This window comes from Pseudochaenichthys georgianus, unplaced genomic scaffold, assembly GCF_902827115.2.
Source record: "Pseudochaenichthys georgianus unplaced genomic scaffold, fPseGeo1.2 scaffold_433_arrow_ctg1, whole genome shotgun sequence".
Taxonomy (NCBI): domain Eukaryota; kingdom Metazoa; phylum Chordata; class Actinopteri; order Perciformes; family Channichthyidae; genus Pseudochaenichthys; species Pseudochaenichthys georgianus.
The window spans coordinates 63,917-189,899 of NW_027262998.1; the positions used below are offsets into that span (position 1 = coordinate 63,917).

At 44.0% G+C, this 125,983-nt stretch overlaps 6 protein-coding genes across 7 annotated transcripts; 4 read left to right on the top strand and 2 right to left on the bottom strand.

Annotated features, from left to right (window-relative positions):
- Positions 1-35,405: 35,405 nt before the first annotated feature.
- wbp11 (WW domain binding protein 11) lies at positions 35,406-48,589 on the top strand. The gene is made up of 12 exons (XM_034078465.1): positions 35,406-35,566; positions 36,338-36,423; positions 36,561-36,592; positions 37,691-37,784; positions 38,605-38,801; positions 39,202-39,335; positions 41,560-41,720; positions 42,787-43,023; positions 44,121-44,249; positions 44,882-45,157; positions 47,094-47,279; positions 47,363-48,589. The coding sequence occupies exons 2-12, from the start codon at positions 36,360-36,362 to the stop codon at positions 48,019-48,021; spliced, it is 2,169 nt and encodes a 722-aa protein (XP_033934356.1). The 5' UTR covers positions 35,406-35,566; positions 36,338-36,359; the 3' UTR covers positions 48,022-48,589.
- Positions 48,590-51,987: 3,398 nt separating this feature from the next.
- Positions 51,988-67,886, bottom strand: LOC117442459 (protein NLRC3-like). Its single transcript, XM_034078463.2, has 5 exons — positions 66,055-67,886; positions 65,462-65,635; positions 55,040-55,213; positions 54,193-54,366; positions 51,988-53,683 (listed from the first exon to the last, which is right to left on the bottom strand). The coding sequence occupies exons 1-5, from the start codon at positions 67,884-67,886 to the stop codon at positions 53,638-53,640; spliced, it is 2,400 nt and encodes a 799-aa protein (XP_033934354.1). The 3' UTR covers positions 51,988-53,637.
- A 3,343-nt stretch (positions 67,887-71,229) lies between these two features.
- LOC117442457 (ferritin, middle subunit-like) lies at positions 71,230-72,812 on the bottom strand. Of its 2 annotated transcripts, none has more exons than XM_034078461.2 (4): positions 72,589-72,812; positions 71,895-72,041; positions 71,609-71,737; positions 71,230-71,509 (listed from the first exon to the last, which is right to left on the bottom strand). In XM_034078461.2, exons 1-4 carry the CDS (start codon positions 72,598-72,600, stop codon positions 71,354-71,356), a joined length of 444 nt encoding a protein of 147 aa, XP_033934352.1. In that variant the 5' UTR covers positions 72,601-72,812; the 3' UTR covers positions 71,230-71,353. The 2 variants fall into 2 exon arrangements, with proteins under 2 accessions (XP_033934352.1, XP_033934351.1); XM_034078460.2 differs by having other exon boundaries at positions 72,499-72,811.
- A 2,796-nt stretch (positions 72,813-75,608) lies between these two features.
- Positions 75,609-77,196, top strand: LOC117442458 (ferritin, middle subunit-like). The gene is made up of 4 exons (XM_034078462.2): positions 75,609-75,922; positions 76,381-76,527; positions 76,689-76,817; positions 76,917-77,196. Exons 1-4 carry the CDS (start codon positions 75,821-75,823, stop codon positions 77,070-77,072), a joined length of 534 nt encoding a protein of 177 aa, XP_033934353.1. The 5' UTR covers positions 75,609-75,820; the 3' UTR covers positions 77,073-77,196.
- A 2,024-nt stretch (positions 77,197-79,220) lies between these two features.
- Positions 79,221-105,614, top strand: ddx47 (DEAD (Asp-Glu-Ala-Asp) box polypeptide 47). The gene is made up of 12 exons (XM_034078466.1): positions 79,221-79,399; positions 81,734-81,827; positions 84,492-84,680; positions 87,342-87,413; positions 89,303-89,421; positions 90,451-90,522; positions 90,946-91,062; positions 91,167-91,313; positions 93,388-93,525; positions 94,878-94,948; positions 95,287-95,416; positions 105,233-105,614. Exons 1-12 carry the CDS (start codon positions 79,268-79,270, stop codon positions 105,485-105,487), a joined length of 1,536 nt encoding a protein of 511 aa, XP_033934357.1. The 5' UTR covers positions 79,221-79,267; the 3' UTR covers positions 105,488-105,614.
- A 1,996-nt stretch (positions 105,615-107,610) lies between these two features.
- Positions 107,611-121,556, top strand: LOC117442460 (myosin-10). The gene is made up of 4 exons (XM_034078464.2): positions 107,611-107,714; positions 109,415-109,786; positions 121,136-121,292; positions 121,444-121,556. The coding sequence occupies exons 2-4, from the start codon at positions 109,442-109,444 to the stop codon at positions 121,554-121,556; spliced, it is 615 nt and encodes a 204-aa protein (XP_033934355.1). The 5' UTR covers positions 107,611-107,714; positions 109,415-109,441.
- The last annotated feature ends 4,427 nt before the right edge of the window (positions 121,557-125,983 follow it).

The window sequence follows — 125,983 nt, forward strand, 5'->3', positions numbered from 1 at the left end:
GTCTTTGAGGTATGAGGTGAGGAGGGAAAGTGCAGAGCCTGAAACTCCAAGTTCTTAGAGAGTGAAGAGGATCTGATGATTCACCGTGTCGAATGCAGCAGACAGGTCCAACAGGATGATGCCAGAGGAGAGGGGAGGCTGCTTTAGCCGTGTGCAGTTCCTCAGTGACAGCAAGGAGGGCAGTTTGTGGAGTGACCTGCCTTGAAACCAGACTGGTGCGGATCCAGAAGGTTGTTCTGATGGAGAGAGCAGGAGAGTGTTTTGACAGGAACGGGAGAGAGAGCAGGCCTGTAGTTTATAACATCAGACGGGTTGAGAGTGGGTTTCTTCAGGAGAGGGTTTACTCTCGCCTCCTTGAGAGAGTGTGGAAAGTGACCAGAAGTTAGAGAAGTGTTGATGAAGTGGGTGAGAAACGGTAGATATATCAGGAGCGATAGTCTGAAGGAGGTTTGAAGGGATAGGGTCCAGAGGACAGGTGGTGGGGCGGGCAGAGGTAATGAGGGTAGGAACCTCACCTGGAGAGAGAGGGGAGAAGGAGGTCAGTGTGCCGGTGGAAGGTGGCTCAGGTGATCCGGCGGTGAGTGAGAGGTGAGTCAGAAAAAGAAGAGCGAATGTCGTAAACCTTTTTTTCAAAGTGGTTAACAAAGTCGCTTGACAGAAGGGAGGAGGGGAAGGGGCTTTGGGGGGTCCAGGAGGGAGGAGGGGGGAGGGGCTTTGGGGGGGTCCAAGAGGGGGGGGGGGGGGGCTTTTGGGGGGTCCAAGAGGGTGGAAGATGGAAAATAGTTTTTTGGGATTGGAATAGGAAGATTGGATCTTATCTTGAAAGAAAGTGCTTTTTGCCTGAGAGATGGAAGCAGAGAAAGAGGAGAGGAGAGCCTGATAGGTTAGGAGGTCGTCACGGTGTTTGGATTTCCACCGTGTCCGCTCTGCTGCCCGAAGGACGGTTCTATTAGCACGCAGTGCGCCATTTAGCCAGGAAGCAGGAGGGGACTGAGGAGCCTGCCGAGATGTGAGAGGACAGAGAGAGTCCAGAGAGGAGGAGAGAGGAGAGAGGATGAGAGAGGACAGAGAGAGTCCAGAGAGGATGAGAGAGTCCAGAGAGATGAGAGAGGACAGAGAGAGTCCAGAGAGGATGTGAGAGGACAGAGAGGATGAGAGAGGACAGAGAGGATGTGAGAGGACAGAGAGAGTCCAGAGAGGATGAGAGAGTCCAGAGAGGAGAGAGAGGACAGAGAGAGTCCAGAGAGGATGTGAGAGGACAGAGAGGATGAGAGAGGACAGAGAGATGAGAGAGGACAGAGAGAGTCCAGAGAGATGTGAGAGTCCAGAGAGGATGTGAGAGTCCAGAGAGGATGTGAGAGGACAGAGAGAGTCCAGAGAGGATGAGAGAGTCCAGAGAGGAGGAGAGAGTAGAGAGAGAGTTTCTGCAGCAGAGTTTGGAGGCAGGAGTTGGAAGGAGTCAGGGAAGGGAGGGCTGAGAGCACCGAGGAGGCAAAGGTAGAGGGGGAGAGGGAACGGAGGTTACGGCGGACAAGTGCAGGATGAGAAGAGATTAGTTTTTTTATGTTTGGAGAGGGTAGAGAGAATGAAATGAAGTGATCGGAGGTGTGGAGCGGGTTTACAGAGAGGTTAGAAGGACATTGCCAGCTTTATGAGTTGGTGGGGACGGAGACAGTGAGAAAGCAAAGGCGGTTAACAGAGATGTTAGTTCATCTATCTTCCCCATCTGGAGGTTGAAGTCTCCGAGAAGTACAGCGGGAGGGCCAGATTCAGGGATGTGTGAGAGGAGATGATCTAACTCCTCCAAGAAGTCCCCAAGCGCCTGGTGGACGGTAAGAGAACAACAATGGTTCATTGTATAGGATGGGTCACAGTGACGGCATGGAATTCAAAGGTGGAAGGAGTGAAGTTAGGAAGCTTGAAGAGGGAAAGCTCCATTTGGGAGAGAGCAGGAGACCAGTGCCCCTCCTCTGCCAGTGGGTCTGGTGTATGGGAGAAGGAGCATGCTGTGGAGAGAGCAGGAGACCAGTGCCCCCTCCTCTGCCAGTGGGTCTGGGTGTATGGGAGAAGGAGCTGTGGAGAGAGCAGGAGACCAGTGCCCCCTCTGCCAGTGGGTCTGGGTGTATGGGAGAAGGAGCATGCTGTGGAGAGAGCAGGAGCCAGTGCCCTCCTCTGCCAGTGGGTCTGGGTGTATGGGAGAAGGAGCATGCTGTGGAGAGAGCAGGAGACCAGTGCCCCTCCTCTGCCAGTGGGTCTGGGTGTATGGGAGAAGGAGCATGCTGTGGAGAGGCTGCTGGGTGGATGTGTTGGATGGAGTAATCCAGGTCTCAGTGAGAGCAAGGACATCCAGAGACAGAGTACAGTATACAGAGTAGAATAACTGAAACAGAGAAGTCTAATTAAACAAGATTATTACTTACAGCGGTTTCTGCGTCCAAGGAGGTGTAGCCGCCAGGTCAAGGAGTACACTGAATTAACCAGTTTTTGAGACCGCTATTTAAATGCTTTGTCAGCTGAGAACTGGTTTCTCCCACTGTTTCTACACGTCACGCACAATCAACGCAGAGGGGTGCGGATTTAAATGCAGCCCAGGCACAAAGTGGAGGCAGTGACAGTTTCACGTGGTCAGATCTGAGATTTAAATTCTCTCAAAAGTGCCCTTTTAGCTACAACAACTACAGAACAATTATACAGAGTAGAATAACTGAAATAGAGAAGTCTAATTAAACAAGATTATTACGTACAGCGGTTTCTGCGTATAGTGGCGTAGAACACGTGTTGGTAATATGTTGCTTTGTTACATTTGTTTTCACCAGAAATGTGTTCCTGAAAGTAAAGCAAGTTCATAACTAGATAGACATCGTGAGGTATTTATTTTCGGTACAGTTTATGTTGAACCCGTTAGAGAGAGTGGCACACTTGTTAGCCTGTTCCATTCTTCTTCGTTTCCGAAGCCGTGGCTTTGAAGTATACTTGCTTCGTTTCTGAAGGAAGTCACTTGGAAGTACGCGACTACCAAGCCAGCATCCTTGAGATTGAGAAACGGACAGTCTCCTTCTTCTCCTTCTGGTCCTGGACGTCCTGCTGGGACGCCCTCAATCCGCTATCAGTGTTTGTGACGAAGGAAACTTGGTCTCTGAGGACTGACGGCTTCGGGCCTTGTAATATTGCACATGGTTTAGTTTGAACTAGGGTTGCCAGAAACTGACCATGATCAAAATCGATTTTCGGCAGCCCTGGCGAATAATAATCGATTATTCGACCGAATTATTCGAAAAAAAATAAAATCGATTTTAAAAAATAATCGATTATGGAGACTGTAGCGAATGATCGAATAATCGAATAATCGCTGGCATCCCTAGTTTGAACGTGTTCCCCCTCCCGTTGTGTCTGTGGCTGGTGGTTGTGTTCACCTGGTGCCCTGTGTTGTCTCCCCCCTCACCTGTGTCTTGTTGATTGATCAGTGTGTGTGTGGTGTGTGTGTGTGTGTGTGTGTGTGGTGTGTGTGTGTGTGTGTGTGCATGTGTGTGTGGTGTGTATGTAGGCTCTGTCAGTGGAGAGGGCGTGTGTGTGAGATCCGTGTGGCTGCTGACAGTGTTCAGGTGCCACGATGAACAAGTGCCCACGCCGGGTTGTACTTGGACGTTCCTCCTCCTTGCTCGGTCGGCCGCTCAACGGTCAGCTTCTCAGTCGGCTGCAGATTCAGAGACGCTGTGTGCGCGTGAGAAAAGGAAAACGTATAGGAGAGACATGGACTGGATGAAATACAGTGTGTGCATCTTTAGGAGACTGTTTGCTAGACGTGTCCTTTTGGAAATGTGTGTGTGTAGTGGAGAGAGTTCTTCCTATGTTCCCCAAAGAGATTACTCAGCCTTCCAGTGTGCTAGAAAGCAGCTACGTGTGGTCCATTCAGTACGTGTGCGTATTGAATATGTATTAAACCCGGTCTCTGTGGTACACACGGGCGTGCAGAGATAATGTCTGTACCCTATCAGGATCGTCTGATGTCCATCCATGCATGACAAGTGGATTGTGCACACCGCACTGCACGACGGTTAAGACACGCTCAGTCCATGCTTTCAGAGTCTTTGAGGTGGTGGTCTTAAAGAGGTGCAGCGTGACTTCGTATCTCCAGCCCTTCATCGTGGAATAGGAACGATAGCTCCAGCTTTACCAAAGGGTTCTTTAAGAAGTCCCTCAGAGCTCCGTGAAACACGTTTATTATGCAAAACACCAGAACCTCCAGAAGCTTCGTTCCATCCGTCTGAGTGTCTTTCTACGAACTGTCCTGAAGCGCTGCTTTACATAATCCTTCATGCAGGGGGCGGCGTGTCGCCGATCATCCTCTCTGCACGAGACGCTGCCTGGCCAGGGTGAGCAGTACGGTGGCCGACAGCTGTGTGCGTCTCTCTTTAGTGTCCCCTGGTCTCCAGCTGTGTGCGTCACTCTTTAGTGTCCCCTGGTCTCCAGCTGTGTGCGTCTCTCTTTAGTGTCCCCTGGTCTCCAGCTGTGTGCGTCTCTCTTTAGTGTCCCCTGGTCTCCAGCTGTGTGCGTCACTCTTTAGTGTCCCCTGGTCTCCAGCTGTGTGCGTCACTCTTTACTGTCCCCTGGTCTCACAGCTGTGTGCGTCACTCTTTAGTGTCCCCTGGTCTCCCAGCTGTATGCGTCACTCTTTAGTGTCCCCTGGTCTCCCACTGTATGCGTCACTCTTTAGTGTCCTCTGGTTCTCCCAGCTGTGTGCGTCACTCTTTAGCGTCCCCTGGCCTCCTAGCTGTGTGCGTCACTCTTTAGTGTCCCCTGGTCTCCTAGCTGTGTGCGTCACTCTTTAGTGTCCCCTGGTCTCCTAGCTGTGTGCGTCACTCTTTAGTGTCCCCTGGTCCTCCCAGCTGTGTGTGTCACTCTTTAGTGTCCCCTGGTCTTCTAGCTGTGTGCATCACTCTTTAGTGTCCCCTGGTCTCCCAGCTGTGTGCGTCACTCTTTAGTGTCCCCTGGTCTCCCAGCTGTATGCGTCACTCTTTAGTGTCCTCTGGTCTCCCAGCTGTGTGCGTCACTCTTTAGCGTCCCCTGGCCTCCTAGCTGTGTGCGTCACTCTTTAGTGTCCCCTGGTCTCCCAGCTGTATGCGTCACTCTTTAGTGTCCCCTGGTCTCCCAGCTTTGTGCGTCACTCATTAGTGTCCCCTGGTCTCCCAGCTGTATGTGTCACTCTTTAGTGTCCCCTGGTCTCCCAGCTGTATGCGTCACTCTTTAGTGTCCTCCTGGTCTCCCAGCTGTGTGCGTCACTCTTTAGCATCCCCTGGCCTCCTAGCTGTGTGCGTCACTCTTTAGTGTCCCCTGGTCTCCTAGCTGTGTGCGTCACTCTTTAGTGTCCCCTGGTCTCCAGCTGTGTGTGTCACTCTTTAGTGTCCCCTGGTCTCCTAGCTGTGTGCGTCACTCTTTAGTGTCCCCTGGTCTCCCAGCTGTGTGTGTCACTCTTTAGTGTCCCCTGGTCTTCCAGCTGTGTGCGTCACTCTTTAGTGTCCCCTGGTCTCCAGCTGTGTGCGTCACTCTTTAGTGTCCCCTGGTCTCCCAGCTTTGTGCATCACTCTTTAGTGTCCCCTGGTCTCCCAGCTGTGTGCGTCACTCGTTAGTGTCCCCTGGTCTCCCAGCTGTGTGCGTCACTCTTTAGTGTCCCCTGGTCTCCCAGCTGTATGCGTCACTCTTTAGTGTCCCCTGGTCTCCCAGCTGTATGCGTCACTCTTTAGTGTCCTCTGGTCTCCAGCTGTGTGCGTCACTCTTTAGTGTCCCCTGGTCTCCCAGCTGTGTGCGTCACTCTTTAGTGTCCCCTGGTCTCCTAGCTGTGTGCGTCACTCTTTAGTGTCCCCTGGTCTCCCGCTGTGTGTGTCACTCTTTAGTGTCCCCTGGTCTCCTAGCTGTGTGCGTCACTCTTTAGTGTCCCCTGGTCTCCCAGCTGTGTGCGTCACTCTTTAGTGTCCCCTGGTCTCCCAGCTGTGTGTGTCACTCTTTAGTGTCCCCTGGTCTTCCAGCTGTGTGCGTCACTCTTTAGTGTCCCCTGGTCTCCAGCTGTGTGGCGTCACTCTTTAGTGTCCCCTGGTCTTCCAGCTGTGTGCGTCACTCTTTAGTGTCCCCTGGTCTCCAGCTGTGTGCGTCACTCTTTAGTGTCCCCTGGTCTTCCAGCTGTTGCGTCACTCTTTAGTGTCTCTCCAGCCCTCAGGTCTTCTGCTACTTTCAATGATAATGAGATGTTGGTTGAAAGAGGCCTTAGTGACCCTCTCTGAAGCATCCTTATAATAACAGCCCATGCATGTGGAGACAGCCTCCCACAAGACATGAGAGTGGGACAATTCGAGACACACCATTTTATGTTTGGCTTTTATTTAAATTGTATTTAATATAATTGTATACATTTGTGTAATTATTTATTTATTATTATAGTTTTACTCACTTTTATTTAATGTAATGTGTCACCTTTTTGTTGCCTTTTGTATTTATTCAAACTCCTATATAAACGAAGTCTGATTAGATCTCGACCCTCCTGATTAAATAAGGATAAATAGGAACCCTAATTGGTCGGGTGGGTTCCCCTGACTCTCTTGAAGCAGGTGCATTGTGGGAAATATCCCACAGAGAGCAGATACAAGGAGAAGCAGCGGGGCAGAGAAGCCGTCAAACTGAAGCTGTCAAACTCCCGGCAGGTGGCCAAATGTCTCTGCTGGCCGAGGGGGACAGGTCTGTACATGTCTCTGTTGGCCGAGGGGGACAGGTGGAGATAAGGAAAGCTGCACTGCCATGTTTCTCATTTCCAGCCACACACGCAGCCTCTGCTGGATCCATGTCTGCCCTCTGAGCGGCAGGAGGCTTATTCAGAATCGTCTCTGCAGTCAAAAGGCAGAGCTGGAGGCGGGACGCGCATCACACAACGACAACAAGCACTTCCTGTCAGCTGCAGGCAGGTCTGCTGCGAGCCGCCACACAGACAACCTCCACAGGTTTAAAAGGATGCTTGTGGTCTGCAGGGCCAATATGCCTGAGTTATGAACGCAGACATAAATCAACTCCTGACTCTCCAATGATAGCAATACTTATGATGCTCGTAACCTTTCAAGCTGCCAGAACGAAGGCTTTCCATGAGTGAACAAGAGAAAGATCAATCTGAGACATGGAAGAAAGACAACAAAACACAGGATTGAAAGATTGTGAAAAATAAATGAACTAATACATCATTCAAAAGGTACTTTAAAGAGTCCTCTCCCGCTGATGTTCAGGTGTATATCAGTATGTAGTGTCTCTACTTTAAAGAGTCCTCTCCTGCTGATGTCCAGGTGTATATCAGTATGTAGTGTCTCTACTTTAAAGAGTCCTCTCCTGCTGATGTTCAGGTGTATATCAGTATGTAGTGTCTCTACTTTAAAGAGTCCTCTCCTGCTGATGTTCAGGTGTATATCAGTATGTAGTGTCTCTACTTTAAAGAGTCCTCTCCTGCTGATGTTCAGGTGTTTATCAGTATATAGTGTCTCTACTTTAAAGAGTCCTCTCCCGCTGATGTTCAGGTGTATATCAGTATGTAGTGTCTCTACTTTAAAGAGTCCTCTCCTGCTGATGTTCAGGTGTTTATCAGTATGTAGTGTCTCTACTTTAAAGAGTCCTCTCCTGCTGATGTTCAGGTGTATATTAGTATGTAGTGTCTCTACTTTAAAGAGTCCTCTCCTGCTGATGTTCAGGTGTATGTCAGTATGTAGTGTCTCTACTTTAAAGAGTCCTCTCCTGCTGATGTTCAGGTGTATATCAGTATGTAGTGTCTCTACTTTAAAGAGTCCTCTCCTGCTGATGCTCAGGTGTATATCAGTATGTAGTGTCTCTACTTTAAAGAGTGCTCTCCTGCTGATGTTCAGGTGTATATCAGTATGTAGTGTCTCTACTTTAAAGAGTCCTCTCCTGCTGATGTTCAGGTGTATATCAGTATGTAGTGTCTCTACTTTAAAGAGTCCTCCCTGCTGATGTTCAGGTGTATATCAGTATGTAGTGTCTCTACTTTAAAGAGTCCTCTCTTGCTGATGTTCAGGTGTATATCAGTATGTAGTGTCTCTACTTTAAAGAGTCCTCCCTGCTGATGTTCAGGTGTATATCAGTAGTGTCTCTACTTTAAAGAGTCCTCTCCTGCTGATGTTCAGGTGTATATCAGTATGTAGTGTCTCTACTTTAAAGAGTCCTCTCCTGCGGATGCTCAGGTGTATATCAGTATGTAGTGTCTCTACTTTAAAGAGTCCTCTCCTGCTGATGTCCAGGTGTATATCAGTATGTAGTGTCTCTACTTTAAAGAGTCCTCTCCTGCTGATGTTCAGGTGTATATCAGTATGTAGTGTCTCTACTTTAAAGAGTCCTCTCCTGCTGATGTTCAGGTGTATATCAGTATGTAGTGTCTCTACTTTAAAGAGTCCTCCCTGCTGATGTTCAGGTGTATATCAGTATGTAGTGTCTCTACTTTAAAGAGTCCTCTCTTGCTGATGTTCAGGTGTATATCAGTATGTAGTGTCTCTACTTTAAAGAGTCCTCCCTGCTGATGTTCAGGTGTATATCAGTAGTGTCTCTACTTTAAAGAGTCCTCTCCTGCTGATGTTCAGGTGTATATCAGTATGTAGTGTCTCTACTTTAAAGAGTCCTCTCCTGCGGATGCTCAGGTGTATATCAGTATGTAGTGTCTCTACTTTAAAGAGTCCTCTCCTGCTGATGTTCAGGTTTATATCAGTATGTAGTGTCTCTACTTTAAAGAGTCCTCTCCTGCTGATGTTCAGGTGTATATCAGTATGTAGTGTCTCTACTTTAAAGAGTCCTCCCTGCTGATGTTCAGGTGTATATCAGTATGTAGTGTCTCTACTTTAAAGAGTCCCTCTCCTGCTGATGTTCAGGTGTATATCAGTAGTGTCTCTACTTTAAAGAGTCCTCTCCTGCTGATGTTCAGGTGTATATCAGTATGTAGTGTCTCTACTTTAAAGAGTCCTCTCCTGCTGATGTTCAGGTTTATATCAGTATGTAGTGTCTCTACTTTAAAGAGTCCTCTCCTGCTGATGTTCAGGTTTATATCAGTATGTAGTGTCTCTACTTTAAAGAGTCCTCTCCTGCGGATGCTCAGGTGTATATCAGTATGTAGTGTCTCTACTTTAAAGAGTCCTCTCCTGCGGATGCTCAGGTGTATATCAGTATGTAGTGTCTCTACTTTAAAGAGTCCTGCAGGTTAAGTCCAAACCGTGCAGGTGTGATGTTTGGGACGGTTACTACAGGGTTTGTTAAGGGACATGTTAGTTTAGCTTTTGATGTTCTTTCACTTCCTGTTTTACTTTGTCCTCACCTTGTCTCATTCCAGGTCCATGTACTTCCTGCCTTTGTTTGTTTTCCCGCCATCGTATTGGCCCACAGTTTCCGAGTCTCATTTTAGGCATTCTGATATTTCACGTTTCTGCCGGAGAGAGGGAGTTCGTTCCAAAGCTGGCCGCTGTATTTACCTCGTCGAGCTGCGAGCGTCACTCCGACACCGAGTGGGAGTGGCTGGGGGGTGATTCGGAGTTGGGCCATTGTTTCCACCTGTGCCCACTTCCCTCCTGTAGAAATAGTCCGGTGCCAGTTCGTCTCGTCCGTCGTTCCATAACGCCTTCCAAGCCATTGTCACCCATGTCTCAAAACCATGGGTGCTCGAGCTTTCAGCTGCTCGGCTCCCAGACTCTGGAACTTCCCTGCCACGACGCATCCGACAGTCTGATTCCATAACGACATTCAAAACCCACCTGTTCAAACTGGCATTTTCCCTATAATCTGTACCCTGTGTCCTTTTGTGTCCTTTTGTGTCCTTTTGTGTCCTTTTGTAGTCCATTTCCTTTGTTTGTCTTGTCTTACCCCGGCTGATACTTCACTAAATCCACTATTTTAATTGTAAGGTATAATTGTAAATGTAAATTGTAAATCTGTAACCCTGTAAGGTGTCCTTGGGTGCTTTGAAAGGCGCCCCCCAAAATAAATGTATTATTATTATTATTATTATTGTGATGGAAATGAGTTTGTTCCTGTAGACTCAGTGTTTTAGTTTTGTCATCCTCCATGCGAGTGCTTTACTTTCTGACGTCTCGTTGCACCCTCCGTCAGAGGGCTTCACTTTCCGACGTCTCGTTGCACCCTCCGTCAGAGGGCTTTACTTTCCGACGTCTCGTTGCACCCTCCGTCAGAGGGCTTCACTTTCCGACGTCTCGTTGCACCCTCCGTCCGAGTGCTTTACTTTCTCACGTCTCGTTGCACCCTCCGTCAGAGGGCTTTACTTTCCGACGTCTCGTTGCACCCTCCGTCAGAGGGCTTCACTTTCCGACGTCTCGTTGCACCCTCCGTCCGAGTGCTTTACTTTCCGACGTCTCGTTGCACCCTCCGTCCGAGTGCTTTACTTTCTCACGTCTCGTTGCACCCTCCGTCAGAGGGCTTTCCTTTCTGACGTCTCGTTGCACCCTCCGTCAGAGGGCTTTCCTTTCTGACGTCTCGTTGCACCCTCCGTCAGATGGGCTTTACTTTCTTGACGTCTCGTTGCACCTCCGTCAGAGGGCTTTCCTTTCTGACGTCTCGTTGCACCCTCCGTCAGAGTGCTTTTTTGTTTCAGGTAAAGATTATTTCTTCTTCGCACCGTTTATGCCTCTGGGAGATGCATGTGAGTCTTCATCCTCTGTGTCAAGGTTCATAACAGGAGAGTTGCATCAGATGGATGTTAATGGCCCTGGCCGATCTATCCCCCCCCCCCCCAGGGTGCCATCACAGGGAGCAGCAGGTGGTCTCGGAGCCTCACAGCCACTTCAAAGTCTCCCTAACAACCCGTTGTTATGGATGAACCTCCGTCAGCGGCGGCTCAAATCCTGGCTGTGACTCGGTGACTCAGACCAGACGAGGTGACGACTTTTCGGAGAAAGGCGCTTAAAACCCTTAACTGAACGCACACCCACCTTCCTCTTCTTTACTAACGGTCCCCAGAGCTTCTTAAAATCTCCGTAGTTTTCCTGACGATGTAACTTGCACAAGATGCTTTATCCAAAACAGCTCGTGCATATTTCAGTATTGTAGTGTGTGTACGTCGCTTAGATATAAGCTTCACAAAATGATGCATACAACATTTAAACAGATTTGATTCTTAGGGATAGAGATGACGGAGCTTATGTAAATTCTACGATACTAAATTAACGCTTTTCAAATTAAAATTGTCTGGTTTTAATGTTCAGCTCCATGAATATGGGTTTCACAATTCGATATTGGGCTTTATAAAGAAACTCTGATGGATTGATGAACCCCTGGAATCTCTGGCTGTCAAATCCCGTCTGCAGTTATTTGAATGATGTGTGTCTATGGAAAAATGCTGGACTTGAACTACTCAGATTACAATTGAGTTCCAGTTAATATAATCTGTCATGTTTTGTGATTTGATCTGTGTGTGCTGCCCTTTAATTCCTCATTGTTCATTAGTCTTGGATCAGAAACCTCCTGAGCAAAACCAATCAAATAAAATATTGGAAATGCTTTTAATTTTCTTGTTGGACATTCGTCTGTTCAGCATTTGGGGTCGACCCTCTCAACCCTGACACTTTCAGATTGAAACCGACTCCTCAAAAATATATTTATTATGCGAGCCAACCTTTGGTGTATCGGCCAATGAGACGACGGCTCGAAGGTTGTCCGAGCTGTCAGAAGACATCAAGCCTGAGCTGAAGCATTTCATATCTCCCCCGGTCGACCTTATTACAGAATACTGAATGCACCTTCCTCCAGCAGCACAATTGACAGGTGCATTTCAGGCGGCTGCAGGGTCGGCGTCATGGGGGGGTCATTCGCGGGCCATGCCCCCCCCAAATGAGTCACTGTGCACCCCCAACGCAGCGTGGGCAAGCCTTGCCACTTTGCCGTTTTTTTTTTTTTTTAATCATATAAGTGAAAACGTTTCCACTAAAGGTTTTTGTGTGAAATACGTCAGAAATAAAGAATACAAATATAAAACACAGCCTGGGTGTGCTCACTGCTGCTCTCTGATTGGTGTGTTGCTTGACCAATGACCCCCGACCTTTGTTTTGTTATCATTACCCTGGCTGTGTGTTTAGATGAAAGCCCGGTGGCGATCTGTTCATCTGTTACACTGATTATACAGTAAAGCCATCGAACATAAAATGATATACAGTACAAGTAGCCTACTTCTGGGGCTCTGTGTTTAATTCAAGGACGGCTCTGTGTGTGTGTGTGTGTGTGTGTGTGTGTGTGTGTGTGTGTGTGTGTGTGTGTGTGTGTGTGTGTGTGTGTGTGTGTGTGCGTGCGTGCGTGTGTGTGTGTGTGTGTGTGTGTGTGTGTGTGAGTGCGCGAGCTGTAACGTGGAATGTTGTTGTTAGCATCTGGTTAGCTAGCTATGCTAACGGATATAAGAGCTGTTTCTACACCCAGGTGGAGGAGAGTCCTCTCCTGTCAGACTGAGAGGATCGTATAACCTCAGCTCAGTGAGGGGAGGACTCTCTCAGTGTTTAGATAGTTCACTTTATTGTAAGTTATCTCTCTGGGTCTCAAACGGTTTGGTCACCATTTATGTAAACCAGTATTTGCGAGGAACACCTTTATATGATCATTATAGTTATTAAAGAATAAGAGAATACATGAAAAACGGGTATGAAATACTATAGGACAGTAACACAAGAATACAGTTTAAAAGGGGAGTGATTAGTAAAATAACCATAAAGAAAAAGTAAATCTGTTTACAGTTCTGTTTCATATGGATGCTGAGAGATGTATCCATAGATCTCTTCATGTTGCTCTCAAAGTGCACCAGATTGATGCTTTTAACTTCAATATTTAAAAAATAATCTTCCCGGGGGAGCATGCCCCCAGACCCCCCGAGAGGAGGTTAGGTCCCCCCCCACCTAAAACATGTTCACATGGATAGGATACTAAATACATTTGCACACTTTTTGTATGGTGGCCTATGTCCATATGTTTCTGTTTTGGTGGTCGTGCCTCAACCGTGCACAAGTCATGGTGCGCTATACAATAGCGCTACACCCTGCAGTGTGTGTGAAAGACAACAGACTTTACAGCATGTTTTTTTAAATTGAAGTTGCGTTGGTGTTTGTGTGTTGGTTGTTGACGGCAGTGTGTGCCCCCCCCCCCCCCCCCCCCCCCGTGGTAAATGATTGACCCTGGGCGGCAGGCTCCTGCAGACCAGGAGGAACATTATAATTGGTTAGTCGTCCAGATTCATGGTGACTCAACAGGCTGTGGCTTCAGTCTGTCAGAACCGATAACAAACACCTGTGAGTAAATGAGAATAACAGTGTGACATGTGCTCGGCAGGCTGCGAGGGGCTGTCATTAGAGATGGGTATTGCCGACAGCACTACATTAGCCCTGTGTGACGGACACTTAAACAGGATTAGTATTCTGTATCTACAAGTCTGCACTGAATCATCACACATGGAAACAGAACATCTCGAAAAAAGTACGACTTAATATGCTCCTCAATGCGCTTTCTTCCACCTCGAAGAAGAAAGTGTATTAATCAGCAATTGTAACGATATCAATATATAAAATGTGTATATCAGTATGTAGCAGTGACGTGCGGTGAGGTTCATGGCTGGTGAGGAAAAACGCATCATCTGCAGGAAACTGCTTCTTAATATTTAATAAACTATGAATGTTTTATATCCATGTAACGGGAAGAGACTCAGCTAACTGATCATTATTTAATTTTTTTGCACAAAAAAAAAAACACAAAGCTAACGCTCAGCCTCTGAATTAGCCACGAGCGAAATAATGCTAACGGCGGTTGCACATAAAACACGGTATAACACCCTTATTACTTATCTTAACTGCAAATCCAACCCATCGATTAGCATCGTGAGAGTACACAGAATCGATGGGTATCTATATCATCACTCCATGATAAGAACTCGCGACATAATAAAGAAAAACGGACATCAAAACACGTGGCGCTAGGTAGCCAAAACGGCATTATGTTGTACCTTAGTTGTAGTCTGGTCAAAAGTGGTCTTCAATGGCATTAAAACGATAAAAACGCTGCTGAAGTTAATCCATAGGTTAATCCAATGTGTCTGTGTCCCTTTGAATGATTTCTGATCATCCATAAGCAATAAACCTGCTTTTCCGTTTCAGATTTCAGAGCGAGAGATAGGTTTCAATTTACGGAAAACTGCATGTGCGAAGCCCCCACTTTGTTTAGGTAACGTTGGTGTGTATGTGGAAATTCCCCTTCGATTCCATTGGCTCTAACGGTTAGAAAGAGATCACCTAAATCGACCAATGGGTTCCAGAGAAACGGTAAAACCCCCATTTCCACCCAAATCACCTCAGAGGTGGAGTTCTTTTTGCTAAATGTGTCTAAAAAGGTCAAATATCACTTGTTTTGCATCAATCTTGAAACAGGGTACTTCTTATATGTTGTACTTTGGATTCCTAAAGATTTTAGTCTACTAACCCATCATCCAAGGGTGGCTTTCACTATAAGTAAGAAATCATTTTTGGACGGACACTATAATTACAGTTTTTTTTAAATGTTCAATCTGAATTTTCTTTAAAATAAAAAACATCTATATTGATTCTGACTTTTCTACATCCAACTCACAGGTTCATCATCACTTTGAGAACAAAGATTATTAATGTAACCCTTTAGAACAGGGGTGTCAAACAAAATGTCATCGCGGGCCACATCAGCATTATGGTTGCACTCAAAGGGCCGGTTGTAACTTTAAGACTATATAAAAATACATATATATAATATAAAATAACTATTATATATAATTGTAACTCCATAATTAACTATACGTCTGAAAGCAGAAGTCTAGGGCAAGTCTCTTCAGTGCACATGTCACATAACGAGGTGCATTGTGGGACATGTAGTTTATGGGCGACCTGCTTCTGTAAAGTGGCATGTAACTGTATAATAAACGTATGATATTCTTTGCAAGCTCTTGTGGGCCACATAAAATGGAGTCGGGGGCCGGATTTGGCCCATGGGCCTTGAGTTTGACACCCCTGCTTTAGAAGATATGGTAATTTGTTGTGGGAATGTCATCATCGAGCCTGAGGCCTGAAAAACAGGCTCTGGGTTTAGTAGGTTAATAAATCTGAATTCAACGATCTGGGGGAAAAAAGCAAACATTTCTGAATAGTTTAAACTGGACAGAACTGTATTCTGAATATAAAACTCTTATATTTGTATTCACATATCTCTGTGAATAATAAATATCACCCCACAGACCGCCAGTGTTCTGCTCCTTCTGACAGAACACTATAATGTTAATTACATATAAATATTAATAATGTGTACACACAACTTTCCGGCCTTGGCTCTCGCTGGATGTTTTGGGGGTCGGAGTCGAGTTGAGCATAAAGTCACGATAATTTCATTTGATGCATGTTGTTTTTATGTAAATCAGGTTAACCGGTAATTCTCTGCAGAGGCTGGCGAGCAAAGGCCTTGAGGAGGAGGAGGAGGAGGAGGAGGAGGATATTTATATTGACCGCCAGTCAAGTCGAAACCACACTGAAAAAAGCTGCTAAGTCAAACTAACAGCTATAGAACAAGTGAACATTAGGTAAGACTTCCTGAAATAGGACATTTATTTAAATCAGATCTTGTAATTAGTAATCTTGAACTATATGTGACCAGAATCAGGAAATGTTGTGTTACACAGTTAGCCACAAATGCTCAAAAGTGTTCTGTTTTGTGATAGGTGAATTTAGAATAAAAATGTAAAATAAAACGTTTTATTTGAGATACAACTGAAAGTAAGGTCTTTGTCTAAAAAACAAGTCCCTGTATCTCCCCGCCTCGTTCCTTCTTAAGTGATCAGGTCTTATATCAAGTGTAAAGACAAGCTTTGACGAGAAATTAGACGAATATACTTGGCAAGATTTCAAGTTGTTGTAGTGCAAAAAAGGGGCGGGGCCATGACACAGGGAAAGTGGGTTTCTCTCAAACCTCACTTGATCTGGGAACAACAGAATCATAGATCTGAAAATGTGGTATTAAATGTTAATTGTCCATTTATAGCTATATTTACATTACATTGTAAACACTGTTATATTTTACGATATCTTTTTAATAGAGCCGGGACTCGATTAAAAAAAGTAATCTAATTAATTAGAGGCTTTGTAATTAATGAATCGAAATTAATGGCATTTTTAATCAAAGATACATATCTGACCTGAGAACAGTGAGAAGCAGTTTCCACATGGATGTTACTCCACGTGGTCGACAGTCGAGTGCAGTCAGTGAGCCAGGGAGCTGGATATCCTCTCAGACGTGGACTGACTTATCCTGGCCCTGAAACCAGTCCTCTGGTTGAGTGTGGGTTGGGTCAGGGTGTGGTTCCTTGCACTCGGAGTCGGGCTAACGTCCACGCTAGCTGCTACATGCTAGCTGCTACATGCTAGCTGCTACATGCTTTGCATTTAGGTGATACTTTAGGTTCGATGTGCTGCGGTGATATGCAAATTCTTTTTTGCATAATTTGCACACCACCGTGCTCTTGTCGACGCTTCCATCCGTCCGTTTGTTAAAACAAAATGTCCCATCCACGGGGCCGACCAAAGCGGTCTCATCAGCTTGTTCGTTCATGTTTGACTATTGTTCACCGTGGTTTGTTGTTGTTTGAAGTCCCATGCTGAAGTCATGAACGTTAGTTGGTGCTCCAGTATAATCGGTACGCCTGAAACTCATCCAGAGAGAAACGTTCCGCTGTGCAAAAATAAGTGCGATTAAAGTGCGATTAAAATGCGTTAATTTTTTTAACGCGTTAAATGTTATGTAATTAATTAATCTTAATTAACGCGTTAAAGTCCCGGCCCTACTTTTTAAAGATCTTTAATATTTTTCGAGTTCTCTTCCTGTATTTTTAATTCTTGTTTTTAAGCACCATGACATCAAGTCAAATTCCTCGTACGTGTAATCGTTCTGATCCTGATTCTGAGAAGAAACTCTTTTTCTAAGCGTCTCACATTAGTGTGTTCCGGCCTCTCCACCATGTTCCTCAGCGTGAGTCCTGCTGCTTGTGTGTGTGTGTGTGTGTGTGTGTGTGTGTGTGTGTGTGTGTGTGTGTGTGTGAGATGGCGGGAGCAGGATCCAGATGGTGCGTTAATAAATGTTTACATCGCATCTACACAGCTGCAGCACATTTCCTGCCAGCTGCTATCGACCGCGTGGCTGCGTTCGGCTCGCCTTCATTTCCTGCAGCCTGTCATACCTGCGAGATGTGATTTCACTCACTGAGCTGGTTGTTCTGTATGCAGGACGATGGTATATTTATCTCAGGAGGTTTCTGCAGGCGGTCGACGAGCCAGAAACATGTGAGATTATCTGTGATTGTTCTCCAGAGGAAACACGGTAATTATTCAGGGAGCGTTCTTCCAGCCTTTCTCATTGAACAGGAAACATTAAAGGTCTCCTATCGTGCAAAATGCACTGGTTGATGTCTTCTCCACATCACCGTGTGTCCCCGGTGTCCCCGGTGTGTCAGGAGACTCACTAAGTGATGTCTTCTCTACATCACGGTGTGTCCCCGGTGTGTCCCCGGTGTGTCAGGAGACTCTCAAAGTGTCAGAAATAGTAATAGTAATAATAATTCCTTACATTTATTATAGCGCTTTTTCAATGACTCAAAGCGCTTTACATATACACACATTACACATACATCATACATGCAATGGTCAGAAACTGTGGACAATACCCACAGGAGCAAGTTCAGGTGAAGTGTCTTGCCCAAGGACACACCGGCTTTACAGACGCAGCGGGTTTCACCCCTTGATCTGATGATCATTGCACAGCACACTGCGCCACACCGTCCATCTTCACGCCTCGAGGTCATCGAGGCGCTTTTACAAGTACACATTGGTATTATACATGTACTGTGGACAATACCCACAGGAGCAAATCCGGGTGAAGTGTCTTGCCCAAGGACACAACGGCCTGACGCAGTGGCGGCAGGAGCGGGTTTCGAACTGCAGTTCCCCAGCACCCCCCCTTGATCTGATGCGCAGACCACTGCGCCACCCGTCCCTATAATAATAATAAACCCCTCTCTCTTCTCCTCCGTACCCTCATCTCTAAAAACGGGGAACAACGGAGCTGATCCAGATTTGCTGCGTCATGACCACATTACTCAAATGTGGGCGGGCTTTACCCCCACGGGCCAATCAGAAACGTTGCTGTCAGAAACAATGAGACGTGTTCTGGAAGTGATATGGTCTGTGTTTCTATTAGCATGCTAGCACTCAGAGCTAACCTGTGCTGGAGAGAGTGTGTGAGGAAGCAGGAAGTCAACAGGAAGTCACCTGGTGTGTTTCTCTTCCCTCCCCACCTGGGTCGTGTCCTTGTGATTCGTCTCGAGTGTATTCAAGTTCTGGTTTTCTTTCAGTTGCTGTCAGAGTCTTGGGAGACGCAGCCTTTTGCTGTTTTCGTATAAATGAGTTTTTTTACCATAGAAATGCATAGAAGATAAGTTACGAGCTGGCTCAAAAGGTGTTTGGGTTAGATTTGGGTTAGACTAGATGTTTAATAAAAAGTCAAACCGGGACAGAGGTTGACGGGAAGACCACCTGGACCCAAAAGCCGGGATTACTACGGTAGATGACGCTCTCCACGTCCACCTGTCCACGAGGGTCGCCTTGGATCATCGGCCATTGTGTCCGTAAAAGACGGAGCATGCTCCGGTTTGGTTCCATCGTCCAATGTTAAAGTGTAGAACACGCTGAATGATAGTTTGGAAGAGATTCTCTGGTTCCACGGGAATATCAACTTTCTTTTAAGGAATTCAAAGACAGTCGAGAGGCGTTGAACCTTTGGCAAACAACGCTGCAAAAACCAAACTCTGCAAGAAACTCAAAACACCAAAAATGTACCTAATATATTTTCAAAGTAGAAAACCCTGGACCAGACATTTGACATGGAAAATAAAACCTCCAGATCTCTTCACACAGAAAACCAGTGCGTCCATCCCATCATCAATATGTCGTCATACGGACTGGTATTCATTTCACAGGTGGACGACACTTCTCTAGATAATAAATATAATACATATTCATGCCTGCAGGGCGAGTATTCATGAAGCCACGGCTCTGACGAGGCTCTCCTGATTGATCGGCGCCAACCTGTGCATCATTAAAACGAGAGACGACGGATATCTAAAAGATATCTTTAAATCAATAAAGATAAGATTGGTTTCCAGTTTGATTAAGTTCCAGTTCTGTCCCTCAAGTTTTAAAAGACCTCAACATTCCCCATTTTTGAAAACTTTATATTTTTGGAAATCCCTCATGTGCCCGTGTCCGGCTGTCCGTTGCATCAAAGCTTCCCCCCCGCTTTGATGTCTTCAGACTCATGTTTGTTTGATCTTTGGTTCAATCGTGTTTTCATCCAAACCTGCTTGTTTTCACATCTCTCTCTGAACCGCTGTCCATGTCTCAAATGATGTCAGTTATATTAATAAACTTTAACTTTGTTATTATGTACACTTATTTGTGTTTACTTTTGTTTGGCCTTATGATGGCGAAAATGCATTCATTTCATGCAGCACTGTAAATTGCATGAAATGATGAGCTGTTTTGTTTTAATTGTGTTGTATGTGTTGTGTGTGTGAGGACCTGCGAGAAATTAAAATCAATGTTTAAATGACGTAATTTAGATTAAACATACTGTAAGCTTAAAACTGTTTTATTCTGAAAATACTTCATTTCCGGTTAGCATTAGCTTGTGGCTAACGTTATTGCTGGATGTTAAAGGGGACCTATGATGCAAAATGCACCTTTGTATGTCTTTTGTGTCCCCGGTGTTCCAGGGAACTCACCAAGTGTCCGAAAACACAACCCTCTCTTGGCTTGGAAGTACGCGACTACCAAGCCAGCATCCTCGCGATTGAGAAACGGCTTAGGTCGCTGCACGTAGAATCGGTGGCCGTTTCTCAATCGTGAGGATGCTGGCTCAGTATTCGCGTACTTCCAAGTCACTTCCTTCAGAAACGAAGCAAGTATGCTTCCAAGCCACGGCTACGGAAAACGAAGAAGAATGGAACAGGCTAACAAGTGTGCCACTCTCTCTAACGGTTTCAACATAAACTGTACCGAAAATAAATCCCTCACGATGTCTATCTAGTTATGAACGTGCTTTACTTTCAGGAACACATTTTTGGTGATAACAAATGTAACAAAGTCACATATTTACCAACACGTGTTCTACGCCACTACACACTGACATTTCAATGTGTGCTGCGTCGGTTCAGCCATTCTCCGCAAGGGTTTTTTAAATTGGTCCGTGTGCAAAGCATTGTGGGGATTTTAAGGACACGAAGTCTACCCATGTGCAGCCTCGAAACTTCCCCCAAACCAAGGACGCGGCCTCTGTGGAATTCCAAGTATGCTGGAGATTGGAACAGTCCTTCGGCGGCACTCGATGACGTAGCATCCTTGAAATATTGGCTTGGAAGCCAGAATCCTCGCGATTGAGAAACGGCCGGTCTCTCTTCTTCCTCCTTGCGAACATGGCGCCGTGTTCCTGATTTGCTCTGTCTGTTTCAAAACCACGTTACTTTCATTACATTACCCATGTGAACCTTTTGGAGACTACATTGTCTCTTTTTAACTTCCTCCTGGACTCGAGAACAACGAACACATCTGCAGACCCCAGGAAGAACATCCAATGCTCATGGGGACCTCATAAAGACAACAAAGACAGAGATCCAGAATGCTGCTCCAAAATAAATAAATAATAAAAACAAGGTGTTTTCGCTTTAACACATCTGCCAATAGAACTAGTACACGATGGCTTGATCAGATGTCTTGAAGTAAAGATGGGATAATTAGAGAAATGAGATCTTGTATTTAGCTAATTTGACCAGAATCAGTGCTCAGACATGTTCTAATAATAATAATTCCTTACATTTATTATAGCGCTTTTTCAATGACTCAAAGCGCTTTACATATACACACATTACATATATCATGGTCAGAAACTGTGGACAATACCCACAGGAGCAAGTTCAGGTGAAGTGTCTTGCCCAAGGACACACCGGCTTCACAGACGCAGCAGCGGCGGCGGGTTTCACCCCTTGATCTGATGATCATTGCACAGCGCACTGCGCCACACCGTCCATCTTCACGCCTCGAGGTCATCGAGGCGCTTTTACAAGTATACATTAGTATTATACATGTACTGTGGACAATACCCACAGGAGCAAGTTCAGGTGAAGTGTCTTGCCCAAGGACACAACGGCCTGACGCAGTGGCGGCAGGAGCGGGTTTCGAACTGGAGTTCCCCAGCACCCCCCTTGATCTGATGATCAGATGCACAGACCACTGCGCCACCCGTCTCTAGGACGGCTGGCGCAGTGGTCTGCGGATTCTGTTTTCTGGTGTTAGTGGAGATGTTCCTCTAAAATAAGAGACTTTGACTTAAAAAGATGCCTTGTCTAAAAACAAGACTTCAGTCATTAAGTCTCATATCAAGTGTAACGACATCTTCAAACATACTGGGCAAGATTTTACATGTTTGCAGTGTAACACTTTTTTATTGAATATAAATCATTGTTAAAATCAACTAACCAGCATTTCTCAAAGAGATATCTTTAAAGTGCACGATGAGGATATTAAAGAGGACCGTGGCTTCGTTCTGTGTGTCCCCTCTCCTCTGTTCGACAGCTGACCTTAAAATGAAGTTATTGCTACCAAAGAAAGATAAATAAAAAAACGAAGCACTTTGATTTCCTTTCAACCTGTGTCTGATCCACCAGCACTGACTCTGGGACGAGGATGCTTCAAGTGGAGATATCTGCACTTTGCTTGTTGTTCGGGGTTTGATTCTCCATGGTCTTTGCACTGATTGTAAGTCTCTTTGGAAACGAGACTTACAATCATTTTCTAAAAGTGAACTGTGACAAATCGCAACTTATAATCATTGGTCCGAACTCACGTACCCGCTCAACCCAAGATGTTTCTCTGACCATCGACGGCTCCACCGTCAACCCCTCCACTCACACCCGTAACCTTGGCATCTTCCTCATCCTCACTTTCCTCCCTCTCATCAGACCCTCCCTCCCACCAGACCCTCCCTCCCACCAGACCCTCCCTCTCATCAGACCCTCCCTCTACCCTCCCTCTCATCAGACCCTCCCTCTACCCTCCCTCTCATCAGACCCTCCCTCCCACCAGACCCTCCCTCTCATCAGACCCTCCCTCTACCCTCCCTCTCATCAGACCCTCCCTCCCACCAGACCCTCCCTCTCATCAGACCCTCCCTCTCATCAGACCCTCCCTCTACCCTCCCTCTCATCAGACCCTCCCTCTCATCAGACCCTCCCTCATCAGACCCTCCCTCTCATCAGACCCTCCCTCTACCCTCCCTCTCATCAGACCCTCCCTCTCATCAGACCCTCCCTCTCATCAGACCCTCCCTCATCAGACCCTCCCTCTCATCAGACCCTCCCTCTACCCTCCCTCTCATCAGACCCTCCCTCTCATCAGACCCTCCCTCTCATCAGACCCTCCCTCTCATCAGACCCTCCCTCATCAGACCCTCCCTCATCAGACCCTCCCTCTCATCAGACCCTCCCTCTCATCAGACCCTCCCTCATCAGACCCTCCCTCTCATCAGACCCTCCCTCTCATCAGACCCTCCCTCTCATCGACCGCTGCTGAAACTCTGATCCATGCCTTCATAACATCCCGACTGGATTACTGCAACAGCATACTTTCTGGATCACCAGCTTTCACACTAAAACAACTACTTCAATATGTCCACAACTCAGCTTGCTCACCTCCACCCGACCACATCACCCCCCATCCTCCACGACCTCCACCCGACCACATCACCCCCATCCTCCACGACCTCCACCCGACCACATCACCCCCATCCTCCACGACCTCCACCCGACCACATCCCCCCATCCTCCACGACCTCCACCCGACCACATCACCCCCATCCTCCACGACCTCCACCCGACCACATCCCCCCATCCTCCACGACCTCCACCCGACCACATCACCCCCATCCTCCACGACCTCCACCCGACCACATCACCCCCATCCTCCATGACCTCCACCCGACCACATCCCCCCATCCTCCATGACCTCCACCCGACCACATCACCCCCATCCTCCATGACCTCCACCCGACCACATCACCCCATCCTCCACGACCTCCACCCGACCTCATCCCCCCATCCTCCACGACCTCCACCCGACCACATCACCCCCATCCTCCACGACCTCCACCCGACCACATCCCCCCCATCCTCCACGACCTCCACCCGACCACATCACCCCCATCCTCCACGACCTCCACCCGACCACATCACCCCCATCCTCCACGACCTCCACCCGACCACATCACCCCCATCCTCCACGACCTCCACCCGACCACATCACCCCCATCCTCCACGACCTCCACCCGACCACATCACCCCCATCCTCCACGACCTCCACCCGACCACATCCCCCCATCCTCCACGACCTCCACCCGACCACATCACCCCCATCCTCCACGACCTCCACCCGACCACATCCCCCCATCCTCCACGACCTCCACCCGACCACATCCCCCCATCCTCCACGACCTCCACCCGACCACATCACCCCCATCCTCCACGACCCTCCACCCGACCACATCCCCCCATCCTCCACGACCTCCACCCGACCTCATCCCCCCATCCTCCATGACCTCCACTGGCTCCCCTCACCCCTATCCTCCATGGCCTCCACTGGCTCCCCTCACCCCCATCCTCCATGACCTCCACTGGCTCCCCTCACCCCCCATCCTCCATGACCTCCACCCGACCACATCACCCCCATCCTCCACGACCTCCACCCGACCTCATCCCCCCCATCCTCCACGACCTCCACTGGCTCCCCTCACCCCCATCCTCCATGACCTCCACTGGCTCCCCTCACCCCTATCCTCCATGACATCCACTGGCTCCCCTCACCCCCATCCTCCATGACCTCCACTGGCTCCCCTCACCCCCATGCTCCATGACCTCCACTGGCTCCCCTCACCCCCATCCTCCATGACCTCCACCCGACCACATCACCCCCATCCTCCACGACCTCCACCCGACCTCATCCCCCCCATCCTCCACGACCTCCACTGGCTCCCCTCACCCCCATCCTCCATGACCTCCACTGGCTCCCCTCACCCCTATCCTCCATGACATCCACTGGCTCCCCTCACCCCCATCCTCCATGACCTCCACTGGCTCCCCTCACCCCTATCCTCCATGACATCCACTGGCTCCCCTCACCCCCATCCTCCATGACCTCCACTGGCTCCCCTCACCCCCATCCTCCATGACCTCCACTGGCTCCCCTCACCCCTATCCTCCATGACATCCACTGGCTCCCCTCACCCCCATCCTCCATGACCTCCACCCGACCTCATCCCCCCCATCCTCCACGACCTCCACTGGCTCCCCTCACCCCCATCCTCCATGACCTCCACTGGCTCCCCTCACCCCTATGCTCCATGACCTCCACTGGCTCCCCTCACCCCTATCCTCCATGGCCTCCACTGGCTCCCCTCACCCCTATCCTCCATGACCTCCACTGGCTCCCCTCACCCCCATCCTCCACGACCTCCACTGGCTCCCCTCACCCCTATCCTCCATGACCTCCACTGGCTCCCCTCACCCCTATGCTCCATGGCCTCCACTGGCTCCCCTCACCCCTATGCTCCATGACCTCCACTGGCTCCCCTCACCCCCATCCTCCATGACCTCCACTGACTCCCCTCACCCCCATCCTCCATGACCTCCACTGGCTCCCCTCACCCCTATCCTCCATGGCCTCCACTGGCTCCCCTCACCCCTATCCTCCACGACCTCCACTGGCTCCCCTCACCCCTATCCTCCATGACCTCCACTGGCTCCCCTCACCCCTATCCTCCATGACCTCCACTGGCTCCCCTCACCCCTATCCTCCATGACCTCCACTGGCTCCCCATCAAACACCGCATTGACTTTAAAATATTACTTTTCACTTTCAAAGCCCTCAACAACCTTGCCCCCCCCCTACCTCTGTGACCTCATCCAACAACACGCCCCCACCCGTCGCCTCTGGTCTGCTGAAGCTAACCTACTGCACCCCTGGGGGGACAGGGCCTTCGCTGCAGCCCCCCCCCTCACTCTGGAACCCCCTCCCCAGCCACGTCAGATCCGCCAACACTCTTAAAACCATCCCTCAAAACTCACCTTTTCACTCTTGCCTTCAACTCCTAATCCACGAACCCCTCGCCCTCATTCCTCCTAGCTTAGCACTTTCTACCTGTGTTGTTATTTTGTTTTACTTGCTTGTAAGCGCTTTGAGCACCAGGTAAAAGCGCTTTATAAATGTAATGTATTATTATTATAGGAGGACAAACCTATCAGTGTAGTAAAAACCACAATGTGTAACACAGGAACAAGTCACCCAAACTCAAGTCGAGCTTTACTGATTTCCCGTCGCTTTGTCGTTGTTCATATCTCTTTGGGTAATTCTGCGTCGCTATGCGGTCCGTCTGAAGTCATTTGCATATCTGTCACATATTTGTTTAGTTGTTCTGCTTCTATTTGTAGCAGCTTAGCATCTCTCTTGTCATTTTGCATCCCTTTCTAGTAGTTTAGCATGTTGTATTGTAGTCGTCTTGCATCTATTTCCAGCTTTCTGAGGTATTCCGCTCCTCCTTGTGGGAGTGGCTTTTAATCATTACATTCATGGGTCATCAAACCGGTGTGAAATACTGGGTTTTCCTCCCAGCTGCCAATGATTTATACAAATGTTACCTTCACAGCTGATATCAATGCAGCCCACTACAGAAACTCTAAATCCTGCCCAGTGTGTGTCTAATATCTAGTCAGAACATGTCTCTGCGACTGATATAAGACACAATAACTTCAGCAGTACCAATACAGTGAGATATCATCATCTAGTTAAGTAAAAACATCTCAGATGAAACACTTATTCTTCACATATTTATTAGAAAATCACAGAAAACAGGAACATTTTGAGCATTTGCAGCTTATATTGTAACATTTCCTGATTCTGGTCGAATATAGTTCAAAATGATTTCTGCTGATTACAAGATGTGATTTATCTAAATATCCCTTCTTACCAAGTTCACTTGTTCTATTGTAGATGTTTGTACTTAAGTGAAAACAGCTTGTTTGCATGATTGATTAACTTGTTTTTGGAGCAGCATTTTTTCCAGCGGGAAGATGTAAGAACCCTAACCCTAACACTGAAAACATTTAAACGTTTGGTTTTAGCTTAGTTGAAAGCAATAATATTAAATACAAATATAGTAGGTTCAACTTAATATTATTGCTTTCAACTAACCTAATACGTTTATGTGTAATCTGTTGACATGATACATGTAATTAAAGTCCACGGTTCATTTCCTTGTCAGTGTTCTAAACATGTCTATCAGAACACGTTGGGGTCCTCAACATGTCGGTTCACAGAGCTGGCAACCCGGCGACTTCACCTCCATGCTGTAACCCTAGACAACAACCAATACACAGAGGTTGGAGAGAAAGATGTATTTCCAACTGTGACGGCGCCCAGCAGAGCATCGGGGCTTTCACATGCTCAGTAATGGAAGTCGTAATGTGGAAATGCGAATGCTGGAAAGATGCGTTGCTTTCCGAGTCCTGGATCTAATTCATCCAATTATTCCGACACCACGTGGATGCACCCGAAGACCTTGCACCGCTCGATGAACTGAAACATAAGTGGATCCGCTCCAACGTTAAAGGAGTTCTTCTTTCTCCCCAAGCTGCTTGAAAATCAGACCTGTGGTGTTTCAGAGTCCCTGCTGACAAACAGACATCACACATAATCATGAAGACACCTCGGAGTGAAGGGTGTGATAATAACTCACCGGGAAACATCAGATGTTCGGGTGTTTACGTTCCACAGTTCCTCTTCCACAGCGGCCTCTTTCCAACGTTATAATGGATATCTTCGAGCCACTATTACTATTGGTAATACTGAGTGTTCACCGTCTACCCACGGGTAATTACGCCTCATTCAGAAAGTAGTCCCTCTGTGTGACCACTCAGAAGCGCTGAGGTGGAAGAGGACGAGGCGTCCAACAAGAAAGTAAATTACCGATGTCATGGAAACATCAAAGAGATCGAAGGAGCGAAGATCAGAGGGTTTCCGTCTAATGCACCGTGCACTTTGTTCTCATGGCAGCCGTCACCTTCAAGGATGGATCTTACAGCTATTATCTCTAAAGGTCTTTAAAGAGTCCTCTCCTGCTGGTGTTCAGGTGTATATCAGTATGTAGTGTCTCTACTTTAAAGAGTCCTCTCCTGCTGATGTTCAGGTGTATATCAGTATGTAGTGTCTCTACTTTAAAGAGTCCTCTCCTGCTGATGTTCAGGTGTATATCAGTATGTAGTGTCTCTACTTTAAAGAGTCCTCTCCTGCTGATGTTCAGGTGTATATCAGTATGTAGTGTCTCTACTTTAAAGAGTCCTCTCCTGCTGATGTTCAGGTGTATATCAGTATGTAGTGTCTCTACTTTAAAGAGTCCTCTCCTGCTGATGTTCAGGTGTATATCAGTATGTAGTGTCTCTACTTTAAAGAGTCCTCTCCTGCTGATGTTCAGGTGTATATCAGTATGTAGTGTCTCTACTTTAAAGAGTCCTCTCCTGCTGATGTTCAGGTGTATATCAGTATGTAGTGTCTCTACTTTAAAGAGTCCTCTCCTGCTGATTTTCAGGTGTATATCAGTATGTAGTGTCTCTACTTTAAAGAGTCCTCTCCTGCTGATGTTCAGGTGTATATCAGTACGTAGTGTCTCTACTTTAAAGAGTCCTCTCCTGCTGATGTTCAGGTGTATATCAGTACGTAGTGTCTCTACTTTAAAGAGTCCTCTCCTGCTGAACAGTCTGAAATAACTCCAGGACGCTGATTACTGGAGCCAAAGACCACACTGCAAATATAATTACTTGTTCCACCAAGTTGCACAGAAGATGTGTGGACAGTCAGACAGGTGGAGATAACGAGCAGTGACACTATATGACAATGATCCTGAGAGAAGAGGAGAGAGGACATGAAACAAGACATCCATCAACTGTGTTTATGCTTTGTCCTGATTTAGGGCACTAACTTTGAGTTCATCACTAAAACCTTGATGCAGCTCTATTTCCCCCAACGTCCGTCATGATCTGCACCCTCATTAAAGTCCCTTCCCCCTGTTGTCTTCTCTACTGTTGTTGTTGTTGTTGTTGTCTTGTTTTTCCAGCCCACTCTCACAGTCTGCGTACAAATGACATGACTTTGCAAAGGCGTGCAATAGATACGCAGAAGTACGATTTTGCGTGCATATGATACTCCCACGTTACGTTGGTTATGAACGTATCTTAAACGCGTTTATTTTCTACATATCGTTGCCATTTATTGAACCCGATAAGCTGCTGTGTCGGTTATTGCACCGCAAACATTTAAACTGTCATTGGAACGGAGATCAAGCCTGAAGCCACAGAGCTCTCTGTTTTAATGTGTGAGGTGCGATATCAGCGCATCGGACTTCTGCGTATCTATTGCACGCCTTTGCAAAGTCGTGTCATTTGTACGCAGACTGTGAGAGTGTGTTGGTTGGTCACTGTTTTACATTCAGTGCTGCTTTCACGATTCTCATGTTATGTCACGTTTGTAGTTTTGTATGTTTGGGTTTATTTTGCTGTTCGGTTCTCCCTGTCTCCCTTGTGTTGTCTGGTCCCTCTCTCTGTGTCCTCCCCCCGTCGTTAGCTTCCCTGGTGTGTCTAGTTGTCTGATTGTGTTCACCTGTCTCCCTTGTGTTGTCTGGTCCCTCTCTCTGTGTCCTCCCCCCTGGCGTTAGCTTCCCTGGTGTGTCTGTGTCTGATTGTGTCCACCTGTCTCCCTTGTGTTGTCTGGTCCCTCTCTCTGTGTCCTCCCCCCTGTCGTTAGCTTCCCTGGTGTGTCTAGTTGTCTGATTGTGTTCACCTGTGGCCCTTGTGTTGTCTGGTCCCTCTCTCTGTATCCTCCCCCCTGGCGTTAGTTTCCCTGGTGTGTCTGTGTCTGATTGTGTCCACCTGTCTCCCTTGTGTTGTCTGGTCCCTCTCTCTGTGTCCTCCCCCCTGGCGTTAGTTTCCCTGGTGTGTCTAGTTGTCTGATTGTGTCCACCTGTCTCCCTTGTGTTGTCTGGTCCCTCTCTCTGTGTCCTCCCCCCTGTCGTTAGCTTCCCTGGTGTGTCTGATTGTCTGATTGTGTTCACCTGTCTCCCTTGTGTTGTCTGGTCCCTCTCTCTGTGTCCTCCCCCCTGTCGTTAGCTTCCCTAGTGTGTCTAGTTGTCTGACTGTGTTCACCTGTGGCCCTTGTGTGTCTCCTCCCCTGCCCGGCTGTTACTCGTCTCGTGATTACCCCTCGCTGTATTTAGTCTCGTCCTGTGTTCAGTGTTGGTTCGTCTTTTGTTGGTGACTGAGTTCACCGTGGAGTGTTTTGTTTGTCCGAGTTATTTTCCTATCCTTGAAATAAAGGTTAATCATCTGCATTTGGGTCCTGCTTCCTTCACTCAACCGTAACAGCTGCAGCCGGAGTTTCCTTGTTAACGCTTTCTGTAAACGGTTGAGAGCGTGATGAGAAGCCGCAGAAACTCACTCCGGACTCTTAGATCCTTCAAAGGAAGACATTTCTCTCCGATTGTGTGATTCTTTAGCAGCCGTGCAGCTCTGATGCTCCTCAGCGGTTCTTCTTCTCTGATCATGCTTTGCCTGTTGTTTTTTCTCCACAACTAACCCCCATAACCCCGGTTTCTTGACGGGAGAAAACATTTGTATTTTGAGCTCCGATTCTTCCAATACTTGTTTCACAACGAGCAAAGGAGACGTGTGGATTTCTATCCTTAGGAAGCGTATGGCAACTCATCAGCTCTTTGCAAACCGTCCTGAAAGTCCACACTGAGCTGGGAAAAGGTTATTCACTTTATGTATTTGTTATGATCCCTTGAAAAAAAATGAACTATCAAAATGTTAAGAAAAAAGTCAAAATTCTCAGAAAATAAGTAAAAATATCAAAATTCTGAGAAAAAAACTCAAGTTATCAAAATTAAAGAGTAAAAATATAAAAATTCTGCGACAAATTCTGAACAATATCAAAATTCAGAGAAAAACGTCTGAGAGATTAAAGCAATTTGAGAGTTCACGGTCAAAAGCTTTTCTTAGTTTTCTGCAATAACTAACGACTAAAACTCACTCTTTATCATTATCTCTAAAAAACAAATGTTGTCTTCGTGACAATCATTGTATTTCCTTCATTTTAATGTGCATTCCTTGTTGTCTTTGTTCTTTCAAACGGCCCTCTGATTGGCTCCAGTAGTCGTGTTGCAGTGTTATATCCTGCAGGTACGGCCAGGTGAGGTCAGGGTGAACTCACCGGAACTCTCCACATCCAGCAGAGACAAACCTCTCAGCGAACTGTGTGTGTGTGTGTGTGTGTGTGTGTGTGTGTGTGTGTGTGTGTGTGTGTGTGTGTGTGTGTGTGTGTGTGTGTGTGTGTGTGTGTGTGTGTGTGTGTGGAGGAGGGGTAATCCTGCGTGGCATCCAATTCCAGAGGCAAGGGTACGAGGCGTGGAGGGTTTTCTGTCCTGATGAGACACACAGCCCAGAGCCGTGTGTGTGTGTGTGTGTGTGCGTGCGTGCGTGTGTGTGTGTGTGTGCGTGCGTGTGTGCGAGGGCGAGGGGGATTTACAGGAAGTTGCAAAGCAGGCGCCAGATATCAGAAGTACCTTTTTGTTTCATTTTGCTACGTATTCTTCTTTCTGTGTCTCTGTGCATAAAACCCGTTCTGAAACAATGAGCAGCGGAAAGTAACTAAGTACTGTAATGAAGTAACATGTTGAGGTATTTGTACTTTAATTGAGTATTTGCATGTTATGCTACTGTGTACTTCTACTCTCTACAGTTCAGAGGTACATGGTGTACTTGTCCTCCACTACATGTATTTAATACCTTCAGTTACTTCTCAGATGTGGATGAATGATGTGAAATCTAATCAAGTGTTGAATCAGACTTTAGTTCCACCTGGAGTAAATCCACCAGCTACCCTGCAGTCTACAAAGTACTTCAGACTAGCTGCACCTTCACCAGCTACCCTGCAGTCTACAAAGTACTTCAGACTAGCTGCACCTCCACCAGCTACCCTGCAGTCTACAAAGTACTTCAGACTAGCTGCACCTCCACCAGCTACCCTGCAGTCTTACAAAGTACTTCAGACTAGCTGCACCTCCACCAGCTACCCTGCAGTCTACAAAGTACTTCAGACTAGCTGCACCTCCACCAGCTACCCTGCAGTCTACAAAGTACTTCAGACTAGCTGCACCTCACCAGCTACCCTGCAGTCTACAAAGTACTTCAGACTAGCTGCACCTTCACCAGCTACCCTGCAGTCTACAAAGTACTTCAGACTAGCTGCACCTTCCACCAGCTACCCTGCAGTCTACAAAGTACTTCAGACTAGCTGCACCTCCACCAGCTACCCTGCAGTCTACAAAGTACTTCAGACTAGCTGCACCTCCACCAGCTACCCTGCAGTCTACAAAGTACTTCAGACTAGCTGCACCTCCACCAGCTACCCTGCAGTCTACAAAGTACTTCAGACTAGCTGCACCTCCACCAGCTACCCTGCAGTCTACAAAGTACTTCAGACTAGCTGCACCTCCACCAGCTACCCTGCAGTCTACAAAGTACTTCAGACTAGCTGCACCTTCACCAGCTACCCTGCAAGTCTACAAAGTACTTCAGACTAGCTGCACCTCCACCAGCTACCCTGCAGTCTTACAAAGTACTTCAGACTAGCTGCACCTCCACCAGCTACCCTGCAGTCTACAAAGTACTTCAGACTAGCTGCACCTCCACCAGCTACCCTGCAGTCTACAAAGTACTTCAGACTAGCTGCACCTTCACCAGCTACCCTGCAGTCTACAAAGTACTTCAGACTAGCTGCACCTTCACCAGCTACCCTGCAGTCTACAAAGTACTTCAGACTAGCTGCACCTTCACCAGCTACCCTGCAGTCTACAAAGTACTTCAGACTAGCTGCACCTCCACCAGCTACCCTGCAGTCTACAAAGTACTTCAGACTAGCTGCACCTTCACCAGCTACCCTGCAATCTACAAAGTACTTCAGACTAGCTGCACCTTCACCAGCTACCCTGCAGTCTTCAAAGTACTTCAGACTAGCTGCACCTTCCACCAGCTCCCCTGCAGTCTACAAAGTACTTCAGACTAGCTGCACCTTCACCAGCTACCCTGCAGTCTACAAAGTACTTCAGACTAGCTGCACCTTCACCAGCTACCCTGCAGTCTACAAAGTACTTCAGACTAGCTGCACCTTCACCAGCTACCCTGCAGTCTACAAAGTACTTCAGACTAGCTGCACCTTCACCAGCTACCCTGCAGTCTACAAAGTACTTCAGACTAGCTGCACCTCCACCAGCTACCCTGCAGTCTACAAAGTACTTCAGACTAGCTGCACCTTCACCAGCTACCCTGCAGTCTACAAAGTACTTCAGACTAGCTGCACCTTCACCAGCTACCCTGCAGTCTACAAAGTACTTCAGACTAGCTGCACCTTCACCAGCTACCCTGCAGTCTACAAAGTACTTCAGACTAGCTGCACCTCCACCAGCTACCCTGCAGTCTACAAAGTACTTCAGACTAGCTGCACCTTCACCAGCTACCCTGCAGTCTACAAAGTACTTCAGACTAGCTGCACCTCCACCAGCTACCCTGCAGTCTACAAAGTACTTCAGACTAGCTGCACCTTCACCAGCTACCCTGCAGTCTACAAAGTACTTCAGACTAGCTGCACCTTCACCAGCTACCCTGCAGTCTACAAAGTACTTCAGACTAGCTGCACCTCCACCAGCTACCCTGCAGTCTACAAAGTACTTCAGACTAGCTGCACCTTCACCAGCTACCCTGCAGTCTACAAAGTACTTCAGACTAGCTGCACCTTCACCAGCTACCCTGCAGTCTACAAAGTACTTCAGACTAGCTGCACCTTCACCAGCTACCCTGCAGTCTACAAAGTACTTCAGACTAGCTGCACCTTCACCAGCTACCCTGCAGTCTACAAAGTACTTCAGACTAGCTGCACCTCACCAGCTACCCTGCAGTCTACAAAGTACTTCAGACTAGCTGCACCTTCACCAGCTACCCTGCAGTCTACAAAGTACTTCAGACTAGCTGCACCTTCACCAGCTACCCTGCAGTCTACAAAGTACTTCAGACTAGCTGCACCTCCACCAGCTACCCTGCAGTCTACAAAGTACTTCAGACTAGCTGCACCTTCACCAGCTACCCTGCAATCTACAAAGTACTTCAGACTAGCTGCACCTTCACCAGCTACCCTGCAGTCTTCAAAGTACTTCAGACTAGCTGCACCTTCACCAGCTCCCCTGCAGTCTACAAAGTACTTCAGACTAGCTGCACCTTCACCAGCTACCCTGCAGTCTACAAAGTACTTCAGACTAGCTGCACCTTCACCAGCTACCCTGCAGTCTACAAAGTACTTCAGACTAGCTGCACCTTCACCAGCTACCCTGCAGTCTACAAAGTACTTCAGACTAGCTGCACCTTCACCAGCTCTGAGAACACTTTAAAGATCAATCATTATAAAACATATCATATATATTATTCTGAAATGGACCAATCTGCACAACGACTACTTTCACTGTCTTTCACTATATTTAGATGAGAATACTTTCTACTTTCACTTGAGGAACATTTTGAATACTTTTACTGTAACAGAGTATTCCTACACTCTGGTACTTCTACTTTACTCAAGTACAAGATCTGAGTACTTCTACTTTTACTCAAGTACAAGACCTGAGTACTTCTACTTTTACTCAAGTACAAGACCTGAGTACTTCTACTTTTACTCAAGTACAAGATCTGAGTACTTCTACTTTTACTACAAGATCAGAGTACTTCTACTTTTATTCAAGTACAAGACCTGAGTACTTCTACTTTTACTCAAGTACAAGATCTGAGTACTTCTACTGTTACTCAAGTACAATCTGAGTACTTCTACTGTTACTCAAGTACAATCTGAGTACTTATACTGTTACTCAAGTACAGATCTGAGTACTTCTTCCACCTCTGACTTATTGATTGATATGAATAGAGAAACCAATGAAGAGTTGATTACAGAAATTGAGCACATGTACTTCATTATATCCAATCACTGAAGGGCAGCAATACAGCTTTGATGCGTATAGTTTGCAGAAAATGTCATTAAAATAAAAAAACCAATGCTAATTGTAAACTCTGACGTCATCAGCTAGTGTTTGTTAGCTAGCTTGGTTAGCTCGGCCTCATTTTTCATGCCATCGAAAGCCAGCTGAAACAAAATCAAGAAACTTACCGGAAAAAACTAACACCCGAGCGCTTAGAGGGTCTATTATTACATCCCATGGATGAACAACTCATTTTGTAACCGAAATAAATTCCAGACAAAAAGAAGAAGAAGATCTGCTCCGGGTCCGAAAAGTGAAGCCAATGCGGAAGTGCCCTGGTTTTTCATCTTCTTCTTTGCTTCTTCTGGCGGGAAAAAAACCAAGTTGTAAGGTGCATACAGCCACCTGCTATATGTCATGGCAATATACTGTATTACTGAGTAAAAGTGGAAGTACTCAGATCTTGTACTTTAGTAAAAGTAGAAGTACTCAGATCTTGTACTTTAGTAAAAGTAGAAGTACTCAGATCTTGTACTTTAGCAAAAGAAGAAGTACTCAGATCCTGTACTTGAGTAAAAGGAGAAGTACTCAGATCTTGTACTTTAGTAAAAGTAGAAGTACTCAGATCTTGTACTTGAGTAAAAGTAGAAGTACTCAGGTCTTGTACTTGAGTACAAGTATTAGTACTCAGATCTTGTACTTGAGTAAAAGTAGAAATACCAGAGTGTAGGAGTACTCTGTTTCAGTAAAAGTCCTGCATTCAAAATGTTCCTCAAGTGAAAGTAGAAAAGTATTCTCATCAAAATATAGTTAAAGTAGCGACAGTAAAAGTAGTCATTTATATTTCACATCATTCATCCACATCTGTAAAGTAACTAAAGGTATTACATACATGTAGTGGAGCAAAAGTACACCATTTACCTCTGAACTGTGGTGGAGTAGAAGTACAGAGTAGCATAAAAAAAAAAAGTACCTCAAACGTGTAAATCTTCTCAGGAAACCTCCTTTTAATGTATTTATATTATTTAATTAATGTTAGAATATATATATATATATTTTAAATAGGAATGTATACTTTCTATATTCCCTGTAAGAAATAATATTAAAAAGCGATAAAAACTCGCTACCATAGCGACGAGTTTTGATGACGTCAAATGACCCACTTCCGGTCTCTCTCTCGCTCAGTAAACATGGCGGATGGCTAACGGCTGCATATAGAAGACTTTGGATACCTCTTTCAGAAACAATACGTGTCTGTATTTACTTCTGATACGCTGAGCAGCGCGTGCGGGGCTTTGTGCTCTTACGGGATTTTTTTCTTTATTAAAAGGTTAAGTATTTATTTCTGCTATCGATGCCAACGCGGCCCAAAGCTAACAGTTAGCATGTAGCTCCTAATGCTGCAGAACCCGCAAAGATTTAGATATTATATCATTATCCTGACTTCATAATGTCTGGGAGCTGGTTTTAAACACCTGCTGCGTTTCACTATATCGTATGTAAGATAATTATATAAATTAGAGGGACGTTGCTTGTGTGTTCGCCATAGGGTTACTGGTAACTAGCTAGCTAACAGTAACTAACCGTCACTTTCAGATTCAAGATTCAAAAGCTTTATTGTCATATGCACAGCTACAGTGAGGTGATGGGAAGGAGCACCTTAAGTCCCAGGCTCCTCCAACAATGCAACATAAATACAGATGAGACATACGAATATATAATCAGTAGAAATGCAATAGTGCAGGGGAAGTCAAAGATATACATGTCAGAAGAACATGTAGATATAATAAGCTGAAGGTTGCCGGTGACCAAGTTAATGCAGGGGTCTATATACATGGACATAGAATGAGATAAACAAGAACATAATGTAAAATTAAACACTCAAATAAATACTGCTTATTGTAGTGTAAATACACGTGTGAGACGCTGCCTGTTTTCAGACTTCCCTCGTGAATCTTTGGCCTTCGAACCACAAAGCAGATGCAATCGTGCAAGAAGAGTCCATGTAGAAGTCATTGGAATATTAATTGGCTTGTATGAGCACAGCGTTAATGTTTTTTTCTCCGTCCGTCCACCATCGTTGGGCTTTCTCTCTCTGCAGGTGAAGGAGACGCAGCGACACAATGGGGCGACGCTCGACCTCCTCCACCAAGAGTGGGAAGTTCATGAATCCCACCGACCAGGCCAGTAAGTACCGACCCACAGGTTTTATCATCTTACGCTCGAAGACACGAGCTCCTCCAACGATGCAACACATATCATGAAACACAAAGTCAATATCTATTGGTGTCAAAATGATAACGGCTTGCTTTCCCTCTTCACAGGAAAGGAGGCCAGGAAAAGGGAGTTAAAAAAGGTAAACGTCAGACACCCTTTAACCTACTCGTTCATCTTTACGCTAACGTTCCTTCGACGATGACGTTGATGTCGGGATTATAACTTTATTTCCTAACTGTCTCGGCCTGTTGGCTTTTTTCACGGCTTATGGGTTTGTAATAATCAGGATCAGATTTCCTCTATCGTCCCACAAAGGAGAAATGTACGTTGTCACAGCAAAGTATAGAGAGAGAGAATGCAGAACACTATTATTCAAAAAGCCATGCACATAGAACTTAAAATAAAGATATATTATAATGTACAGAAGTCCACATTCAGGGAGAGAGTAAGAAGCTGCAGGATTTATATAATATAATCAGAGTAGAAGGAAGTGTGGTGTGTACAACATTATCACAAAGATTCCTGTTGCAGTAAGGGAAGGGCCGAGGAGGAGGAGCAGCCGGTTGTAATCATACTTTAGCAGAACACGTAGACGTGGGCTGCACTTCTACGGAACATGTAGACGTGGGCTGCACTTCTACGGAACATGTAGACGTGGGCTGCACTTCTACGGAACATGTAGACGTGGGCTGCACTTCTACGGTCTATCAGGTCTCTTCGACCCCTCAAAGCTCTACGAGTCATTCACCCATTCATGCAGAGCAGCACCACTTGCTCTAGGGAAGCTAACACACACACACACACTGACATTCACTCGCTCACACACTCACAGAAACTCACACTCGTACACACACACTCACTCACAGACACACACACACACACACACACACTCACTGATATTCACTCGCTCACACAAACACACTCACACATGCCATGGTCTTTGTTATCTTACAATGGTGTGTGTGTGTGTGTGTGTGTGTGTGTGGTGTTGTGTGTGTGTGTGTGTGTGTGTGTGTGTGTGTGTGTGTGTGTGTGTGTGTGTGTGTGTGTGTGTGTGTGTGTGTGTGTGTGTGTGTGTGTGTGTGTGCTGCCTGTGTGTGTGTGTGTGTTTTCTCTGTGCTCGTTTGATTGCTTTGACTCCGCTATATGAGCTCTTGTATGTTTGTATCTGGAACACTTCCACGGCGGACTCAAGTGCTCTTGTTTCAACTAAAGAAAATGCATTTGCTCCTTCCAGAACAAGAAGCAGAGGATGATGGTGAGAGCGGCGGTGCTGAAGATGAAAGACCCTCGACAAATCATCAAAGACATGGAGAAGCTGGATGAGATGGGTGAGGGGGAGGGGCTTCTGTGTTATACCTGGCTGCGTACATGTTTACTCCTGTTGGAGAACTCTCCCTGGTGTGTCTGGGATCCTCTCCAGAGGGAAGGAGTCATCACATACAGAGACTAGTTCCTGAGCAGTGTCCTTCACACGCTGATATCAAGAGAGGGAGTCACACAGTCACAAGATGGAGGAACAGAAAGCAGCAATGTGTACTTCAGATTAGCTCCACGTCAGAAATGAGCATGCTTGATGTCTCTCTCCATAGAGGCTGAGTCATCATGTTAATCACATAGCTATCAGCTGCAGTTGATACCTCTGTTAGCATGCTACTCTCATGTTGGAGGAGGACACTCAGTGTTTCCTCAACACTATCAAAAGTGATTTCAAGTTAGACGCAAAACGGACGCCTTTCCCGTCAAGTTGGCTCCACCTTTTCCAAAGTGCTCTCTCTCGTGAATGAGATGAGGGCGTCACGGTGATGGGATGTTGAATTAAATGAAGTAAAAATACCATGACATGTGACTCGGAAGATGTTCGAGGCAAACCGGACCCCAGCCGTACTTAAAGGCTCTTAAATACATTCTAGGATTTAATGCTGTACATTTTAATTAAATACTTTATTTAGATTTACGTGTTACACTTCTTTGATTTTGAATACTTATTTAACGCAAGTCTTTAAAGGCTTTCACTCATTATTCAATTCAAATGCCCGTCCTTCTGTTTGTCTCTGTCAACGCGTCTTTGAGTTTTTAGAGAAGCGCTGTATAAGAGTCCTGTTTTATTATTATTATTAAAAAGGCCGTTTCTCGTTACACCCCCAACAGAGTTCAACCCGGTGCAGCAGCCGCTGCTGAACGAGAAAGTTCTGCGGGACAAGAGGAAGAAGCTCCGCGAGACCTTTGAGCGCATCGTCCGTCTGTACGAGAGAGAAAACCCCGAGACGTACAAGGAGCTGCGGAAAGTGGAGCTGGACTACGAGACCAAGCGAGGGCAGCTGGCGCTCTACTTCGACTCCGTCAAGGTCGGTTTTCTGCCTCAAGTCGAGGCTTTGCAGCGAAGGGTTGGGCGACGGAACACGACCGGGGACAGTTCATAAGTCAAATACATTTTGATTGAAGTTATCTATCGGTTAGAAGGGTTATAGTCGGTTTGCAGCCTATTGGGAACGCAGACATGTTGAATACCCCACGCTGAGGGGTAGACATGAGAGTACGGTCCCCAGCACGTAGAAACTGGTCCACTTTAATGTCAGTCTTCCAGTTTGTGTGTACAGGCGGAGAGATCGAAATGACGGTTCCAACAATCCCAAATATACAGATATGTGTTAAATCTGTGTGTCCTATTACACGAGCAACAGGACATTAGAAGAAGTTAGGAAGGAAAGATGTCCCTTCTAACCAGAATGCTTTGTGGTGTTTCAGAACGCAGAGTCGGTGGAGGTGGACAGCATCCCTCTGCCAGACATGCCCCACGCTCCCTCCAACATCCACATCCAGGACATCCCTCTCCCCGGAGCGCAGCCGCCCTCCATCCTCAAGAAGAACGCCCCGTTCGGGTAGGCCTTCAGCGTTTACCAGCCCGTGATTCTGGGGGGTTGAAGCAACGAAATATGCAAATGAATCTCATGAGGCTATATCGTGAATACGGTGGATGTAAATCGTAACTAGGGATGTCCCGATCACCTTTTTTTTTGCTCCCGATTCCGATCATTTGATTCTGACAATCTGCCGATACCGATTTTTCCCGATCCGATCTTTATGCGATGCGTTAAGAGAGAAAGGTAACAGATAACGGCTGGTCATCCAACGCGATGAGTTCAGCTATCTGGCTGTTATTGTGTTGGCTCTGTTCTGGGGCAGTTTCTCTTTCCTTTTGAAAGTCTCTGAAAGTGTCGGTTGTTTCAGTGCCGTTACCTGAGTGGCCGCTGTGTACTCGCCGTGTTGTTGTTGTTGTTTGTTTCTCAGGTGGCGTATTAGATTGTCGTGTTGAACGTAGCTCTGTTCTTTCCACCACGCGGAACCTCCGCCTTGCAAACATTGCATCTGGCTGTTACACTGCCTTCGCTTTCAATTTCATAATACTTCCAAACTCCTGACATTTTCTCTGTCCTCCCGAGTCACCAGCTGAACGTAGCCTCTCGTTAGCTTGCTGCTACTATTAGACACTGCGCCCACTCTGTTGCTTTCAGAGGAATAAGCAACCAGGGGCCTATACTACGAACCTGGTTCAACCTAACCTGGATATGTTTGAGTTAGCCGGTTGGCCTAATCCAAAACATACGCGCTCTCGCTCTGAATGAAAAGTGAACTTTAATACTAGTCAAAAATGAAGAAGTTAAACTTTAAACATCCATGACTTAAACACTTGATCAGGATCAAAGCCTCAGAGCTGCAGCTGCAAGGTGAATACAGCTGGGACAGAACACGTGTTTGAATGCGTACATTAACAGGTTTATGATATCACTGCCCGTCTAAAACACGATCTGACTTCAATTACATTTGTCTCGAGTGTTTCCTCAACTTTATGTGTTGCTTAAAATAATGCTTCTGCCTCCAGTCTGTGACGCTGTGAGTGTTGCACGGCCAGATACGGCTCAGCTGACTCAGATCAGGAGATATGTGATACATTATGAAGTGATATGCCGCGGACTGTACTTAATGTACTCTGATCCGGGTACTGATGTTGTGGCCGATATTTAAGTAAGCTTTCTTAACGCTAATGTTATAATAGTCTGATTGCTCTGAAGATGGAGGTGATATTCTATTCATGTTCACGTTCACACAGTCGGTGATTTTTGCCGGCCGTCTTTCCTGCAACGGCAGTTTTTCTGTATTTCCTTTCTCCTGTGATATGACTTGATCGCTTTAAACTCTGCACACTGAGCTCTGATTGGTCAGCAGGCGGTGCTTTCACTGAGTTGAGCTCTTAGCCTGCAACCTAACCTGGTCCCAACCAGGTTAGCTGCTTAGCATCAGTTACCATGGAGATCTAGCCGCTAAAAAGAGAACCAGCTTCGGATGACCGGAAAGCCGGAGTTTTCCCTGAATTTAGCCGCTAAGAGAACATCCTGCTTCGCAGTATACCCCCCTGGTCTATGAAAACAAGCCCAAAGAAAGCAACACATACATGAAGTTGTGTCATTTCAAACCACAGCTAAGTCCTCAGGATGACTTTAAGACGTGAACATGGTCATTTTTGTTTTGTAACATTAAATAAATTAATACAAATATTTTATATTAAAAAAAATAATAATTCCGATCCCCGATTTTTTTGTCCCGATTCCGATCTTTTGAAAATCACGTGATCGGCTCCGATCCCCGATCACGTGATCGGGACATCTCTAATCTGTACTTATAAATCTCTAACGGCCCGTCCACACAGCGGCTTTGGAAAAAGCTTGCCGGCGGGCGTGTCTGAAGCTCGACCAACGACCAATCACATGAATCTCCCGCCCCTGACACACGAGCAGCGGTTTGATTGGCTAGAGCTTGTACTGGCGTATGATTTGATTGGCTGACTCTTCCACCGAAAGCTTCAGAAGCTGCAAAAGTTGAACATTGCTCAACTTTTGCAGCCTGAAACGCCAGGAAAGCTCCGCTCCGCTTCCCACAATGCAGTTCGGCGAAAAGCAACGTCACCCCATTCAAAGCGAGTGGGCAGACGCTTCCAACGCCGCCGTGTGGACGGCCGTCAGTGTTACGAAGTGTCTTAGAGGTGCCGCTCGCCCACGAGTTCATCGTCGTGGTTTTAATGGAATTCTGTTTCTTGCCACGTCTCAGAAAAGGAGCGCTGTCAGCTGGACCCATTTTGTCGACGGTACCGGGTGTTCCTCGGTTACCTCCGGGGAAGAAGCCCCCCGGCCCCCCCCCAGGACCCCCGCCCCCCCAGGTGCTGGCCCTGTACGGCATCCCCTCTCGAAGAGCTTACGGCACAGACACAGGTAACACAAAACACTTGCTGCTTTTTTAATCGCAAAATAAACATTATTTATTTTTATTTATTATTATTTCAGTTGTTTACATTTTAAAAAGTATCAAAAGAAATACAAAAGTTACACAAAGACCCTTATTATTTATTAAATATGTATTTATATATGTTTTTAGTTGTTATGTTTATAAATTCTTTTTTATTTATAATTATTATTTATTAATATTTTTTTTTTTTGTTATTATTTATAATTGTATTTTATATTTATTATTGTTATTTATTTATTATTTTATATTACGGGCTTACGGCACAGACACCTTATTATGTATTGATTATTCTTTATTGTTATTATGTTTTATATTTGTATTTATTATTATTGATTTTTTTTTTGTATAAAAGTATTATATATATTTTTTCTCCTTTAAATATTCATCTTGATATTTCCAGTCCTGTGTTTAATTACTACATCTGGTTTTTATGTTACTGGGAAAGTAAATGGACCCATTCATACAGAGCATTGTCCCTTACTCTAGGACCTAACACACACACACACACACACACACACACACACACACACACACACACACACACACACCGTTAGCCATCGGGAGCTACCCAGGGTTCAGCATCTTGCCCAAGGACACATCGACATGTTGGCTGCACGGGCTGGGATCGAACCGGCAACCTTCTGGTTGAAAGACACACACAGTCGCCCATACGGGTTGTATTGTTTTAGTTTAGATTTCTGCTTCCTCTAACTCAGCTCCGTTCTTCATTCAAACGGAGACTTCTAAAAAAACATTATTTGTATTTATTTATTATTATTTCATTTGTTTCGATTTTAAAACGTGGCAAAAAACACAAAAACCCTCATTATTTATTATTATATATTTTTATTTATTTTAACTGATTATTATACATGTTAGATTTTTTTTATAAATGTATAATATATAGATTATTATACATCGATTAGCTTTCAGTCCTGTGTTTAATGACGGCATTTGGCTTTGAGTGTTATGTGTTGTTCTGTTGCGCTGCGTTGTTGTTATATTTGTTTCCGTTTCCTCTCATTGAAACAGAGCCTTCTATTCCGGGTCTGGAGAAGGACTCGGCGATGGAGCTGGGCAGAGATCGAGACAGCGACAGCGGCAGCGACAGAGACCGAGACGACGCGGACGAAGAGGACAGCGACTCTGAGGAAGACAGCGAGGAAGAGCGAGAGGAGGAGAGGGACGGAGAGATGAGGATGAGCGTGGACCGGCCGGAAGAGGAGAGGGAACGAGACGAGGACAGAGACCGGACCGAGAGGCATGCTGGTGAGGGGCCGTTAGAAGGATCTCCCTGGTCCCCGGCTTCAGCCTCAGGACCCAGGTGTCTGTGGTGCTCTCCAGGTGGAAGGAGCATCACATACAGAGCTAGCTCCTGAGCAGTGTCCTTCACATGCTGATGCCACTCCAACTTATACTACTACTCATACAACTATGAATACTACTATTACTACTACTTGTATGAAAAATATTCATAACTCATATTCTCATACCTGAATAATTTCGAATATTCTTATTTATTACTCCAACTTATACTACTAATACTACTACTACTACTACTACTACTATACTACTACTACTACTACTACTAATACTACTACTACTACTACTACTACTATACTACTACTACTACTACTACTACTAATACTACTACTACTACTACTACTACTACTACTACTACTACTACTACTACTACTACTACTACTACTACTACCGCTACTACTACCGCTACTACTACTACTACTGCTACTACGACTACTACTACTACTATACTACTACTACTACTACTACTGCTACTACGGCTACTACTACTACTACTACTACTATACTACTACTACTACTACTGCTACTACGGCTACTACTACTACTACTATACTACTACTGCCCCGTTCTCAAACTAATAGAAATCGATGGTCTGTCCTTCTTTCTCCGTTGTATGTTCTCTCGGTTGTCTGCATAGTGAACCTGGAAATGTCTCCAGAACATTTTAGCTGCCGGGTGCTAACCTGCATATGTTAGGGTAATTTGCACAATTAGCATAAGTGGCGTTAATTAAAATGAATGGCTTTATTCTTGTATATATCATCTATTTACATGGATATCGACTTCTTGCATTATTTATTTGTTGTATTATATGTGTTGCATTGTTGGAGGAGCTCAGGTCAGAAGAATTGCATTTGCATTTCTACACTGCAGCTCATGAGCACCTGACGATAAAACCTTTGAATTATAATTTATATTTAAAGCCATTTCTGCAATGTTCAGGATCAAAAATGGCAGTTTTAACGAAGTCGTGTTCGTACTCTCCGTTTCTTGCACTCATATACGGTCTGCTTCTAATGAATCTTGACGTCTCGTTGCTTCAGGTCGCAGTGTACGTTTCGCTGATTTGCCTCCAGAGGCTCCCCGCGACGGAAAGAAGAAGAAGAAGAAGAGGTTGGTGAAGAAGACGAAGGCCATCACCCCTCTGCAGGCCATGATGTTGAGGATGGCAGGTACTGTATTTCACCAGTTTCCCCTCAGTACATACTAACCTAGCACACTTTCAAGGTCACCTATCGTGCACTTGTTGATGTCTTTTCTACATCAACAAGTGTCCCCGGTGCGTCGGGGAACTCTATCAGAAACAATGCCCGACTGTTTTGGACGTAATATGGTCGGTGTTTACATTAGCATCGCTAACACTCAGAGCTAACCTGTGCTGGAGAGCATGTGTGTGAAGAAGCAGGAAGTAGAAAGGAACTCAGCTTGTGGTGTAACCGGCAAGAGAGAAAGCCTTTGAGCTCCAGACTGTTTCAGAGAGAATCCTTGATGTGGTTTGGAACATGATATGGAGTTTCATCACGGCTGCATTTAGCTGAGTTTCTGCTGGGAGAATTCTGAGCAGGCATAAGCTCCGCCCTCTTTTTTAAATTGTTATAGACATCATTTTTGAAACAGGAAGTGAAACAGAGGGATATGAGGCACGGCTAGAATGGGGGATCTGTTTGGTATTTGGAGCAAAACACTTCATAGACATGTTTTTTATATATTTGTATATATCTGAGACCTGTGCTATTGCCTAAAAATAGCATGATAGGAGACAACAATTTTCTGATGACATACGATACATTTTTGCTGTCTCCAGGTCAGTCAATCCCTGAGAACGAGGAAGAGGAGGAGGTAGAGGAAGAGTACACGGATGAATCTGACAGTTCGGACATCGAGGACCGAGGACCCCCTGGGGAGAGCCAGCCTCACCCGATGGCTAATCCTCGACTCCCCCCTCCAGCTGTGGGACAGCAGGGACCTCCACACCTGCAGGGCCCTCCGATGAGCGGGCCCCCACCCATGGGTCCCCCCCCAAACCCTCCCATGAGGCCCCCTGGCCCCCCGTCTGGCCCCCCACCAGGACCACCACCAGGTTAGTTTCAACTCTGGGGCAGGGATGATGTATTTCTGTGTGTTCGACCCTGAAGGCATCATCTCCCGGGTTTCCTCCACAAAAGGCCAACGGGGTTTTGGATTATAGCAGAAAATAATCTCAATGTTTATGATATTTACACGTTTAGCTCAGCAGGAAAATCTTCACATATTAACACCACTGAAGTAAAAAGCTAATGTTGGGCTATAGAGGAACTACAGCACGGTCACATGACTTCACGTCTCCACCGCTAAGCTAAAGGAGGCTAATGTTGGGCTATAAAGGAACTACAGCACGGTCACATGACTTCACGTCACCACCGCTAAGCTAAAGGAGGCTAATGTTGGGCTATAAAGGAACTACAGCACGGTCACATGACTTCAGGTCACCACCGCTAAGCTAAAGGAGGCTAATGTTGGGCTATAAAGGAACTACAGCACGGTCACATGACTTCAGGTCACCACCGCTAAGCTAAAGGAGGCTAATGTTGGGCTATAAAGGAACTACAGCACGGTCACATGACTTCAGGTCACCACCGCTAAGCTAAAGGAGGCTAATGTTGGGCTATAAAGGAACTACAGCACGGTCACATGACTTCACGTCACCACCGCTAAGCTAAAGGCGGCTAATGTTGGGCTATAAAGGAACTACAGCACGGTCACATGACTTCACGTCACCACCGCTAAGCTAAAGGAGGCTAATGTTGGGCTATAAAGGAACTACAGCACGGTCACATGACTTCACGTCACCACCGCTAAGCTAAAGGTGGCTAATGTTGGGTGTGATGACGTTTAGTCGTCTCATTTAGACACTTGTTAGTAACCTCGTTTTTTGTATTCCCCAGTGGGGTATTTACTGAGGTATTGGACGTCGTAGAGTGGATAGGACGTGATCAAATACTGACTCATTTCCATGTTTTACAACTTTTTAATTAGTTAAATAATTACAGTGGTGTTATCTATGTGTAACACTTCTATGTACTAGGTTGCTTTCAATGAGGAGCAGAAGATAATAGAAATAGAAAAAACAATATCAAATTAATATAGCCGGCATTTTATTAAACATTCATACACTTTCACAAACCCCTCATCCACCCCAGTGGAACCCGGGTAGTCCGTAGTGTCTCTCTGATGATCCAATGACCATCATTTCTCTGGAGAGTAGAAGACAAAAACTGCAGCTACAAAAACTTCCGTCGGTTCTGCTCGTTCCGGTTTCCCCGCAGCGTCAAAAAAGCACATCATCAAACCATTCGAACACTGCCCACACTCTCACGGAGCGTCCACACTACAGCTCCAAAAACAGCTTGGAGCTGGGCGTGTCTGGAGCTTGGGGATTTTATTCAAGCAACACGACCAACAACCAATCACATGAATCTCCCGCCCCCGAAATACAAAGCAAAAAAACGGGGATTTTATGGGAGCAATATATATATATATAAATAAATATATATATAAACTCCCCAAACAGGAAACCTACCAGTTTCCCCCACTGCCTCTGCCACCTCCCTCCATGCTGGTTCCTCCGGTTTGTGTCCCGTGTGTCTAGTTTAGCATGCTCAGCCCGACTCAGCCCGGTTGTTCCTGGCCCGAGAACCACGATTTAGTCGGGCCAGAAAAAATGTGAAAAAGTCGCCCCGGGCCAAAACTAGGCCAAGTGGAAACGCAGCCAAAAACGGGCCCCGCACGGCTCGGCACGCTTAAAGCGAGCTCCCCGCTGCCGTGGAAACGCGCCATAAGAGTGGGTTCCAGATGTTGAGGAACGTGGGCTGCACCGCTGACACAGGGTCCCAAGACAATACATGTATACTGAATCAAGACCCGGTAATCCCTGACTAAGCGTCCGGTGCAGGGTCGTGAACATGCCGTCTTTACTGACCGCAGAGTTTATCAAACTGTCTCCTTGTTTTGTTTAATATTTGATCCGTGCTCTCCAGGTGCTCCTCCCTTCCTGAGGCCTCCCGGTATCCCTGGAGGAATGAGGGGTCCGATGCCTCGCCTCCTGCCTCCTGGTCCTCCTCCCGGCCGGCCCCCAGGCCCCCCCCCTGGTCCTCCTCCTGGCCTCCCACCCGGCCCCCCACCCAGGGGACCCCCTCCCAGACTACCACCCCCTGCACCACCAGGTAGGCACATGTGTGTGTGCAGTGGATACATGTAACTGTAACTCTTCTTCACATAATAAATGCTTTTATTTATTTTTCCACAGGTATCCCACCTCCTCCCCCGAGAGCAGGAGGACCCCCCCGGCCCCTCGCCCCCCCCCTCTCCCTGTTCCCTCCCCCTCTCAACTCCAACGTGCTCAGCGCTCCTCCCAACATCGTGCAGCGGCAAAAAGGCTCCGGATCCAACCAGGAAGGTCCTCAAAACAACATGCCGCCGCCCCCTCCGATGCCGATGTCCATGCGCCAAGGGGGGGTCATGCAGATGCCCCCCCCTCCACCAGGGACATCCAACAACAACCCCCCAGGTGGAAACCCCCACCACGCCGCCGCCACCATCGAGAAGCGAGCAAACATCACGTCTGTTTCTGCTTCTTCTGGAGGTCTGTTGGCGTCGGGGGTCGGAGCCACCATCTCAGCCAAACCTCAGATCATCAACATGAAGGCGGAGGTCACTCGCTTCGTCCCCACGGCTCTGAGGGTGAGGAGGGACAAGGTGGGGGGAGGGATGACGATGGCCGGCGCTCACGACAGGTCGGGGATCGGGAGGCGGAAAGACGAAGGCTTGGGGCTGAAACAGCAGGCGACCGCGGCCTCCATGGGATACGTGAACCCGAACCAGATGGGGGCGGTGGCGCAGTCCAACATGAAGAGTAAGGACCAGATGTACGAGGCGTTCATGAGGGAGATGGAGGGGCTGCTCTGAGACTCAGGGGGAGGGGTTTCTGTGCGGATACAGAGTGGTGCAGGAATGAGTCCCCTGTTAGCCAGAAGTAAGGCCTGTGGTTAACTCCTAATGTTAGCGTCTTACTGCAGAAATCAAAATAAGTATCATAACGTTTTTTCCAAAATCCAATGAAAAACTCCCATTGGCTTTTAGCGGAGGGAACCGGGGAGATGCTGCCTTCAGGGTCGGACTACAAAAATCAGACATCCCTGCACCGCTCTTTAGAGGTAGCTGTCGTCCAGGTGCTCAGCTTCTCTTCTGCTCTCATTTCATTTAGAATTGTTTTAAGGAGAATTTAATGTACGTAAGAAATCAGATGTTTGCGATGGTTTGCTTTTAGGAGGCGACTCATAAACTGAACTCTATTAACGACCATGCTTTGTGTTCTCCGGTATGTTCCCCGGCCAACTCTTTGTGACTTACCGTGAACAGAAAAATCTTTTTGTACCATTATTATTTTATGTCCTAAACATCAGAATAAAGGTGTGGAATATTTCTCTTGTGTGAAACTGTCTGATCTGCAGCTGAATAAATACTTTTTACCTCATGTTTCAGTTTGCTCTGATAAGAAAGTCTCCAATACTGATGATGCTTTATATGTGGGCAGGTCTTACTAGACTGATCATTTAGATTCCTGATGATTTTTAATGTTTTAAAGTCCACGATTTCTGACCCATAAGGAAAACTCCTTATGGGTCCTGCTGCTTCGTACTATCGGACATGTTGTTTATTTGCTCCTGTAGCTTGTGCTCTGCAACAGAAAACCCTCAAGCATGTACTTCCTGATTGGAGCAGACAGTCATTATAGTCTTTAAATGCTCATCCAGTGCACACGTCTCTCTTGGTCTCCTATGATGTAAGAAAACATATTTTTATATAGTCTATATTTTTTTATCATTATGTGTCCATATGTATTATTATGTTATCCTACGCACAAAAAGTTTATTATTATTCCGCCGGTATTTTGGCCCTCTTCTCCTCCCGCATTAACATCGCAGAAACTCCGTTCGAACATCGAAACGTTCAGCTCGGTCGGGAATCGATGGCTATAACTTTTCTCATTCATAACTTTCATAAATCCAGAGATACATCCCATAAGTCATGGAAACATGGAAGTCAATGGAGAAATTCTTCAGACTCCAACAAATCTTCATGCGACTTCAACTGCTAACTGCTCAGAACCTCATTCCAACTTTAAAATGTTACCCATTATTTGTGTAACACAACTTTTAAATCAGATTCATACTTTTAGAAATATTAAACATTGTTCAGACCTTGGCAAAGAGGCCTTCAGATTTTAACATTAGTGTGTATTGCGCAGCTCGTTAAGGCTAGAGTGTGTGATGTCACAGCTAGAGTGGAGGACAGCTTGAAATTCGCCATCATTATTTTTTTAAACCCTACACTCCTGAGACATCATTGTTCATGAAAAACGTAGAAAAACCTCTTAGGTCGGAAAATAAATAAAAATTAAGCAAAAATAACTAAACAAAATTCCTCTTGAGGCAAAAACTGACAATAACGTTCAACATGTCTCCAGTAAGGCCCATTGTAAATTCAGCCTGATCTTTCCTCACAGCAGCAGCCGCACAACTTTAGTTAATCTGCCAAAAAGGCCACATTATCGACTCGAAAGTAAAAAGCAGACTGAGACGCTCATCAGGGTCCTGAGATGCTTCACGCATTGACATTTCACTGATATCGGCTACGGTTATTCAACAAAACGTTCATATGTAAGAGGTTTATCTCATTCAGATCAATGTAAAGGCTCTCCTCTCACTGATAACTGCACATCACCATGGTAACCTTTGATCTCTGGACACACACACAGGTGTTTGATAACGTCACCTCAAACACAAACACCTGTGTGATTATGTCATAACTCCAACTGACAGGCTCAGAACGCCGCCAACGCATCCCTCGCCAAAAAACACGATGTCGCTGTAACTCCAATGGACACGGTCCGATCGTCCCCCAATCTTCACCTGTATATCACCTCTCCAGGCCTCAACAGCTCTACGCCAAATCTGACATCTCACCATATGCCGTTTCCATGGAAATGCATCCCTCGCCAAAATAAACGATGTTGTCGTAACTCCTATGCAAATGGTCAAAACAGCACCAGACTTCAGATAATGGTTAATGGTCCAGCCCTCAACATTTCTATGTGCCATTAGTGAGTTTTCCTCAAAAGCTGTTGCCATGGCAACTCACCCCTCGCCGTAAAACACGATATTGCTATAACTCCTATGAAAATGGTCAAAAGTGCTCAAACTTCACAAGTGTGCTAACAGTCCAGCCATGAAGACATCTATGTGACAGTTTTCAGATTTCTTCAAATGCCGTTGCCATGGCAACACAATGCTCGCCATGAAACACGGTTTTCTCATAACTTCAGTGAAAGGCAAGTTTATTTATATAGCACCTTTCAACAAAAGGCAATTCAAGGTGATTCACAAAAATGAAAGACATTCAGAAAAAGGCATTTAAAAACAGTCATTAAAAAGCAAAGATAAAAATAAACATTAAAAGAAAAAATACATGAATAAAAAGTTACAGTGCAGTTTAAGATATGAATAGTTCACACAGAAGTTCCACTTTACTGATGCCTTTCTTTGAGGTTTCTCCGAACATGAGCTATGTACGCTTGTATGGCACATACGTCCCGAGCAGCACACACAGAGAAAAGCAGCCAGGACAGAGTCCCCAGGCACTGATTCCCTGGGTTACCAGCCCCAAATGTTCATTAACCAAAAACGAAACACAACCGCTCAGTTTCAATTAAAAGCAGCGGCAAAAAGAAAAGTCTTCAGCCTGGATTTAAAAGTAGTCAGAGTTGCAGCGGACCTGCAGGTTTCTGGGAGTTTGTTTCCAGATGTTTGGAGCATAATAACTGAACGCTGCTTCTCCATGTTTAGTTCTGACTCTGGGGACAGAAAGCTGACCAGTCCCTGAAGACCTGAGAGATCTGTCTCTGGGGGACAGGAAGCTGACCAGTCCCTGAAGACCTGAGAGATCTGGATGGTTCATCATTTAGCAGGAGGTCAGAAATGTATTCTGGGCCTAAGCCATTCAGTGCTTTATAAACCAGCAGCAGTATTTTGAAATCTATTCTTTGACACACAGGAAGCCAGTGTGAAGACTTCAGAGCAGGAGTGATGTGATCCACTTTCTTAGTGTTAGTGAGGACTCGAGCAGCGGCGTTCTGAATCAGCTGCAGCTTCCTAATAGATGTTTTAGTGAGACCTGTGAAGACACCTTTGCAGTAGTCCAGTCTACTGAAGATAAAAGCATGGACACGTGTCTCCAGATCCTGCTGTGACATTAGTCTTTTAATCCTAGATATGTTCTTTAGGTGATAGTAGGCTGATTTAGTAACTGTTTTAATGTGACTGTTGAAAATGCTCCAAACGGCCCAAAACTTCACGTTTGGTAACGATGCAGCATCAACACATCTAAGCGTATTATGGGGTTTTATCAAATGCCGTTGCTATGGCGACAGATCGCTCGCCATCAAGTTAGTTCAAAAGTTTACAGTTAAAATATTTTTGCTGCTTTTCCAAGCCTTTTTACTTTCTTTTCTTCTCTTATCAAACATTCAAGCCCCCAGTGTTCATGCATCATTTCAATCTAAATTCTTCACTTTCTTCTTACACATTACATTTCAGCAATTCAGCGTCAGCTTTCAGCATGAAGCATTCCCACTAGCAATTTCTTAAGGAACTGCATTCTCTAGTGCTATTTTGTAATGCGAGCCATTGCTCAGTCATAACCTCTAATATCTAGAATCAAATCAATTCAGTCAAAATGATTGCAATTGGGCTTTTTTTCCAAATTGTGCAGCCCTGGTGTTAAGGTTATGAAAGTGAATATTCTGTATAAATTCATGGATGCAAAAAACAACAAATAAATTATATAATATTGTGAAAAAGTACATTTATTCTGAATGGCATTGCTGCTCAGCGGCTCAAACTAAGGCGGTAAAATAGACTTCTTTACATCACAAACACATCCTTTATGCTCACATTTTAAACATCTTTTTCACGGGTATAGCTAAAAGGGTTATCGCTGTTTAGCTCGCTGTAATAATTAGTCTTATGGTTGCATTCGCTGGTATCCTCCAAAGATGGCCGACACGCTGTTGATGCCGTCACATTCCCAGTTGTTGTGAAACGAGGGCAGTAAAAGTAGACTATCATATTTTGGTTTTTAATTGATGACACATCTCAATGATTGAAACGGACTGTGAGGCAAAGCTCAGCTCCAGTCTCAAACTCTAAACACATGTTCTACTTTGCAAACAATTTACAATTCACCGTGTGTCTTTATCCTCATACAGAGCACAGCTGACTTGCTGTGTACTACAACAACAACAACAACAACAACAACGTTAGCCAGCGTAGCAGCGAGAGGTGTGTTATCCAAAGCCTGTTTCACCAGAGGCCTGTACTACGAAGCAGGATTTTCTCTTCGCGGCTAACTTCAGGGAAAACTCTGGGTTTCCGGTCCTACGAAGCTGGTTCTCTTTTTAGCGGGCTAGATCTCCATGGTAACTTATGCTGAGCGGCTAACCTGGGGGGTATACTACGAAGCAGGATTTTCGTTTAGCAAGATAACTTATGGGATTTCTGGTACTACGAAGCTGGTTCACTTTTTAGCGGGCTAGATCTCCATGGTGACTTATCCTGGAACCTAGTCTGTGCTCCGAAGCAGGATATGTTCCAGGATAAGAGATCAACTCAGCGGAAGCACCATGTCTGCTGACCAATCAGAGCTCAGTGTGAGGAGGAAATACAGTATAAACTGCGGTTGCAGGAAAGACGGCCGGCCAAAATCACCGACTGTGTGAACGTGAACATGAATAGAATATCACCTCCATCTTCAGAGCAATCTGACTATTATAACATTAGCGTTAAGAAAGCTTATTAAATATCGGCCACAACATAAGTAACCGGATCAGAGTACATTAAGTACAGTCCGCGGCATATCACTTCATAATGTATCATATATCTCCTGATCTGAGTCAGCTGAGCCGTATCTGGCCGTGCAACACTCACAGCGTCACAGACTGTATGAGAAGCATTATTTTAGCAACACATTAAGTTGAGGAAACACTCGAGACAAATCTAATGAAAGTCAGATCGTGTTTTAGACGGGCAGTGAAATCATAAACCTGTTAATGAACGCATTCAAACACGTGTTCTGTTCCAGCTGTGTTCACCTTGCAGCTGCAGCTCTGAGGCTTTGATCCTGATCAAGTGTTTAAGTCATGGATGTTCTTCATATGACTAGTATTAAAGTTCACTTTTCATTCAGGAAGTATGACGCTGCGCTGTCAGTAGCTTCTCCATGTTTGTGATTGGTCGAATGCTCCAGATCCCACCCCTCTCATGTGAACACCTAGCTAGATAGGACACGGCTGGCTGAGCGATCCACTTGATAACCAGCGTCGTAGGACCGTTTAGCGAGAGCGCGTATGTTTTGGATTAGGCCGACCGGCTAACTCAAACATATCAGGTGAGGTTGAACCGGCTTCGTAGGACAGGCCTCTGTTCTTGTTTTCTTTGCTGCTTGGAAAATGCTCAGATCAGGTTTTCACTGCAAAAAGCAACATTTCTCTGGGACGTTTCCACTCGTGGACCTGGAAGATAAACAGGAAAACACTTTTATTAAATAACCAACAATCACTTCAGAGGTCTTATAAATGTAGTGACTCTGCTACTGATAACATCTGCTCTGTGAATCACTTCCTGTCTTCTGCTTCAAGGAAAACTGAGATATTTATATTCCTCCACGATCCCAGAGCTGGATTTTAGTTCACCTATTTTGTTCAAGCATTAATATGTATGTACTACATGTACTTCTACAATATATGTACTTAATATGTAACGGTTCCTCATGAATCGCCTAAAGGACTACACCTATGTTTTATTTCTGTGATTGAGACATTTGAATGTTTCTGTAGCCTGACACCATCTGAGGGGAGTACACTGTATACCAGTGGTTCTCAACCTTACAATATATGGTTTTAGGAAGAATGAAAGAAAGAGCCTGCAGTCAGTGGGAAACATCACTGACTTGTTGTGATCCCAGTGAGAGAAACACCTCCATGTTACAATACTGCTGAACCAGCAGAGAGCCCTCACTGACCTGAGGGTCTCCAGTCTGCAGTCTGGACTCTGCAGGAGATCTCTCAGCAGCTTCACTCCTGAGTCCTGCAGCTCGTTGCCACTCAGGTCCAGATCTCTCAGATGGGAGGGGTTGGACTTCAGAGCTGAGGCCAGAGCCGAACAGCTGATCTCTGACAAGCTGCAGCCACTCAGACTGAATAAAGAAAACATGATGTCACTTTAGAAAACAATGTTCCTGTTTGAAATAACTCCAGGTTTAATAATGTGATCAGAGCTGAAGAAGGTTGGAAAGTGGAAACTCCAACAGGTAGAAACTGTACGAGAAACAGTGAAAAGATCTCTCATTGATATTAAAGACAACGTGCTTCAATAATAAAGAGGTGACTTCACATCTGCTCCATCTACACTAACTCATGATGTGCAGCCAGACCAATAGAACCCACAGAAACTGATCCAACTCAAGATCTCAACGTTTACAAAGACCACAAATATTTCAGGATGAGTTTTGAAGAAATGTGAAGAAAAACATCCAGAGTATTTATTTTAGGAATAGTGGAGTCATCAAATCACAGCATCTTCAGTTTGAACTATTCAGTCAGTAGAAGCATCGTGCAGCTTCAGAACATATTAGTGTTTAGGAGTTTTAATAGAAATATGTTCTTGATGTATTTTGTATATCATTTATTTAAAGCTTGCAGCAGAATATAAGATGAGTTCCAGGTGTTAGAGATGAGGGCATTATGCAGGGTAGGATAGTCAGCGTTAAGATGCTCAGGGAGGATCAGAGTGATATCAGCCTGATGGCTGCAGCTCAGTCAACACAACTCTCTTCATCTCAGCACAGAAGTTACAGATGGAGAACTGACCTGAGGGTCTCCAGTCTGCAGTCTGGACTCTCCAGAATATCTCTCAGCAGCTTCACTCCTGAGTCCCGCAGCTCGTTGCCACTCAGGTCCAGATCTCTCAGATGGGAGGGGTTGGACTTCAGAGCTGAGATCAGAGCAGAACAGCTGATCTCTGACAACCTGCAGCTCCTCAGTCTGAATAGAGAAAACATGATGTCACTTTAGAAAACAATGTTCCTGTTTGAAATAACTCCAGGTTTAATAATCTGTTCAGAGCTGAAGCTTCAGCAATGATGTAGAAACAAATCCCTGATGATCTCAAACTCTCTGCAGCAGTTTCTCTCATCAGATGTTTAACAACTCCTTCATCTCCTGTAACAATCAACTATTACAAATAGATGTGTTTATTACGCACAAGGGGTTCTTGACACGAAATACTATTATAAAGGCAAAATAGAAATGGTAAACGGAGAAGCTACTCTTTCTACAAAATATTCCGAAGTGGTCTGTTCGAGAATATTTCTTCTCTCTCCCTAAGTGTCAAAGAATAATTCTTCATTACTCCCAAGATATTTAACTTTATTGCCTGTTGACGTTTTACGACGAACCCTAAGTCAGTTATCTGTCTTAAGGAATGGGAAGTCTCAGCTATTGTTGACATTACCTGTTTTATGACCGGTCAACTCTCGGTCACAGAGCCATAGAGTGAAAAGTGATTCAGTGCCTCCAGGTGTTCACGTATACCTTCTAGGGCTGTGCATCTTCACTGGTCTCACGATTCGATTCGATTACGATTATCCTGTCAACGATTCGATTCAATTCGATATCCTGATGCATCACGATTCATACCAATGCGTTGCATCCTCAATTTTCTATATTACTGCACATGGCTTATTTTTCATCAATGCATGCATGCAGTAAATACATATGAACTCTCTTTTTATTATTTAGAAAGTGCTTCAGAAATCAATAACATAAATGTCTTGACATTAATTTATAAACCAAAATAAATGAATTGTATAGCTGTACCTATATCTGTGTGAAGTTGTTCCATCCTCAAAACAAAAAAAATAATGCTTCTGCAGTCTAGCTGCAGCTTCTAGCTCCTGCCTTCACAAACTTTACACACGTATATATCGTCTGAAAATTGCTAGAGGGCATTCATACTTTGCAATCCAACACTTAATTAAATCCACCAAAAACCTGACATGATTGTAATGCGATTATTTTTGAAAAACATAAATCCCTGTCTGTGTCTCTGAGCCGCAGCGACACGAGTGATTCAGAGCGGTCCTTCTGCTGTGGGTTCTGGACTGGTGTTCTTGTGTTGGTGGATAAAGCAGACTGCTCCGTGTTTGGTGTCGCTGTGCCGCTGTCCCGTCTGTTCCCTGATCTCTGCGGCACCGACCGATTTGATATTAAAGTGACAGAAAAAAAAAACATTATAGTAAAGCCGCGGCCGGAAAATCAGGAAGCAACGTTACTACTCTATAACCGATTATCTTCCGTCACTGCATCGATACCGAATCGTCCACGTCTGCATCGCAATGCATCGTAGAAATGATTATTTTCAACACCCCTAATACCTTCCCCCAATATGTGGGTTGACTCTCTGTGAAGCTAGTTAAAAGGTCTACCAAGATGAGAGGCTGATCAGAATTGACATGGCAACCCACCCGTGCAGTCAGAACCTTTTGCTGCTGTGACTTGTGATATGAACTCTCCGGCCGATGCTTGTAATAAACTACCAGTGTTTGACATCAAACTCCAACTCTCCTCGTGTCTCTGAGTCCTGACTCTCCTTTGCTGCAGAAGTTTCCCTTGCACTGTCTTCTATATCAACCCACACATTCACAAATAAACAAAGACGGGTTGTATGCGTTATTAAGAGTCCCTGGGGCCATTTCTCAGCCATTCGGGTTTTGATGTTCATGCCATTTTGGCTGTGTTGAATGAATATTGCTCAAACATGCCAGAGGATTTTCTTTTTTAGTTGTATTAAATTAGCCTAAAATGGCTAAGCTACATAAAAACTGATACATTTGTTCCTAGCGGCAAAAAATGCCCCATTGAAAATGCTTTTTTTTGACCCCACATTTATCTTATCATAAACTCTTGATTTCCTTTATGTTAAGGTTTCATTTTGGACTTCTAGCTTTCAATTTTCACATTGGTCTACAACAGGGGTGCCCACACTTTTTGGGCCGGTGGGCTACTTTTGAAATGACCAGCTCACCGAGGTCTACCAACCAAAAATAAAATCCCAAATTGCAAGGAGCTGAATAACACGTGTCATGTATACATGGGATAACTACAACAACTCTATTTGGGTTCTTGAACAGAAACAAATACATGAATACATAAAACTAAAATGGCATGTTAACCTCTCTTTATTACATGGCTTAGTTGAATACTCGATTCTGATTGGTCAATTCAGAACACGTGACACGTTGTTAATACCGAACAGACAGACCGCTGTCAAGGACTTATTGACCGTTGTTAAGGACGCTCACATCTTCAGAAAGAAGTCCGGTCGATTTAACTGTATACAGTTGGGCCGAAAAGCAAACTGCATGCAGTTTGCTTTTGGAACTGGGACAAGAAAAACAGCGGAGAAGTAACGGGGCAGAAACCCTCCTTTTTACGCAGCGGTCCAGACATAGACATCAAACGGCGACACATATTCACTTGCCAGTTACTTTGTCATTAGGGCAGGGATATCTAGATACTTTCCAAGGTTTGACATCATGAAGTGTGCTACTTTTAAAGCAAGGAGCGATGTTTTCAAATCTGTAATCAAAAAGCTCCTCAAAAACGCAAGCAGGTCCTACCGTTGGCTTTTCAAACTGACAAGAGACGCTCTCACTGTTTTTCAAATGTAACAGTTTGAAAAGCAAGCAAACTGTCTGATTGTCTTTAGTTTTCCGCTGTCGTGTGATAGCAACATGGAGGATTTTAACATTCATTTTAATATATTTGGAGAGCACAGTAATTTGGAGTAATAGTTAGTGGCTGATGAGTCCCCAGTGAAGAAAAGAAAAAGACAAGAGGGACAAGGACACAGCGGAGAAGTAACGGGCAGAAACCCTCCTTTTTACGCAGCGGTCCAGACATATACATCAAATGGCAAAACATACAGTGTGCAGTTACTTTGGCATCAGGGCAGGGATATCGAGATACTTTCCAAGGTTTGACATCATGAATTGTGCTACTTTTAAAGCAAGCAGCGATGTTTTCAAATCTGTAATCAGAAAGCTCCTCAAAAACGCTATCGAAGCAGTTCCTGCCGTTGCCACGTTAGTTCAAACAGTAACATCGGACTATTTTTCTTCGCGGATGCATGTCAATTTAAATCAATACATACAACTATTTTTTAAATCAATAAAATCATTTTCTAAATCCATAAAAGCATTTCAATTAATATTGGGAGTCATAACGTTACTTTGTTGAGAATGTGGCCGTGTAATAAGCGGGATAATGTGCAGCGACTTGGTCAATAGCACCTTCATGCCGATGCCGAGCGTCGCAGCACATTATCCCTTACCTATTTCGCTCTCTCTCTCTCTCTCTGTTAAGAAACAGATAACAAGCAGGCTAAGAAACCACTCTCCATGTCCTGAAATCTTAAACATAAAACACAAATATAAGTACAAGGAATACAATAAACGAGTAGAACACTCAACGTAGACACCAGACTGCTATGAACAGTCTCTCAAAGTTATAATGAAATCTCTCTCTCTCTCTCTCTCTCTCTCTCTCTCTCTCTCTCTCTCTCTCTTCGTCTCCTCTCTCTCTCTCTCTTCTCTCTCTCTTCTCTATCTCTCTCTCGCTGGCTCCTCTCTCTGCTCTCTCTGCTCTCTCTGCTCTCTCTCTCGTGAACGACGGGAGCCGGCTCTCGCCCGCGAACGAGCCGTTTTTTTTTTTTGTTTGCGGCACATTATGCAATCTGCACATTATCCCGCTTATTACACACGGCCACATTCTCAACAAAGTAACGACATGACTCCCAATAATAATTGAAATCCTTTTATGGATTTAGAAAATGATTTTATTGATTTAAAAAATAGTTTTATGTATTGATTTAAATTGACATGCATCCGCTCATTTTAATGAATGACTCGCGGTCTACCAGCATTGCCCCCGTCGACGTACTGGGCACCTCTGGTCTACAAGATGGCGATAATTTTTACCCTTTGAAGCCTGCAGCAAAATGTCACACTTTTTACTGTTTTCTGCAATGGTCACTTGCTACTGAAATGATATGTGTGTGTCGCTCCTACAAAAAACGACCATATAGGCCAATTGTTCAAGCCCTTATTACGACCCAGAGACGCGTTTTAAAGTGTATGTTGTTTCTTGTAAGGAACAACATGCTCCCGTCCCGTTCATTGCAAACGCTCCGGAGGGACGTTTATTCACAAATAACCCTCTCTGGAAAATCCTAAATTGTGGAATAGTTTGTCCATTAAAATGCTTTTTGATTCGATTTCTGGCGAGAAGTGTATATTGTACTCTTAGAATCCACGTCCAGTCGATGTGTAGGATCTATAGTTTGATAGATATTACGAAGATGATTTGAGGTATGCGGCAGGATAACGTGTATATGCGGCAGCTTCCATGTAAAGTTAAAACAGTTTTTCCGGTCTCGAAGTTTTCATAATAAAACTGGATATATTCCCCTCACTGTCCAATGAGTACACAGTGATATCTGCATTACTCATCCACTAAAAAACATCAGTTTATCCTTGTTAATTACACATTATTGATTTGTTTAAATTGTGTACAATGCTTTTGTTTTTAACCTTCGATTCAGAGAAACAAATAGTTTTTTCGGAATTTAGACACTACAGTTTCCGAAGACACTACACTACCCAGAATCCCCAGCTATCGTTTGGGACTACAACATCCGCCTTGCTTTACAAACCCTGTGATTAGTCATCAAGCCCTGTGATTGGATGTTGGAGTGGCAGTGTGACAAGGTTACGCTGAGCGTCAACAGCTCTTTGAAATGGAATGGAACCACGGCAGATATTCCAAAATAGCCAGAACTACACAGGCTGGCTATTGTGTGTTTCGCAACATGTTCTATGGCACGTGTCTTTATAAGACGTTTTCGTATTCAAATTCAGGGAAGGTGATTGTCAAGTGCCAAAATAAACTATGCAATATATTGGACGTTAAGTACTTTGTCAGACTTCATATTTATCTGTGGATAACCCCAACGTTTTTTTCTTATTCAAAAAAAGTAATCTTTAATGTTTAAATAAAGCCTTATCAGTTTGTCTGTTTTGCACATCCTCCTGTTAATGTCTTTGGACGTCCTGCACTAAACTGTTTTATTGTAGAGATCACTACTGTATCTTCTTGATATTTTCTATTCTATATTTCTATCATGCCTTCTACTTTCCCCCAATTGAGTATGTAGGCTACTCTTAATATTTAAATGTTTTCATCAAATAAAACGTATTCAACAACAAAATTCAATAACGTGCTTTAACCACTAGGCGGTGTGGGTGAAAAAAACAGTGGTGTAGTTAATAAAACATAATATCAAACATAATATGGAGGGCTGCACATAACTGGTGCGCATGCGCACCTCCGCCAAGAAAAGAGCACCGGGTCATTTGAAAAAAGGCGCATTTGCGTACCAAAATTGAGAGAAAGCGAGGGAGAGAAGAGAGAGAAGGGAGAAGAGAAAAGAGAAAAGAGAGGAGAGATATTTGCGAGTTGCATATGAACTCAGGGTCGGCCCGTCGCACTGGCGTTATAGATGTTCGCCTAGGGCGCTAGATCTGGGGAGGCGCTGCGCTGACAGCTCTGGGAGGGAAAAAAACATTTTTGACCGTTGGGGCTCATCCTAATTTTCGGCCTTGATGTAACAACATTCATAATTAAGTAAATGTAACTCCCTTTTCACCCCTCTCCCTCTCCCTCTTCCTCTCTCTCTTCCTCTCTCGCTCTCAATTTTTGCGCATGCGCACCAGTTATGTGCAGCCCTGACTATTAACTTTATTGTGAAATTAAAACAGAACGGTAAAGGAAAATACAGTTTCAGTCTCTCGATGTGAAGCTTATGCATTGTACCATGAACCTGTTTAGACCTGTAACAGTCAACTACATGAGGAGTTGGAAAGGTAGTAAATAATATCTTTAAAAACAACAACAAAATCCCTTTCTATCAGCTGTGCACCGTTATGGTGTAAATATAACCTATCTACCAATTGGATCAAATATAAAAGTCAGCCGAATTAGTGTTGATACTGCAAGGAGACGTATTGTGTGAAAAGAAATGGAAGATGTTGTTTAATTGCTGATATATTTATGATCCACGTCACGTATTCAGTTTTGGCGGCATCTCTTCCAGTTTGTCAAAAGGTCTTCTCATCAGGGCTCTATAAATAAATATCTACGGCAGATCTGTAATATTTAATGCAGCCGAACCGTGTATTACAATGCCGTTATGTGATGACTTTCAAATAGAAAAGCAAGAACACTCAGAATAAAGTATTATTTAATTTTTTTTTAAAAGTTGTCCGATTTCATATCATATAAACACCATATCCCAACATGCATTGCGGCTAAAACAATTGATGTTTTAGCCTTTGAAAAAAGAAAGGTGTCTCAGAATCGAAAGAGAAAAACCTATGGGAAAAACACAAAAGCATTGTACACAATTTAAACGAATAAATGTCGTATAATTAACTAGGATAAACTGATGGTTTTTAGTGGATGAGTTCTGCAGATATCACGGTTAAATTCTTAGATCATTGGTTTTATTATGAAAACGTCGAGACCGGAAATACTGTTTTCAACCCGTAACTTTACATGGAGGCTGCCGCATAAACACGTTCTCCTGACGAAACCTCAAATCATCTTCGTAATATCTATCAAACTATAGATCCTACATATCGACTGGACGTGGATTCTAAAAGTACAATATACACTTCTCGCTAGAAATCTAATCAAAAAGCGTTTTAATGCCAAACTATCCTACAATTTAGGATTTTACAGAGAGGGTTATTTGTGAATAAACGACCCTCTGTAACGTTTGCATTCAACGGGAGCACTCGAGGGCGAAAACTTTAAAACTTAATTATAGGACGTATTAAGGGCCTGAACAATCGGCCCATTTGGTCGTATTGCGTGTTTGTGTGTGTGTGTGTGTGTGTGTGCGTGCGTGCGTGTGTGTGTGTGTGTGTCCAACTTCAAAATACTTTTCTCTTAGAAGGCCACACTGCGTAATAATCTAATTCAATAATAAAAACAATGAGTTGTGAGAACCATAACAAAATTGGACTTTGTTTTGGTTCTCGCTCAGGTTGTTTGTGCAGGTGCACTGCAGTCATGGTAATAAGTAGGGGTGCAACAACTAATCGACTTAATCGATTAAAATCGATTACCAAATTAGTTGGCAACTAATTCAGTCGTCGATTAGTTGGTGACGTCATCACGTGTGTTCTACACCCCGTTAAACTCCAACGTTATCGCTCTTTGTTATCGGTACAGGAGACATTTAAAACATATGTCATATGTATTATTGCTACATAAACATTATATCGCAGTCTTAGTGTCGCCAACTCCGTTTCTAATATGCAATATGACTACAAAATGCGTCTATAATGTATTTTCGATCTTCCCAATTCAGACGAGAGATCTCTCCCCCGCCTGCTTGCGAGGGGGCGGGGCAGTTTACACACACACGCAGCTGCTAGCGCTACATGCATGCAACACACACACACGGAGGAGATGGCGGAGAGAACGCGCTCCGAGGTGTGGTTAAACTTTAGCCGTCTCGATGTGGACAATGCTCGTTACCAAAAGTGCAATAACAGTTTATCATGTAAGGGCGGTAACACGAGCAATTTGTCTAAACATTTAGCAAAAGTGCTCCACATCCAGACGGAGGAATGCACCGGGTTCCACTGTCTTTCTAGCAGCTCTGTAGCCCCGCCCACGAGTAACTTTTCCACGTCAGGTGTTCTGTATGCTAGCAGCAACACACGGAGTTAACTCAGTTATACAAACATGGGTTAATGATTAGAGGAAACTGAGTTATTTAGTTTGTTAAAGTTTCAGCTATTCTGTTCACAGTTCTGTCATCACATTATTTAATATGATTTGTTAAAACATTGTTGTTTCTTTTGATGTGAAATATTATGCATTTAATTAAAATAAAAAGCAATGTTAGTTTTGTTCACAATTAGTTTAGTTAGTTTACCTTATTTCTTGTCAAAAGAACCGTTAATACTATCGTTAAAAGGACCGGATCGATAAGCGGTATCGATATAAGTAGTAGTACAGTTAAAACCTTAACAATCCGAATAATCGATTAATCGTTTCATTAATCGATAGATTAATCGATTATCAAATTAGTCGTTTGTTGCAGCCCTAGTTATAAGTATTACTATCAGTGCAGGAGTAGTCTTTTTGGAGATGGCAAGGCATTACAGCACACAGGAGGCTCTGGACATCCTCATGCACTCTGATTTCGAGGATGGCTCCTCATCCTCCTCCGTAGACTCTGAGGCTGACACAGAAGAGGCCTCAGAGTCCACGGAGGACGCCTCAGAGGTGGGAACAGACCAGCTAGAGTCCAACTCCGACTCATCTGAATCTGAGAGCGGAGGGGAGATGGAGGAAGCAGCTGCAGGATGGACTTCAGAAAATGGAAAAGTGTTTTGGTCTCCCACAAACACTGAGACGCTCCGCTACGTCCCAGCAGCCACAAGTTTGACCCCGGGACCAACACACTATGCTGTCGCCCGAATCAGTGACCCGGCATCCAGCTTTGCACTGCTGCTGACGGATGACATCCTGCAGCATATTGTGTCCATGACAAACCTGCATGGGAGACGGTCAATTGCAGAGTGGCGAGATGTGGACACAGAGGAACTGCAGGCTTACGTGGGGCTGCTCATTTTGGCCGGTGTTTACAGGTCAAAAAGAGACTGCAGGTGTATACAGGCAAAGCAGCTGGCAGTTCTTCTGAAGTCAACCAGGGGATGAGGGTGGTCCTGGAGATGACAGAGGGGCTCCAGGGACACATCATTAGCTGTGACAATTTGTTCACGTCCTTCGCACTGGCCGAGGAGCTGCTCAGGAGAAAACTGGCCCTGGTTCAATCATTGACCAATCTAGGGACCTAATAATAACAATAATCAAATATTCATAGTTTTTTGTTCTTTTCAACAACAACAAAATATATATTATCAGTTTGTCGGGGGACATCTTACTTCTTCTTCTCTCTGTCTGTACCTGTGTCCTCTCATGTCCCATTAACCCAGCTTCCCCACATCTCTTTCTTTTTGGTGTCTCTATACGCCGGGATCCGGAGTCATGGATGATCCTGCGGTCCTGTGTCCTGGATCGCGAGCGCTGGATCTTGAGTCGTGGCTGTGGTCCTGGATCATCGGTCCTGGATGGATATCCTCGTGGATTCATCTTCCTATTATACACACATGCATTTCCAAACATCTGGACTACCTATGTTGCAAATGTATTATCTTTTCAATTTACACACGGCATCTATTGCACGTCTGTCCGTCCTGGGAGAGGATCCTCCTCTGCTGCTCTCCCTGAGGTTTCTCCCATGTTCCCTTAAACTGGGTTTTCTTCAGAAGTTTTTCCTTGTACGATGTGAGGGTCTAAGGACAGAGGGTCTGAGGACAGAGGGTCTGAGGACAGAGGGTCTGAGGACAGAGGGTCTGAGGACAGAGGGTCTAAGGACAGAGGGTCTAAGGACAGAGGGTCTGAGGACAGAGGGTCTGAGGACAGAGGGTCTGAGGACAGAGGGTCTAAGGACAGAGGGTCTGAGGACAGAGGGTCTAAGGACAGAGGGTCTAAGGACAGAGGGTCTAAGGACACAGGGTGTCGTATTGCCATACTGATATTCTGTACAAACTGTGAAGTCCACTGATACAAATGTAACATTTGTGATATTGGGCTATATAAATAAACATTGATTGATTGATTGATTGATTGATTGATTGATTGATTGATTGATTGATTGATATATTATCAGTTTCTCAGCCAAGCAACAACATAAACAAAACTCAACAAAAAGTCCACTCGGCGATAAACCGAAATTGTCTTTAGAGCCTAATCCAGGCCACTATAGTTCATTGAGAAAGGCTGCTGCTACCGCGCCCGTCGGCAGCAAAACGGAATTGTTTGTATTTTTAATCCACATAAAAAAAAGGAAAAACACGATCACAAAGGAGACGATCTCACCCCGTGTTGTAGAGAATAGTCCCCTCTATCTCCCAGCTCATCAGTACTGACAGCATCTTCTCTGACTCATTAATCACTGATTAAACCATTAGCTAAATCAGAAAACAATATTGAAAAGGTATTGTTCTCAGGAAAATTCTACAAATGATAAATACCGAAAAATATATCTATAATTATAATAATGATATTATTGTATCCAGTTATTGAACTGACCTGAGAGCCTCCAGTCTGCAGTTTGGACTCGTTAGTCCAGAACTCAGCAGCTTCACTCCTGAATCCTGCAGCCTGTTCTCACTCAGGTCCAGAGCTCTCAGGTGGGAGGGGTCCGACTTCAGAGCCGAGGCCACGACTTCACATTCAGTCTCTGAGAGTCCACAGTTAGAAAGTCTGTCACACAAATATTACAAAAAGAGATAGCATAAAGAGAGGAAACATTATATTAACTTCATGAATTTGATAAAACAAGTTCATTTTCTGTTAGTCAACTTAATATAATAATAATAATAATAATAATAATAGAGTTTTCTATATTCATCGTCAGCGTGTCAGATCTTATTTTAATCTCTTAAACATTGTGGTAAAAACAGATGTTGAACAAACTGAATGATATCTGAATGACTGCATTCACTGATAACTGAAACATGCTGCTGTGAGAACACCTCTAAAGTCCTTCCTTCGTTTGGCAAGGAATATGAAGAGAACTGAAAACTGTAAAAGGTAATAATTATTATAATAAATAGAATAACTGATATTTGAAAAACTAAACTTCTGATCTAGTTTATAAAGTTATTCACATCTGGACTTACTGTGCCTTCCTGCAGTTCCTCACAGCTGGAATCAGTCTCTGTCGTCCCTCCTCAGATGTGTTGTACTTCGTCAGGTCAAACTCATCCAGAACCTCCTCTGACATCTGCAGCATGTAGGCCAGAGCAGAGCAGTGGATCTCAGAGAGTTCCTTCTCTGATCTGTTCTCTGACTTCAGGAACTCTGTGATCTGCTGATGCACTGAGAGGTCCTTCATCTCTGTCAGACAGTGGAAGATGTTGATGCTCCTTTCAGGAGAGGAATCACTTCTCATCTCCTTCAGGTTGTTGATGGCTCTCTGGATGGTGTCTGGATGGTTGTCTGTGCAACCCAGCAGGCCTCCTAAGCGTCTCCGGTTGGACTCCAGAGAGAGGCCGTGGAGAAAGCGGACAAACAGGTCCAGGTGGCCATTTTCACTTTGGAGGGATTTCTCCATGGCTCTCTTTAGGAAGACATCCAGGGATGAGTACTCCTGATCAGTGCTAAACATGTTTTCATCGTCCAAGTCTCTCTGCAGGAAGTCCTTCAGTACCGCTGTGTCTCTGTTGGTGTAACAGTGCAACATGTAGACTGCAGCCAGAAACTCCTGGACGCTCAGATGAACAAAGCAGTAGACTGTTTTCTGGAAGATCACACTCTCTCTTTTGAAGATCTCTGTACAAACTCCTGAGTGCACCAAGGCCTCGGTGACACCAAGACCACAGCGCTCCAGGTCTTCTTGGTAGAACATGATGTCTCCTTTCTCCAGATGTTCAAACGCCAGCCTCCCCAGCTTCAGAAGAACCTCCCTGTCAGGCTTCGTCAGCCAATGTGGACTCGTCTCATGACCCTCTTCATACTTCTGCTTCTTCCTCTTGGTCTGGACCAGCAGGAAGTGTGAGTACATGTCAGTGAGGGTCTGGGGCAGCTCTCCTCTCTGGTCTGTAGCCAACATGTGGTCCAGAACTGCAGCAGTGATCCAGCAGAAGACTGGGATCATGCACATGATGTGGAGGCTCCTGGAGCTCTTGATGTGAGAGATGATTCTGCTGGACAGGTCTTCATCACTCCATCTCCTCCTGAAGTACTCCTCCTTCTGGGCGTCAGTGAAGCCTCGTACTTCTGTCACCCTGTCCACACACTCAGGAGGGATCTGATTGGCCGCTGCAGGTCTGGAAGTTATCCAGACGAGAGCCGAGGGAAGCAGCTTCCCCCTGATGAGGTTTGTCAGCAGCACGTTGACTGAGGACGGCCGAGAGACCTCAGACACAACCTCACTGTTTCTGAAGTCCAGAGAAAGTCTGCTTTCATCCAGGCCGTCAAAGATGAGCAGCACTTTGCAGACAGCCAGCTGCTCTGCTGTGACCTCCTGTAAGGTCGGATGGAAGACATGGAGCAGCCTGAGAAGACTGCACTGCTCACCTTTGATCAGGTTCAGCTCCCTGAAGGAGAGCGGGATCACCAGACTCACATCCTGGTTCTCCAAACCCTCGGCCCAGTCCAGAGTGAACTTCTGCACCGAGAAGGTTTTTCCAACTCCAGCGACTCCGTTGGTCAGGACCGATCTGATGGGAGTCTGCTGGTCCGGTGAGGCTTTAAAGATGTCCTGGCACTTGATTGGAGTGTCATGGAGGGTCTCCTTCTTGGAAGCCGTCTCCAGCTGCCTCACCTCGTGCTGGGTATTAACCTCTTCACTCTGGCCTTGTGTGATGTAGAGCTCAGTGAAGATCCTGTTGAGGAGGGTTTCACTTTGATCAGTTCCTTCAGTCACACGTTCACATCTCCTCCTCAGACTGAGCCTATGTTCATCTAAAACCTCCTGCAGACCACGTTCTGCTGGAAGAGAAGGAAACATGAAAGAATCAGGAAATGCTTTTGAGAATCTTAAAATAGACATGGTTTAAAAAATGATAATTTTAATAAAACAGCTTAATGTCTACGCTTTAAAACACGATACTTAACATAAAACAGATGAACCAGGAATAGTAGAGGAACAAACCCCCCAAAAAGGCTTTAGTTATCGAGATACCCCTACCCGAGGTAGAACAAAGCACAACTATGTTTTTTCATTACTTTAATATCTGTAATATATGAAACGGATTGTTGTATAAAAATATTTTACTGCAAAATAAAAAAAATTGGTTGATGTATGGAACCTTCCCATAACCGAAAATAGTGAAAATGTAGGCTCCTCTGAAGGGGGCCATGTCAACCTTATCACGTGTATATCTGGAAATAAGGATCATATATGTTCAGGGTGAGGCAAAGCATACACTAAAGCACATTTTGTACCAATACCTTTGTCCATCTTTGTAAAATATACAATCAAACAGATACAATTTAGGCGGAAATTAAATTTGAAAGGAAAAATCCAAAAGGTATGTTTATACTTTTCTCTTATTATTAAAGTTAGGAGACCAATCCCCAAAAAACCTTATTTATATGTACCAAAGAGTGTTATCTTATGATAAAAGTTGGTTATTTGACTATTAGGGGCTGGTAACCTCTTCTGTCACCAGCCCCTAACAGGTTGCTCGTGCAGCAAGGTCTTCAAACTGACAAATAGAATGGGCCCTATAGGTGTAAATGGATGAACGAAAGGACACAGACCATAGATTAAGGCAAAAAACAAGATTTAAAATAATTATTTTTATATAATATATATAATAATAAACCCATCTTTATCATTCTTAATAAATTTATCTTTATATTTAGTTCATCTTTGAATTAACATGGCGATAGGCCTACTGTGAGCCAACAGGCCTTGCTGATGGAAGGAGGTTGTCACTCAAAATCTCACGATACATGGCCCCATTCATTCTTTCCTTTACACGGATCAGTCGTCCTGGTCCCTTTGCATGATGTTTCCACCCCCATGTTTCACAGCAGGTGTTCTTTGGATGCAACTCAGCATTCTTTCTCCTCCAAACACGTCTAGTTGAGTTTTTACCAAAAAGTTCTATTTTGGTTTCATCTGACCATATGACATTCTCCCAATCCTCTTCTGGATCATCTAAATGCTCTCTAGCAGACTTCAGACGGGCCTGGACATGTAGCCTTTGTTACTTTGGTCCCAGCTCTCTGCAGGTCATGGACTCGGTCCCCCCGTGTGGTTCTGGGATCTTTGCTCACCGGTCTTGTGATCATTTTGACCCCACGGGGTGAGATCTTGCGTGGAGCCCCAGATCGAGGGAGATTATCAGTGGTCTTGTATGTCTTCCATTTTCTAATAATTGCTCCCACAGTTGATTTCTTCACACCCAGCTGCTTACCTATTGCAGATTCAGTCTTCCCAGCCTGGTGCAGGTCTACCATTTTGTTTCTGGTGTCCTTTGACAGCTCTTTGGTCTTGGCCATAGTGGAGTAGAGAGGACAGAGGAGGCTCTTAAAGAAGTTACAGGTCTATCCTATCCATGTGAACATGATTTAAGTGGGGGGGGACCTAACCTCCTCTAGGGGGGCCCGGGGGCATGCTCCCCCGGGAAGATTTTTTTTTTTTTTTTTAAATATTGAAGTTAAAAGCATCAATCTGGTACACTTTGAGAGCAACATTAAGAGATCTATGGATACATCGCTCAACATCCATACGAAACACAACTGTAAGCATATTTTTCTTTTGGGATATTTTACAAATCACTCCCCTTTTAAACTCTATTCTTGTTATTTTTAACAACTTTTTTGTTGCTGTCATAGTATTTTATACCTGTTTTTCATTTAGTCTCATTAATAACTATAAAGATCATATCAAGGTGTGCCTTAACCTCACTGAGCTGAGGTTATTTGAGCCTCTCAGGAGAGAGCTCTCTTCCACCTGGCTGTAGAAAAGCTCTTTAAATTCGTTAGCATAGCTAGCTAACCAGATGCTAATAACAACAGATCGCCACTGTGCTTACAACGCAAACACTGCGGCATGTATACGGCTCCTTATGGGTACTGCAATATTTTAAGAGTTGGAGCGGCGTTCAGGTGCTCTCTGTCGGCACTCCTTTCAGACGAGACATATACCACGTGAAGACACGTTACGCTCGTGTTGTGTTCAAGGAACCTGTCCTTGGCCAGGAAAAACAGGTACTGGCTTGTTTAATTATTTTTGCGGTCTAGATTTAGACTTTTTTGAAGTGAGAAGTTGTCCGTCTGTCGGACTGACTCGGACTGACTCCCTCCCCCCCACCCCCAACACGAAAACTCTTCGGTTCTCCACGAATTACACAAGTCACCCAAATCAGCGTTAAAAAAGCGGGAGGCGCCGAAAAATCCCCTATTAATGTATTGATTATAGCTCCGGGTCCGTATATGTCGGCGTCTGGGTCCGGATCCGGACCGCCTGTTGACGACCCCTGGCCTAGAACAACCTCAACCTATCCAAGTAACCTCGTAAGCCATGCTACTGATGCTGGACAGGTTTCAGTGGGTGCACAATAAACGGCAACAAACACATGAATGTAAATAAACAGCTAAATAATGGATCAACGCTCTCCGTCTAATATGTTCGCTAGCTGTTGGTGTTGTTGCATAGCAACCACTATGTTTCGTGCAGAAGGCAACGGAGGGACCATTTTATTTTGATCATCATTATTTAATAGAAACAAATTAGAGTCTGCAGTTCTCTTTCATATCGCCACACTTGGTAACCGTTTCATAAAAGCAACAGCTCACTCAGGCCGTGGTATCTGCTCACTGCATCCCAGCTAGGGGTTGAGCCACGCCCCCTAGCTGTGGTGTCTGCTCACTGCATCCCAGCTAGGGGTTGAGCCACGCCCCCTAGCTGTGGTGTCTGCTCACTGCATCCCAGCTAGGGGTTGAGCCACGCCCCCTAGCTGTGGTGTCTGCTCACTGCATCCCAGCTAGGGGTTGAGCCACGCCCCCTAGCTGTGGTGTCTGCTCACTGCATCCCAGCTAGGGGTTGAGCCACGCCCCCTAGCTGTGGTGTCTGCTCACTGCATCCCAGCTAGGGGTTGAGCCACGCCCCCTAGCTGTGGTGTCTGCTCACTGCATCCCAGCTAAGGGTTGAGCCACGCCCCCTAGCTGTGGTGTCTGCTCACTGCATCCCAGCTAGGGGTTGAGCCACGCCCCCTAGCTGTGGTGAGCAGACACCACGGCCTGAGTGAGCTGTTGCTTAAATGTTCCATTCAGACCTAAAAGCTTCAAGGTTCAAAAGATACCTTCTCCTTTAAAATGAGAAAAGTCTCGAGACAGAATCCAGCTCAAAGCGTTTATTCAGTCATCAGAAACTTCCATGTTAAGAGTCACAGGAGAGGAGCATTATGGGTAATGTAGTCAAACATGATCCTCTCCATATGACCAGCTGATCTCTCAGGTGAGTCAGTTCCCCCCCCCCATGGTGTGCTTGTCGAACAGGTACTCGGCCATCTTGTTGGTGCTGGAGTCCATTCTGCTCAGATTAGCGATGAAGCCTCCGAGCTTCTTGATGGCCTCGACCTGCTCGTTCAGGAAGTGGGTCTCCAGGAAGTCACACATCTGAGGAGGAGAGAGCAGACGTTAGCACCTGAAGCTCAGAGACGTGGAGTCCAGAGAGCATCAGGGTGCAGCTCCTCGTGTTCAGCAGGTGCTCCTCACATGAGGGTCGGCGTGGTCCGAGGAGGCCAGTCTGTGCAGATCCAGCAGAGCCTGGTTCACGGTCTTCTCCAGCTGCAGAGCGGCCTGCATGGCCTCCAGCCCCGAGCCCCACTCGTCTCGCTCTGGCTTCTGCACCGAGGGACCAGCACCAGTGAGAGGGGGGGGGGGACATGAAGCAAAGAGCCTCAGCCTTAGTCTCAGCTAAGTGAGAAACATTGTTTATTTTAATTAAAGTATCATCGTATCGTAGACGTCCTGCAGACATGACGTCCTGACAGATGTTCACCTTGATGTCCTGCAGGAAGATGCGTCCTCCTCGACTGTTCTGGAAGGTGAGCAGCTTGTGGGCGTGCTCCCGCTCCTCCTCGCTGCTCTCCTTGAAGAAGTGAGCGAAGCCGGGCAGGGCCACGTCGTCCCGGGAGAAATAAAAGGCCTGCAGACAGAGGTCAGAGAACAGACCGGTCGGTACACACAGGACAGGGCGAGACAAACGGTCGCTACGAGCCGAGGGCAGACAGAAACACGAGTCTGATTTCAGGGTGGGGTAACAACCAGCGTAAGCATGACACAGCATTATGTGGACTGACTTGTGGACAGGGGCGAGAACAGGCAGACATGGAAGCAGTATTTAGATCCATAACTTAAGTAGAAGTACTATCATCTTAAAATACTAAAGTGTCTGATTAGATAAAGTCAGTAAAACCCGTTCAGTCCGAGGTAGAAACAGAGGAGGGTCTGTAATCTAAAGACAGTTCAACAGAAGAGAGAATAATGCAGTCTGTAGCCTTTAGGTTATGCTAATGCCTGTTAGCTTGTTTACTCATAATACACTTACACAATGTAATACAGGCACATGATGAACATGTCACGGTGTAAAGAGTGCTTCTCACCATGGAGGTGTAGGAGTAGGAGGCGAACAGCTCCATGTTCAGCATGCGGTTAACGGCCGCCTCGCAGTCGCGGTGGTAGCTCTGTCTCACCTGGGAATCCATCTCAACTGGCGTTTCTTCGCTGCTTTTCTTAACAAAACGGTACAAAAATAAAGCTCACGAAGACTCCTCGGAAGTGCAAATTGAAGCAGAGGTTTTCTCCTGTGTGTCCGGAATGGATTTAAGTGCGAATTCAGAACGAGATGAAAGAAAAGTTCCGTTCAAACACTGTTGAAGCAAGAACTGTTTCTTCCCGAGTGTGAAACGGCAGCTGAGTCGCTTCCTGTATTTATACCAGACGGGGGTCGTGGCGTCACTGCGCGTCTCCTCCAATCAGTGAGCTTTGGAGATCACGTGACGGTGACTAAGCATTCTCTCTTCAGACTGGTGACAATGACTCGGCCGTTTTGACATCAAGTTTATATACAGAAAATGTTATATACATGTTCTTTATTATAATTAATTTCATTTTATTCATCTTTTTTTTTGCACATTTTAACTTGAAATATTAATATAAATATCTTTCTATCAGGTGACTTTTTAAAAAACCTTTCTATTCCACATTTAACTTTGACTTCTTGTGTTTTTTATAGGGCTGTCAAACGATTACATTTTTAATCAGATTAATCACCATTCGAACTATGTCCAAAATATGCCATTTCTTTATCTATATTGTTGGGAATGGAAAGATAAATGAAAGAAGGCGGATATATCCATTTAACACAGAATCTGTTTATTATAACATTGTTCTGCGTGTCAAAATGAAAGACAGCCCACACACCTATCAATCATCAAACCGTGGGGTCTGAATTCATTACGTGTTGATTTCTATCAACGGGGAGTACTTCAGGAAAGTCGACAGGGGGGGGGGGGGGGGGGGGCTAGTGGAGTACTTCCGGAAAGTCGACAGAGGGGGGGGGGGGCTAGGGGTGGAGTACTTCAGGAAAGTCGACGGGGGGGGGGCGCTAGTGGAGTACTTCAGGAAAGTCGACAGAGGGGGGGGGGGCTGTGGAGTACTTCAGGAAAGTCGACAGAGGGGGGGGGGGGCTAGTGGAGTACTTCAGGAAAGTCGACAGGGGGGGGGGGGGGGGGGCTAGTGGAGTACTTCAGGAAAGTCGACAGAGGGGGGGGGCTAGTGGAGTACTTCAGGAAAGTCGACAGAGGGGGGGGGGGCTAGTGGAGTACTTCAGGAAAGTCGACAGAGGGGGGGGGGCGCTAGTGGAGTACTTCAGGAAAGTCGACAGGAGGGGGGGGGCTAGTGAGGAGTACTTCAGGAAAGTCGACAGAGGGGGGGGGGGGGTAGTGGAGATTGCGGAGGGGGGGGCAGTGGAGTACTTCAGGAAAGTCGACGAGGGGGGGGGGGCCTAGTGGAGTACTTCAGGAAAGTCGACAGAGGGGGGGGGGGCTAGTGGAGTACTTCAGGAAAGTCGACAGAGGGGGGGGGGGGGCTAGTGGAGTACTTCAGGAAAGTCGACAGGGGGGGGGGGGGCTAGTGGAGTACTTCAGGAAAGTCGACAGAGGGGGGGGGGCTAGTGGAGTACTTCAGGAAAGTCGACGGGGGGGGGGGGGGCTAGTGGAGTACTTCAGGAAAGTCGACAGAGGGGGGGGGGGGCTAGTGGAGTACTTCAGGAAAGTCGACAGAGGGGGGGGGGGCTAGTGGAGTACTTCAGGAAAGTCGACAGAGGGGGGGGGGGCTAGTGGAGTACTTCAGGAAAGTCGACAGAGGGGGGGGGGCTAGTGGAGTACTTCAGGAAAGTCGACAGAGGGGGGGGGGGCTGGTGGGGTACTTCAGGAAAGTCGACAGAGGGGGGGGGGGGGCTAGTGGAGTACTTCAGGAAAGTCGACAGAGGGGGGGGGGGGCGCTAGTGGAGTACTTCAGGAAAGTCGACAGAGGGGGGGGGGCTAGTGGAGTACTTCAGGAAAGTCGACAGAGGGGGGGGGGGCTAGTGGAGTACTTCAGGAAAGTCGACAGAGGGGGGGGGGCTAGTGGAGTACTTCAGGAAAGTCGACAGAGGGGGGGGGGGCTAGTGGAGTACTCCGTGACCACAGAGTGTGCACGTTGTGATCAGCTGTTTTAGCGCAGTTCTCCAGTGAGGGGGGGGGGAGTCTCCCTCCGCAGCCGGTTGGCGTAGTTTTGGCACAGTTCCGTTGTACAGACCGACGTTAACAGCAGCCTGTCTGTGCACACGGAGACCGACTCTGCGTCCGGTGATCTAACCGCCTTCTGGAAAAGCTTCACAAGTACGTCGGTACACAAATGCGCTTTGTGACACAAGTGACGGTACACATTTCAGATTACGCACATACCCTGCGTACCAGTTATGTGCACCCCTGTACCAGAGCCATATTATTACTGTTATATGGCTCTGCCCTGTACTACAGCAAGAGTATTCTCCGTCGGGACTTCCTGCAACAACACCACGCCGTTATCAAAGATGTTCTATTGAGAAGACGATCACTACGTGACAAAAGTTTTCAAACCGTGGCTACTGAAATCAGTCTTACTAACTGCTGTCTGTGCAATTTACTCCGCGCGAGTTGGCGGACTTTATTTTGCTTACTTTAACATCGTGTCTCATGGTGGGGCTGAGACATTTCTTGGTATGGGTGTAGCCTACCCCAGCCATACCCTGGCGCTGCCACTGGTGGCAGGTATGGGGCGGGCCATTCTGCACATGCGTTAAATGCGTTAAATATTTTAACGCAATTAATTCAAAAAATTAATTACCGCCGTTAACGCGATAATTTTGACAGCACTATAAAAAACACAAGAAGTCAAAGTTAAATGTGGAATAGAAAGGTTTTTAAAAAGTCACCTGATAGAAAGATATTTATATTAATATTTCAAGTTAAAATGTGCAAAAAAAAAGATGAATAAAATGAAATTAATTATAATAAAGAATATGTATATAACATTTTCTGTATATAAACTTGATGTCAAAACGGCTGAGTCATTGTCACCAGTCTGAAGAGAGAATGCTTAGTCACCGTCACGTGATCTCCAAAGCTCACTGATTGGAGGAGACGCGCAGTGACGCCACGACCCGTCTGGTATAAATACAGGAAGCGACTCAACTGCCGTTTCACACTCGGGAAGAAACAGTTCTTGCTTCAACAGTGTTTGAACGGAACTTTTCTTTCATCTCGTTCTGAATTCGCACTTAAATCCATTCCGGACACACAGGAGAAAACCTCTGCTTCAATTTGCACTTCTGAAGAGTCTTCGTGAGCTTTATTTTTGTAGCGTTTTGTTAAGAAAAGCAGCGAAGAAACGCCAGTTGAGATGGATTCCCAGGTGAGACAGAGCTACCACCGCGACTGCGAGGCGGCCGTTAACCGCATGCTGAACATGGAGCTGTTCGCCTCCTACTCCTACACCTCCATGGTGAGAAGCACTCTTTACACCGTGACATGTTCATCATGTGCCTGTATTACATTGTGTAAGTGTATTATGAGTAAACAAGCTAACAGGCATTAGCATAACCTAAAGGCTACAGGCTACATTATTCTCTCTTCTGTTGAACTGTCTTTAGATTACAGACCCTCCTCTGTTTCTACCTCGGACTGAACGGGTTTTACTGACTTTATCTAATCAGACACTTTAGTAATTTAAGATGATAGTACTTCTACTTAAGTTATGGATCTAAATACTGCTTCCATGTCTGCCTGTTCTCGCCCCTGTCCACAAGTCAGTCCACATAATGCTGTGTCATGCTTACGCTGGTTGTTACCCCCACCCTGAAATCAGACTCGTGTTTCTGTCTGCCCTCGGCTCGTAGCGACCGTTTGTCTCGCCCTGTCCTGTGTGTACCGACCGGTCTGTTCTCTGACCTCTGTCTGCAGGCCTTTTATTTCTCCCGGGACGACGTGGCCCTGCCCGGCTTCGCTCACTTCTTCAAGGAGAGCAGCGAGGAGGAGCGGGAGCACGCCCACAAGCTGCTCACCTTCCAGAACAGTCGAGGAGGACGCATCTTCCTGCAGGACATCAAGGTGAACATCTGTCAGGACGTCATGTCTGCAGGACGTCTACGATACGATGATACTTTAATTAAAATAAACACGTTTCTCACTTAGCTGAGACTAAGGCTGAGGCTCTTTGCTTCATGTCCCCCCCCCCCCCCCCTCTCACTGGTGCTGGTCCCTCGGTGCAGAAGCCAGAGCGAGACGAGTGGGGCTCGGGGCTGGAGGCCATGCAGGCCGCTCTGCAGCTGGAGAAGACCGTGAACCAGGCTCTGCTGGATCTGCACAGACTGGCCTCCTCGGACCACGCCGACCCTCATGTGAGGAGCACCTGCTGAACACGAGGAGCTGCACCCTGATGCTCTCTGGACTCCACGTCTCTGAGCTTCAGGTGCTAACGTCTGCTCTCTCCTCCTCAGATGTGTGACTTCCTGGAGACCCACTTCCTGAACGAGCAGGTCGAGGCCATCAAGAAGCTCGGAGGCTTCATCGCTAATCTGAGCAGAATGGACTCCAGCACCAACAAGATGGCCGAGTACCTGTTCGACAAGCACACCATGGGGGGGGGGAACTGACTCACCTGAGAGATCAGCTGGTCATATGTAGAGGATCATGTTTGACTACATTACCCATAATGCTCCTCTCCTGTGACTCTTAACATGGAAGTTTCTGATGACTGAATAAACGCTTTGAGCTGGATTCTGTCTCGAGGCTTTTCTGATGTAAATCTGTAGGTAACTTTAAACCTTGTAGCGTTTAGGTTTGAATGGTTCATGAGAATATAGACCCTCAAAGTGACCGATGAAGCGTGACCAGAGAGAGACGCAGCATGAGCACAAGGGACTACGTTACTACAGAGAGACGCACACACACCACCTGCTGATAGAGGACACACAAAGAGGCCGAGCTGCTTCTCAAAGCGTCTCTCACCGGGCATGAGGTCCATCTCATTACTGAACAGAGCATCAGCAGCCTCTCATGCAGCTCTGACTTTCAGATACAGACTTCATTCCAACTTTAAAATGATCACAAGACCTTCAGCTATTAAACACGTTCTACAGATTTATCATATCTTTTACACTTTTTGAGATATTTAGCTTAGTTTGGAGCTTGGTAAAGAGGCCTTCTATACACTTACAGTTTACCCAGTTATTTTACAACTAAAGCTCTTTTCAAAGGAAGAGCAGTTTGTACCCGAGGCTCGGTGTCGGTCAGAGTCTGAGCGCTCCTCCTGAACCCAGACCAGACCCGGCGGCCCGCTGTTTAAATCAGGGCTGAAAACAACATTTGAATTGTTGTATTATGTTCAGTGGCGGCGCCAGGGTATACTGGGGTAGGCTACAGCCATACCAAGAAATGTCTTAGCCCCACCATGAAAAATGATGTTAAAGTAAGCTAAATAAAGTCCGCCAACTCGCGCGGGGTAAACTGCACAGACAGCAGTTAGTCAGACTGATTTCAGCAGCTTGTCTGGAAATACCGAAGACCAGAAACGGTTTTGAAAACTTGTCACGTAGTGATCGTCTTCTCAATAGAACATCTTTGATAATGTCTTCTGGCCAATCAGAATCAAGATAACGGCGTGGTGTTGTTGCAGGAAGTCCCGACGGAGAATACTTTTGCTGTAGTACATCTCTATACATCGATACAACATTACGTGTTGATAGAAATCACAGACTTTCAGAACAAAGTAGGCCTATAACCGAAAACTAAAATGGCATTCATTTTTTTAAATATGTCGTGTAGTAATAGATTTATTTATTTTTCTTCTCAAGAGAGTACCAGAATGTGTATTTTATGTTAGTATTTCAAAAAATCTCCTGTGAGACAATCCCCTCGAGCAAATCAGATTTCCCAGGAAATGTAAGTTTGGGGGTGGCCCTGGTAAATCAAGACGTATGTCTGCCGCCGGGTCTGACCCTAACCCGAACAGGCCACAATCAACAACCTGATCAACTCTATGCGAAGGAGATGTGTTGCACTGCGTGAGGCAAATGGTGGTCACACCAGATACTGCCTGGTTTTCGGACCCCCCCAATATAGTGGCCTTTTATGGTGGCCAGCCTAAGGCACGCCTGTGCAATAATCATGCTGTCTGATCAGCATCTTGATATGCCACGCCTGAGAGGTGGGATGGATCATCTCGGCAAAGGAGAAGTATCACAGATTCTTTCAGATTTGTGAACAATATTTGAGAGAAATGGTTATTTTGTGTTTATAGAACATGTTTTAGATCTTTGAGTTCCTCTCATGAGAGATGGGAGCAAAAACAAAAGTGTTGCGTTTATATTTTTGTTCAGTGTAGAAATGTGTTTTGTATGTTTTTAACTCTACTCTCATTAATTTGTTAAGCATCTTGTGATGACGTTGTTTTTAAAGTGTGCTATACAAATAACAGGTATTATTATATATGAATAATCTTTTGTTTATCTTTATATACATTTTATTTTCCTTTTTTCCCTCTGTAAACGTACTTATTATGTACCCCTGATGTCAATGTTTTGCATGTATTTCTCTGAATAAAAGAGTAAAAATAATAATATAATAATAATAATAATATACATTAACAAAAACGGTGTCAACATAAATAGATTTGAAAAAACGTAAACCAAAAAAGTACTTAGGAGCACAGTATATAACAGTTGTATAGTACTTTTGATGTATAAACAACGCTGATGCATAAAAAACAACAATTCCCGCCATGCAGTGCGGCTTCAGTTTGTTTCCGCTTCTGCGCAGTACGGACCTGACGACACGTTTGGCATCCAGCATGGCGGACGCAGTTGAGGAAAACGTGAAGCCCAAAACAGAAGAAAAACCCGATGATTCGGGCAGCGAGGAGGATAACAGCCAGCCCGAGGTCCCAGAAATAGAAGTAGCACTGAAAACATTCAAAGATTTGGTAAGTTTCTTCACAGGAAGGAGAATGGACGGAACAAAAACAAACCGCAGCATAGCAGTTAGCTAGCTAAGCTAAGCTAGCCCCATCGTCTCTTTAATCATGGAATATGCTGAGGTGGTAGAAGTACCAGAGTATTGGTCCATTTCAGAATAATATATATGACATGTTTTATAATGATTGATCATGAAAGTGTTCTCAAAGCTGGTGAAGGTGCAGCTAGTCTGAAGTACTTTGTAGACTGCAGGGTAGCTGGTGAAGGTGCAGCTAGTCTGAAGTACTTTGTAGACTGCAGGGTAGCTGGTGAAGGTGCAGCTAGTCTGAAGTACTTTGTAGACTGCAGGGTAGCTGGTGAAGGTGCAGCTAGTCTGAAGTACTTTGTAGACTGCAGGGTAGCTGGTGAAGGGGCAGCTAGTCTGAAGTACTTTGTAGACTGCAGGGTAGCTGGTGGAGGTGCAGCTAGTCTGAAGTACTTTGTAGACTGCAGGGTAGCTGGTGGAGGTGCAGCTAGTCTGAAGTACTTTGTAGACTGCAGGGTAGCTGGTGAAGGTGCAGCTAGTCTGAAGTACTTTGTAGACTGCAGGGTAGCTGGTGAAGGTGCAGCTAGTCTGAAGTACTTTGTAGACTGCAGGGTAGCTGGTGAAGGTGCAGCTAGTCTGAAGTACTTTGTAGACTGCAGGGTAGCTGGTGAAGGTGCAGCTAGTCTGAAGTACTTTGTAGACTGCAGGGTAGCTGGTGAAGGGGCAGCTAGTCTGAAGTACTTTGTAGACTGCAGGGTAGCTGGTGGAGGTGCAGCTAGTCTGAAGTACTTTGTAGACTGCAGGGTAGCTGGTGGAGGGGCAGCTAGTCTGAAGTACTTTGTAGACTGCAGGGGTAGCTGGTGAAGGTGCAGCTAGTCTGAAGTACTTGGTAGACTGCAGGGTAGCTGGTGAAGGTGCAGCTAGTCTGAAGTACTTTGTAGACTGCAGGGTAGCTGGTGAAGGAGCAGCTAGTCTGAAGTACTTTGTAGACTGCAGGGTAGCTGGTGAAGGTGCAGCTAGTCTGAAGTACTTTGTAGACTGCAGGGTAGCTGGTGAAGGTGCAGCTAGTCTGAAGTACTTTGTAGACTGCAGGGTAGCTGGTGAAGGAGCAGCTAGTCTGAAGTACTTTGTAGACTGCAGGGTAGCTGGTGAAGGGGCAGCTAGTCTGAAGTACTTTGTAGACTGCAGGGTAGCTGGTGGAGGTGCAGCTAGTCTGAAGTACTTTGTAGACTGCAGGGTAGCTGGTGGAGGTGCAGCTAGTCTGAAGTACTTTGTAGACTGCAGGGTAGCTGGTGAAGGTGCAGCTAGTCTGAAGTACTTGGTAGACTGCAGGGTAGCTGGTGAAGGTGCAGCTAGTCTGAAGTACTTTGTAGACTGCAGGGTAGCTGGTGAAGGAGCAGCTAGTCTGAAGTACTTTGTAGACTGCAGGGTAGCTGGTGAAGGTGCAGCTAGTCTGAAGTACTTTGTAGACTGCAGGGTAGCTGGTGAAGGTGCAGCTAGTCTGAAGTACTTTGTAGACTGCAGGGTAGCTGGTGAAGGTGCAGCTAGTCTGAAGTACTTTGTAGACTGCAGGGTAGCTGGTGAAGGTGCAGCTAGTCTGAAGTACTTTGTAGACTGCAGGGTAGCTGGTGAAGGGGCAGCTAGTCTGAAGTACTTTGTAGACTGCAGGGTAGCTGGTGGAGGTGCAGCTAGTCTGAAGTACTTTGTAGACTGCAGGGTAGCTGGTGAAGGTGCAGCTAGTCTGAAGTACTTTGTAGACTGCAGGGTAGCTGGTGGATTTACTCCAGGTGGAACTAAAGTCTGATTCAACACTTATTTATTTCACATCATTCATCCACATCTGGAAAGTAACTAAAGGTATTAAATACATGTAGTGGAGTAGAAGTACACCATGTACCTCTGAACTGTAGAGGAGTAGAAGTACACCATGTACCTCTGAACTGTAGAGGAGTAGAAGTACACCACGTACCTCTGAACTGTAGAGGAGTAGAAGTACACAGTAGCAGAAAATGGAAATCCCCAAGTAAAGTACAAGTCTCTCAAAATGTACTTTATACTGTAGTTACTTTACAGCTCTGCTCCTGTGTGATGATGCATACTGTTGTACGGTGTGGTGGAAAGTAACCAAGTACATATACTCAAGAACTGTACTCAAGTACACATTTGAGGTGTTTAACGGGTACATTTATTTTAAAAATGCATGTGTTTGTAATGTATATGTATTTGAGGTAGATGCGTTCAGACCTTCTGAGTATAGGTCATGTTGTACTGTGTGAAATATCCCCGGTGTGTGATGATGGGGTCTTGTGGTCCCCAGGGAGTCACCGAGGTCCTCTGTGAGGCGTGCGATCAGCTGGGATGGAAAACCCCCACGAAGATTCAGATCGAAGCTGTTCCTCTGGCGCTGCAGGGTGAGTGATCCGCGGCGATGAAGTACTCGCATCCTTTACTTCAGTACAAGTAATATAGAATACTATTTATTTATATATTTATTTGACGGGGTCAGCGCACGTTGATCGACCTTTCTGTGAATGTGTCAGAGTTATCCAACAGGCTATGTTTCGTCTAGTCTCTGGGCAGACGTTGAAAGTCATCCTAAAAACAAATATTCACTTCAAGTAACAGGTAAATACAATCAGTAAAACAACTTCCAACAGAGATGCTTATATTATGATAAAAACTAAACATAAATACATATTCCCAAAGCAGACGGATAGCAGCAGGTAAGGCACGTGGACACACAGAGCGTTGTGAAGTGCAGGTTGTGTCAGAGCTGACTTTCCACTAACCAAGTCTTTAAGTTGGATTTAAATAAACGGCAGGTGTTTAGTTCTCTAATCTTTACTGGGATCGAGTTCCACTGTCGTGCAGCTTTACAAGAAGATTGGCTGAATGAACTCTCCCTCTTGTTGCAGCTCTTGTTGACCAGGTGTGCGTATTAGGGGGAAGTGGAGCCTCGCAGTTGTTCAGGTTGATCTGTGAAGCTCATTAGCTAGCCAACATGTATCTGGCAAATGTTTAGCAACATATCAGAAGTGAGGCTACGAGACTAACGTTAGGTCGACTGTCATAGCCTCACTTTTAATAGTTTGCTAAACATTAGCACTAGTGTTTTGCAGTTGCTAGCAGCTTATTGGGATGTTATGCTAGATAGACAGATATAATAAAGTAAGCATTATTGTTAGTTAGCATGTCAGCCTGCTGCCCCACTTCCTGTCTCTCTCTGACTCATAGCAGACGGCTGCACTAAAGAAAAGGCTCAGAGAGGAAACCAGTTGAAAGATGTTTAAAAGTTCATTAAACATAATATATGCTTAAATGCATTTCAAAGAAGTTGTGTTGGAGTTTGTGTTATTCTACATTTTGACACCAAGACTTTCTGATTTTACTGCGAATGTATATCGGTTCCAAATATCGGTTATCGGTCTCCTTGATTACTAATAATCGGTATCGGCCTTGAAAAAGCCATATCGGTCGATCCCTAGTGCGTGTGGTGTTAAAATAATCCACTGCAAGTAAAAGTCCTCATTTCAATATCCAACTTCAGTAAAAGTGCAAGTCTCTTTCTGGACCTCATGTATTCTGTTGTTCCCACACCACGGCAACAATAAAGTCCATATCTTCAAAACAGCCGCTCTAACAGATGACCTGCTACCAGAGCCATGGCTCTCTCATGGGTCGTGTGCACACTCGATGCAACAGAACACACACGTTATAGGGAGGCTGTGGCTCAGTGGTTAGTGCGCTGATCTTCCCCACTGCAGTCAGCATGCCTCTGTGTCCCCCGGCAACACACTTCCAGTCTTTCTTTATGCACACATTTTTAAATTCATAAAAAACACAACTCGTAAAATAACAAACACTCCAAAAGCAAATGCCTGAAACCAATAAACAAGAACAACATACAAATCAAAAGAAAGCAACATTTAATAATTGTCCTTTTCCAACATACAAGTATGCAATTCAAACGTGCAAAGCATCTGAAATGTAGTTTCCACTCCTCCTGCTCCTTCCCAGCACGAGCTCTTCCAAAAAGAGTGCTGGCTTCCGGTATGACGTGTCTGTAAGTCGCTTTGGGTTAACGCGTCAAACAAGTGGGATGTGATGTCATCGTGTACGGCAGTTACAGGAATCAGACACATATGTACATGTATACGGTATACGGTGAAACGCAGCGTACGATGAAATACTGTATACATGGGGTGTCAAACTCAATTTCATCACGGGCCACATTAGCATTATGGTTGCACTCAAAGGGCCGGTTGTTACTATATAAATATACATATATATAAATATAAATATATAAAATAATGTATTATATTATATTATTGCCTCTGAATTGGATTATTATCAGATAGGGTAATAACTAACTACGTCTGAAAGCAGAAGTCCAGGGCAAATAATTGCAAGTCTCTTCAGTGCGCATGTCACAAAACGAGATGCATTGTGGGACATGTAGTTTATGGGCAACATACTTACATGTAGTAAAGCGGCATGTAACCGTATAATAAACGTATTATATTCTTTGCAAGCTCTTGCGGGGCCACATTAAATGAAGTCGCGGGCCGGATTTGGCCCCCGGGCCTTGAGTTTGACACCCCTGCTGTATACGATGAAATACTGCGATACCATGTACACGTAAAGACAACTTAAACTGAACTAATGTGCTTTTAAAAAAGAGGAATAGTTTCGGCGAAATCTAAAAGGTATCGTGGGGTCAGATTAGAATTTTTAGTTTAGCGTGAAACCGTTGAAATAACTAACGGACAAGTTCAACGAGAAAGAAAGGGAAAACTATCTCTGCTAAGAAGTTGGCGATGATTGAGAGTCAGAGCTCGATGTGTGCACTCGCTTTAATTCATGTGCCTGCTTTTATGAGTGTTTTTAAATATGTTTCTTAATGTCTTTCATTTTTGTAAAGCACTCTGAATTGCCTTTAGTGGAATGTGGAATTGTCCTGCTTGCGTAAAAAAGGCCGTTCATATCTCAAACTCTATTTTGGATTCTCCAGCCTGCTACGGTTCTTCTCCGGGCCTGGAATCATTTGTTTTAATGTATTTATATTTGCTCTGCAGGGAGGGACATCATCGGCCTGGCAGAGACCGGCTCCGGTAAGACGGGCGCGTTCGCTCTGCCCATCCTGCAGTCCCTGCTGTCCTCGCCCCAGAGGCTGCACACGCTCGTCCTCACCCCCACCAGGGAGCTGGCCTTCCAGATCGCAGAGCAGTTCGAGGCGCTGGGCTCCAGCATCGGCGTGAAGTGTGGTACGTGTTCATCAAGGGATCTGGTTTCTAATGTCTCACTGGCCACCACCACTACTCGTACAACTACTCATACAACTACTACTTACACCACCACTACTCATATAACTACTACTTACACCACTACCACTCATACAACTACTACTTACACCACTACTGCTCATACAACTACTCATACAACTACTACTTACACCACTACTACTCATACAACTACTCGTACAACTACTACTTACACCACCACTACTCATATAACTACTACTTACACCACTACCACTCATACAACTACTACTTACACCACTACTGCTCATACAACTACTCATACAACTACTACTTACACCACTACTACTCATACAACTACTCGTACAACTACTACTTACACCACCACTACTCATATAACTACTACTTACACCACTACTGCTCATACAACTACTACTTACACCACAACTACTCGTACAACTACTCATACTACTACTACTTACACCACTACTGCTCATACAACTACTACTTACACCACTACTGCTCATACAACTACTACTTACACCACTACTGCTCATATAACTACTACTTACACCACTACTGCTCATACAACTACTCATACAACTACTACTTACACCACTACCACTCATACAACTACTACTTACACCACTACTGCTCATACAACTACTACTTACACCACTACTGCTCATACAACTACTACTTACACCACTACTGCTCATATAACTACTACTTACACCACTACCACTCATACAACTACTACTTACACCACTACTGCTCATACAACTACTCATACAACTACTACTTACACCACTACTACTCATACAACTACTCGTACAACTACTCATACAACTACTACTTACACCACCACTACTCATAGAACTACTCATACAACTACTACTTACACCACCACTACTCATATAACTACTACTTACACCACTACTACTCATACAACTACTCATACAACTACTCATACAACTACTACTTACACCACTACTGCTCATACAACTACTCATACAACTACTACTTACACCACTACTACTCATACAACTACTCGTACAACTACTCATACAACTACTACTTACACCACCACTACTCATAGAACTACTCATACAACTACTACTTACACCACTACTACTCCAACTTATACTACTTACACCACTACTACTCATACAACTACTCATACAACTACTCATACAACTACTACTTACACCACCACTACTCATAGAACTACTCATACAACTACTACTTACACCACTACTACTCCAACTTATACTACTTACACCACTACTACTCATACAACTACTCATACAACTACTCATACAACTACTACTTACACCACCACTACTCATAGAACTACTCATACAACTACTACTTACACCACTACTACTCCAACTTATACTACTTACACCACTACTACTCATACAACTACTACTTACACCACTACTACTCCAACTTATACTACTTACACCACAACTACTCATACAACTACTACTTACACCACTACTACTCATACAACTACTACTTACACCACCACTACTCATAGAACTACTCATACAACTACTACTTACACCACTACTACTCATACAACTACTACTTACACCACCACTACTCATAGAACTACTCATACAACTACTACTTACACCACTACTACTCCAACTTATACTACTTACACCACTACTACTCATAGAACTACTCATACAACTACTACTTACACCACTACTACTCATACAACTACTCATACAACTACTACTTACACCACTACTACTCATACAACTACTCATACAACTACTACTTACACCACTACTACTCCAACTTATACTACTTACACCACTACTACTCATACAACTATTAATACTACTACTTACTAGGGATGGGAATTTGAAAGAAAATGTATATTCGAATATTCAACCCCCAAAAAAACGGTTAACTGAAATGTTAACGTCTTTGACCAATGTTAAACATATCCTATAAAAACAAATTATTATTTTTAGACAGACAGACAGAGAGACAGACCTAACACACTTGGCTATGGCACTGTCGTATACATTGAATTATTTGATAATATGTAATCAACTTCGGCACCCCTCCCAAAAAGTAAATAAATAAAAAAAATTCAATACAAATATTCATAACTCATATTCTCATATTAGAATACCTGAATAATTTTGAATATTCGATCAACCGTTCCCATCCCTACTACTTATACTACTACTACTCCAACTTATACTACTAACACCACTACTACTCATACAACTACTGTTAGAGAACTCTCACTCGTCCCCGGCTTGAGCTTCTTCTCAGGATCCATGTGTCTGGGATCCTCTCCAGAAGGGAAGGAGTCATCACATACAGAGACTAGTTCCTGAGCAGTGTCCTTCACACGCTGATATCCAAGAGAGGGAGTCACTCAGTCACAAGATGGAGGAACAGAAAGCAGTCTTCAATGTTTCCTTCAGATTAGCTCCACGTCAGAAATGAGCATGCTTGATGTCTCTCTCCATAGAGGCTGAATCATCATGTTCATCACATAGCTATCATCTGCCTCAAGCAGTCCTGATGCTCTTCTGGGTCATCACACATCCTGTCATGTTCACAGCTACAGTTGGTACCCTTGTTAGCATGCTACTCTGTATCTTAATAATGACCCGTATGTTGTCTGTGTTGCAGCCGTCATCGTCGGAGGAATCGATATGATGTCCCAGTCTCTGGTGCTGGCCAAAAAGCCACACATTGTTATCGGTAAGAACTTTTGAGATCAATCCTCTTCAGATATTTTTGCACATTTGTCACAAACTGTCCATTTAGGGGCGTTTCAAATATTTTGAAGATTCATTCCTAACACTGATTCTAACATTTCAATGCTTTTTCTTAGCACGTAATGTTGTATCGATGTATATAGAGTAGGGATGCCAGTGATTATTCGAATATTCGTTACAGTCTCCATAATCGAAAATTATTTTAAAAAATCGATTTTATTTATATATTTTTTTTATTATTATTATTATTATTTTTCTGGCTTAGTTTCAACCAACATATAGACTAAAATTGAAAAAGAAAAAGCATTAAAATTGTTTTTAATTGGGTTCCAATGGTGTCTGCGTAGGATTGTCTCCCACTTACGAGGTCCAAATATTTGCACTAAGTCCCGAGTGCTTGTGAAGTCCAAAAGTTGAAAGAATGCATCAATCTAACAACCGCGTGAATTCCATTTACTTCCCACTGAACGTGTTCAATTCTAAACGCTATTATAGGTAATAACCTGATTTGTAAAACATTAAAAAAGTCATAGAATATATTTCCAACAACGCGTTTTTTTATTTAGTATTGTCAGGGTGTGGCTTTGGGCTGCGGACATGTTTTAGCACGTGCGATATTAAGTCGGCAAATTAACTCAAACACGTCATGTTACAATTATTTTGCTGCTTGCCACAAAGGGAAACTCGCGGCTCTCACGTCGGGGAACTTGAGTGAGTGACGGCAAAGCAATCACGATCGAACCTCCGAAGCAGAGGGACGGAGATCAAAGGGAGAAACACTGAATAAAGTGGTTTCGTGTGTTTCTCCAGGTCGGCGCTGCTAACCGAGCAGCTCAGCTCGTTGCTCTGATGACTTCCAGGCGGCCGTGACTAAAATCCTTCATCCGGTTAAATATAGTTACAAAAATACCAATTGTATCATTAAAGTTCAAGAAAGTTAAAAAAAACGGTCTTTTCTTCAATTCCTGTATGTTTTCATATCGCAGGGGGAAAATATCGCAATATCGTGCAGCCCTAGTGTGGCGTCATCAAATGTTACGTATGTCATAAACGTTCATTCCAAAATCTTAATTGAAGATCTGAATGGAAAATATTTGTATCTTTATATTAAAACTAGGGCTGTCTTAATTTTTAATCATGATTAATCACCATTCGAACTATGTCCAAAATATGCCCTTTATTTATGTATATTGTTGGGAATGGAAAGATAAATGAAAGCAGGCGGATATATCCATTTAACATACAGTATGTTTATTATAACATTGTTCTGCGTGTCAAAATGAAAGACAGCCCACACACACCTGTCAATCATCAAACCGTGGGGTCTGAATTCATTACGTGTTGATTTCTATCAACACGTAATGTTGTATCGATGTGTATAGAGATGCACTACCGCAAAAGTATTCTCCGTCGGGACTTCCTGCAACAACACCGCGCCGTTATCTTGATTCTGATTGGCCAGAAGACATTATCAAAGATGTTCTAGTCTTCGGTATTTCCAGACAAGCGGCTGCTGACATCAATCTGACTAACTGCTGTCTGTGCAATTTACTCCGCAAGTTGGCAGACTTTATTTTGCTTACTTTAACATCATGTCTCATGGTGGGGCTAAGCCACTTATTGGTATGGGTGCAGCCTACCCCAGCGATACCCTGGCGCTGCCACTGGTGGGATGTAGGGGGCGGGCCATTCTGCACATGCGTTAAATAGTTTAACGCAATTAATTAAAAACATTAATTACCGCCATTAACGCGATAATTTTGACAGCTTTAATTAAAACCGTACGTTGTTTAATATATTTCAGCGTGTGTGTATATCTGCTCGTGTTGTTCCCCGCATTGTGGTGATGAAGTGAATGTGATGTCTCCACAGCCACGCCCGGGCGGCTGATCGACCACATGGAGAACACGAAGGGTTTCTCTCTGAGAGCGCTGAAGTTCCTGGTGATGGACGAGGCCGACAGAATCCTCAACATGGACTTTGAGACCGAGGTGGGTGGAAATAAACTCTGCAGAATTGGTGGATATTAGTTAACCGTTTCTGTGTCCTGTAGGGGTGTAACGGTATCCGTCTTCGTCCCGTACCGTCACGGTTCGGCACACACAGTCACATGACGAATACGCCTTTTTTTTTCGAGTGGGAAAAAAGTCTGTCCTTCAGGGCAGCATCCACTACACTATATATACTCCAGGGGGCGGTATTGCGCCTAAAAGCTGTTTGCCAGCCGCCCTTAAACAACAAATGAAGAACAAGAAGAAACACAACGAACTAAATACAAGAAGAAGAAAAGTTAGTATGGCGATTTCAGATAACACACAGGAGCTAGAACCCACCTGCTTCTTTAAATCAGCTGTGTGGGAACATTTCGGGTTCCCTGTGGACTACAGTAACGATGAGGTGTGCGAGTGTGGATCGGAAGAGGACGGTGTGTCGGCGTTGTTCTACAGCGGTGCGGTATGCTAATGAGAACACAAACATGCTAAATCATATCAGAAGGCATCACCCAGATTAGCCAATCACCGGAGCCCGGCGAAAGACAACAGCAGTTCAACAGCTGATCCCCGCTGTTTTTAAGAAGCCAAGAGACACGAGAGCCGAGAGACCAAAATAAATAACGGAAGCTTTTGGCATATGTTTTTCAACGACTTGAAACACTTTCTTATTATTTATGATGTAATATTTTCAAGACATTCTTTTTAGTTTTACAGCTTGATGAAACCTTTTTGTTTGACATCAGCCATTATAGATAATACGGCCATCTGAGTGTGTGGTTTGTTTTTAACTGTTTAATACAGTTAATTATTCAAAATGTCAGAGTTCCTTATTATTAAACTGAAACGTGCACTACTGTTCAAAAATAAATAACAACAAACCTGGAATTATACATTTGGGATTTTTTTTGCTCTTTCTTGTCGTACCGAACCGTGACTTCTGTGAACCGTTACTCCCCTAGTGGCCTGTGTGCGTATTTAACTGAACGCTGCAGCAACATGAATGAAATATCTGACTCTGAATCTCAGGTGGATAAGATCTTGAAGGTGATTCCCAGAGAGAGGAACACCTACCTGTTCTCCGCCACCATGACCAAAAAGGTAGGAAACACTTCCTCCCTCTCTGTTCTCTCTGCATGTATCACGGCCCGTCCACACTACGGCTTCGACAGCTTCAAAAACGGTTTGCAACGCTTCGGCACTTTTCGCCGAACTGCATTGTGGGAAGCGGAGCGGAGCTTTCCTGGCGGCTGCAAAAGTTGAGCAATGTTCAACTTTTGAAGCTTCGGTGGAAGCGTCAGCCAATCGAATCATATGCCAGTACAAGCTCTAGCCAATCAAACCGCTGCTTGTGTGTCAGGGGCGGGAGATTCATGTGATTGGTCGTTGGTCGAGCTTCAGACACGCCGAGCTCCAAGCTTTTTTTGCAGCTGTCGTGTGGACGGGCCGTCAGTCCTTCTTGAGTACATGAAGTGGCTCAGAGCCTTTTCTCTTGCTGTGAATGTTTCTCAACTTTGGTTCCAGGTCCAAAAGCTCCAGAGAGCCGCTCTGAGGGATCCTGTGAAGTGCGCCGTGTCCACCAAATACTCCACCGTAGACAAACTGCAGCAGTACTACGTCTTCATACCGTCCAAGTACAAGGTAGGGCTCGTTATTCACACGCTTCAATGTTTCAAATATCTCTTCCTGTGTGCGTCATGTATAATGCTGGAGTGTGTGTGTGTGTGTGTGTGTGTGTGTTGCAGGACTGTTACCTGGTGTCCATTCTGAACGAGCTGGCAGGAAACTCCTTTATGATTTTCTGCAGCACGTGTAACAACGCCCAGCGGGTGGCGCTGCTGTTGAGGAACCTCGGCATCACTGCCATCCCGCTCCACGGCCAGATGAGTCAGGTAGAGACGCACACGCCAGCGTTCATTTCGTCAGCAAAAACTATGATGAAAAATGTTCGTCAACGTCCTTTTTGTTCACGACTAAGACGAGACGACGACGAGCTAAAAATAGATTCTTGATAATAAAAACGATGACGAAATGTATATCTTTCGTTGACGAGACGGGACTAAGGTATTAATGGTGGAATATCGGACATTCAAAATGCAGCATATTTTCCCCAAGTTTCCATCTCGTCTGTCAAAATGCATCTCACGTTTCTAATATCATTATATCCGCTCTCTTCACTCCAGAAGAGCAATCTCTCTCCCTCTGTGTGCGGGGGGTGGGGCCTAGCTCTCTCTCCCTCTGTGTGCGGGGGGCGGGGCCTAACTCTCTCTCCCTCTGTGTGCGGGGGGCGGGGCCTAGCTCTCTCTCCCTCTGTGTGCGGGGGGCGGGGCCTAACTCTCTCTCCCTCTGTGTGCGGGGGGTGGGGCCTAGCTCTCTCTCCCTCTGTGTGCGGGGGGCGGGGCCTAGCTCTCTCTCCCTCTGTGTGCGGGGGGCGGGGCCTAACTCTCTCTCCCTCTGTGTGCGGGGGGCGGGGCCTAACTCTCTCTCCCTCTGTGTGTGGGGGGCGGGGCCTAACTCTCTCTCTCTCTGTGTGTGGGGGCGGGGCCTAACTCTCTCTCACTGCGTGGTTGTGGGCCTAACTCTCTCTCTCTCTGTGTGTGGGGGGCGGGGCCTAACTCTCTCTCACTGTGTGGTTGTGGGCCTAACTCTCTCTCTCTCTCTGTGTGTGGGGGCCTAACTCTCTCTCTCCCTCTGTGTGCGGGGGCCTAACTCTCTCTCTCCCTCTGTGTGCGGGGGCCTAACTCTCTCTCTCCCTCTGTGTGTGGGGGGCGGGGCCTAACTCTCTCTCTCCCTCTGTGTGCGGGGGGCGGGGCCTAACTCTCTCTCCCTCTGTGTGGGGGGCGGGGCCTAACTCTCTCTCTCTCTGTGTGCGGGGCGTGGCCTAACTCTCTCTCCCTCTGTGTGCGGGGGGCGGGGCCTAACTCTCTCTCCCTCTGTGTGCGGGGCGGGGCCTAACTCTCTCTCCCTCTGTGTGCGGGGCGGGGCCTAACTCTCTCTCTCCCTCTGTGTGCGGGGCGGGGCCTAACTCTCTCTCTCCCTCTGTGTGCGGGGCGGGGCCTAACTCTCTCTCTCCCTCTGTGTGCGGGGGGCGGGGCCTAACTCTCTCTCTCCCTCTGTGTGCGGGGGGCGGGGCCTAACTCTCTCTCTCCCTCTGTGTGCGGGGGGCGGGGCCTAACTCTCTCTCTCCCTCTGTGTGCGGGGGGCGGGGCCTAACTCTCTCTCCCTCTGTGTGCGGGGGGCGGGGCCTAACTCTCTCTCCCTCTGTGTGCACATAGCTTTTTAAGAGTAGTAGTATCGTTAAAAACCTTAACGATACCATCCCTAGGTCCCTACACAAGTAAAGTGTTAAGAGAGTGAAATGTTGCTTTAGGAATTTCAACACTTGATGAAAAAGATAAAGTCTCCTTGATTCCAATTTCAGATTCCTGTGTTTTCCCAACGGGATTAGTTTAAGAGAGAAAACATCTTGACTAAAATGTAATGATTTTTCATCGACTAAAACTAATAACCATTTTCGTCTAAAGACTAAATCAATAGCTGGCAAAATTAACACTGACACACACACACACACACACACTCACACTCTCTCTCTGAGGTTGCTTATCGGATAGTTCTTGTTGCAGAGGATGTCGTGAGTGACCGAGTGAAAGCAGGAGTCTGTCTTCGTGTAAATAGAATCAGATGAAGCTCTTATCAAGGTGGACACTTGGGTACTAGTTCCCTCTGTTAGGAACCTTGTTTAGCTTCACTTACTACACAGTGAGGAACCACATTGGTGCTGTGTCCTTTGTGTCCTTTGTGAGATGTGTACATTTTGGAATGTTTATTTCTGGTCTTTAAATGTTGAGTGTCCAAAGTGTCTTCATGTTCCTCCGATGCAGAAAAGTCTCAAATTGGGATTCAATAAAGGACGTATCTTATTTAGTGCATTCGACCCCTTACTCACTTCCTGGTTCTCCCTCTCAGAACAAACGCCTGGGATCTCTGAACAAGTTCAAGTCCAAGTCTCGCTCGGTGCTGCTGGCGACCGACGTGGCGTCCCGAGGTCTCGACATCCCTCACGTCGACTGCGTCATCAACTACGACATCCCCACACACTCCAAGGTACCTGAAGAACACACACTGATGATCTAGGAGCTGGTGTCCTTTCACTTCAAAGGTCACCGAGTACGCAAAATCCACTTCTTCATGTCTCTTCTACATCAACATGTGTCCCCTCTTCTCCATGTCTCTTCTACATCAACATGTGTCCCCTCTTCCTCATGTCTCTTCTACATCAACATGTGTCCCCTCTTCCTCATGTCTCTTCTACATCAACATGTGTCCCCTCTTCTTCACGTCTCTTCTACATCAACATGTGTCCCCTCTTCTTCATGTCTCTTCTACATCAACATGTGTCCCCTCTTCTTCATGTCTCTTCTACATCAACATGTGTCCCCTCTTCTTCATGTCTCTTCTACATCAACATGTGTCCCCTCTTCTTCATGTCTCTTCTACATCAACATGTGTCCCCTCTTCTTCATGTCTCTTCTACATCAACATGTGTCCCCTCTTCTCCATGTCTCTTCTACATCAACATGTGTCCCCTCTTCTTCATGTCTCTTCTACATCAACATGTGTCCCCTCTTCCTCATGTCTCTTCTACATCAACATGTGTCCCCTCTTCTTCATGTCTCTTCTTCAATCAACATGTGTCCCCTCTTCTTCGTGTCTCTTCTACATCAACATGTGTCCCCTCTTCTTCGTGTCTCTTCTACATCAACATGTGTCCCCTCTTCTTCGTGTCTCTTCTACATCAACACGTGTCCCCTCTTCTTCGTGTCTCTTCTACATCAACATGTGTCCCCTCTTCTTCATGTCTCTTCTACATCAACATGTGTCCCCTCTTCTCCATGTCTCTTCTACATCATGTGTCCCCTCTTCTTCATGTCTCTTCTACATCAACATGTGTCCCCTCTTCTCCATGTCTCTTCTACATCAACATGTGTCCCCTCTTCCTCATGTCTCTTCTACATCAACATGTGTCCCCTCTTCCTCATGTCTCGTGGGGAGGGGCTCCTTGTTTTCATCTAAAGTAACAGACAGAGAATCAGCACTTTGGAAACGGGGCTGAAACAGAGGGGATTATGGGTAATGCTGCAATGATCTGTTTGGTGTTTCAGCCAATCAGAGACAGGCTCTGGATATATCTGAGACCTGTAATATATTGATGAAGAGGAGGATGATAGGGGACCTTTTAGGGGAGAAGCAGCGTTCAGTTATTCTGCTCCAAATATCTGGAACAAACCTGCCGGTCCGCTGTAGCTTTTAAACCCAGGCTTTTCTTTTTATTCATTTCATGTTTATTTTATTATCGTTGTTTTTAAATGCCATTTTCTTAATGTCATTATCTTTGTAAAGCACTTTGAGTTGCCTGGTGTTGAAAGGCCTTTGATTTGATGGCTGTGTGTCCTCAGGACTACATCCACCGAGTGGGGCGGACAGCCAGAGCCGGGCGCTCCGGGAAGTCCATCACCTTCGTCACTCAGTAAGGAGCTTTGATTAGATGTGTTTCGTTCCAGTATCTCGTGTTGAGGCTAAAGATGGCTGCTGTATTAATGTAATGGTAAAGACGCTGCTTTTAGTTTGTCGTCTCCCCACGAAGGGAACAAGCTTCCAGAGGACCTGAAGTCTGCTTACCCAGAAGCCTTTTAACTTGTTTGAGCACCTGCTGTATTTATAATGTTGTGAAACTATTCTGTATCTCTTTTATGAATCTGTTTATTTATTGTTCCTTTCTGTTGTCTTCTTCTTAAGTGTTGATGTAAATGACGTTGAATGTGCTTTATAAAGGCCTTACCTAAAGTGACTGTTCTGTTACCGTAGATACGACGTGGAGCTCTTCCAGCGGATCGAGACCCTGATAGCGAAGAAGCTCCCGGCGTTCCCGACGCAGGAGGACGAGGTGATGATGCTGGTGGAGCGGGTCAGCGAGGCCCAGAGGTTCGCCCGGCTGGTGAGTCCGCGCTCACAAATCACTTCAGACGAGCTGCTCCTTCACCAGCTCTGAGGACACTTCATGATCAATCGGGACCTTTACTGGAACAGAGTATTACTACACTCTGAGTACTTCTACTTTTACTCAAATACAAGATCTGAGTACTTCTACTTTTACTCAAGTACGATATCGGAGTGCTTCTACTTTTACTCAAGTACAAGACCTGAGTACTTCTACTTTTATTCAAGTACAATATCTGAGTGCTTCTACTTTTACTCAAGTACAAGACCTGAGTACTTCTACTTTTATTCAAGAACAAGACCTGAGTACTTCTACTTTTATTCAAGAACAAGACCTGAGTACTTCTACTTTTACTCAAGTACAATATCTGAGTGCTTCTACTTTTACTCAAGTACAAGATCTGAGTACTTCTACTTTTACTCAAGTACAAGATCTGAGTACTTCTACTTTTACTCAAGTACAAGATCTGAGTACTTCTACTTTTACTCAAGTACAAGATCTGAGTACTTCTACTTTTACTCAAGAACAAGATCTGAGTACTTCTACTTTTACTCAAGTACAAGATCTGAGTACTTCTACTTTTACTCAAGTACAAGATCTGACTACTTCTACTTTTACTCAAGTACAAGATCTGAGTACTTCTACTTTTACTCAAGTACAAGATCTGAGTACTTCTACTTTTACTCAAGAACAAGATCTGAGTACTTCTACTTTTACTCAAGTACAAGATCTGACTACTTCTACTTTTACTCAAGTACAAGATATGAGTACTTCTACTTTTACTCAAGTACAAGATCTGAGTACTTCTACTTTTACTCAAGTACAAGATCTGAGTACTTCTACTTTTACTCAAGAACAAGATCTGAGTACTTCTACTTTTACTCAAGTGCAAGATCTGACTACTTCTACTTTTACTCAGGTACAAGATCTGAGTACTTCTACTTTTACTCAAGTACAAGATCTGACTACTTCTACTTTTACTCAAGTACAAGATATGAGTACTTCTACTTTTACTCAAGTACAAGATCTGAGTACTTCTACTTTTACTCAAGAACAAGATCTGAGTACTTTTACTCAAGAATAAGATCTGAGTACTTCTACTTTTACTCAAGTACAAGATCTGAGTACTTCTACTTTTACTCAAGTACAAGATCTGAGTACTTCTACTTTTACTCAAGAACAAGATCTGAGTACTTCTACTTTTACTCAAGAACAAGATCTGAGTACTTCTACTTTTACTCAAGTACAAGATCTGACTACTTCTACTTTTACTCAAGTACAAGATCTGAGTACTTCTACTTTTACTCAAGTACAAGATCTGAGTACTTCTACTTTTACTCAAGAACAAGATCTGAGTACTTCTACTTTTACTCAAGTGCAAGATCTGACTACTTCTACTTTTACTCAGGTACAAGATCTGAGTACTTCTACTTTTACTCAAGAACAAGATCTGAGTACTTCTACTTTTACTCAAGTACAAGATCTGACTACTTCTACTTTTACTCAAGTACAAGATATGAGTACTTCTACTTTTACTCAAGTACAAGATCTGAGTACTTCTACTTTTACTCAAGAACAAGATCTGAGTACTTCTACTTTTACTCAAGTACAACATCTGAGTACTTCTACTTTTACTCAAGTGCAAGATCTGACTACTTCTACTTTTACTCAGGTACAAGATCTGAGTACTTCTACTTTTACTCAAGTACAAGATCTGAGTGCTTCTACTTTTATTCAAGATCTGAGTACTTCTACTTTTACTCAAGAACAAGACCTGAGTACTTCTATTTTTACTCAAGTACAAGATCTGAGTACTTCTACTTTTACTCAAGAACAAGATCTGAGTACTTCTACTTTTACTCAAGAACAAGATCTGAGTACTTCTACTTTTACTCAAGGACAAGATCTGAGTACTTCTACTTTTACTCAAGTACAAGATCTGACTACTTCTACTTTTACTCAAGTGCAAGATCTGACTACTTCTACTTTTACTCAAGAACAAGATCTGAGTACTTCTACTTTTACTCAAGAACAAGATCTGAGTACTTTTACTCAAGAACAAGATCTGACTACTTCTACTTTTACTCAGGTACAAGATCTGAGTACTTCTACTTTTACTCAAGAACAAGATCTGAGTACTTCTACTTTTACTCAAGTACAATATCTGAGTACTTCTACTTTTACTCAAGAACAAGATCTGAGTACTTCTACTTTTACTCAAGTACAAGATCTGAGTACTTCTACTTTTACTCAAGTACAAGATCTGACTACTTCTACTTTTACTCAAGTACAAGATATGAGTACTTCTACTTTTACTCAAGTACAAGATCTGAGTACTTCTACTTTTACTCAAGAACAAGATCTGAGTACTTCTACTTTTACTCAAGTACAACATCTGAGTACTTCTACTTTTACTCAAGTACAAGATCTGAGTACTTCTACTTTACTCAAGAACAAGATCTGAGTACTTCTACTTTTACTCAAGTACAACATCTGAGTACTTCTACTTTTACTCAAGTGCAAGATCTGACTACTTCTACTTTTACTCAGGTACAAGATCTGAGTACTTCTACTTTTACTCAAGTACAAGATCTGAGTGCTTCTACTTTTATTCAAGATCTGAGTACTTCTACTTTTACTCAAGAACAAGATCTGAGTACTTCTATTTTTACTCAAGTACAAGATCTGAGTACTTCTACTTTTACTCAAGAACAAGATCTGAGTACTTCTACTTTTACTCAAGAACAAGATCTGAGTACTTCTACTTTTACTCAAGTACAAGATCTGAGTACTTCTACTTTTACTCAAGTACAAGATCTGACTACTTCTACTTTTACTCAAGTGCAAGATCTGACTACTTCTACTTTACTCAAGAACAAGATCTGAGTACTTCTACTTTTACTCAAGAACAAGATCTGAGTACTTTTACTCAAGAACAAGATCTGACTACTTCTACTTTTACTCAGGTACAAGATCTGAGTACTTCTACTTTTACTCAAGAACAAGATCTGAGTACTTCTACTTTTACTCAAGTACAAGATCTGAGTACTTCTACTTTTACTCAAGTACAAGATCTGAGTACTTCTACTTTTACTCAAGAACAAGATCTGAGTACTTCTACTTTTACTCAAGTACAAGACCTGAGTACTTCTACTTTTACTCAAGTACAAGATCTGAGTGCTTCTACTTTTAGTCAAGTCCAAGATCTGAGTACTTCTACTTTTACTCAAGTACAAGACCTGAGTACTTCTACTTTTACTCAAGTACAAGACCTGAGTACTTCTACTTTTAGTCAAGTCCAAGATCTGAGTACTTCTACTTTTAGTCAAGTACAAGATCTGAGTACTTTTACTCAAGAACAAGATCTGAGTACTTCTACTTTTACTCAAGTGCAAGATCTGACTACTTCTACTTTTACTCAGGTACAAGATCTGAGTACTTCTACTTTTACTCAAGAACAAGATCTGAGTACTTCTACTTTTACTCAAGTACAAGATATGAGTACTTCTACTTTTACTCAAGAACAAGATCTGAGTACTTCTACTTTTACTCAAGTGCAAGATCTGACTACTTCTACTTTTACTCAAGAACAAGATCTGAGTACTTTTACTCAAGAATAAGATCTGAGTACTTCTACTTTTACTCAAGTACAAGATCTGAGTACTTCTACTTTTACTCAAGAACAAGATCTGAGTACTTCTACTTTTACTCAAGTACAAGATCTGAGTACTTCTACTTTTACTCAAGAACAAGATCTGAGTACTTCTACTTTTTACTCAAGGACAAGATCTGAGTACTTCTACTTTTACTCAAGTACAAGATCTGACTACTTCTACTTTTACTCAAGTGCAAGATCTGACTACTTCTACTTTTACTCAAGAACAAGATCTGAGTACTTCTACTTTTACTCAAGAACAAGATCTGAGTACTTTTACTCAAGAACAAGATCTGACTACTTCTACTTTTACTCAGGTACAAGATCTGAGTACTTCTACTTTTACTCAAGAACAAGATCTGAGTACTTCTACTTTTACTCAAGTACAATATCTGAGTACTTCTACTTTTACTCAAGAACAAGATCTGAGTACTTCTACTTTTACTCAAGTACAAGATCTGAGTACTTCTACTTTTACTCAAGTACAAGATCTGACTACTTCTACTTTTACTCAAGTACAAGATATGAGTACTTCTACTTTTACTCAAGTACAAGATCTGAGTACTTCTACTTTTACTCAAGAACAAGATCTGAGTACTTCTACTTTTACTCAAGTACAACATCTGAGTACTTCTACTTTTACTCAAGTACAAGATCTGAGTACTTCTACTTTTACTCAAGAACAAGATCTGAGTACTTCTACTTTTACTCAAGTACAACATCTGAGTACTTCTACTTTTACTCAAGTGCAAGATCTGACTACTTCTACTTTTACTCAGGTACAAGATCTGAGTACTTCTACTTTTACTCAAGTACAAGATCTGAGTGCTTCTACTTTTATTCAAGATCTGAGTACTTCTACTTTTACTCAAGAACAAGACCTGAGTACTTCTATTTTTACTCAAGTACAAGATCTGAGTACTTCTACTTTTACTCAAGAACAAGATCTGAGTACTTCTACTTTTACTCAAGAACAAGATCTGAGTACTTCTACTTTTACTCAAGGACAAGATCTGAGTACTTCTACTTTTACTCAAGTACAAGATCTGACTACTTCTACTTTTACTCAAGTGCAAGATCTGACTACTTCTACTTTTACTCAAGAACAAGATCTGAGTACTTCTACTTTTACTCAAGAACAAGATCTGAGTACTTTTACTCAAGAACAAGATCTGACTACTTCTACTTTTACTCAGGTACAAGATCTGAGTACTTCTACTTTTACTCAAGAACAAGATCTGAGTACTTCTACTTTTACTCAAGTACAAGATCTGAGTACTTCTACTTTTACTCAAGTACAAGATCTGAGTACTTCTACTTTTACTCAAGAACAAGATCTGAGTACTTCTACTTTTACTCAAGTACAAGACCTGAGTACTTCTACTTTTACTCAAGTACAAGATCTGAGTGCTTCTACTTTTAGTCAAGTCCAAGATCTGAGTACTTCTACTTTTACTCAAGTACAAGACCTGAGTACTTCTACTTTTACTCAAGTACAAGACCTGAGTACTTCTACTTTTAGTCAAGTCCAAGATCTGAGTACTTCTACTTTTAGTCAAGTACAAGATCTGAGTACTTTTACTCAAGAACAAGATCTGAGTACTTCTACTTTTACTCAAGTGCAAGATCTGACTACTTCTACTTTTACTCAGGTACAAGATCTGAGTACTTCTACTTTTACTCAAGAACAAGATCTGAGTACTTCTACTTTTACTCAAGTACAAGATATGAGTACTTCTACTTTTACTCAAGAACAAGATCTGAGTACTTCTACTTTTACTCAAGTGCAAGATCTGACTACTTCTACTTTTACTCAAGAACAAGATCTGAGTACTTTTACTCAAGAATAAGATCTGAGTACTTCTACTTTTACTCAAGTACAAGATCTGAGTACTTCTACTTTTACTCAAGAACAAGATCTGAGTACTTCTACTTTTACTCAAGTACAAGATCTGAGTACTTCTACTTTTACTCAAGAACAAGATCTGAGTACTTCTACTTTTACTCAAGTACAAGATCTGAGTACTTCTACTTTTACTCAAGTACAAGACCTGAGTACTTCTACTTTTACTCAAGTACAAGATCTGAGTGCTTCTACTTTTAGTCAAGTCCAAGATCTGAGTGCTTCTACTTTTAGTCAAGTCCAAGACCTGAGTACTTCTACTTTTAGTCAAGTCCAAGATCTGAGTACTTCTACTTTTAGTCAAGTCCAAGATCTGAGTACTTCTACTTTTAGTCAAGTACAAGATCTGAGTACTTCTACTTTTAGTCAAGTACAAGACCTGAGTACTTCTACTTTTAGTCAAGTCCAAGATCTGAGTACTTCTACTTTTAGTCAAGTACAAGATCTGAGTACTTCTACTTTTAGTCAAGTACAAGACCTGAGTACTTCTACTTTTAGTCAAGTCCAAGATCTGAGTACTTCTACTTTTAGTCAAGTACAAGATCTGAGTACTTCTACTTTTAGTCAAGTACAAGATCTGAGTACTTCTACTTTTAGTCAAGTACAAGATCTGAGTACTTCTACTTTTAGTCAAGTACAAGATCTGAGTACTTCTACTTTTAGTCAAGTACAAGACCTGAGTACTTCTACTTTTAGTCAAGTCCAAGATCTGAGTACTTCTACTTTTAGTCAAGTACAAGATCTGAGTACTTCTACTTTTAGTCAAGTACAAGATCTGAGTACTTCTACTTTTACTCAAGGACAAGATCTGAGTACTTCTACTTTTACTCAAGTACAAGATCTGACTACTTCTACTTTTACTCAAGTGCAAGATCTGACTACTTCTACTTTTACTCAAGAACAAGATCTGAGTACTTCTACTTTTACTCAAGAACAAGATCTGAGTACTTTTACTCAAGAACAAGATCTGACTACTTCTACTTTTACTCAGGTACAAGATCTGAGTACTTCTACTTTTACTCAAGAACAAGATCTGAGTACTTCTACTTTTACTCAAGTACAAGATCTGAGTACTTCTACTTTTACTCAAGAACAAGATCTGAGTACTTCTACTTTTACTCAAGTACAAGATCTGAGTACTTCTACTTTTACTCAAGTACAAGATCTGACTACTTCTACTTTTACTCAAGTACAAGATATGAGTACTTCTACTTTTACTCAAGTACAAGATCTGAGTACTTCTACTTTTACTCAAGAACAAGATCTGAGTACTTTTACTCAAGAACAAGATCTGACTACTTCTACTTTTACTCAGGTACAAGATCTGAGTACTTCTACTTTTACTCAAGAACAAGATCTGAGTACTTCTACTTTTACTCAAGTACAAGATCTGAGTACTTCTACTTTTACTCAAGAACAAGATCTGAGTACTTCTACTTTTACTCAAGTACAAGATCTGAGTACTTCTACTTTTACTCAAGTACAAGATCTGACTACTTCTACTTTTACTCAAGTACAAGATATGAGTACTTCTACTTTTACTCAAGAACAAGATCTGAGTACTTCTACTTTTACTCAAGAGCAAGATCTGAGTACTTCTACTTTTACTCAAGTGCAAGATCTGACTACTTCTACTTTTACTCAAGAACAAGATCTGAGTACTTTTACTCAAGAATAAGATCTGAGTACTTCTACTTTTACTCAAGTACAAGATCTGAGTACTTCTACTTTTACTCAAGAACAAGATCTGAGTACTTCTACTTTTACTCAAGTACAAGATCTGAGTACTTCTACTTTTACTCAAGTACAAGATCTGAGTACTTCTACTTTTACTCAAGAACAAGATCTGAGTACTTCTACTTTTACTCAAGTACAAGACCTGAGTACTTCTACTTTTACTCAAGTACAAGATCTGAGTGCTTCTACTTTTAGTCAAGTCCAAGATCTGAGTACTTCTACTTTTACTCAAGTACAAGACCTGAGTACTTCTACTTTTACTCAAGTACAAGACCTGAGTACTTCTACTTTTAGTCAAGTCCAAGATCTGAGTACTTCTACTTTTAGTCAAGTACAAGATCTGAGTACTTTTACTCAAGAACAAGATCTGAGTACTTCTACTTTTACTCAAGTGCAAGATCTGACTACTTCTACTTTTACTCAAGTACAAGATCTGAGTACTTCTACTTTTACTCAAGAACAAGATCTGAGTACTTCTACTTTTACTCAAGAACAAGATCTGAGTACTTCTACTTTTACTCAAGTACAAGATATGAGTACTTCTACTTTTACTCAAGAACAAGATCTGAGTACTTCTACTTTTACTCAAGTGCAAGATCTGACTACTTCTACTTTTACTCAAGAACAAGATCTGAGTACTTTTACTCAAGAATAAGATCTGAGTACTTCTACTTTTACTCAAGTACAAGATCTGAGTACTTCTACTTTTACTCAAGAACAAGATCTGAGTACTTCTACTTTTACTCAAGTACAAGATCTGAGTACTTCTACTTTTACTCAAGAACAAGATCTGAGTACTTCTACTTTTACTCAAGAACAAGATCTGAGTACTTCTACTTTTACTCAAGTACAAGACCTGAGTACTTCTACTTTTACTCAAGTACAAGATCTGAGTGCTTCTACTTTTAGTCAAGTCCAAGATCTGAGTACTTCTACTTTTAGTCAAGTACAAGACCTGAGTACTTCTACTTTTAGTCAAGTCCAAGATCTGAGTACTTCTACTTTTAGTCAAGTACAAGATCTGAGTACTTCTACTTTTAGTCAAGTACAAGATCTGAGTACTTCTACTTTTAGTCAAGTACAAGACCTGAGTACTTCTACTTTTAGTCAAGTCCAAGATCTGAGTACTTCTACTTTTAGTCAAGTACAAGATCTGAGTACTTCTACTTTTAGTCAAGTACAAGACCTGAGTACTTCTACTTTTAGTCAAGTCCAAGATCTGAGTACTTCTACTTTTAGTCAAGTACAAGATCTGAGTACTTCTACTTTTAGTCAAGTACAAGATCTGAGTACTTCTACTTTTAGTCAAGTACAAGATCTGAGTACTTCTACTTTTAGTCAAGTACAAGATCTGAGTACTTCTACTTTTAGTCAAGTACAAGACCTGAGTACTTCTACTTTTAGTCAAGTCCAAGATCTGAGTACTTCTACTTTTAGTCAAGTACAAGATCTGAGTACTTCTACTTTTAGTCAAGTACAAGATCTGAGTACTTCTACTTTTAGTCAAGTACAAGATCTGAGTACTTCTACTTTTAGTCAAGTACAAGATCTGAGTACTTCTACTTTTAGTCAAGTACAAGATCTGAGTACTTCTACTTTTAGTCAAGTACAAGACCTGAGTACTTCTACTTTTAGTCAAGTCCAAGATCTGAGTACTTCTACTTTTAGTCAAGTACAAGATCTGAGTACTTCTACTTTTAGTCAAGTACAAGATCTGAGTACTTCTACTTTTAGTCAAGTACAAGATCTGAGTACTTCTACTTTTAGTCAAGTACAAGATCTGAGTACTTCTACTTTTAGTCAAGTACAAGACCTGAGTACTTCTACTTTTAGTCAAGTCCAAGATCTGAGTACTTCTACTTTTAGTCAAGTACAAGATCTGAGTACTTCTACTTTTAGTCAAGTACAAGATCTGAGTACTTCTACTTTTAGTCAAGTACAAGATCTGAGTACTTCTACTTTTAGTCAAGTACAAGATCTGAGTACTTCTACTTTTAGTCAAGTACAAGATCTGAGTACTTCTACTTTTAGTCAAGTACAAGATCTGAGTACTTCTACTTTTAGTCAAGTACAAGACCTGAGTACTTCTACTTTCTTTTTGTCGCTGCTTTTAATTGAACTATTAATATCTTAAACTGCACTGTAACTTTTATTCATGTATTTTTCCTTAATGTTTATTTTATTAGCTTTTCTTTTTTAATGCTTAATGTCTTTCATTTTTTTTTTGTAAAGCACTTTGAATTGCGTTGAAAAGGGCTTTATAAATAAACTTGCCTTGGTATCAAAATGTTCTTGGTTCTAGGAATGCAACTAAAGCATATTTCCAGTTTTGATTAATCTCTCAGTAAGTTTTAATGTTTCTGAATTAATTTGATTTTGATATTTTAGTTTTTTTCTGGGAACCGCTTTAATAAAATATGCACGACAGATCTTTATTGTAATTTGAAAAAGTGTATTTGTATACAGAAAAAAATCCACCAAACAATAATAATTGAAAAATGAAACTGGTCTTCCTCAGGAAATGAAGGAGCAAGGCGAGAAAAGGAAACGGCCGAGAGGAGGAGACGCGGACAACGACGACACAGAACAAGCCAGCGGAGTGAGGAAGAAAGTGAGAGGAGGAAGAGGAGGAGATGGAGGAGGAAGAGGAGGAGGTGTAGGAAGAGGAAGAGGAGGAGGGGGGGGATGGAGGAGGAAGCATGAAGAAGAGAGGAGCAGCAGCCTGGAGGGGGGGGGGGCGCTGAAGCCTCCTACATTAACAGACTGTAAATAACAATACGACGCTTTTTCATCCACGGTATGTTTCCCAGCATTTAGTATGGATGCTATTTAATTACAGACAACCTGCTTCCCGTGTTCTGAGATTCCCCATTTGTAATAAAATCCCTCCGTTAAAAACATTTAGAGTTGTGTATTCTTGAGATTTCTTTGTATAAAATACTGCAGTTGCAGCTTTCAGACACAAGAGGGCGGCGTTACTGCAGGAGAAGGGATGATGTCTATTCATTTAGAACGGGATAAAGCGACATGTTTTTTTTATAGTTACTATTCAACTATCAATCTATACAGAAAGAAGTAAGAATATAACTTAGTTAAAACAGAAGGGAATAAAAGATACACAATAATCCTATTACTTAGAGCTCAATTATTGAAAAAATACTTGGAACATATAAATACACTTCAAAACGTATAAAAACAATTAAGAAATCTAAATTTGTTTTCAAGGTAAGAATTGAACTACGACATGTAATGGAGCTGGTTTTAAGTCATGCAAGTTTTATTTGATTAGATTTATTTAACATATATAATACAAACATTAAACATGAGAATTATTAGACAATACAAAATGAAGTAGTGTCAAATTGGATATACAAAAACATTACTGATTCTAAGTTAATTTACAGATAAACATTGTACTGTTTAACCTTTTATATTCATGTTTAAAAAGGGTTATGTGATCTGTGTGAGTACTTCTGTCATATGTATATGTCTTTTGATATTTATATGTGAAGAACTATGAGATAATAATATTCTGCAGCGATAATACACCTTACTACCGATTTAAAATGCATGCAATAAACCGTTGAAATATTGATCTGTTTTGCATGCCTTTTAATTACGTTAATGCATTTCATTTAGCTGGCGCTTCAATCCAAACCAACCTACAATAAGTGCTTGATCTTTGAGGATACATATTTTAAAAAGCAAGAGTCATATACCAAACCTTCAATGGCCTGCAGCAGTACTTGCTCAAGGGCACCGCGGCAGGTAGTTGTCGAAAACCCTGCTTTCACTGAGCTTTCGTTAGAAATGTTTACGCATGATTTAATTGTCTCTACAGCCTTTACAATGGCAGGAACTTTTCATGTATTCATTGCTTTGGCACAGCTTTATTCTTAACTCGTCTTTCTTGTAGCGGAAACAAAGTTTTCTAAGAATAACAAAGTAAATGGCAGCTATTTTAAATAGCTAAAAACGCACAGGAAAAACTGGGGTTTAACGAAAAACAAGTTGAAATAGTGGCTTTGTCTTTCAAATATGTATTGCTTTGACTGGCTTAACTCTTCTTTCTTGTACTGGAAAAAACTGTTTTTTACCATTTCACTACAACGCGAAAAAACAAACTTTGAATAGAAAACACGGTAAACAAGGCAAAAAAACCCTGCGAAAATAGTGATGAATAAGGCACTGTTGGCGTACTGTAAAACACGCGGAAAAAACGGGTTGGTTCTAACTTAAAAACGTGCGAAAATAGTGATGAATAAGGCACTGTTGGCGTACTGTAAAACACGCGGAAAAAACGGGTTGGTTCTAACTTAAAAACGTGCGAAAATAGTGATGACTAAGGCACTGTTGGCGTACTGTAAAACACGCGGAAAAAACGGGTTGGTTCTAACTTAAAAACGTGCGAAAATAGTGATGAATAAGGCACTGTTGGCGTACTGTAAAACACGCGGAAAAAACGGGTTCTAACTTAAAAACATGCCAAAATAGTGATGAATAATTAAGGTACTGTTGGCGTACTGTAAAACACGCGGAAAAAACGGGTTCTAACTTAAAAACATGCCAAAATAGTGATGACTAAGGCACTGTTGGCGTACTGTAAAAAGCGCAAAAAAACAGGTGTTTAACAAAAAAACGTGTCAAAATAGTGATTATGGCACTGTTGGCTTCCGTAAACGCCAGAAAAAAACGGGTGTTGAACTAAAAAACGTGTAAGAAATAGTGGCTTTTAATAATAACACATTGCATTTATATATTGCTTTTCCTCGTGCTCAAAGAAGCTTTACATACAATCAGAAACAGAACGAATATGGTACGACTTTATGGCATGGTTGGCCGTCCATACCTACGCGGTGCAGGGTTTAGGGGGACGAGGGGGGGGGGCAGTGTGGAGGCAGGTCTGCTGCTGCATACCGAAGCCCCGCTAAATGCATCTCATTCAGAGGAGAGGAGCTGAAAGCTGCACAGGGACATAACAGGACAGCAGACTACACCAGGTGAGCCATTCCTGCAAATTACCTGCCCCATTTTACCTCCTTTTCGTGTTCATCTGAAGGATATCATATGTTGCGTTGTTGGAGAAGCCTTGGATTTACGATGTGCATTGCCAAAGCCTACACTGCAGCTATTGTGCACATGTGAAATGAAGCCTTTGAATGTTTGAACATTATTGTGTCCACCGCAAGGACAGGAGTACAGCCTCACTGCGGGGCAAATGAGGAAAATACACTTTACATATTTATTACAAACTTTATTCTGACACTATGTAGGTGACGTAGTGAGTTAACAACCCACTGTTTTAATATGAGGTGGTCCACATAATATCCCACCTAACTCGTAAAAGTTAACATAAGTTAAGCTGTTTAGCTGTTAAGTAAGCTCTATTTGTACATTTTTCTGTGGCTAAACAATGTATGTATGTGTCTAAAGTTAACGTTTGTGTTTATTCATTGTGTTTATCGTGGACTTGCCTCCACCTGTGTTGTCACGATATGTGGTTATTATCCTAACGACGGGTATATGTTATTATTTTAAATACCGCGAGATCTTATGATATAAGGGGTTTGATGTGTCGTGATAGCGGTGCAGCCTACGCACTATGCGCATTGTGCAGAGTGAGAACAGGGACTGTACATTTACTCAAGTTCTGTATTCAAGGACAATGTTCAGGTACTAGTATTTCAATTGTATACTTCTTTATACTTCTACTCAGAGGTGGAAGAAGTAATCAGATTATTTGATTAAGTCAAAGTATCGATTCTGCAGTGAAAATACTGAAAAACAAACAAATAAGAAAAAATAATATTTAAAAAAAAAGAAAGATATTAAAAATGTTATTATAAAATATATTTAAATGAAAAAATAAGAAGATGTTTAAAATACATTTGAATATTACAAAATGATTAAAAGTATTTTCAAATATAAAAATAAATGTTTTTACAGAAATGTATATACAAAAAATTAGTGTTAAATATTTTCTCAGTTTTAAAACCCAAACGATCAATATAGAAAATAGTCTTTATAGAAATTGCTCCTGAAAGTAACCCTCATGATACCGAGCTCCTCTTTCTGTCCCAGGTGTCCAAATAATGTACATTCACTCAAGTTCTGTATTTAAGTACAATGTTCAGGTGCTTGTAGTATTTACATTTTATACTACTTTATACTTAGAGGTGGAAGAAGTACTCAGATTATTATATATAAAGTATTATTATAAAGTATCGATTCTGCAGTAAAAATACTCAAAAACAAATAAATGAGAAAAAATCATATAAATATATATATATATATGCATGAAAAAAACGATTTAAAATATATTTAAATAAAATATATAAAAAAATAAGAAGATATGATTAAAATAAAATGTAATATATATATATATATATAAAAAAAGGAAAACTAAAACCTATTAAAAAAAAAAAAAAAAATCAATCTAGAAAAATAATAATCAAAGAAATTGCATCTGAAAATTGTAATTTTTGTCTGTTTTATATTCAAATAAGTATCTTTGGGTTTTTAAATAAATATGCAATTCCCAAAATAAATAAAAATAAGAAGAAATGTTTTTACAGAAATGTCGTCTTTAAGTGTTTTAAAACCCAAACAATGAATCTAGAAACTAATCTTGAAAGAAATTGCTCCTGAAAGTAACCCCTAGCTGCAGCCCTCATGAACCCCGCCCCTCTTTCTGTCCCAGGTGTCCACGTTGCTCTGGTAAAAGAAGATGTCTCAACGGAGTGGACAGGAGGACCCGGAGCGGTACCTGTTTGTGGACCGGGCCGTCGTCTACAACCCGGCCACGCAGGCTGACTGGACGGCCAAGAAGCTGGTCTGGATTCCCTCGGAGCGCCATGGCTTCGAGGCCGCCGGCATCAGGGAGGAGCGCGGAGAGGAGGTGCAGCTGGAGCTGGCCGAGAACGGAAAGAAGGTCGTGGTCAACAAGGACGACATCCAGAAGATGAACCCGCCCAAATTCAGCAAAGTGGAGGACATGGCGGAGCTCACCTGCCTGAACGAGGCGTCGGTGCTGAACAACCTGAAGGAGAGATACTACTCGGGACTCATTTACGTGAGTGACTCGGAAACCCTATGTACTGTTGAGATGGTCGGTAACAGCTGATATACACCTGAACATCAGCAGGAGAGGACTCTTTAAAGTAGAGACACTACCTACTGATATACACCTGAACATCAGCAGGAGAGGACTCTTTAAAGTAGAGACACTACATACTGATATACACCTGAACATCAGCAGGAGAGGACTCTTTAAAGTAGAGACACTACATACTGATATACACCTGAACATCAGCAGGAGAGGACTCTTTAAAGTAGAGTCACTACATACTGATATACACCTGAACATCAGCAGGAGAGGACTCTTTAAAGTAGAGACACTACCTACTGATATACACCTGAACATCAGCAGGAGAGGACTCTTTAAAGTAGAGACACTACATACTGATATACACCTGAACATCAGCAGGAGAGGACTCTTTAAAGTAGAGACACTACATACTGATATACACCTGAACATCAGCAGGAGAGGACTCTTTAAAGTAGAGACACTACATACTGATATACACCTGAACATCAGCAGGAGAGGACTCTTTAAAGTAGAGACACTACATACTGATATACACCTGAACATCAGCAGGAGAGGACTCTTTAAAGTAGAGACACTACATACTGATATACACCTGAACATCAGCAGGAGAGGACTCTTTAAAGTAGAGACACTACACACTGATATACACCTGAACATCAGCAGGAGAGGACTCTTTAAAGTAGAGACACTACACACTGATATACACCTGAACATCAGCAGGAGAGGACTCTTTAAAGTAGAGACACTACATACTGATGTACACCTGACCATCAGCAGGAGAGGACTCTTTAAAGTAGAGACACTACATACTGATGTACACCTGGACATCAGCAGGAGAGGACTCTTTAAAGTAGAGACACTACATATGATATACACCTGAACATCAGCAGGAGAGGACTCTTTAAAGTAGAGACACTACATACTGATATACACATGAACATCAGCAGGAGAGGACTCTTTAAAGTAGAGACACTATATACTGATATACACCTGAACATCAGCAGGAGAGAACTCTTTAAAGTAGAGACACTACATACTGATATACACCTGAACATCAGCAGGAGAGGACTCTTTAAAGTAGAGACACTACATACTGATATACACCTGAACATCAGCAGGAGAGGACTCTTTAAAGTAGAGACACTATATACTGATATACACCTGAACATCAGCAGGAGAGGACTCTTTAAAGTAGAGATACTACATACTGATATACACCTGAACATCAGCTGGAGAGGACTCTTTAAAGTAGAGACACTACATACTGATATACACCTGAACATCAGCAGGAGAGGACTCTTTAAAGTAGAGACACCACATACTGATATACACCTGAACATCAGCAGGAGAGGACTCTTTAAAGTAGAGGCACTACATACTGATATACACCTGAACATCAGCAGGAGAGGACTCTTTAAAGTAGAGGCACTACATACTGATATACACCTGAACATCAGCAGGAGAGGACTCTTTAAAGTGGAGACACTACATACTGATATACACCTGAACACCAGCAGGAGAGGACTCTTTAAAGTAGAGACACTACATACTGATATACACCTGAACATCAGCAGGAGAGGACTCTTTAAAGTGGAGACACTACATACTGATATACACCTGAACATCAGCAGGAGAGGACTCTTTAAAGTAGAGACACTACACACTGATATACACCTGAACATCAGCAGGAGAGGAATTTCTTTTTTAAACCTGTTGTAATATATTTTGGATGATTTTACTTTTTGTGATGACTAACCTTTAATCTCCCATAATCCTCAGCGCTGTAGATTGGATCCTAGTTGTTTCGTCAGAGCAACCAGACTTGATCCTTTGGATTTTGATTGTATTGTTTGTAATCGTCCAAAAACACACAAACAAGCGAATGGATTGAGGCCACTGCAGACCATCAACATCGGTTTTCTGCGAGTTAAAATCACTGGTTTTATCGATGGAGTTTGACGGCAAAGGGAGAACGTAAAGAATATTCTGGAAACACAGACTGAGTGATTTGTATTTCGTCGGATCTAAAATCCCATGATTCTCACAGCTGGAGACTGAATTTCACCCTCAGTTGTTATAATAAAAGAATGCCAGGCAGCGTTTCTGCTCTCGGCACACTGCTCTCACTTGAGACGTCTTGTCTTTTGCACTCGTGTGTGAAAGTGAGATCATTTTCACTGTATGGGGACAGAGAGGTATTGAGCTCTCCTGACTGAATTCCTGTCCACACACACACACACACACACACACATCATCACACACATCACACACACACCACACACACACACACACACACACACACACACACATCACACACACACCACACACACACACACACACACTATGATTGACAGATGTTGCCAGTCCTTTGCCAGACTTCTTTTTTTTTTTTTTTTTTAAACTTGACTGGTTCAGTGTGTTGTCCTTGGTGCATCTGCAGAAATAATCTTGGCCTCTCTATGTTTTAATTTGTGGTACTCCCCACTGTGTAAAACTGCACGTGTGTGGCCCAGAATGTAGGATTACAGAAATGTTGACCTTGTCTTTTAGCCCAGAAATCATGCCATTTACATGCTAATTCAGATAGGTTCCTCCTGGTTCCTTTCACAAAAGTCACCACCGCTAAAGCTAAAGGAGGCTAATGTTGGGCTCTAAAGGAACTACAGCACGGTCACATGACTTCAAGTCACCACCGCTAAGCTAAAGGAGGCTAATGTTGGGCTAAAGGAACTACAGCACGGTCACATGACTTCAAGTCACCACCGCTAAGCTAAAGGAGGCTAATGTTGGGCTATAAAGGAACTACAGCACGGTCACATGACTTCACGTCAACACCGCTAAGCTAAAGGAGGCTAATGTTGGGCTATAAAGGAACTACAGCACGGTCACATGACTTCACATCACCACCGCTAAGCTAAAGGTGGCTAATGATGGGCTATAAAGGAACTACAGCACGGTCACATGACTTCACGTCACCACCGCTAAGCTAAAGGTGGCTAATGATGGGAGTGATGATGTTTAGACACCTGTTAGCGTGTTTAAATTCACCAGTGGGGTATTTACTTACTTATTTTATGTCGTAGAACAAAATCTCTTCAGCTTGTGTTAACCTCAGACCTGATTTCAGGCTAACAACCCAAAACACTTTCAGAAAACCATGTACTTTCAGAGCAGGGGACAGGAAGTGCTACATGCTAACAGTCCAGGCTTTTAGCACTCCTTCCTGCACCTCTCTACAGCCGTGTGCAGTGGTCTGTATTACCGCATTGCCGCTGTCCCCATAATCCAGTTTCACTACAGACGGAGCTTCTCTGAGATGTTGTTTTTTTCTGATCTTGACCCATTTAGTGACGGGAATAGAAAGTGGGTTGGTTATCACCTGAGACCTCCGGCTGAGGGACTGCAGGGGGAAATGTGGTGAAACGTCACACTCACAGCCTGTTGATGCTTAAAAGCCCTCCATGTCGGGACCCAACCCAATACAACCCTGCATAAAGTAGAAGGAGATATTATCAAGTTCCTATAAGCCTTGAATTTACACGCAGTCCTCCTCCTCTTCTTCTTCTCTCTTTTTCTCATACCATCGTGTCATCCTTTTTTTTTTCTTCTCTTCTTCTTCTTCTTCTTCTTCTTTCTTATACATAGTGTCATCGTTCTTCTTCTTCTTCTCTTCTTCTTATACCATAGTGTCATCGTTCTTCTTCTTTTCTCCTCCTCCTTCTTCTTCTCTCTTTTTCTTATACCATAGTGCCATCGTCTTCTTCTTCTTCTTCTTCTTCTTCTTCTTCGTGGTTTAAGAGCTTCTTAATTTTGACCCTGGCTTTAGAGAAATTGAAAACATCTGTGTGAATGTGTTGGTTTTCTGTCAGAAGGAGACCTTTCACCATTCAGCTGTTTTAGAAAAGAAAACCCCGCGAGATTGAAACCTCTCCCTGTGTGTTGACTTACCCCCCGACTCTCAGACATAATATAAACTCTCCCCCAGACTGTGTTCCTGGTTGACTTCTATATCTGAATCTTACAGCGTGCTCAGCATCTGGTAGAGTCTGAAAAAGCATTTTAGTTCTTCAGTAAATCTTTACCTTGTGTCGGTTTGGTTCCCCTGGGGATGCATAACATAACCATATATCACACCCTCCGCATGCAGGATATTGCTCCATTGTATGATGTCTTATTGTATTATAATTCAATTTAATAATCATTCCAGAGTTGCGCTTGGTGAAAATAGGGTTTATTTTATTATATACTGCTGGGTAAATTGACCTAATGAATATATTCTTTCCACCAATGGTTAGTCGACTCGCTCTGTCTGTTTTCTAGTCGATTGCAATCAGACACTTTCACTCCACAGCAGCTGGAACATTAATGCCCCCCCCCCCCCCGCATTTGTAGTCCTCTGGTCAATAAGTTAGTCATAAATCCTAAACTGTCTCCACGCATGTGACGTGAGTCGGCCCGTTGAGTCCACTTTTATTATTCTCATTTAATGCAGCAGCTATCTGACAGGCTACATGCTAAGCTAACCCCAGTACAGGCAGGCCTTTGTGTCGTCGGATAATCCTCAGCTGTCAGAAAGCCTCAGCATTCTTCCGTGGTAAAAAGATATTCCATTGGTCCGTCTGTACAACTGTCCGTCTGTCCGCCCACTTCTGCTTCGTGTCCGACATTCAGTTTCCAATGTACTCCCCTTCACACACCCACTCTGTTTCTCGCCTCTTCCCTAGACCTGCACATCAGTGACATTTACTTTGTGTATTTTTTTGAGAATACAAATACAATTTCCCTCTTTTTGAATTTAGTAAACGGACAATAATTCCGTTTTTTTGTTCTATAGCAAACTGACATTTAAGTGTTAGTGCATGTAAATAGGACTCTTTAAAGTAGAGACGCTACATACTGATATACACCTGAACATCAGCAGGAGAGGACTCTTTAAAGTAGAGACACTACATACTGATATACACCTGAACATCAGCAGGAGAGGACTCTTTAAAGTAGAGACACTACATACTGATATACACCTGAACATCAGCAGGAGAGGACTCTTTAAAGTAGAGACACTACATACTGATATACACCTGAACATCAGCAGGAGAGGACTCTTTAAAGTAGAGACACTACATACTGATATACACCTGAACATCAGCAGGAGAGGACTCTTTAAAGTAGAGACACTACATACTGATATACACCTGAACATCAGCAGGAGAGGACTCTTTAAAGTAGAGACACTACATGCTGATATACACCTGAACATCAGCAGGAGAGGACTCTTTAAAGTAGAGACACTACATACTGATAAACACCTGAACATCAGCAGGAGAGGACTCTTTAAAGTAGAGACACTACATACTGATATACACCTGAACATCAGCAGGAGAGGACTCTTTAAAGTAGAGACGCTACATACTGATATACACCTGAACATCAGCAGGAGAGGACTCTTTAAAGTAGAGACACTACATACTGATAAACACCTGAACATCAGCAGGAGAGGACTCTTTAAAGTAGAGACACTACATACTGATATACACCTGAACATCAGCAGGAGAGGACTCTTTAAAGTAGAGACACTACATACTGATATACACCTGAACATCAGCAGGAGAGGACTCTTTAAAGTAGAGACACTACATGCTGATATACACCTGAACATCAGCAGGAGAGGACTCTTTAAAGTAGAGACACTACATACTGATAAACACCTGAACATCAGCAGGAGAGGACTCTTTAAAGTAGAGACACTACATACTGATATACACCTGAACATCAGCAGGAGAGGACTCTTTAAAGTAGAGACGCTACATACTGATATACACCTGAACATCAGCAGGAGAGGACTCTTTAAAGTAGAGACACTACATACTGATATACACCTGAACATCAGCAGGAGAGGACTCTTTAAAGTAGAGACACTACATACTGATATACACCTGAACATCAGCAGGAGAGGACTCTTTAAAGTAGAGACGCTACATGCTGATATACACCTGAATATCAGCAGGAGAGGACTCTTTAAAGTAGAGACACTACATACTGATATACACCTGAACATCAGCAGGAGAGGACTCTTTAAAGTAGAGACACCACATACTGATCGACACCTGAACATCAGCAGGAGAGGACTCTTTAAAGTAGAGACACTACATACTGATATACACCTGAACATCAGAGGAGAGGACTCTTTAAAGTAGAGACACTACATACTGATATACACCTGAACATCAGCAGGAGAGGACTCTTTAAAGTAGAGACACTACATACTGATATACACCTGAACATCAGAGGAGAGGACTCTTTAAAGTAGAGACACTACATACTGATATACACCTGAACATCAGCAGGAGAGGACTCTTTAAAGTAGAGACACTACACACTGATATACACCTGAACATCAGCAGGAGAGGACTCTTTAAAGTAGAGACACTACATACTGATATACACCTGAACATCAGCAGGAGAGGACTCTTTAAAGTAGAGACACTACATACTGATATACACCTGAACATCAGCAGGAGAGGACTCTTTAAAGTAGAGACACTACATACTGATGAGGATTCAGCCCCTCTGAAGGGTTAAAATCCTATAAATGACCAAATATTTATTAGTTATAATCAAATATTTGTATTTTAGTATTTAGTATTGTCATAGTTTTAGGAAGGGAACATTTCCGGGGCTTCAGGACTCATTCCTGCACCCCTCTACAGAGAGAGGCCTCTGGCCGGAGACGGCTGTTGTGTCTGCTGTTGCTCAGCTGTCCCCACGTCTCCCTGGATCTGGTTTCAGTGGAAATATCACCTTCTCTTTCGCCGGCAGCCGGTGTGAGTTGTTGAGTCGGACGTCTGATCTGCAACAGGAGCAGAACATTCACTTCATGCTGCTTTGGACAGGAGGGGAGGCAGTGGCAGTCGCACAGAAAGCATGTCATAAGGGACCTCTAACCTTTAATGATATATAATAATAATAAAGTAATAATACACTTCTTTGATATAGCACCTCAAACATTTAACATGAAACAGAACAGAAATCATGTAATAAACACAGAGAACCAGCGATGAAACACAACAAACAGAAAGTATCTTAAAGGTGGGGTAGGTAAGTTTGAGAAACCGGCTCGAGATCGCTAGAATTTGAAAATACACAACCGGAGAAAATCTGCCACTTCCTCTCAGAGCCCCTCCCCCAACACACACGAACGCGCACATGACCAATGAGGGCACGAGATGAGTGTGTGCCCCGATGGAAGGCTGACAGGCAGGTAGGCCGTCCAGTTACTTTAGCCGGCTCAGATGATTGGTCGAGCTTTTTACAGCGCCACGGCTTCCAGAGAATTTTGTTTATGGATTTGTTGTCAAAGCACTTCAGATATTCATTGCTATCGGACGTTAAGAGCATTCCATGGAATATAACAACAAGTGTATCTCGAGCCGGTTTCTCAAACCTACCCCGCCTTTAATGAAACACAAAATTAAGAAAAAATCCCACAGCTGTATTTTATTTATAGACATTCTGCTTCATGAACAATGCATGAATGCCATTGGAGGAGACAGTGGACCACTCTGACCCGTCTACGAACTGCGGTCGGTCGCTTTAGAACCTCGATGAAGACGTGGGGCTTGGCGGACAGTGCGGCATGCGAGTGCGGCGACCCTGAGCAGACCACTGTCCATATAATCACCGTCTGCCCCTTACACAGACCGCCCTCGGAAGCCGGCCTCTTCCACCGAGGACCAGAGATGCGGGCATGGCTGCACGACACAGAGTTGGACCTCTGACGTTGCACGAAAGAAGATAACAATGCAGATAAAGAAAACCTGATGCACCAACTCTTACTGGGTGCACCGTCATCACGCATGTAGAGACACGAGGCAGCCATGAACATTTTGCATTGAAGCTACACCTACAGTCCAGATATCACTCGGTTGCAGAACCAGAGAACAGAACCCAACCCGTATGAGAGCAGCTCCAGTTTCCTGCAAGAGGCGAGTTAATCTTTCATTAGCTTTGAAAAGGAGAGTTGTTGCTGCAGGCTGTCAGTGCCTCCTCTGCTCCTCCTCCTATTGGACCAGAGGGAGCTCCGTCAGCCGGGTCATTGCTCCACTCTTTATCTCAGTCTGCCTCCCTCCTCTTCCTCGCCTCCTCGTCCCTGCATCGGCTGCACAGAGCATCGGTTGCTCGGCTACCTGTGCTGTTATGTAACTGTTACTGCCTCTCTGGAGCCCCTTGGTGAATCTATAGCTGCTGAGTCACCCTCAGACGGTGTGCAGCTTTAATGATGAAGTCTGATGCTCCGATATGGAAAGTTCGCTGACGGACATCGCAGTAATACATCTTGGGTTATGTCCTGTCCTGTGTGAGATGCCCTTTACAGAGTGATGCAGTGGTTAGCATCACAAGGGATTCCTTTACAATAGTTTTTTAAATATGTGTTCTTCCTTATAGCAAGGTAAAGCAATGGAAATGTACTAAATGGAGCATACACTTAAGTAACAATCCTTTTGTAGGTGTCCGACTGTTATAGGTAGAAGAGTGGTGCAGGAATGAGTCCTAAAACCTGGAAATGAGTCAGCATTTTACCACTTCCGGTTTCCTCGTCTCCCTTGTCGTCTTATGTGTCTTAAAAGACGTTGCTAACAAGTGTCTAAATGAGACGACTAAACGCCATCACGGCCAACATTAGCCTCCTTTAGCTTAGCGGTGGTGACGTGAAGTCATGTGACCGTGCTGTAGTTCCTTTATAGCCCAACGTTAGCCTCCTTTAGCTTAGCGGTGGTGACGTGAAGTCATGTGACCGTGCTGTAGTTCCTTTATAGCCCAACATTAGCCTCCTTTAGCTTAGCGGTGGTGACGTGAAGTCATGTGACCGTGCTGTAGTTCCTTTATAGCTCAACATTAGCCTCCTTTAGCTTAGCGGTGGTGACGTGAAGTCATGTGACCGTGCTGTAGTTCCTTTATAGCCCAACATTAGCCACCTTTAGCTTAGCGGTGGTGACGTGAAGTCATGTGACCGTGCTGTAGTTCCTTTATAGCCCAACATTAGCCACCTTTAGCTTAGCGGTGGTGACGTGAAGTCATGTGACCGTGCTGTAGTTCCTTTATAGCCCAACATTAGCCTCCTTTAGCTTAGCGGTGGTGACGTGAAGTCATGTGACCGTGCTGTAGTTCCTTTATAGCTCAACATTAGCCTCCTTTAGCTTAGCGGTGGTGACGTGAAGTCATGTGACCGTGCTGTAGTTCCTTTATAGCCCAACATTAGCCACCTTTAGCTTAGCGGTGGTGACGTGAAGTCATGTGACCGTGCTGTAGTTCCTTTATAGCCCAACATTAGCCACCTTTAGCTTAGCGGTGGTGACCTGAAGTCATGTGACCGTGCTGTAGCTCCTTTATAGCCCAACATTAGCCACCTTTAGCTTAGCGGTGGTGACGTGAAGTCATTTGACCGTGCTGTAGTTCCTTTATAGCCCAACATTAGCCACCTTTAGCTTAGCGGTGGTGACCTGAAGTCATGTGACCGTGCTGTAGTTCCTTTATAGCCCAACATTAGCCACCTTTAGCTTAGCGGTGGTGACCTGAAGTCATGTGACCGTGCTGTAGTTCCTTTATAGCCCAACATTAGCCACCTTTAGCTTAGCAGTAGTGACGTGAAGTCGGCCTACAGAAATACGTCACCCCTCACTACTGTAGGCTATGCACTGAAAACAGCCAAACTATCTCTTCAAGGTCTCTGTTCAGTTAGTCTGCAATGTATGTGGATGTCTAGTTAGTTGTGTAGTCAGAGATATGTGTAGTACACTGACTATGCATAAGTACCTCATTCAACCCCACTGCAAAAAAACCCTAGTTTCATGCATGTGTATACTTTACAAGTGAAAAGAGTCATAACAGTGCCGCAGTAATGTCTAGCTAGCACCATCATTATGTCAATTAGCAGTAAATGTGTAATTGCCCTCCAGTGAAGTCACACATGCTTGATGGATGTTACGAAGCTGCCCGGAGGCTCCGTGCTGCCTTCAAGGTCAGCGGGACATGTTTGTTTTTTCAGTCTCCTTCTGGGACCACACACACACTCTCCAGTGACGTCATTTTACCGGGAACACTTTCACTGGAATCTAAATGATCTGGGAAAAGGAGAATTAGAAGCATGATGTGTCTTTTTGTTTCGTATGAAGTTTGAATTATTTCACGAGTCTTTTTGTGACTGCCAGCGTGGCTCTTAATCATAAAAAGCAAATGTTCTCCACAGACTGAGCCTCTGTTTTAAAGAGTTGCACGTGCTGTCCTACACCAGGCAATGAGTTAGCATTTTAGCTGTAAACGTGTAAGTATGATAAACGTTGGTTTGCTACAGGGATAATGTCCTGCAGTATTCCCAAAGCTAATGGTAATATCCCCTTGGGGTTTTGTAGAGATTGCCCTTGCGGTGCTAACTTCCGGATCGGCATAAAAAAGACCACACCTCTGAGGGTCTTGTGTGTTTTAACTGAATACTTTCCAGTCTGTTTAAAGTGGCTAATGTCCTGTTTAGGGAGAGCAAAGCAGTCCAAAGCTATTGCTAACTACTTAGCATGTTGTCGAGGGAACCGGGGAGATGCTCACTACTGGTTGGGACGACACAAATACTACAGCCCTGCATGGGGGGGGGGGAATGTGAAGCCTCCGTAGCATCTGCAGAATGAGACATAGCCATGACCCCATCAAGGCCTCTCACTCACTCCTTGCCTCCTTCATAGCACTCACAGTATCCGGGGAGAAATCATCCGGCTAATGACACAGACGAATGCTACACCACCAAGTCAGAGAGGAGGCCATCAGCTTGAAGCACAAGCATGCGTTTTTACAACATGCATTGGAGTCATTGTTGTAGTGCGGTAATTGATGGACCATCTTTTTGTTATCTGTTCCTGCACAGGAGACAGGAGACAGGAGTCTGTCGTGTTCAGTCGGTCTGACTCTATCAGCCTGCTCTGCGTCTGTCACTGTAACGATGTAGGCTCCTCCAAAGTGTGCACAGACGGGTCTGACTGCACGACAGAACTCAGGCTCCTTTTCACTCTTTTCTCTTTATATCACCTCCCACCTGATATGGAGACTTTATTCAGCCTGTTTCAAGCTGACAAAAAGCCAGCTCACATGTTTTAATATTTACTTAATATATAGCATTCGTGATGCAGCCGCTCTTTGGTTCTTGACTGCAAAATAATATCAAGAAAATTGCAATTACAATGAACTTGAATTCCCTTTTTAACTTGTACACGTAGCCGATGTTACCGGTTATTACTTCCCCTTGCTAATGTGTTGTGTGTTGTGTTGCAGACGTACTCCGGTCTCTTCTGTGTGGTCATCAACCCGTACAAGAACCTTCCCATCTATTCAGAGAACATCATCGAGATGTACCGAGGGAAGAAGAGGCACGAGATGCCGCCGCACATCTACGCCATCTCTGAGTCGGCGTACCGCTGCATGCTTCAAGGTACGACCCGGCGCTTTATTCTTCTAATGGACTTGGTATTCTTGATCTTGGTATATCGGGTCCTCTGGAGTAAGGCGGCTTTGAAGCACTTCCTGTTCCACGGTCTGGAAGTGAATGGTGTTCTGAATGTGTTTTGGTTGTATTTCTGAAGCCGGCACTCGTCTGTGCCTCTGTGCGCTTTATCAAGATGTGAACGACGTGAAAGACCCACTAGAAGCAGGCCTGCGCCCCACTTTGCTTCTGACGCAGTGTTCGAGCCTCTGATGTAGAAGCTCTGCTGCGATGAGTCGATCAGCCTCTCTGCTGCGTGCCATCACTGTCGCGGCTTCACTTCCTCCCTTTTGTTTCACATCTGAAGCTTTTGGTTCTATAAATAGCAATGTTTCCCTTGGTGTTCTGTATTTCATTCGTCCCAGCAGCCGTGATGTGTCCCCGATCGTCTGGTTTGTGTTTTTACCGATGTGTCGAAAGCTCGCTGTCGTTACATCTTCTCAGGCTGTTTCCCCACACGGCTGAGACTCATGGCGCGTTTCCACTGCAGGCCTCGCTCGGTTGGGTTAGGCCTTATTAGGCCCGGCTCACTTTAATGCTGCGCTGCCATTACACTTTAGGAACTGGGGTAGTTGCTATAGTAACGCAGTGTAGGCGGAGCCGTGACGTCATCTTCAATGAGAGCCCCAGAAAAACAACACAGCCGTTAGTTGTTAGCCCTCAGAGCTCACAGCTCCTCATATCTGTTCAGAAACTAGACAGAAGTGAAACCAGTCCAAACCACAGACTGCCTGTGTCATGGAGAACACAGTCGCTGCTTTATTTATGTCTGTAGGTCGTTGCTGTGAGCGTGGACGGTCGGAGCATATATAACGTTAGCTTAGCCGATCTCCATTCAGAAAACACGCATTTTAAAGGTGTTTCTCTGCCGTCTGTCTGCAGACTTGTCAAAGCGTTAATTCATGGTTCTTACTAACCGGTATCAGTGTGTTGTTACTTCATCATTTAGAAACGTGTATTACAATTAAATCACGGTCAAATATGTTCATTTTGTTGTAGTTGTAGCCCCCTGGCCAAAGATTCTCTCTCTAGTTTAGCATGCTCAGCCCGACTCAGCCCGGTTGTTCCTGGCCCGAGAACCACGATGTTATGGGGCCAGAAAAACAGTGAAAAAGTCGCCCCGGGCCAAAACTAGGCCAAGTGGAAACGCAGCCAAAAACGGGCCCCGCACGGCTCGGCACGCTTAAAGCGAGCGACCCGCTGCCGTGGAAACGCGCCATAAGACTGAAGCTGAGCCAGGCCACATGTCACATATATTGCTTTTCCACCAGGGCAGTTCAAGGGCTGCTTAGGAGTTGGAGATAGAAACAGCTCTGTTGCCCCGACAACTGGATCAACTTGGGTACCAACTATTTGATAATCCGGCACAGAAAGACTTGCATCGTAGGCTGGGACAGGATGTACTTGAGCAACAACAGTTCATGGCGAGTCGGACAGAGAGTAGAAACGTATAGAAGTATTAAGTTTTACTTTGAACACACACAGAATCCTCTCCCCTCCCATCCCTTTGTCTCTGTGCGACATGTTTGTCTGGAAATGGGACGCCTCTCTCGTGCCTCCATTCTTCTCCCTCTTGTCGCCGTGTTCATTCCTGTGGACAGAGCAGCCGGTGGAATGAGGTCACCTCTTTCCCGGCTTTCCAAACCATGCTGTGCCAAATTCTTCACGCTGAGTCACTGTCGCGCTGTCACAATCGCCCGGGCGGCACATTTACCCCGTACTTCACCATGGATACCTACGTTTGAATGTGTGTGTGCGACTAAAATAACCTTCCCCCTGAGAACTCAGATAGAGGTGTCTCTTTGTGAGTGGCAGTGGGTAAGGCGACAGCAATGAGAGTGTGTAGAGTGGTCGTGCAGGAATGGGTCCTTCCTGGTGTTTTGAATGTGTTTTTGGTTGTTAGCCTAAAATAAGGTCTGTGGTTAACTCGAGATTTTAACGTTTTGTTCTACGATATAAAATACATCAGTAAATACACCACTGGTGAATTTAACGGTGTTTGCTAACAAGTGTCTGAATGAGACGACTAAATGTCATCACGCCCAACATTAGCCACCTTTAGCTTAGCGGTGGTGACGTGAAGTCATGTGACCGTGCTGTAGTTCCTTTATAGCCCAACATTAGCCACCTTTAGCTTAGCGGTGGTGACGTGAAGTCATGTGACCGTGCTGTAGTTCCTTTATAGCCCAACATTAGCCACCTTTAGCTTAGCGGTGGTGACGTGAAGTCATGTGACCGTGCTGTAGTTCCTTTATAGCCCAACATTAGCCACCTTTAGCTTAGCGGTGGTGACGTGAAGTCATGTGACCGTGCTGTAGTTCCTTTATAGCCCAACATTAGCCACCTTTAGCTTAGCGATGGTGACGTGAAGTCATGTGACCGTGCTGTAGTTCCTTTATAGCCCAACATTAGCCGCCTTTAGCTTAGCGGTGGTGACGTGAAGTCATGTGACCGTGCTGTAGTTCCTTTATAGCCCAACATTAGCCACCTTTAGCTTAGCGGTGGTGACGTGAAGTCATGTGACCGTGCTGTAGTTCCTTTTATAGCCCAACATTAGCCACCTTTAGCTTAGCGGTGGTGACGTGAAGTCATGTGACCGTGCTGTAGTTCCTTTATAGCCCAACATTAGTCTCCTTTAGCTTAGCGGTGGTGACGTGAAGTCATGTGACCGTGCTGTAGTTCCTTTATAGCCCAACATTAGTCTCCTTTAGCTTAGCGGTGGTGACGTGAAGTCATGTGACCCTGCTGTAGTTCCTTTATAGCCCAACATTAGCCACCTTTAGCTTAGCGGTGGTGACGTGAAGTCATGTGACCGTGATGTAGTTCCTTTTTAAGTTTTCTGAATCCAATGGAAAAACCAATTGGATTGTTGTCAATGGAACCGGGGCGATGCTAACTCTTGGCCGGCCTACAAAGTGTCATAACCAATTTCCACAGAGCCTTTTTTTATGTGCAATATTTCAAAATTCAGTGGAACAATCCCATTGGCTTTTAGTCAAAGGAACCGATGCAATGCTAACTTCCGATTGGTGTACAAAAATACCTGCACCGTGAGGGACTTCTGTGTGTGTTAATGACTGGATCTCCTTCAGTCTGTTTAGCGCGGTTAATGTCCTGTTCAGGGAGAGAGAAAGCTACCCAAAGCTTTTGCTAACTCCTTAAGATCTCCTACAGTTTTATAATTGCTTTCTTTCTCTCTCAGTGAGTAGAGCAGCTGGCCTCTCATTTCCACTCTTTTTCTTAGCTTTCGTTCGCCCAGTCTTTTCTCTCTCTTTCTCTTTCTTTCAGCCTCAATGTTCTGGCTTGGAAGAGGCTGAAGAGGAAAATTCCCCACATCATTGAATTGCATCGCGGTCGCCTTTCACTTAACATGAAAAATACAAACCGCTGCTCGGCTGGAAGCTTCGCTGTGGCTCGGTTCGCTTTCTTAGTTTGCCTTTCCTCTTTTGATCGGGAAACACAGGCGGACGAGTGTGAGGAATGTCCAGCTCCTCATCACGCCTCCACGCCAGATACAGCCAGGGTTGCCATGGTTAGGCCTCTGTTTCACTGACAACACTCTCTTATTTCACCTCTTCGCTTAACCACTTTGTTTCCTGCAGATTCCCTGCGTCGATATGTGTGTTTCTTCTTCTGACGGATTAGACTCTCAGGTGGCACTGCACTGTGTTTCTGCAGCAGCGCTAACTCATGAAACCAGGGTCATTATTCCTGCAGTGAATGCCACGGATACTTCTGCACAAACCACACAACACTATGTTATCAGACATTATGCATGTGTGTGTTCTTTTCCAGCAGGCAAAGCACATTTAGGGCTCGGGGGGGGGGGGGGAATACACGTGTTGAACCGCTTCAACACGTGTATTTCGGTTTATTCACGGCATTTGTTATTCTACAGTATTGTTGTTTTATAGTTATTTTTTATTGTAACCCAATTTGTGTTCTTTGAAATTGAAAAGGATATCGCATTGTGTTTGTTACTTTCAGTTGTATTATGTCTTAAGAGTAATTTGGCTTGGCTTCCTATTTACGGACATGCTTTTATTTTGAAGAAGAGGTAGCGCTGTTGACAGGAAGTTGTTGTTGCTATGGAAACAACCTGACGGAGATTAACGGAGAAAAGTAATATCTACATATAAAGACGGAGAAAGTAAACGATAACGTGTATGGTTAAGTGTTAGCACCCCCCGAAGAGGCACGAGCTCTTACGGTGATATTGGAGATTTCAATACATTCAATTTGAAAAAAATAAATATATATCCGAATAACGAAATTGAAACCCGAATAGTACTCCAACGAACGAATATTCGGGTACAGCCCTAAAAGCAATATGTATTGACTGAATTTAGTTTCAATAATGTCTCAATTGAACTCGTTTGATTCACTCACAAGCGATAGGAGAAATATGTGGAATGGAAACGCTCACATTGTGATGGGATTTCCAGAGCGGCTAACTATCGGTGCAATCAACGCCGACTCAAAACAGCAGAAATCCTTAAAGTACATTAGCTTTTTATAACCTACAAGCCACTTCAAATGCTTCTCAATTAGCCTCTAAAAGCTGAGTGCTTCATACAGAAGAGAGGATCTTTTTTATCGGAAAAAGTACCAGATTTTTGTTCAAAACATCCTCAAATAGC

Excerpts from the sequence above, each read along its gene's own strand:
- LOC117442459 (XM_034078463.2), bottom strand. The coding sequence starts at position 67,886 with ATGTTTCCTTCTCTTCCAGCAGAACGTGGTCTGCAGGAGGTTTTAGAT. Across the intron at positions 54,367-55,039 it reads TGCAGACTGGAGACCCTCAG|TCTGAGTGGCTGCAGCTTGT; the intron begins GTCAGTTCTCCA and ends TTCTTTATTCAG. Across the intron at positions 53,684-54,192 it reads TGCAGACTGGAGACCCTCAG|GTCCACGAGTGGAAACGTCC; the intron begins GTCAGTGAGGGC and ends TTTATCTTCCAG.
- LOC117442457 (XM_034078460.2), bottom strand. The coding sequence starts at position 72,600 with ATGGATTCCCAGGTGAGACAGAGCTACCACCGCGACTGCGAGGCGGCC. Across the intron at positions 72,042-72,498 it reads CCTACTCCTACACCTCCATG|GCCTTTTATTTCTCCCGGGA; the intron begins GTGAGAAGCACT and ends CTCTGTCTGCAG. Across the intron at positions 71,738-71,894 it reads TCTTCCTGCAGGACATCAAG|AAGCCAGAGCGAGACGAGTG; the intron begins GTGAACATCTGT and ends CCCTCGGTGCAG.
- wbp11 (XM_034078465.1), top strand. The coding sequence starts at position 36,360 with ATGGGGCGACGCTCGACCTCCTCCACCAAGAGTGGGAAGTTCATGAAT. Across the intron at positions 38,802-39,201 it reads TCTACTTCGACTCCGTCAAG|AACGCAGAGTCGGTGGAGGT; the intron begins GTCGGTTTTCTG and ends GTGGTGTTTCAG. Across the intron at positions 41,721-42,786 it reads AGCTTACGGCACAGACACAG|AGCCTTCTATTCCGGGTCTG; the intron begins GTAACACAAAAC and ends TCATTGAAACAG.
- LOC117442460 (XM_034078464.2), top strand. The coding sequence starts at position 109,442 with ATGTCTCAACGGAGTGGACAGGAGGACCCGGAGCGGTACCTGTTTGTG. Across the intron at positions 109,787-121,135 it reads ACTACTCGGGACTCATTTAC|ACGTACTCCGGTCTCTTCTG; the intron begins GTGAGTGACTCG and ends GTTGTGTTGCAG. Across the intron at positions 121,293-121,443 it reads GTACCGCTGCATGCTTCAAG|CCGGCACTCGTCTGTGCCTC; the intron begins GTACGACCCGGC and ends GTATTTCTGAAG.
- ddx47 (XM_034078466.1), top strand. The coding sequence starts at position 79,268 with ATGGCGGACGCAGTTGAGGAAAACGTGAAGCCCAAAACAGAAGAAAAA. Across the intron at positions 79,400-81,733 it reads TGAAAACATTCAAAGATTTG|GGAGTCACCGAGGTCCTCTG; the intron begins GTAAGTTTCTTC and ends TGTGGTCCCCAG. Across the intron at positions 84,681-87,341 it reads CAGCATCGGCGTGAAGTGTG|CCGTCATCGTCGGAGGAATC; the intron begins GTACGTGTTCAT and ends TCTGTGTTGCAG.
- LOC117442458 (XM_034078462.2), top strand. The coding sequence starts at position 75,821 with ATGGATTCCCAGGTGAGACAGAGCTACCACCGCGACTGCGAGGCGGCC. Across the intron at positions 75,923-76,380 it reads CCTACTCCTACACCTCCATG|GCCTTTTATTTCTCCCGGGA; the intron begins GTGAGAAGCACT and ends CTCTGTCTGCAG. Across the intron at positions 76,528-76,688 it reads TCTTCCTGCAGGACATCAAG|AAGCCAGAGCGAGACGAGTG; the intron begins GTGAACATCTGT and ends CCCTCGGTGCAG.